Source organism: Chenopodium quinoa, unplaced genomic scaffold (genome assembly GCF_001683475.1).
Source record: "Chenopodium quinoa cultivar QQ74 unplaced genomic scaffold, ASM168347v1, whole genome shotgun sequence".
Classification (NCBI taxonomy): Eukaryota; Viridiplantae; Streptophyta; class Magnoliopsida; order Caryophyllales; family Amaranthaceae; genus Chenopodium; species Chenopodium quinoa.
Window position 1 is genome coordinate 20,809,094 of NW_018742204.1, and position 119,626 is coordinate 20,928,719.

Here is a 119,626-nt window from a genome sequence, read left to right on the forward strand (position 1 = left end):
TGAGACTTAAATAGTTAAATGTATTTTGGTACTTGCTGGCAGCATTTCTCAAGTTTTTATTAAAACAACCATTGCTCAATGATGTAAATCTGAGAGCAATTTTAAAAAACAAAAGCTATAATTTTGAAGTTGCTTGAACTTGTTATGAGCTGCTGCCTGCTGGTAGTGCTTTTGCCTTTTGGTTGTTGTCTCTGCTGAGTTGTTGCTGCTGCTGTTTTGTTGCTGCTGTTTCTTATGCTTGCTGTTTTAATTTTTCTTGAATCATCGTTGCCCTTGTCATTTATGTTGAGACTTCAATGTATATGTACTTGCTGGCAGCATTTTTCAAGTTTTAAGTTAAAACAGCCATTGCTCAGTGATGATACGATAAACGTAAATCTGAGAGCAATTTTGAAAAACAAAAATAAGTTCCTGCTGAGTCCCTTCTGCTTATATTATTCCTTGCTTCTGATAAGTTGCTGATCTGTTATTGCGTGTGCTGGTTCCTGCTTGTTGCTGCTATTTCCTCTGCTCTTGGGTGCTGTGCTGCTGCTTCAAGATTCTGCTTCAAGATTCTGCTCCCAAATCACTCACATTCTCACTCCTCCCTTCATCTTATCATGTATCATTTTTTGCAACCCTAAACTTGATGATATTTCAGTTGATAAATCTGAAATCTAATCTGGGTAGTAGTGATAGTAGTTTCATTATGTATTGGTATTGTGAATTTTAATCAATGAAAATGGTGACTTTTTTTAATTGCTTGTTGATATTACTCTAATTTTAATGCTATTTATCTGCTGGATTTGTGGTAATGTTATGAAATAATTGTGGCTACAGATTTGGGATGCCTCCGTATTTATTAAAATTCTTTTACTTAATATCTGGTTTAATTTAAGAAAAACTAAAAAAATGTGTTTTATAAACATTTTAGTCCTCCCCTTTACAAAATACTTGTATAAGAAAGTTTTATAAAGTGATAATATGAATGATTGTACGCCTTATTGACTAGTACAGTAATATTCTAATGCTTATGCCACTTGTGTAACGCAATCTCATACATCTCCAATCTTATGTTACCTTTGAGGCTTTGAGTGTTATTGGATGATCATGAATATCAAGGAACAATGAAGATAATTTGGGTGGACTAGCATTATTACTGGAATGAAAATGATACAATTATACAAATGATATATCTTGTAATTAAAATAAATAAGTAATCTAAAACGATATTAATAATGTCGTTGGCCTAGATCTAGGTGATATAAACCTTTGTATAAACCTAAGCCGTTTGATTAGATCTACATTTATTAACATTAATTGTATTTACTATTTAGCCATTTAGGTTGTAAATAATTCAATTTGAATTAAGCAGTTTGTAATCGGATCAGTTTAAACAGGTTGCGATTCGAAAACAGTTCGATTTTAACGGTTTAACGGGTTATGGCAGTTCAGTTTAGACGGTTAGCGGATTATAACGGTTCGGTTTATACGTGCGGTTTAAACGGTTTCGGTTCATAAACGGGTCGGTTTAAACGGTTAGCGGGTTACAAATGGTTCGGTTTAAACGTTTTTTTTCGGTTTAAACGGTTTCGGTTTATAAACGGTTCGGGTCATTAACGGGTTTATAAACCATTCAGTTCAGTTTCGTTTCGGTTCAGATTTGCGCAGTTTGGTTTGTTATCGGTTTACGGTCCGTAACGGGTTGACATTGAGCGGTTCAATTCGGTTTCGGTTTGATATGGAACGGTTCAGTTCGGTTTTCGATTTGTATTTATCGGTTTATAAACGGATCGTTCCGTGATGGTTCGGTTCGGTAACGGGCGGTTTCACGGTTCGATTTGAAAAGTCCCACCCCTATGCACAACTATCCTTAATCAATTAAATACAAAAAATTCGTACCCCTACTCGTGCATCAACCTTTACATGAGATTACATGCAATATTACACAATTTGCATCCTTATATCAAGTGTATATATAAAGTATATTTATACATTTTGGTATTTAAAATTCACGTGTATGTTCATGATGTCTGATGTGTATAACACTATAACATGTGAATTTGAGACTTTATTATGCGTTTTCGTATTACAAAGTTTTCACGTATTCGTGATGTGTACATCATATATGTGTGAATTTGAAAATTTTGTAGTGATTTAAGCTAAGTCAAAATATGTGTGTTTATATCTTTTCAAAAAAAAAAAATATGTGTGTTTATGTAAGATGGACATCCGATCCATAATTTTACAAGTTAAGTAATATTATTCATATATATAGTCATATGGTGATAGCCGAAAATAAAATGTATTACATGCCATTATTAATTGAGCTCCCGAGTAAATGATACACTAATGATAACACTTTTACCTTAATACAGTCTATTTGCTAAACGAACTAAAAAAAAGTTCTCTTTGCAAATTGATTTACTTCAATTATTGAAGAATGTATTTTTTGTACTCGTAGTTGTATGAAACTTAATTAAGGGCTTTTTTTATCCTTATATATGAAGGTCAGAAGGTGCACTTTGGAACATTCCTATTTACGAAGTATGATTTGTACAATCAGCTAGTTACTTGGTACCGAACTTTAATTATCAATTAACCATTAGTCGAAACTTGAGATTATCTAGAATGAAAAAGATAAGGGTCCCTTGATGCTTGAATAAAAAAAATGTAAAGATAAATTTTTAGCTACTAATCACTGATTAACTGCACTGACACTACCTGGCCAGCTACTAATGCTCTACTACTCTATAGTTCAAAATATTAATGTTAAAGTGCAAGTGTATGATAATGTTAAATACTTATGTTAGTAAAAGTTATAGTCAGTGATTTAATAATTTTGTTCTCAGTTCTCACACAGATTTGAGGAATGAAAAAATAAAACAAAATCGAAACAATCTTATTGTTAGAATATGTCTTGAATTTGCTGTTCCTTTTATGAATTGCCATCCCATGTCTATATAGACCTAGCAATATCCATTAATTTGCATTATCATCATTCATCAAGCTAAGCTTGATAAAAACTCTATGTTCTTATTTGTTAAATTCGTTAATCTTTATGTATTGTACAATGTAGGGCCCTACAATGTAGGGCCCTACAATGTACATAACACTTTAAAAAAAAAAAAAAAAGGAGTAATTAAATTCGTTAAAAGAAGCATGCCAAAGTAGAGCTTTTATAAAGCTGTGATTCTTTCTAGGGTACAGTAGTACGACAAGGCATCGTAGTGGGAATGGGTTAGTGTCATGAAGCCTGTTGCTAAAATAAATCTCAGGTAATATTTTAGAGAAGTTTGGAACACACGGCATCAGAGAATCAGTTACCTCTTCCAACTGATATAAATTAACAGGCATCCTTGACTTGTCTTTTGTGTGACTAATTTTAATTAGTAGCTCACTTCCCAAAATATACTCATAAATCTAGTGAACATCTATCAATCTATCTATGAATGGACATGTCCTTTCATTAGATTGCTTTCAAGTTTCAATCCACCACTTTTGTTTGGAGCTTTTGGATATTTCAACACATGTTGTTGGTAGTGCCACTCCACCCGGGCACTTAACTTTAAATATAGGGGTCAATTCCCATAACTTAGACGGATGATGCGAGTATGTTAAATTAATGTATTCATACAAATAGAAATTTAAATGGGGTTTTATTTTGGTCGGTTTCGAATCAGGACGATTGAGTCGGATTTTGACACTGTGTAACTATAATTTAATTGAATCTCTATTTTTGTTGCATTTCTTATTTTGCACTAGATAACAAAATTTCAGTAGGGATGTCTCAAGGGGTCATTAGAGATGATCAAACTAACAATTTTATTCTTGTTGGTTAAAAAATTGGATTAATCAGAATCCTATGATAAGGATAATGCTTGAAAAGCTTTACACATAGTTTATGATAATAGTTTGGAATATTTTGTACTAAGTAATATATTGGGCTATTTTTCGTGTTAGGTCATGTGACTTTGTTTAGAGTCATTTTCAAAAGGGTATATGATTTGTTGACAATTTGGGAAATATGATCGAAATTACAAGCATGAGAAATTGAGATGCATGAGTGAGGCATATGGGCATGAAGAATAACCGCTATAGAGATGAACCGTGTTAAAGGTAGAGAGTACAACTGACCTAGTACTACGTACGTATCTATCTTTGAGAAATTCTTTAAACTAGTACTTCGTATGTTTGAACTCTTTGAAATCCTTGTTTACAACCTAAATGCTAAAATCACACTTTGAAATGAAGTCAACAAAATCTAAGCCTTTAACCGTGGGAGAGCTTTTGAATGATCTTTGCCTAAATTCTTTTCACCTTTAAAAGATTTGTTTCATGTATATTTCAATAAGTTTAAACATGCTCAAATAAGATCCAATTAGGTTTGATCATTTTACTCACTTAAGTTTACACTATTGCAATCAGGTTCATTAAGTTTCAACTAAACAACGCATCAATATTGACTTTTTTTTGTTTTTTGTTTTACACGTTTAGGTCAACTAGGCGCCAACCGAAAAGCTGACAATGCCCGGAGGGGTAGGGGGATGGGATGTGTGCTTGATGGGAATCAAACCTCGTACCTCAAGGATGCAAGGTTACCTCTAGGCCACTGCTATAAGAGGTCTTTCTCAACGCATCAATATTGATTGTATATAGTTTTTGCTCCCCTTTCATGATTAAGGTTATAGCACTTCAAAATGGGCTCCTTATTGCGAAGTCTTTAAATATAAACCATATTTGTATCGAGGGAGATAACCTTACTACTATTAATATTTTGTAGGGAAAAGCTTCTTGTCTCAAGAAGATTCATTTACTCATGGTTGAAATTAAGACCATACTCCAACAATTTTAGTCCCTTGATCAAAATATGTCTACAGCTGGCCACAGAATTACGTTACCTCGATTAAACACGAAACGAACACTCATCAACAAATAGACTCTTTTTTTTCTTAGACAATAAATTTTCCTATTTTAAAAATCTAGATACATTAAGCATTAGTCTCAAGAAAAAAACAAACCTAATTATAATCGTGTATCGTTCTAAAAAAAAAATGAGATGAGTACAAACTATCTTCCCTCTTGTACAATTTCCATAATCATATGGTGATATGGATCATGTTATTCATGTATCATTTTTTTGTTCAAAAAAATCCAATATTCAAAACATAAAACTCTCTTAAAGCCCAAAAAAAAACCCACAAATCCTCTACAATTGAACGCACCCTAACTCCCCTACACCCTCACCCATCAAACCAAATCACAACCCTTAATTCCACCACTTACAAAACATTCCCTCGAAAATTCCATTACCTCTCTGCTTTCTTCTCTACTCTTATCCACTCCATTTTCTCTCTCCTCCGACGATGTGGAAAGCGTCGGTAAACGGCCAATGCGCCACCGACAGCAGCACCGGCGCCGCCACAGTCTCCATTAACGCCGGCGAACTCAAGCTCAAAGCCGCCATGTCCGAAGCCATCTTCGACGCTGGTCCAATCTTCAGAAACCTCTCTCTTTCACTTGAAAAACCTGGGTCTTTCATCGTCGACTACAATGTCCCCAAACAAGTAATTCTACTTCTTCTCTTTCTTCTCTTTCATCTCTTCTTCTTAAATATGGTTCAATTTGTGAGAATTAATCCCAATTTTTCGATTTTTTTTGGGTGGCAGGATTTGAGGTTTCAATTCATGAATTCAATTAGGGTTTTAGACAAGCAATTGAAGATGACATATACGCATTCTAGGGCAGATAAGAATTTGTGGGTTGATGGAACTGTGGTGATTGATTCGTCGAATAAGATTTCTGCGACTTGTAATTTTGATTCTGGAATTCGGAAATTCAAGTATTGTTATAGTCAAGCAGGAGGTGCTAGAACTTTTGAACCTTGTTATGATGTTGCCAAGAATTCCTGGGATTTTTCTGTTTCCCAGAGGATTACTGGGGATGATGTTGTTAAGGGTTCTTACCAGACTTCTACTAAGATTTTGGGGTTGGAATGGTCGAGAGCTTCGCCTTTCAGTGGTTCTTTCAAGGTATATTCTCAGTAATTTTCGTATGTCTTGTTGTTTTCGTGTGTGGTGTTGAATACTCGTCGTATAAATGTAATTTGAAATAGTAATGTGATAGCTAAATATAGTGGATTAAATGGTTTGGAAGTTGATCATGCTACTGTTTCATTGGCAGCATATATAAGTGTGAATCATATTGTTTGATGAATTTGTATTAGAAAATGTTTATTGAATTGATTCTTGATGTTAGCTATTTGGTAAAATGGTGAAATGTTTTGTGGTGTTGAACTGTTGATTATGTCCCTGTTATTCAAATGGTGTTTCGAGTAGAGCTTTCTAGGCGAGTATAGAAAAAGATCCATCCGAACAATAAACTAGTCGATGCACAATCAATGTATGATGTAGTTCATGTATAATATGTCTATTTCCGAACACTGTAAGTGCTATATTTGCCTACATGCTAGGCAATCAGCCCATACATCCTGCTACATTAGCTTACCTAATTGACATTACATGTCTTTGCTCTTAATGTGCACATATTAGTTTAATGTTCATTGAATATCGGCTTTGGAAAATCTGTTGCTTTATTATAAGCGTATTCTGTTTTCAGTTTATCCAAAGGTGGCTGATTTTACTTACCTCTTTTGATTGCCATTGCTGTCAATTTGTCACTGTTTTTATAACTCTATGTTTATCTGATCTGATCTGCAATTCTGCATTGTTATTTGCCATCCATGATTTATTTTTCAGAATGTTTAAAAGCTGTTCTATGTTTGCAGTAATTGTGTACGTTATCTAAGCATACATGAACTATTATTTCAGGTTTCAGCGTCTCTGAATTTGGCCGAGGAATCAAAAATACCAAAATTGAGTGCTGAGAGTACTTGGGATTTTGATATGTGATTTCTGTAGTTAGCTTTTCTTTACTTATTTTTCCCCAAAGATATTGGGTTTTTTCTCCAATGCAAGATCTGTGGTCTTGCAGTACAGATTTTAAATGCTTACTGCTTAGTGTTAAACGTGGTTTATATTCAACTCGAAGTTTTTGTAGCTCTAACTCCTCTAAGCCTCTAGGGCCATTTTTTTTTCACATCTCTTTTTGCTCATGTGCTACGGCCTCTGCCTTTTGGCCTGAGCTCTGCTGGTTCTGATATGTAATTGGATTAACAGGTAATGTCAATACCAAACAAGCAATCATGCATAGATATTTGCTTAATCATTCGACATTAAGTTTGACTTATTAACAGTTTCATGAGAAATAACCCATCCAGATGTATCATGCGCAAAACTACCAATTGATAACCATGAGCCTCTAATATTTGTAATGGGCAAATACAAGTTTTTCTACTAGATAAACGAATTTTTGTTAATCTAATGGCATTTCTGTAAATATATTCAAAAAGCGTGTTTATTTATTCAGTACTTTTGTTGAGCTGTCCAATTATTGTTTGCAACATGCATTTACTGTTTGGTGAGCAAATTACACATGTACCCTTCAACTATTACATGAGAAGACGCATGTACCCCTCCTCTGGTACTTGAAAATACAATTATACCCCCAGATAAACAATGATAAACAAAGTTTGTTAATCTGGGGAATTAACTGGGTGTAACTCATTTATAATTAGAGCCTATTTTGATTTACTAAACTAAGTTGAATTGAACTGTTTATGAGAGAAGGAAATTAAGTTGAAGAAAACAGGCCCTTAGTGACCTTTTTTTTTTTACTTTTGTTGAAAATATGTATTGCAGACTGAGAAAATGCAATAATAACGTTGAACTGTTTATCAAATGACAACTTTGTATAACTTGCATTAATATTTGAACATATACATAAAAAAAAATCATGTCTATCTAGCATATCCTTAAAATAACTCTGTTAATGGACTTTCTTGCTTCACCATCAATGGAGATAGCTGACAAGCAACTTAAGAAGGGAAAACTTGGCTTCAATGGAGGGGAAAACTTACTCTATGTTAACCATACCCTTTATTTCTCCTTTTTTTTTCCTTAGATTTTTTGTTTGATTCAATAGTAAAATCGTTGTGGCAGAAATGGTGGTGTCAATGTCCGTGGAGACGAGGAAGATAAAGATGTCAGTGTTGGAAATGGTGGTGTCCAAAATGTTAGAAATGGTGGTGTCGGTGGAGATTTAGGTGAGGGTACGGGGGAGTAAGAAGAAGATGAAGGTTGAGGAGATGAAGAATTGAAGGAAGGTAGAGAAGAAAAAATGACACAAATTACCTTCACTTTATACTAGAAATGAGAAGTTTACCCCTTGATAATCAAGATAAGAAACCTAATTTTCCTCATGCAGACCAAGGTGAATAGGTGATACTGTTAAATTGATGAACATTTGCCTCATTGTAAGATTATCTTAATGGACTACATAAAATCCTAAACCTAAAGAATAAGCGGAAAGCATGAATTACAAGTACTATGTATATATTCCTTTTTAAACTAATATCTCAGTATTCAAGCAATTAGGGTGGCTCTTGAAGTGTCTTGAACCAAAGTGATGCTGTGGAGTACAAGATAGTCAAATTTGAAACTTACCGTTTTTCTTGCGTTGCATGAAATAATCCAGAAAATATATCACTAGAAAAGTAAGTTTCTAATTCTATAAAATGTAAACTTAATCCTAACAATAAATTTGTACCTAATGTTATACAGCAAGGACAAAAAATTTAGGTATCCAAATTTTAACAACTCAACATATTAACCTGATGGAGGTGGTGGAGGCGGCATTGAATATTGTTGCTGGTAAGGCGGCCTGCCAGCCATTTGCTGAGGTGGAGGTGGTGGCCTCCAACCAGGTGGACCCCCCATTGACATTGGAGGAGGTGGCCTTGCATACCCTTGACCTGCCTGAGGGGGAGGGGGTGGCATCATGTTTGGAGGCAGTGCAGGCCTGTATTGTGGTGGTGGCGGGGGCATCGAGGGAGGCCCTTGACCTTGCTGTTGGGGCTGCCCCTGCCAAGTGTTGGCCATCTGCATTGGTGGAGGGGGAATGATCCTACAAGTGGGGGTGGTGGAGGACGGAATTGGGGCATGGGACTCGGTGGGACTGCACCATTTGCAAGAGGCCGTGGAGCAGTAGGAGTAGGTACAGCACCATTGGCTTGAGGAAGGGTTGGGGGACCACTTGCAAACAGGGTGTGAGGTCTGCTTTTCTGAGTACCTGGATTGCTTGCAGCAAGAACTCTCTCTGTAATTTATCAAAAAAAAGAACATTGTTAAATATCTGGTGTATTATATTACTATGGACGTGATTTATTGAGCAATGAAACCTGACCTGCAGGAGTGCCATGCCTCTCCCCCTTCGTATCTTTCTTGTATGCATAGGATACTGTAATTTGACGATTACAAAGATACTGACCATTCATTGCCTGCAATTCCAAAACAGTTGTCAAATTAAACCCCAAGCATAAACTAATGCCATATGAAAAAAAGAGAGAGAGAAGCCGCCACATATCCGTTTACTTAGAATGATATATGAACAAAAGTTATATAGGTGAAGGTGGTGGTTTTGTGTGTTGGGGGGGGGGTGTTGAGCATAAAAAGCAGTACATACCTCAATAGCTGCATCAGATGCCTCAAAGGAATCATAACTAATGAATCCAAAGCCACGGGAATTTCCTGTTTCTGGATCTCTCATAATCTGCAAACAAAAGCTAACAAGAATCAATATTCATAGCATGTGAAAGACACCCGTCAAAATTGAGTCATCTCTAGCCTTAAATCAAATTTCTCCATTTTTTTTTTGGACTCCATAAGAAAGATAACTATAAACAATATATACATAACATTAGAACACCCAAAAGCTCTATTTCAAATGTGGTTAGCTACATCACTTACCTCTTTCTAATTTTACAGTAAAAAATGCAAGCCAAATATAACAAATTTTCTGCAAGGTGTGTGAGAGAATTACAATTCTTACTGAGGCAGGCACTCCTTGAATAAATGGTCATTGAAGGATTTGTAGAATAAGTAACAGGCTCACTGCTTTCTCCAATACTATGTTATTTTTGAACCAGAGGTCAAATAACAGCCTTTACAATCAAAGGTCTAGTAGATACCATAACCACCTCTTTGCAAGTTCCAACTCCAAGGGTAATATAACTAACACTAAAAAAAATGATAAAGATGACAACTTCTAAAGATGAGAACCTCATGGGATCTTGTATGGCATGTTGTAGAGGATTGCGAGTAAAATTATTATATTTGGCTACTGCTAGATAAGCAGGATCATAAGGAAAATTGCATAAACTATACTAAAGTACTCATATAAGCACACAAAGGATTTGAGCGAGCATCCCTCTTTTTTCAATAAAGATGCAGATCAAGGAAGTTGTTCCAGAAAATAGTCTCAAGCATCAGAAGTACTTTTGAATATAGATTATAGTAGTAGTTTAAGGAAGTTTCTAAAGCTACAAGGCTGATGAGTGATGACAGATAGCCAAGCACAGAGTGATGAAGGCAGCAAGAGCTAATCGAGCATGAGTATATCCAATTTCTATGTTAGTACCAGAGAATTAAGACAAATGCAGACTTCTATGTTGATCATACAATTAGTACATGAAGGACAAAACTTAGGAAGCTAGAATTAATCATGAGGTCCATGAAGCACATATTCCAATACAAAATTTTCACAGATGAAATTGCAAGTTGCCAAAATCTACAGTTGATGAGCAGCACTACAGGGTAAGCCACAAAGGTAGAAGGTAGAATGAAGTATTACCTTTGGATTTGTAACAATGACTCCAAACGCGCTGAAAGTATCATAAAGAAGTTTCTCATCCACATCCTACAAAAAGAGGGGGAAAAAGATCTCAATGTCACATGATAATGAAAGAGGGAGGTGACAGAAATCATTTGTGTCACAATATATATGATAATGGCAGCAAAGACAGCAAGTTAGAGTATTGAAAGAATAAGTAACAATAGGTCTTAGTGTCTTACAGGGTCCAGATTCCCAACAAAGAGATTTGCTCCAACATCCAAGCTCTTTTTGTCTTGAGAAGCCTGTAACAGGACATAGTGGAAAACCCATATAGGGTATTAGTGTTTAACATTTGCACTTCACATATCTGAATACTGTAACATGGAATTCCTTACTCAGATAAACACTCATTTGACTATGCCATGCAATAAAATAAAAGGTCCAGAATCAGGATACCTTATTCACACGTATAGGTTTCCCATAAAGCTTGATCATATTAAGAACTTTGATTGCCTGCATTATAAAGGAAGATATTAGGGACTAAATATAACTTAAATCATTTTCAAACACGTCAGAGGTGATAAGAAAAGCAACTAAGGTTAAAAAAAAGGGGCATACATAGTCAGCATCTTCTTCGCTTCGGAATTCTACAAACCCATAGCCTTGATGGAGGTTGGTTACTCTATCTTTTGGTACATAGACATTCACTGCAGAGAAGATAAAAAAAATAGTAATTCATAAAGCATTCGATCTTCAGAAAACCCAGAAAAAAAAATGTATAAAAATTACCAACAGGGCCTGCTTGAACAAACAATTCCCACAGCAACTCTTCAGATACCTGCAGCATAACAACCAAGGATGATCAGTGCATAGTTTATTTTGCAGGAGAATTCAATCAAGTACTCCATACAACACAATGTTACTCTCAGAAAAATAGTTATTTTAATTCCCATATTCACACTATCCGACACAAGATAAACCCCAAATTGCGTATCAAACGCAGAGGCAGCTCAAGGGATAAGTTTTAAGGCAATCCCTTAAAACCCTTACAGGGCAAACCGATTCAGAACGACAAGGGCCAATTGGGTGTCAATGGTCACTACAAATTCCTAATATGGAGGGGAAGTTGGTTGCATATTACTTGTAACCATTCGTCCATTTTTAAGTCATATACCTTTTACAGTCTTACTATAGGGTTAAACTGGGATCTCTCTCAAATATCTTTTCACTCACTTCTCCCAATCAGTTACAATCGCAAAGCTTAGCTACCTAGCTCACAATTCTCCGGTAAATTCTTCCTTTCCTAATATACCCTAAAATTAATCTAAATTCTAAGTGTAAAAGATGTTCCCTATCAAGTAATTGTGGTTGCCATTCTTCTCCTTGTAATTGAGCTTAGGATACAACATTTTCCCAAACCCGTAAATTGAATTACATAAATCGTACTTGCGAATTCCGCCAACATTGTAGCACATTATCATATGATTTAAACTTCAAAGTTGCAATAATTCAAAAATTAATCAAATTTAAATAATAATTTTTTTAATAAGCTATAGACTTTAGACCAAATCAAAATCACAATAACAACAACAACAACAAACACAAAAATCTACTCCACATCAAATATAAATCTCTTTTTAGCATCCCATAAAACCCCCAAAAATTGTTCACAATTACAATAAACTAAGTGGGAAATTACATAATTTTTACTCGATTAAGCTCACTCCCAAGATTACCAATTATAATATGTAATATACGAATTAAAAACTGACCTAGTTAGAAACTATCAAATAGTAAAAATGAAAGCAAAAATCAATTCATACAATTATAATCAAAAAAATTAAAATAAAAAGAAACCCTAGAAAGAGAAAAACCTGGGCATCAAGGTTACCGACGTAAGCGGTAGCATCTTGATTTCTCTCAGCAGAATGTTGACCGAGAAGATTGGCTCCTACTCCTGGAGCTATTCTTGTCGTCATTTTTCACTTTCTCTCTCCTCAAATTCAAGGATTCACTGGGTTACAGGGGAAACTTTGGGAGGGAGAAAGGAGAGAATTTTTGATTGAGGGTTTAAGCTTTTTAGCCCAAATGATATTTTTAATTTTCCATGATATAAATACTTTTTAATAACAAATGGCGGTTTAATATGACAATTATAATTGATTTTGTTGGTAATAAAAGAAATTAAAGTAAGACTTGGTTTTTTTTCGACTTCTCTATAGAATTTTTTAGTTTAGTTCAAATTACGTCAGTTCCGTTTAGTTCAAATTAGGTCGGATCAATTTAGTTCAATAAATTTCAGTCGTGAAGGTAAAGATGAGAAATTATGATAAGTTGTTGTTAGAGAGAAGTTAATTGAGTTGTTGATTGTTTAGCTAGCTTTGGGGTGTAGGGCCTGTTCTGAGTTAATGAATTGAATTGAAATGTTCCTGAGAGAAGAAAAATAGGAACTAAACATACATTAAGTGGTTGCTTCAAATCTTAGTGTTTTTTTTTTTCTTTTTTTATTTTTATAATTTATGGTTTGCATCACTTTGGATTGCACAAAATTTTAGGAGAGTAATCTATTATTGTGAGTGTGTGAATAAATTATTATAGTAAAAGTAAGATTGAGACCATGAAAGAGAAAGTACGTGAGAAAGGATAAATATTTTTATTATTTTAGTGGGGACCATAAAAAAGATAAAATTGATAAAATATAGTATATATTTACCAAATATAAAAATGATGCAAATTAAAAAAAAAAAATAAAAAAAATGGAGGGAGTAGGTTTTAAGTAGTGTGGCTTGATCTAGATTGCTGCCTAGTGTTTAACCTTTTGACTTTGTCTTGAATTTGTATATACATATCATTTTCTTTTGTTATGTTTCTTTGCTTTCTCGTTGAGGGGCTTGCTTCTCTCTTTCACGAAATAAAAATAGTTCCATGATATTTTAGGTGGAAAAAAAAACGCTTTAAATTTACTACAATGTGCAAAATATTCTCAAGTGAGTCTCTTTTTTACCTAAAAATATTTAATACTTTGTACACAATAAAATATACTCTGCACTTATTAGTTATTACTATCTACTCCGTAGTCTCGTACTAAATAATTATCAATAAATAGTCATAATTTGTTGAAGAGTGCACTCAGTATTGCCATATTTGCCATCAGGCCAAACAATTTGTCAAACTTTAACTTATTTTGTTAAAATTAGCGGCCTCAAACTGATTTGAATGACATTTTGTTGGAATTTGCTCAAAAGCATTTTTGTAGGTGAAACAACAAAACGAACACTTTAATGGCATTCTGTTTATAGGAACAAGACAGAGTGAAATCTTGAATCCAAAAGAAGCAATTGGACATACATAGAAAGATAAATGGAGCTGAATGCATACTTCCCGTTTGAAATGATAGCATGAACCGAACTTTCCATACCTGCTCGTTTACCAGCTCGGTGGCGACAAATTGACAGTTAACTCAATGAGATTTTGCATAATCATGCAAAAGAATATAGGTATTGGCGTATTGCCTAGGAGATAGGTATGGATAATGTTCATTTCAATTGAAGATATAGGCATGTAACAATTAATGACTAGGGTAGCAAATAACTAGAGAAAACAAGCTTAGAATGGGAAGCAATAGTGTACCTGAGGATCAAGTTTACCAGCATAAACATTAAACACTGGCATCTGTACTGCTCTCTGCATCCTTGTATTAATGCATTTTCAAGAACTAGAAAAAAAAAAAGGCTCTGAGGAAGTTCTAGGAAATTCACAGGATGACAAAGAATATTGAAATGTACTAGTACATTGTTTCCTAAGGATGCGCAGAAGATGTTTATACCTACAAATTAGCTTTCCATTCATAACAGTCCAATCTCAATCAAATATCCTCGTCTAGAAATCATCTACTGCATACCGAGATTACTGACTGATGCTTTGTAAAATTTACATAACTGGTGCAAAGTTCAACCCAAAGTCACCTTAATACAAGGAGATTGAAAGAAACCAATGCCAGGAAAGAGACTCAGGTGCCCGAAAATTATACCTTCAAATATCAAAGCATCACTACTTCACTAGTTTTAAAAAACTGATAACCAGGCCTGCAAAAACATCAGCTTGAATAGTTTTCGATGTATCAGTAGAACCCGTGTCAAAGCTACATCAATTTGTGAAAATGGAAGGAAACCATCTCCTGATGCACAGCTATGATCTCCTCAGATAGAACAGTGAACTTAGAAAATCACTACTTTAGTATTTGATTCATCTAAATGAGATGTTAATTGCATTAAATTTGAGTATTTGACATGGAACTCACCAGAAAAAAGTTAATTCAGCTATGGCAGGCAACTCAGCCAGAAAATATCTAAAGCAATCTCTTCTGATACCAACAGACAACTCCGCAGAAGCCAAATACTAGGATTGAGATAAGTTAAAAAAAAAAAAGACTGAAAATAGTTAGCTCAGTAATCGTAAATCCATAACCAAAGATAGAATCACTTAACCATTGTGAGAAACAAACTATAATTCTGTGTTTCAAGATACATTCTTAAAAGTACAAAGTGTAGTAAAAACAGCATTTAGGTAGCGTTGGGAACTGAGAATCGCCAAATAAAGTAAGCTTCAATGATATTCAAATTAGAAATGGAGCAAGATGGGAAAAGATAACAACGAGTTTAATATTTATTGCATTGCCTATTAAAAATGACATAATATTTATCATTATGCCTTAAAATGGACTTCAAAAAATCTGAAGCCTCAAAATCATACAAAATTGAGGTAAAAGGAACCATTTAAGTCCTCTTCTGTCAAAGGGAAAGGGGAAGTAAATACATAACTTGGGTCAAAAATCATAGTTGTGGACTGCGGTCTAGTTCAAAATCAAAGACCTTCTCCAGAAATCATAAATGAGTAATCTGCACAGTTGTTTGATCATTGTCGCAATCATATCATGTATGGGCTGTATCCAATTTCATGTGCCCTTCCTCAAGTAAGATCACTTGAAATTTGTATTTGATCTAACCACACTAATTCTAACCCGTAGCGTCTCTAGAGAACCACTATTTTGCAGCCTCTTTCACTTCAGGCATAGTAGCAGAAGATTCTTGTGATACCAAACCAAGTTCAACCTCAACTTTCTTCCAAGCATTCAAAACATTAGGCGGGAACTTCTTCTTAACAGTCCTAATCAATCCCTTCGCGTCCTTCTTGTTGTTCTTAGCCACCAATCCTTCCACCAAAACCTTCAAAGTTGCAAAATCCGGAATTTTGTTATGAAAAACACTACGCTTAAACACATCATAACCTTTCCTAAACTCTTCATTCTTACACAGATAATGAACCAAAGTCCTAAACGTTGCAGCTTTCGGTTTAAACCCACTAGCATCCAATTCTAGATAAAGTTTCATAGCCTCATCCATCCTCCCATTTCTACAATAACAAGTCAACAAATAATTATAACTAATAGCATCCGGTTTCAACCCCGCCGCAGCCATGTCTTCAATCAACCGCATCACATCCTCAGGCTCGCCGCCATAAGCATGACCAATCCTTACATTATACGCCGCAGCATCAATCAAACACCCCTTATTTACCATCTCATTCCAAATGCGCTCGGCCTCATCACTCATCCCTTTCTTACAAAATGCATCATAAATAGTAGTAAAAGCAACAGCAGTAACCTCAACATCCTTCTCCTCCATTTCCCCCAAAGTTTTCAAAGCCAATTCAGGATCACCCTTCCCGCAAAAACTCCTAATCAAAATCCCATAAGAAACCTCATTAGGAACAAACCCATGTCTCTTAGGCATTTCGTCGAACAGTTGGGGTACATTATCATACAACTTAGAATGATTACAAGCAGCAAGCAAAGCATTAAAAGAAAGCGTAGTTCTAGGAGTACCCAATTCATCCATTTGATTAAAAGTACTAAGGGCATGATCAAACATACCTGCTTTCCCATAACATCGAATCAAAGAACACAAAAACGGTTCTTGGGTGATTTGGGGAGTTTTTTTGTGGGATTCAATGAGAGCTTCAATGTCGGAAAAGCGGCGAGCTTTGGCGAGGCGTTGAACAGTGAGTTCCTGGGCATAACGAGAGGAAACAGGGGAAGTGTAATGGTCGGAAACAGAGGAGTAGATTTGTAGGGCTTTATCTGGGTCGTGTTCTGCTCTGAGCTTGAATTTTGCTTTGGAGATTGAAATTGAGGAGGTGGGGTTGGTAGTGGTGGTGGTTGAGAGTTGACGAACGAGTCGAATGGAACGAGAGAATGACATTTTTGTTGGATTTTGAGAGGTTTTTCTGCTACAATGAAGAGGTTTAAGGAGGGAGGAAAGAGATGAAGAAAGAGAGAATAAAGGAGGGTTTAGGGTTTAAGGCCTATTGCCTAATGGTGTCAAATGTCAAAACATGGAGGATTTGAGTTTTTTTTTTTTTTTTTTTTTTTTGTTTTTTTGTTGGAGTTAGGAAGACATTTTACGACAAGTTACATTGTAATACATCTTATATCATCCTCCCAACGTGCTCATGACTTCATGAGGAAATCGAATTTAAAGATATAAATAACATGTAAGAATAAGAATTTGATATCTAATTGAGCTAAATTGATCCTCTGTATTCAATAACATTAACATTCACTTATTCCCTCGTAATCAAAATACAAAACATTTTTTATTAATCAAATTGAACCTTTACTTCTCGATAATTTAAGAGCGACAGACATTGCATAAAATCAAGCTAACCACCGGTCAAACTAGCAATAGCAATACAATCAATTTTAAACTAGTTGTATGGTGTGTGATTCGAGTCAAAAACTCAAAACTATAATTGTTTACGGTTTTTGAATTCAACAAGTTCATATATTTAGGGAAGACCATGGTTTCTTGAAAAAAAAAATTCCGGCTATTAAAACTAATTCAATAGTGAAAATAAAAAATACGTAGATTGCACAATCAATACAAATTAGTGAGAAGCTTTGATGAATAAAGCAATGAATTGAAATGGCAGAGTAGAAGGAAAGGGCATGTAACAACCAAGTACCCTAAACTCGCTTCTACATAAGACAATACCAATTGTACCATTATCAATTAAAACAGCCTTACAGATGTGTTACAAACGACGTGGCAGAAAATTTGAGAAGCAAACTCACAAATCAATTCCTGTGTAAAACAATAAACCAAACTAGAACCATTTCATTCCGAATCCAAACCAATTTCCCGATCAGATATGGCCTAACAGGCTAACACACACATTTCTGTAGATTTCCAGAGACTGTGTAACTATAGAATCTTCGCATAACAAGCAAAATCATTCATCAACATTTTAAAAGTAAAAGAGGATAGCATCAAAATACTAGCATCTGGCTGTAAAAACAGCAATCCTATTTAGCAGGTACAAAATAAACCCCAAGTACAAAAAATGTAAGAATAGGAACATCTACAATCTCAGTAGCCTAATGAAAATCTACATGTGATTCATCCACTAAATTGAACAGAAACCAAAAATAAAAGGATGACAATCTTATCATATCTTCAGCCGTCATATTGTGCCTCCGCATATTTGTTTTCCGCGTAAAATGTAGCCACGACTTCTTTGCCATCAAACTTTCTTCCATTCATTCCAGCTCTTGCCTTTGAAGAACTCTCTATATCTGCATACTCCAGAAACACCTGGGGAAAAAGAAATACGAAGTATATAAATATTAAAATAATCAGCGAACAAATGAAACTCACCCCCTAGGTAGCTAAAACATGAGATCATTCTTTCATTGTGACAAACAACACTTTAGGAGTTTAGGTTATATCAGATGTTCCATTGCAAAGTATCAAGTACATCATTATATCAAATAAGGAAGGAGCTTTGCTAGAGGAAGCAAGGTAATATTTTGAGTCCTTCCTCTTCTTGTTACATATTATTACTCACATAAATTGATTAAAATACCAATATAGTAATAATTGTTACTTGTCAGTTTATTTATTAACATTAATTAGCACATCAAAGTTGTTTGCCTAATATTAAAAGGCCACACTTGTACAGAAATGGAGGGACAACAGAACAATGATTAAACACAAACATAAATCATTCATAATGTCAATGTGACATTACACTAAACTAACCTTTCCAAGCCCAGGTGATGGCTCTCCATTTGGATGTGGCCTGGGGATGACAACGCTTAGTAAAGAACCTGCAAAGATGGAGGGGAAATACACAATGATACAGAGATAGATGGAACCTTTCAGATTAATAGCCACTAGTCTTCATAGTAGAATATGGCAATATATTCCATACACCATAGACAAAATAAACACTACGTGGATGACAAGAAAAAGAAAATACAGTAAAAAAATAATCCAAGCAGTTTGAGACTAGTACCAAATCTTTCTCCCTCTTGTCTCATGTCTTCAAAGATATCTTCAAACTCCTCATCATCTCTGAGCTCATCCAGATTTACACAGTTTGTTAAGCACACCACCTTGGTGGGAAGACCGCCAGGTTGCAATATCATTTTCTGCGAAGATAAAAGAGACTAGTCAGATAAAATAATCCTGCTATAGACTGCTGCTCAAACTCGAGCAGACAAAAGACTGTGGCACCAACCAACACAGAAGTATTGCCACAGGATAAGATGGCCTTTCAAATGACACTGTTGTCCGTGTGCCAACATAAGGGTGAAACTTGCAGTACTTATTCATCTCACAAGAAAAAACACTTTAAAAGATCCAGGCGGATTAAACCCAGCCGCAAATAAAGCTACTAGAGAATTAATAGGATAAATAAAACATGGACCATAAAAATAACCTGCAGTGCAATCTGCTGCTGTGCGTGCATGTATACACTTTCTTGCTCTGGCTTTGGTTGTTGAGTACCTTGGTTTGCACGCCTGACAGTGAGGGTTTTATCCCCCATTTTGATTCCATTAAGTGCTTGACAAACAATATCTGTAACAGACAGATCTTGGTAGACACAAAATGCATAGCCTTTTGAATTTCCAGTTTCTCTGTCCTTGACAAGATCAAATCCTCGGAGTGCTCCAAAGGATTCCAACAACTCACGCACTTGAGCCTCAGTAAAGTAATAGGGAAGTCCACCCACAAATATCCTGTCAGGACCCTCAAGACCCCCTACAGAACCTGGAGTCAAACCAACAGCAGCCAGGTTTAGGTTTGGATTAGGCTGACTTGGACCAAGTGCTGCAGCAAGTGATGGGTTGTAGTCACTGGGTCTCCTGACCTTAACCGGAGTACCCTGCAATAGCAAGAACATAAAATGTGCTCAAGAGTGAGTAGTACAATCAATATACAACACCTCTCCCCTGCCCAACACTCACACAAACAAACATACATAAAGAGTTCCACTTCTTCTTGTAATAAAAGAAACACAATGAGCCCCACATGGATACCAGAACCAGTACAATAAAAGTAAATAAAGAAAGGCAGATAAATTACCTCAAATATAATACCATCTAGCGCCATAGCGTTACTAGCTTCCTCCACAGATCTCATCTCCACAAAAGCAAACTTCTTTTCATGATTAATATACACATTAACCACAGCATCACCTGAATATGCACGAGTTATAATATGATTTATCAATCAAAATTAAAAATCTAACCATCGAGACAAAATACTAGTAACTTTCATTGTCCATTGATTTCCTACCTGGGCCTGCAGTATTTCCTCCAATTGAGGCCATAACATGGCTGAAATAGATAGCCACAGACTGCAGCAGAACAAAAATAAGAGAAGATTATAATCAAATTATAGTAGCATGGAGATAAAGGATGAACAAGATGACAATAGTGAAGATAGGAAACCTGTTCATTAGCTTCTGGAGGTAATCCTCCAACATAAACACGCCGAGCATGCCTAGTAGCCTGTGTATTTCAATCCAATCATCAAATTTAAGGTGTATAGAACGATGAGGCATGAGCTAATGACAAGATATCAAAAACATCACAAAATTCACAACGCACCTGCTGAGTCATTGCTTGTACAGGCATGATAGGGAGAGTTCCAAGCTGCATCTACAAAACAAGATACAAATGAGGAGAAAAGGGTAGAAAAACTACACATTAATATAACTTTTCAAACAAGATACATACCGGCCCTGATGATAAAGGAAACATGTTGGGAAATACCCCAGGAACAGAAGCTGTCGTAACTGGGCCTGTATTGAGTACAAAACTGTCATATTTCTATAGAGGCACCACATACATTGGTAGTCATAATAAAAAAAAACAATATCCTTCTGTTAGATAAAAATAAAAAGAAAAACACATTCGATTCGATTTTTCATAAGTTGATATTGACATCCTTTCGAATATAAAACTTCCCTATCTACATGTTCGCTATCTTTTCTATAGAAGTTTGACGAAAGTAGAAATCGCAGAAGGCAGATCTATTTGCAAGAATTAATAATAAAGACTATAGAAACACGCATAAGGCGCCAGTTAAAGATGAACAAAACCCAACCTGAGCATTGGTTCTTCCTTGTACATTAAAGCTACAGAAGTCGGCTCACACCCAATGTCAGCACAGTGGGGCAAGTAGCCCAACATTACCTTCTTACAACAAAACAAAAGACACAAACAAGAAACAAACACCAAGACAAGAACAAACGAAAAACATCTTTCAGTTCCAGAGTTATTTAACTAAATATATAAAAAAGTGAAGAATAAAAAACTCACTACCGCCCATCTGCAAACACTCCACCAGGCTCAATATAGCAAATATAAAGTGGATGAATAAGCTTACCCAATGAAAGCATGTAATTTGGTATGAAGTTTCCACACTAAAGCAAACAAAAAAAAAAAAGCAACAGTTATAAACACAAATCTATGTTCAAAGTAAAGGTAGATAGTCAGACCTCCAATAGCAGGAGCAGTCATCAACGCAGCTGGTGGTGCCATGTCAAATCCGCTGATCCTTTTACTGCTAGCACACAGTAATAGTCAATAGGAAGACACGATATACCATCAGGAAAAACAATATATGTACCATCTTGTCCATCAGTAACAAGGCATTAATGTTTATCACGCAACTAGAGATACTGAGTTAGCCAGCCAAAACAAATTTGCACACAAGGATCTTAACAATATACTAAAACCTAGAAACAAGATCATATACACACTTTAATCCATAAAGTGCATTAAAAATAAAAATAAAAATAAATAAATAAATATAAGGACCATTTGTATACATACAAGCACAACTTCTTTCCCATATCAATGTAGAAGAAATAGCAGCAGATAATAAAGAGCATTAGAACTAAGAACTTCGTCAAGACATAAGAGGTCACAAAAGCAAAACCTTATTATGGCATCATACAAATCTCAAAACAAGACTATGACTACTGCTTACAACCATCAAAAGCCAATTAGAATCAATATGTATATCTCATATATAAAGCTTACTCATGCTGTCACCCGCAGAGTACTATTCATGAATTGCAATCATTCTCAAGAGTATAGAATTCTAGTTATTTCCGTATAACAAATGAGAATCTAATGATCAAATGAGAATTGTAAACTTGGCCGCACAACTTCAAAGTACGGTGAATAATATGTATAGTCAGAAAATGGATTCATAAACCAAACAATAGCATCTTCCTTAAAGCAAAAGAGACCAAAGTGAAAAGCTTTGAATATATGCCTGCCCTAAAAACTCATATTGTCAATGGCTAGTGTCACCAATTACTTAACATAAGAGACGCAAACTCTTAACTGACTTTAATATAGTAATGAAAAAGCCTAGTACATTCAAAAAGATAAACGAGGACATGCACAAAACATCATCCAATAGTATAAAAAGAGATGATTGGCTTCACATTGAGGTAACCTGATACGGCTACCCTTCCAACCAACACACACTAGCAAGCACACACACACAAATAATAATAATTATAATATTGACACCCTAGGCACCTAGCTACTGGTTTTAGCTAATCAAAATGCAGGCTAACAATTATCAGCACACATCAGCTTGAAACCCACAACAGTACAGAATACAATAAACGCCACAAATCTAAACATTACCTCTTAGAACGTGAACGTGATCTTGACCTTGAACGAGAGCGTGATCTTGATTTATGATGAGATCTGGCCCTAGAATGAGATCGAGAACTTCGTCTATGCCTATCCTCTCGGTCATCGTCATAATCTCTTCGTCTACAAATATGATTGCATCCAAATTTTATGAGATAAATGAACAGGGTAAAAACATTACTAATGACATTTGAAGGAAACCAGTAACTTGATATTCAGATTCACACACTTAGGCTTAACAGTTTAAACCTTTACCTGTCACGATCTCGACTACTGTGGCGATAATCTTCATCTACCACATCCCTGCTCCGCCCCCTTCTCTCACTCCTTTCTCTGTGGCGATCCCTATGGCGATCACGCTCTCCTCTGTCCCTATCTCTGTCCCTACTCTTTTCTAGGTCTCTATCTTTATCTTTATCTTTATCTTTGTCCCTATCCCTACTCTTTTCTCGGTCTCTATCTTTGTCTCTATCTCTGTCTCTGTCTTTGTCTCTATCCCTGTCCCTCTCCCTCTCCCTCTCCCTCTCCCTCTTTCTATCTTTGTCTCTATCCTTATCCCTTTCCATTTCCCTGCTTCTTGTAGACTCCTCATGACTTTGTGACTCATGCTGTAAAAATGTTATGGTTAGAAAATTTCATACATAAAGTACAAGAATGTCTACAAAAATTCAAAGCAACAAACAGTCCATAAAAGTTCTACAAAATTAGACGATGAAACCATCCATTCAACTGGCAGTTCCAAACAATTAGAATGCAAATTAACCGTATTGCTCAGATAAAAATAGGTAGATTTCAGTATACCATGAGAAATACCAAAATCAAAAGAAGAATATACCAACTCAATACACCATTACTAGTGTAGCATCTACTAACCAAAATATCTTGCAAAATCTATCTTATTATTAAAATGCAAAGAGTCTAAAATTCCTCCTTACATAGTACATACAAAAGGCATATGGAATTCCACCCCATCTTTGCTGAGAAAATCAAACTGTAAGAACTAATCAGACAACAACATCATGTTGGCAACTTGCAGAATATCCTTTAGGCCGTTTAGTCAAAAACTCAAACTGATATACCCGCCATCAGGAATCGTCACACGATCACAACCCCATAAGGCCATAAGGGATCATCTCTAATTGGCTTATTCCACTAAGATACCTATAAAGCTATAATAATGGTCTCATAGCCATCCCCTCTCCATCTATCTAACTAGGGTCATGTTCGATAGTCTAACAACATAATCCAGTCATACAGGAAATGCGATAGTTTTTTCCAAACTTTCCAAAATAGTATAGTACGCATGACGACATCATAAATTACAAACATGGGAGCAATTTGTTCTGCTAAATAGCTTCAAACTCAACTACCAAGCTACCTTTTCAACAATCCACACTCTGCTAAGGCTGAACTACTCATTCTATTCTCAATCGACGCGCAAAACCACGAGATTTCAAACAAAGCATCCTTCTTTGCTCCATTCAATATCCATGAATCCTTAATTTTAATTCCAGTCTCCACTAAAGCATAATTCTTTCTCATAAATTTCACTAATATTTCGAATTAATGTAAAAACACGAACCCTAATAAACAACAATTACCAGAATCTGGCAAAGTCGGCAATATAAATTGAAGGTTTAATTCATTCAGTAACGCTTATAATTCACCTTAATTTAATCATCAATCAAACTGACAACAAAAATCACTAAACCCTAAGGATTTCTGAAGATCAATTTAAAAAACCCTAATTCGAATAAAAGAGAATTAAATTATGTAAATGAAAAAAAAAAAAATATATATATATATATATTTATATATACCAGTGATTTGGAGTCGTGGTGATTATCGGCGGCACCGCCGTGACCGCCGCTGTATTGCTGCGCCGGCGAGCCGTTTTCTTCGCCGTTTCCTTCGTATCGTTCGTCGTACGACATCGTTTTCGCTCACTCTGTTGTGTGCGACGGTGTTCTAGAGAGTTCTTCTTGTAATGCTGTCTCCAAAACAAGCAACGCTAAGGCAAAAGCCCAGAGGTTGTAGCAGCAGAAGAATACTTTTGGTAGAGCCCGTGTGCTTTGTGTTACATTTATACCCTAGATCCACAAATCTTAAAATAATTTGGATTATTCGGGTCACGAGAACGTTTCAGTAAATGTTGCACCACATAAAATCTAATCATCTAATCATATAACTAATATATAAAGCTAAACTTTTAGCCAGACGACGAGATAACAACACTTGGCATTCCAACTTTTCGCCAAATGTCACGCCACGTAGGGTAGAGTTATAAAAAAGTTAATTTAGAACTAGTTTAGAATAAATCTATGTTTTAATGCCCGGGTTGTTTATTGAATTTTAGAATAAATTTTTAATCTTTATAAGATTTGCTAGATTGTGAATTATATTATTTTAACCGATTAGTATATATTATAAATCTATGTTTTATGATTTTAACTCTTTCTTTGTCCAAAAAAATATTATGATATAAAAAATAATTTATTTGATAATTTTTGAGAATTATAATCTAATAATTTTGTTAGAATTATAATTGAATTTGTACATTTGAAATATTGGTATTTTATTGAAAATAAAACTAATATTATCCTAAAATTCTATCCAAATAGAATTCTAAATTAACTTTTTTTATTTTATGAGGTCTATTTAAATATATCCAACGTGGGGCGACACTTGGCGAAAAGTTAGAACGCCTAGTGTCGCTGTCTCGTGACCTGGCTAAAAGTTTAGCTTTATATATTAGTTATATGATATGATTGTATTTTCAATCAAATTTGGATAGAATTTTAGGATAAAATTATTAATTTAGAGTTTTATTTTCGATAAAGTAGCAATATTTCATATGTACAAATTAAATTATAATTTATTAAAAAAAAAAATATAACACTCATAAATTATCATATAAATTTATTTTTTGTATCATAGTATTTTTTTGGAGCGAAGGAATTAGCTCAAAATGCACCACATCCATTATTTATAATATATTCTAATCAATTTAAACAATATACTTTATTATTTCAGGTTACGGGTCAAGAAATGTTTTTCACCAATATTATTATTAGTCATTACATGCCTACTATATAGTTTAAATCATCACAAAAACACATCAATTCCTAACTAATTTTGTATCAATGATATGTTTTAAAATTTGACATATAGTTAAAAATTTATCTTAAAATTCAATAAACAACCCGGGCATCGCACGGGCACAAAACTAGTATATATATATATATATATATATATATATATATATATATATATATATATATATATATATATATATATATATATATATATATAAAGGGAAGTTTTTCCCCGAATTTTTAGAGAGCCACGTAGGATTTATTTTTCTTAGCGCGCCATGTAGGATTATGAATTTAAGTTGTAGCCAATTAAATAAGAGATTATTAATTTATTTTACAATTAAATAATTCAAATGCCACGTTAGCAAAATTGACGAATGAAATTTTAAAGTTTAAATTAATTAAATACAAAATATTATCTTTTGAGATTAGAAATTTTATCTAATATTTTAAAGGAAAAATTGCTCCCATTAATCTGAATTTTGCCTCATCCGCCGAAATTAATCCCAACATCCGTTTATTATCTATCACTCCCAACTTTAGGGGGTATTAATTTCTATTGCACCCAACAGGTCACCCAACCTGATGTAGCAAGTTACCTAGACACGTGTCAGCATGTGATTCGCTTAAAAAAATAAAATTAAAATTAAAATAAATAAATAAAGTTAAAAAAAATAAAATTAAATAAAAAAAACACCTTCTCTCTCCTCCCTTCTCCCCACATCCCTTCCCTCACGGCCACCCGCCGGCGGCAGCACTACCTCCCCTTCCCCCACCTCCGTATCGCCGCCTCCCAGCCCACCTCCCCGCTTCCCCTTCCCCTTCCCCTTGCGCACTTCACACACGTACTCCACCAACCTCCCTGCTTCCCTTTCCCTTCCACCAACTTCCCGTTGCAACCACGACCACCAGCAACAACCTTGCAAACCACCTCCCCTTTCCTCTTCAATCACCTTGCAAACCACTCAAAATCCCCAAATCCTAACCCTTAACCCTAACATTCGAAACACTACAAAAACGGCGACGAAATCAGCCACCAATGGTCGAAATCGGCCGATAAAGGGTTGAAATCAACCATTCAGGCCCATTATCGACTGATTTCGGCCATTTGTGGCCAATTTTGGTGGTCGATTTTGGGGAAGGGGGTTGTTTTATGGTGGGGAAACAGTCGTGCGGTGGTGCGGTGGTGGTTGGCCATTTTCGGCCATTGTGGTGGTCGATTTGGTGAGGGGGTTGTGATGGGTTTTCGGTTGTGGTGGGTGAAGGGAGTGCGTGTGGTGGCTGGTGGCGAAGGGAGTGCGTGTGGTGGCTTGCTGCTGGGCTGCGTGAAGGGAGAGTGTGCGCTAGTGGTGGTGGTGTGGTGGTGGAGGTGGGGCAAGTGCTGGATTAGTTTTAGGAAATTATTTTTTTTTTCTTTTTTTTTCCAACCAACTACATATTGACACGTGTGCAAAATAAATTAATTCACAAATGTTAACCTGATTAACCGGTTTCAGGTAAATTGGGTGCAATAGAAATTAATACCCCCTAAAGTTGGGAGTGATAGATAATAAACGAAAGTTGGGATTAATTTCGGCGGACGAGGCAAAGTTCAGATTAATGGGAGCAATTTTTCCTATTTTAAAGCTAATATAATACGTAGTAACAAAAATCACATAAATATGAAAAATATTTTCTTAAAAAAATACTAACAAACCGTGCATCGCACGGGCTTCATCTAGTTAAAATTAAAACTATGTTGCATCAAGAGTCCACGAATAACTAAACATTAACGTGCCATGTTTAGTTTAGCTCATACAAGGTGCACGAGGGCATTTTTGTAATATTTGCAACTTGTAGACTAATCTACATCAATTCATTGAGCAAGAGATAGGAAAGAAATATTGGAAAATTACAACCATTGTCTTTATGATGCCATTAAATCCATTGTTTCTATTGATGATTAACCCACCAATGTCTATAGCAATGAATCCTCTCCATTGAAATTGTTGTTCGTTGCCGAGAAAACGACAACAACACTAAAAGCTATTGTGGTATTCCCAACACTACTTACTCTTTCTCTCGAAAATCGACTTTTCAGCTAATTCTCTGTTAGATCTTCCTTGTATTGATATTATAATTCTCGGTTTTTTATTAGCTAATAATTCCCAAGTAAAAGCTTGGAAAGTGAATGTGTTGTCACATAAGAAATCCGAAATTATCTTATTGGATCATTTCGTATAACTTTATCTTAATTAGATGATGGTGTTTGACGATATTTGAAAGAGGTGTAATGATTGGTTATTTAAGTATAAGGAGAAAGATTTATTTATTGATTATATAACGATGTCACCCAAGAAAGTGTAAGAAGAGAGAATTCATGAAAAAAGCGTTGCAAAGTGTTAGCTGCAGGTTAAAAAAAACAAAAAAAAAAAAAACAAACAAAAAACTAAGAGTGTTTCGTTAGGAGCTTTTAAGTTGTTGGATCATTTTAAAAAGCTGGTTGGGATGTTTAGTAAAGTGTTGTTTGAAATAGCTTTTTTGAAAAAGATTTAATAATATGTCAGATAATATAAGCTCTTTAATTAGAGTGATTTCTATTGATCAATATTTATAGGGTTACAATGAGAAACCTAATTATATTAGGTAACAAAAAGATCTGTACAGATATCAAAGATAATCTTATACAAAATATATCTTAAACCTAAGATGAGAATATTCTATGGATATTTTCTATCAAACCCCCGCAGTCAGAGCGGGAGAAAATTGGATGCTCAGACTGGATCTGAATCACGCATCGAACGGTAAGGATAGTATAGTAACCCATGATCAAAAGAGAAGTAGTAGACGTATGTTGGTGATGACGATGAGAAGCAACAACCACGACCTACGTATAGTAGAGATATGCGCTTTTAGGCCAAAGGAGAAGAGTCACACATATACTTGGGCCAAGTTACAGATTAAGAGAAGAATAAGTTAAGGGATCAAACCATCATCGGGGAGAAGACACTACAACACTACGTGAAATCACAGTTGAAGAAAAACAAATAAAATTGCGCAAGAAAAGATTAAATTCCACCGCTTGAAATTAATCAATTCTCAAAAGAGAAACCAGGTAGCAAGAATTAATACTCCACAAAGATTCCAAGTGCTGCAATAATAAGAGGAGCTAACTTGATAGAAAAAGAGATGTGCAAAAGTTTACCTTATTGTGATATACCACCACAAAAAAAAATCTATGTGATTTTGTGTAGAAAAACCAATGAGGCAATGTAAGAATCATTGTTGGTCATGAGGAGGTGGAAATAGAGTGTGGCACATGGAGTAGGTTGGCAGATGTGGTTACTGCCAGTATTGGGAGGCGGTAATGTATGCAATTGCCACCAATGATGGAGGAGGCTTTCGCGGTTGCTACTGTTAGTGGGAGGCACAAGGCTACATAAAGATTTTTTTTAAAAAAAAAAACTTTGAGAAAAGAAAAAAAAAATCTATATGTGTGTGTTTGCGGAAGCATAAAAAATTTGTGTATATCCCGCCGGTGGGTTTAATTTTCTAACCCACCGGCAGGGTGAGAATTTTTGTATGTGATCCTGATAGGTTGTCGTACAAAGTCAAAAATAAATTCCTAACAAAACCAACTAACAATGTAGTAGGGTAAGTAGGGTCGAATCCACAAAGAGATGGTTATTCAATCTAACTTCTAAGGTATGGAGAAACTAAACTATGTCACGAAATTGGGATAGAAAAATAGTCTAAATTAAAAGAGGGAAAAAATGATAAATAAAAAGACCTACGGTTATGGTTCACCATGTTTCTAGGTCTAAATCTATCAAATATCAATAACAATTCAATCAATCAATAATCTAGAGCAATTGCTAAGCCTACGGTCGGGTCTTAACGCTCTCAATTCAACATATGTAGTTCGGTCGCTAACATAATCAGAATTGCTAATTGTAGGTAAGCCTCTAAAAGTAAGATCTTTCGATTAAAACTCTTATTAACAATAATTAATCAAACAATTGATCAGGTTGCAATTAACAACAAACACTAGTAGAAAAAGGCTCACTTGCGTCGCCATATTTGCGTCACTCATTCTAAAGAACGAAGCAAATGTGTATTTTTACCATCCTTTAAAGTTATTTGCGTCGCTTGTTATTAAAGAAGCGACGCAAAAGTCAAGTGTATGTTAGCTTTCTATCATTTGCGTCGCTCTTAATTATTGAAGCGACGCATATAATAACCTTATTTACGTCACTCATTTATTGACAAGCGACACAAATAAGGGAGTGAATAAATTGCGTCACTCTTTTAATAAATGAGCGACGCATATAACAAATTTTCAGCATTTCAGATTTTGTTATTTGCGTCGCATTTTTATTATAAAGTGACGCAAATAACTCTGTTGCATTTTAGGTTATTCATTCTGCGCTTTTTTGACCTTAGCTTTTCACACCTACCTTTCACTAATTCACTGAACAAAAAGAAAAAAACAGAGTTGCTTCTACAGAAAACTGCAATTCGACCCTTCAATCCAACAAATTCGCCCAAAAAACACCCACAAATTCGCCCAAAAAACTGCAATTCCGCAGCAAATTCAACATCCAAAATCGCAATCAAGTTCAACACCCATAATCGGAAGCAAATCCGAGCAATTTCGAGCAAAAATTTAGACCAAAAACCCTAATTAATTCGAACCCTTAAACCCCAGAAAAATTGATTATTTTCGACCAAAAATCCCCCATTTCGAGCAAAAAATGTACTCAATTCCATATGAATTCGAACCCTAGAAACCCCAAAAAAATCAATTAAAAATCCTGCTGAAAAAATTTGAGCAATAACTGAAATTTTCGAGTGGAAAAATCGCTTAATTTCGCCCCCAAAAACCCGAGGAAGTTCAAGCAAATTTACAGCAATGTTGAATTTTCGAGTGGAAAAATCGCTTAATTTCGCCCCCAAAAATCGATTTCGGCTCGACATTGTTGAATTTTTGAAGTCAATTTCACCTATGGTAAGATTGCTTCTATTTATGTTCAATCTTTTCATGGTAGATAGAATGTAGCATTTAACTTGAACAATGACTTAGTTTAATTTCAGGTTTAGTGTTAGTTCACTAATTAGAAATTATATGGCAGATTTAATTGAATTTTTATAATTTCAGTCATTGAATTTTTAGAAACACCCAAGAAGTTGAATCTATAAAACTGTATTCTTGGTTGCAATGCCATGGGTGGGCGTTTGACTACTGTAACTTTTAAGAGAGTTTGAAATTTGTTGAATTAAAGAAGACAACAATCTACATAGAGCTCCAAGATAAGTTGTTACATAAAGAACTTGACGTTTTGGAAATTTTCTAGGCAAATAGTATAGATTTCTGGGCCTTCCATTTATTCCCTTACCAGTAAGCAGTAGCTAAATGATAACTTGTTATTTGATACGATTTTAGAGTAATTTCGAACCTTGTTTACTTGGTATATTGGCATCTTGGTTCACTTTTACTCTATTTTTGTTCAACTTTTGTGTATCCCTTGCTTCTCGGGTTGTTAGTGTTTTTGTTGGGTTTTTAGGTTCAAGGGCGACCATTTGAGGCATTTGGATGATAAACCGAGGTTAGAAGCTGAAACAATGGAGCAAAACCGAAGAAAAGTGAAGATAAAGGCCTTAGAGAGTCTGCACGGACGTGCAAAGTATGGCACGTCCGTGCAGAAGTGTTCCAGCACGACCAGAAGCTAATGCTTGCTGTTTTCAAGGCCTGCACGTCCGTGCAGTACTTAGCACGTCTGTGCAGGTTATTCAGCACGTCCGTGCATGATCCAGCACGCCCGTGCAGGTTGCTCAGCCAAAACTGAGCCTTCTGCCTCCCAGGTGCACGTCCGTGCCAATATCGGCACGTCCGTGCAGGATGCCCTGAGTAAAACAGTACCTTCTGCCTCCCAGGTGCACGCCCGTGCCAATATCAGCACGTCCGTGCAGGTATAGCTGCACGTCCGTGCCAACCTCAGCACGTCCGTGCTGACCTGTAACCGTGCCCGACTCTTGTTTTCTCCGTCCTTTTTATTTGGGGGTCTATATAAATAACCTTGGAAGCTCATTTGTACGGCATCTAAGTTTTTAGTGCCTCCTCTTAGTTTGCAATTGTAGAAACACAAATATTCTCAAATCATTAGCTAGATTATAATTATTAGCTTGGAAATTTGATTCTCAATCATTGTAGAAGACAAGTTCCACCATTGATATTCAAGTTGAAGCTTCTAGTAACATTTTCTCACTCTTCTCTTCCATTTTAATTGCTTTGATTGTTAATCATCTTGCTTAATTCTTGTATGCTTAGATTGTTATTTAGCTTAATCCTTGGTTAATTCTTGTCCATGAGTTACTTGAAATCCTTAATTGCTTTAATCTCCATGGATTGAGTAGTCTAATTTTCTAGGGTTTGGGTAAAACCCTCAATGTAGTCACTAATTACTTGTTGCATGTGTTAATTTGGTAATTGTTAGGTGTTAATTAGTTGAGCTTAAGTGGTTTAATTGCTTAGTTCTTGTATATGGCCATTGCTAGAACTATTATCTAAGCTTTCTCAACGAAGGATCGAGAGATGAGCTTGAGTTAGCTCCCTTGTGCTTAATTGACTTGAAATACCATGAGAATAGGAATTTCCAGTCAAGGGAATGTTTTTGTCATCGTGATTATGCTTTAACACTTGTTTTATGCTTTGTAACCACGAGAGTAGGTTGTATTCATAATTCGAGTAATCCCGCTAGCTTGAGAGAGTAGTTGGGTGCTTTAGATGACTTCCCCTATATCATCCCCTAATTACCATTGTTTGCTACTTGCTAATTGTGATTTGTGACGAAATTGAGTGGCATATCCCAAGCCCTAGAACTCTCTAAATATAGTTAATCTCCCCCTAGCTCTAGTTGCTTGAACTAGCACTTGTTACATAAAACCAAACCAATTTCGACTTCATTTAGCTTATTTATGCGGTAGTATTTCGGTGGTTGATTCAACGCCTCTCTTGGGTTCGACCCTTTCTTACCCTTGCAATTAGCTAGTGAGACCAAGATAGGACTTTATCTTTGGTAGGCTCGACGACGGCCTATCACTAAACAAGGCCTTTGATGAGACAATGCTTTCTACTTAGTTTAATATGTAAATGGAAAACAACAATCAATTGTTTTGAAGTGGCTCTTACCTATATGGCTGCTTCTTTGATATAAATGACAAAGCAATAGCCTTATGTAATTCTGTTCTGTAACTAATCCCTACCATATCCTCTTTTTTATTCATGTTCTTGATCAATATATTTATAATCCAACTTACAATAGATTTCCACATTTATGTACAATCTCAAGTGACTCCACATAATCACAGGTTGATGACGTAGTTTACTGTTGCGTTTTAGGCATCAGGTTAATCATTTTGTCTCCACGTTGCAGCAATATGTGATATCGCAGTTATCGGATGTATCCTGGAGTAGATTTTGCTTCTCCCTCAAGCATGAGGTTTGAGCCAGTGCTATAACCTATAAGTATACCTTGTTTCTTTTTCTGTCTTATGTCTCTTGGTTCTCTATAATAACATATTTCTATCTATTTGATTTCTCTCAACACCCTTCAAAAAAAAAAAAAAAAAAAAAACCCTTGTTTGTCGGTTTGTCCCTTTCTTCTCTCCTTAGTTTGCATGGCCACATGAGGTGCATCAGATGAATCAGTCAGGCATTTAAAGAGGAAATTATTGAAGCGGTTCTATCAGATTTACTCGACTAGAGTGCTTTATTTTAAATAAAACTAATATAGGTTGAAAAATAAAAATCAAGAGCTCTGAATACATTATATCTATACCAATTCTACTGCTTTAACCCCCTGCATTGTATTCTTATTCATAATGGCCTCACTGTATGATCATTTAGAGTTTTTAGTGGTTCAGAAATCTGAACAGTGGAAAGTGACACCCGTTGCTTATCAAGGGGCTTGGGAGTTGACATAGTTGGTGCTAGACTAGTAAGCCTTCTTCACATCTGATGACAGGACTTCCTAAGGCTTGACTTTAAGCATTTTGCCCTTCTTTACTCTCTCTCTCTCTCTCTGAAGTATTATCCTTTCCTTTTTCCATTTCTTGTAGTATATGCACTTTTCTGGATGTCTGTGATCTCTGCCTCACCTCTGAGTTGTTTTACCGGAGGTCAAAGATATGATGGATCTAGAATCTGTGTCACTCATTAAACAAACAAGTGACGCAAATACAGCAGTTTTGTATTGTCTACTCAGTCATTTGCGTCACTCTATATAAACAAGTGACGCAAATAACAAAAAATAAGTTTATCGGAAGAGTCATTTGCGTCGTTTTTTTATAAAGGAGTGACGCAAATAACAAAAAAGAAGTTTATCAGAAAAGTCATTTGCGTCGCTCTTTTATAAAGGAGTGACGTAAATAACAAAAAAGAAGTTTATCAGAAAAGTGATTTGCGTCGCTCTTTTATAAAGGAGTGACGCAAATAACAAAAAATAAGTTTATCTGAAGAGTCATTTGCGTCGCTCCTTTATAAAGGAGTGACGCAAATAACAAAAAATAAGTTTATCAGAAGAGTCATTTGCGTCGCTTGTTTATAAAGAAGCGACGCAAATGACTCTTATTTAGTTACTTCCATTTAGATATATTGTTAAATATATTATATATATCTTTGTAAATGTAAATTAGTTAACATATTATTTTCTTTCCTAGTTTATAGCTTTTGATTTGTATAATTGTAAAGTAGTTGGTTGTAGATATGCTTTTCTAGTTTATATCTTTGACTTCCTTGATTGTAGCTTTTAGTTAAGCTACAGATTTGTATATAATTATGAATCAATAAAACTATTTTCTTAATTACAAAGATATATAAAAAATATATAATATGCAATATTTTTAAAACTTTCATACATAAATCGTAGCGGTTTTTTTGTTTTTGATGGAAATTATATCAATTATTATTTTAAGAATTTTTTTATTTTTTTGAAAAAATAATCCTACAAATTTATTTATTATTATTATTACAGAAAAATAATATCCCTTGAGTATTTATAATATCCTAAAACTAATCTAAAAATAATTAAAGAAAAGAAATAAGAAAATACAAATTACACAAGTTGTATTACTATTATTGGATGATAAAGGATGACGTGGCACGAAGACTAAGTACGATGTGGGACGACGAAGCTACTCGACGCTTCAAGGGCTGCTCGACCAGACCTGCGGGCGCAGGCCTAGCCACGGCCTGGCAGTAGCATCAGGTGGCCTCAAGCGAGCGTGGGGCAGAGGCGCAGCCAGCCCTGCGGTGTTACACCTCGTCGCTGATTGCATTACTCAGATTGAAACGGCCATATCTTCTGTTCTAGGAAGCTTTTTTGGGCGTGTGACCTATAATTGGAAAGCTCTTCAAGTCTAGTTTCCAACTCAATTTGAATCGCTTTAACCCGATCTGTAGAACTCAAGTTATGATCAAAAGAGTGATCAAAGGTATGTTTTGCCACTTTACAAACCTTCGTTTTTCTTCGTTTCTAACTCAAATTCATTTCCGTAAAGTACATAACGACCCTTGGGAATGCTATATTCATGTCTCATGCACATATTAATCAAAATCAACATCCACAAACATGGGATCTCCAATTAATAAACTCAATTCATCGGCTTCCATCCAAATATCATCCGAATCAACTCCAAACACTACGAAAGCGTCTAAATGTCTATCAAATCACCTGAAACATTAAGAATAAAACAAACGTAGCGTAATAGAGTACAAAACAAACAAATTATGTATTTACGACCTAAAAAGCGACTAAAAGACCTAAAAAGCAACTATAAACTTAGCATAAACGTTCCTATAAATTCTATATAAATGTGATTCATCAGATCCCAAGATCTCACCTAAGCTGTGATACCATGTCAGATAATATAAACTCCTTAATTAGAGTGATTTCCATTGATCAATATTTATAGGGTTACAATGAGAAAACTAATCATATTAGATAACATAAGATATGTACAGATATCAAAGATAATCTTATGCAAAATATATCCTAAACTTAAGATGAGAATATTCTATGGATATTCTCAATCATAATACTTTTTATTTTAACGGGAAGTAAAAACCACTTATTATTATACATTTTGACATTAAAAAATAATTATAGATAATTAATTAAACAATAAATACAAAGATAAATAACTAACAGCTAGTCAATGAAGTTAACATCTAATAACTAATCAACATTAGTAATGAGCCAGGCTATAAGGGTTGTTTCCTTCACAAAATAAAATGTGTGATGTATTGATATACTATGTATATATTGTTAGTATTAATGTTGTATTTAGCCACTCTTGTAATTACCTTTATAGTTTTAGGTTAAATTCTAATCGTGATTGCATATATTCTTGAGAATGAGTAATGAGAAGTCAAGGAAAACATTCTCACATGGTATCAAACGACTAAATTTCCTCCTACCTAGCCACCACTTTCCTCTCCTCTCTTCTCTTCATTTTCTCTCATATCTAAAACCACCAAATTGCATCCCGCGACCACGTTATCAATAATGAGCTTTATGTTCATGTTACTCTTGACCATGAAGGCACCCAGTACAATAATTATTCGACCTTGTTTCACTTTCATTGTCGAGCGAACCTTGGTATATAGTATAAAGTAATTTGTTATATTTTTTTTTTAACAAAGTAATTTGTTATATTTAAATATAAGAATATGTCAAAATTTTTGTTCATTTAACAAAATGATCCGTTCACTCACAATACTAAACAAAATAGGATTTTGGCAAAAAAAATAATAATAATTTGGGTGATTGATGTATCGTAAATCTTATAAGGTTCAAAACTAATTATTTGATATCAAAATTAGTTATTTGATATATAAAAACATAAAATTAGAACATGCTAGAATATGTCAAATTTTTTGTTCATTTAACAAAATTATCCGTTCACTCACAATACTAAACAAAATTTTGGGTGATTGATGTATCGTAAATCTTATAAGGTTCAAAACTAATTATTTGATATCAAAATTAATTATCTGATATATAAAAACATAAAATTAGAACATGCTAGTTTTTTTTAGAAAATAATGGAAATTTATTAGTCCATTATTAGAATAGTGCTTTATTCTATTATTTCTTATACTTTATTAAAGAAATCCCGCCATTAGGAAGCTATGGCGTTGCGACAAAGTGCCTTATTTGCTAGAGAAGCAGGATATACCAAGTTGATCCTCAAGACGGACAAACTGAAACTTTACCACCACTTGAAGAAGGCTTCACCCCTCCCAACATAATTTGGAAACTCAAGGATGTCAGCAGGTGTATTTCAGTTTTGTTAAGATGTCCGGAAATGGCGTAACTCGATCATAATCTAGCAAATCTAAGTTTTAATTTCAGTGAGAGCCGTATATGACTTGAAGAGTATTCAATGGAGATTCATGAGTCTATTTGTAACGACAATGATAATTTGATAGATTAATTATTATAAAGACAATGTTGTTTGGGTCCAATTTAGTCCAATTGGGCCTGGTCACTGAATGATCCAATTAAAAGCCCAAGGTTAAGGTTCAACTCTCCAAATGTGCTAAAGTCAAAAATCAACATCCTCAAAGCCATGTCAAGGTCAGTCAACGGCCCAATCAGCTTGGCCCAGCCCAACTGACTTCCGGGCCCAATCCGCCTCCTTCATTAGCCAAGGTATAAAAGCCAACAATTTGGTCAATTCTTGGTAAGACAATAAAGCCTCAAGCAACTAAACTCTTGCACAGCTTTCTCTCTCTAATATACTGACTTAAGCATCGGAGGGGCCTTCCTCGGCGTCCCCCCCGAGGCTAGTTTACGTGTATTTGTTGTGCAGGAAACCCTCGGCTCCTGCGTCGTTCGGACCGAGACCAAGTTCCCTCAAGATAAAAGGATCTTCCGAGATTCGATTGTTTTCATCCGAAACAATTTGGCGCCGTCTGTGGGGAACGCTACTAAATTTCGCGTCAGTCATCAAACACTCCGGCAGTCGCCATGACTAAGAGTGGAAAGAGTTCCAAGAAGGCTAAGAAGGGAGGAGGCCGGATTACGGTGAGGGAACGCCAGCCGGTTTATCCCTCCCCGGAGCAAGCCTCTTCCGAATCGGAGGCCCCCATTTCTCCGGAAAGGGAAGCCTCAAGAGGTCCTAGCCTCCAGGAGGAGAACACCTCGCACCACACTCGGCAGCCGGGGCCATCCCCGAGACCGAGTGGCTCAGGTGCGAGGAACTCCCCGCCGCGCCATAGCGTGCAATCCAGGTCACATCCGCGGGAGACTCCTCCCTCCGGACCCTCCACCGAGGAAGTGGCCAGAGCAGTGGCCATCTGCATGGAGTTCCTTAAAGCTCAAGGGGATCCAATCCAGATGCCTGATGATCACCAGCCGAGAAACCTGAAAAGGAGGATCGGTCAGGATGATGGTGGACAAGTTCCACCACATAGACAGCTCGGCCAGAGGTGGCGAGGGGACACCCGAAACTCCAGTAAGGAGAGGAGGAGGAACCCTCAACCCTCTGACCACTCCGAAGCTCAGAATTCCATGGGGCCCTCCAAGGACCCGGAATTCGCCCGCCAAAGCGTTCACGAACGCTTGGGTTCGAGGGAGGTGAGCGTGCATAGCCGCCTCACCTTCCCAGAGGATACCGGACCCCACCCAACCTTGTCTCAGCCGGGGACGAAAACCACTTCCACCTCTGAGAGAGGAGGGAGCGAGGTCCCTGAGGCCGGGTACAAGGGGAAGGCGGTCATGGTTCCATCGAACTCGCCCTTCCAGAAGTGGATTCTGGAAGAGCATGTGCCAACGGTCAAAATCCCGGCACATATTACTTACGATGGTACCTCAGATCCTAAGGATCACATTGCCTCTTACGAGGGGCACATGTATCTGAACCCGAGGTCTGAGGCTACCTGGTGTAAATACTTTCCTACGACCCTCAAAGGTGTTGCCCAGTCCTGGATCACCAAAGGGCTCAAGGAAGGCTCCATAACCGGTTGGAACGACCTCTCCAACAAGTTCAAGAGCAAATTCTCTACGGCCAACCGCCGAGAGAAGACCACTGCAGAGCTAATGAGTCTGCAGCAGGCGGAGGACGAGAGCCTCCGCGACTATCTGACTCGCTTCAGCAACGAGTCATCCGGAATCACAAGCCTGGATCAAGGCCTGGCCGTGTTCGCGCTACGGAACGGCCTCCAAGCTGGAAAGTTCCTGGACTTCATGGTCATGCATCCCCCGCAGACCCTGGAGGAAGCCTTGGAAGCATCGGATAGGTTCATCCGAGCCGAGGAGTGGAACAGATCCAGGTCTCAGTCTCGTCCGAGAATTGAGAAGCCGAAAGGGCAGCAGCCCGAAGTCTCGGCGCAGAGGAAAGGGAAGGCTAAGGCCTCAGAACCGTCCTCTGCTGCCGAGCCGAAGAAGGAAAGACACTTTCCCTACACGGGAAGGTACGATTCATACACTCCACTCTCCCTTCCCCGTGCTAAGATTTTCAGCACGACGAAGGACGAGGGGAGATTCAAAAAACCTCGTCCGTTGCCTCCCTGGCATCAGACGAGGGGAAAGGACCAGTGGTGCGAGTTCCATGACTCACCCGGACATCGCACCGAGGACTGCGTCCAGCTGAAGGACCAGATTGAGGATCTGGTCCGCAAGGGGTACCTGAGCCAATACCTCGCGGACAGGCGCGAGGAGAAAAAAGCTCAAAAAAGATTCTCGGCAGGACCTCAACTTCGCTCGGAAGAAGGATAAGGGACCTCAGGGCAAGGAGTCCCTCGACATCCTGGTTATTTCCGGGGGAATCTCGCGAGGCACAGCCAAACGCCAACTGAGGGGTCTAACCCATCAGATTCATCAGGCTGAGCTTCGGCAGTCCCAGTCACCGGCGCCGAACATCCTGTTCACAGCCGAAGACTGTGAGGGGGTGGTATACCCCCACGATGACCCACTAGTAATCATTCTGGGCATCGCCAACCGCAACGTCTGGCGGACCCTCGTCGACGGCGGTAGCGGGGCGAACATCCTCTTCCGAGGAGCGTTCGACCAGCTGAGGATGGGAGCCGAGCACCTGGCCCCCGCACCCTACCCGGTGTCTGGATTTAACGGCTCTTCCTCGTATCCTGACGGGAAGATTACACTTCCTGTCACCATCGGCGAAGGCCGAGCAGCTAGGAATATCATGGCCGAATTTTTGGTCGTAGATGCTCCATCTGCATACAACGTGATCATGGGGAGACCCCTCATTCACGGCATTCAAGGAGTCGTCTCCACGTATCATCAAATCATGATATACGTTTCAGACGAGGGACGCTCCGAGAAAATAAAGGGCAGTCAAAAAGAAGCCCGCCGATGCAATCACCTCAAGCCATCCACGTCTCGCCGAGGCGACCGTGGCGATGGGGAGGAAAAGCACCGGGACCGAAACGCCAAAAAGCCGAGAGGCTCAGACGTTTCGGCTAATGAAGCCCCAGACAACGAGAAATCTGATGGGGGCCAAAAGGCTGACTCCGCCTCAGAGCCGAACGACTCTGATGGCCAGCCGCGGTCAGGAAAGTCTGCTAATATTGATAGCAGGCCGGAATTCGAGGAATCCAACTCTAAGAGCATGGAGACGGATGACCTGACCGAGTCAATAGAACTGACCGTAGGAGATCCGAACAGATGTGTTAGCATCGGGTCGTCACTGGAGCCAAACACCCGTGCGGCACTCGTCCAACTCCTACGGGCCAGTGGAGACGTGTTCGCCTTCTCAGCCGCAGAAATGCCCGGGATTGATCCGGACTTCGTCTCCCATAGGCTTAATGTCGACCCCTCCAGTCGACCCATTAAGCAGAAAAGGCGGAACTACTCCGCCGAAAAGAACCAGAACATCGCAGCTGAGGTCGATAAGCTCCTAGATGCTGGGTTCATTGAACCCTGTCAGTATCCGGAGTGGCTGGCCAATGTTGTAATGGTTCAGAAGGCAAATGGTAACTGGAGGATGTGCGTTGACTTCACGGACCTGAATAGGGCATGTCCCAAGGACTCCTATCCGCTGCCGAGGATCGACCAACTGGTCGACTCGACAAGCGGGCATGCTCTGCTCAGTTTCATGGACGCATTCTCGGGATACCATCAGATCTTCATGCACCCCGAGGACCGAGCTAAAACAGCGTTCATAACAAGTTCCGGGTTGTACAATTACAGAATGATGCCCTTCGGATTGAAAAATGCGGGGGCAACATATCAGAGGTTGGTTGATCAGGTTTTCGCCGAGCAAAAAGGCCGAAACATGGAGGTTTATGTTGACGACTCAATCGTCAAAAGCATAAAAGAAAAAGATCATGTCACGGACCTAGCCGAAACCTTCGCCACCCTCAGAAAATACAAAATGAAGCTGAATCCGAAGAAATGTGTCTTCGGCGTGAAGTCAGGCAAGTTCCTCGGCTTCATGGTCAGCAAGAGGGGGATTGATGCAAACCCCGCCAAAGTACAAGCTGCTTTAGACCTCCCCGAGCCGAAGACAAAAAGGGATATTCAGCGTCTAGCCGGGAGAATGGCTGCCTTGTCCAGGTTCATCTCACGAGCCTCAGACAAAGGGCTCCCTTTCTTCAAGGCGCTGAAGCTCCAAAATTCAAAAGGCATTGAATGGGGAGACGAACAAAAGTCAGCCTTTCAGCAGCTCCGTGAACACCTGGCTCAACTCCCAACACTGGCAAGGCCAGTCGTAGGAGACATCCTATACTTATACGTGGCGGTCAGCCCAGCCACGGTAAGCGCGGTGCTGCTAAGGGAAGAAGAAAAAGTTCAACAACCGATCTATTTCGTCAGCCACACCCTGACGGATGCCGAGACGCGCTACCCATTGTTAGAAAAAGTGGCTTATGCAGTGGTGGTGGCTGCTCGGAAGTTGCGACCCTACTTTGATTCTCATCAAATAGCGGTTCTAACTGATCAGCCGTTAGAGAAAGTCCTCGGCAAGGTTGAAAAATCCGGTAGACTAGCAAAGTGGGCTTTCGAGCTCACCGAGTTCAGTATCGGTTATCAGCCGAGAACAGCCATCAAGGCGCAAGCCTTGGCAGACTTCTTGGCCGAGTGCTCCTATCAGGAGACTCTGGATGCAAGGAGGAAAATCTGGACCGTCTTCACGGATGGGTCCTCCACCGTGAACGGTTCGGGGGCAGGGGTCGTCATTACCTCTCCCGAAGGCAAAACCTTCGAGTATGCACTAAAATTTTCATTCAAAGCCTCTAACAACGAGGCCGAATATGAAGCAGCCATTGCTGGCTTAGACCTGTGCATATCGTTGGAAGCCGAGCATGTCTACCTCAAGACAGATTCTCAGCTGGTCGCCAATCAGATCCGGGGGGAGTATGAGGCTAAAGAGCCTTCAATGGCAGCTTACCTCACAAGGATCAAATCGACAATTGCGAAGCTGAGATCTTTCGAAGTAGAGCTGATCCCAAGGGGTCAAAATGCTCAAGCGGACGCACTCTCCAAACTTGCAAGCTCAACTCTGACTGAGTTAAGCCGTTCTGTCTATGTGGAGGTGCGCCGAGAAAAGAGTGTAGCCGAAGCAATATCAATCTGCTGCGCTGCACTCGAGCCGAGCTGGATGGATGACATCCTGGCTTATAAACTCAGGGACGAGCTCCCCGAGGATAGGAATTCGGCCTCCAAGATAAAGCGGATCAGTTCACGATTCCTCGTCTTCGGCGGCCAACTCCTCAGAAAATCCTTCTCCGCTCCATTATTGAAATGCGTGGGTCCAACGGATGCCGACTATATTCTCCGAGAGATTCACCTCGGCATCTGCGGAAACCACATAGGAGGGAGAACCTTAGCCCACAAAGCTCTCAGGGCAGGGTATTTTTGGCCTACAATGATCTCGGATGCAAAGAACATGGTCAGAAAATGCGAGAAATGCCAAAAATTTGCACCGATAATCCATCGGCCATGCCTAGATCTCCAGCCAATTCTTAATCCTCTTCCATTTGCACAATGGGGGTTGGATATTCTGGGACCCTTTCCCGAGGCCCCATACAAAAGAAAGTGGCTGATAGTCGGAATCGACTATTTCAGCAAATGGATTGAAGCGGAAGCTGCTTCAAGCATATCTGAGCAAACTGTCAGACAGTTCATCTGGCAGAACATAATAACTCGGTTCGGCATCCCAAAAGTTTTTGTGTTCGACCACGGCAGACAGTTTGACAACCTGCCCTTGCGCCGATACACTGATCAATTCGGGATAAAATTGGCTTACTCCGCGGTTTGCCACCCTCAGAGTAATGGCCAAGCCGAAGCCGCAAATAAACAGATCCTTAACGCTCTCAGAAAAAGAGTAGAGGATCAAAAGTCCAAGTGGGTAGAGGAACTTCCGGGAACCCTCTGGTCACTCCGGACAACCGAGAAGGAGGCAACGGGGCATTCACCTTTTCAGCTGGTGTATGGATCCGAAGCAGTGCTTCCAGTGGAAGTGGGCTCAGAAAGCCTACGAGTGAATCTCTTCTCAGCCGAGGAAAATGAGCAGCTCATGAAAGAGTCCCTCGACTTCCTTGACGAGATTAGAGATCTAGCCCGAGAAAGGATGGCTGCACACAAGCTCAGAATGAGCAAGTCCTACAACCGAAGAGTCTATCAACGACCTCTCAGAGTTGGGGATTTAGTTTTGAGGAATGCTGCAGCTGTTCAAAAAAGTCGCATTCATGGCAAACTCTCAGCATCTTGGGAGGGACCTTATGAAATTTATCAAGAGCTTCAGCCCGGTACCTTCAGACTCAAACAAATGGATGGCACCGAGCTGAAAAACCATTGGAATGCCGATGTGCTCAAAAAATACTATGTGTAAATCCTTCGGATAGTACAATCTATGTAAGTACACTGATTTTGTTGATAAAAAGGCCATCGAGCCAGTATTCATTCAGATTGCGTGTATTCTTTAAGTCTTTATGCTTTCTACGGTTTTTCAAAAATTCAAGGTTTCATTCGGCGCTGTCCGGGGTATTGCATAATGATGCCTTGTACCTCGGCAAGCCGTAAAACCTGCCAAAAAAGGATACAAGCCCGAAGTATTGCATAGTGATGCCTTGTACTTCGGAGAATCTGTTCCTTTGGGCAAAAAGGCCATAGACTTATCCGAAACATAGCCTAAAAAATAGGAACTGATAAAGCCCCGAAGTATTGCATAGTGATGCCTTGTACTTCGGATGAATCAGTTCCGGGTGGTAGTTGCAACTCTGAAGTATTGCATGATGATGCCTCGTACTTCAGATAAACTGCTGCCCCGGCATGGTGTTTCGGATAGTTGTTCCCTTGGATGAATTGAAGAAAGTGTCACAAGAGTACCATCTCTAGAGTGAAAACTCTCAGGTGGGAAATCAGTACTTTAAAAACAGATGTAGAAAATAAAGCAAAGTGTTCAAAGATCCTCGGCTTAGCCGAGAAAAATTATCAGCCATTCCAGAATTCAGAAGACCTCATCTTCAGATTTCTGGGGGGGCAGAGGGAAATAGAGAAATGGCACAACTGATCTAATACCCTTCAGCTCAGCCGAAGTTTGATACTTATGTCAGTTTTTTCACAAGTTGAAAACATCCGAGTACAAACGGCAAAAAGAAGTCTCAGCAGAAATGATTCTCGCTAGCCGAAGTTCTGCACTTAGCAAATATTTGAAAGATCATTCAAAGAAAGCAGTAAAGTGCGAAGACTGGTAAAGCGAAGAGAAAAAAATACACGAGAAAGCTGAGAAAGTGAACTTCTTTGAAATAAAAATGTTGAATTACAAAAATAGTCGGCAGCCGCCCACAAGCGGAAAGTAACAGCTGCCGAAATACGTACAGGCAAAATAAAAATATAATAAGCTGTTGTACGATAAGGCAAGCTGAAGCAAAAAAAAAACAAAAGGCAAAAATTCAGAAAGCGGCAAGTCTAAAGTTGAGCGCATGATGAACCGCAAGATTCTGAAGACGACTGCCCGAGTTCCTATGCTTCAGCCTGAGGATCAGACTGATCAGCTTCATTGGGCCCAATGGTGGTCTCAGCTCCAGCAGCAGAAGAAGCAGGCTTTGCACTCTGCCGAGCCTCCCTTTCCCTCTGCTCAGCCTCCAACTCCATCCTCTCAGCTTCTTCCTCGGCTTCCTCAGCCTTAAGGATTTCAGCTTCGATTGGAGTGGCATACTTCATGTGAGGGTCTTCGGGATCTTGGACCCATTCAGCACATTTGGACCAGTCCAGCTTCGGCTCAGCATGAAGGCAGACCCTTCGGCACACTCTGAACCCGTTTCTAAAACCCATTTCATACTCTTCTTGGGTATAGATACGGACTTTGAGTAGAGCCTCAGCATCGGCCAACTTCTTCTTCGTCTCCTCCAAGTCTTCCTCGGATCTCTTCAGCTCATCGACGAGCTTGGAGGAGGAGCCTTTCAGCTCGGTAAACTCTTGCTGAACCTGGGAAGCCTCGGCCTGAACTTGGACCATTTCTTCCTTCTTGGCAGTGAGCTGATCCTCAGCCTCTTGTAGCTTAGCTCTTTGAGCTTCAGCAGCAGCAGCAGCCCTTGAGAGTTGGACATCCCTAGCTTGGAGCATCTCTTCAGCAGCCATTCTGCTGGCTTCAAGAGATTCTAGCTGATGCTGCACCTCAGCCTGTGCAGCAGCTCCTTGGATTCGGCTCTCGATAGCAGCCTTGAACTTGGAGATGTCCACCCCCAGGTGCTCTTGGAGGAATTTTTCCCCTTCCATCAGTGGGGGAAAAACCTCCATCTCCATAGCATCACAGAAGGTTTTCAGAGCTTCGGCAGCTTTTTTACCGTACTCCTCAACCTCCTGCTGCTTCTCTTCAGCTGCTGCTTGCTTCAGCTTAGCAAGCTTAACTTCCTCTTCAGCCACCTTCCTTTCGTGCACAGCAGCATCTACCCTATCTTGTAGGGTATCAATCAGCTCTACAGTGAGAGTCTGATTGTGCACGAACTGAAAACAGGGGCACAAGTTAAAAAAGTAAAAAATAATAGCTGAAAGGTTGAGTTCAGAAAGAAATCAAGGCAAGGAGAATTACCTGCATCATCAGCAGTTGGTTGGACCTGGCAGGGTCAGGAACTGATCTGCTGGATTCGCCCATCCCAGCAGTGGCCTTCAGCGACCAAATCCTTGCCCTATCTACTTCGGACAGGCCAGCAAAATCGCCGAAGTAGGCTGCAGCACCTTCTCGGTTCTGACCCCATATGAGGTCCCAGATGTGGTCTGGGACTGGAATTCGGGGGGCCGAGAAACCCATTTCTCCAGACTGCAGCGTCTGGAAGGAAGGGAAGGATGACGATGGAGCCTCTTTAGCTTTGGGTGGCTCAACGTCCTCCTCCTTCTCAGAAGAGTCAATTATTGTGACCTCTTCTTCTTCAGGTGTGAGGACGAAGGCCCCAACCTCTCTGGCAATGTCCGCCGTGAAACCCTCAGCACTGGGCAACACGGCGTCTCCATCCTTGTCCTCGGCGGCACTCTCTCGAGCTTCTTCCAGAACCTCTCCCTTAGGTTTGGGAGTTCTCTGATCCACCTCCATCTCGGGGGGTGGCGGAGAGGCCCTTGGGGGTGATTGAGGCGGTGGCCGGGGAACCCTCGGCGATCCATTGCCTTCCTCGGGTTCCCTTATTTCAACGCCGATGGTCATCGGCCTCCGCTGAAAGTCATGCGGGCCGATGATGGCCATTCTTCGGCGCCTCTTCTGAAGCGGCTGCTCGTCCATATCTGAGTCTGAAGACTCTTGTATTTGATCTTCGGGACGAACAGGAGCTTTGCCTTCTCTGTGTCTGTTACTCTCTTCAGACTGTAACAGACAGGGGGGAAGAAGAGTGTGAGTAAAAAAAAAAAAAAAAAAAGAAGAAAGACAAAGTTAAGTCTAAAGGCTCACCGAGGTCTTCAGCAAAGCCTCGTCTTCTTCAGCTGCCCTAGCCGCAGCTTCTTCAGCAACTCTGGAGGACCCTTCTCCACCTTCACAAGCTTCAATAACCCGTGCAACCTCTTCGGCTGTACGGGCAGCTTCAGCTTCTTCTTCCAGCAGCTGAAACAAGGGATCCCTCTTCTTCCACCAAGGCTTCTGCCTCTGATACAGAGCAACAGCCTCAATTTGGAAGTGGGAAGAGTCCAGGTGAACCTCTCGGCGCCTTGGTTCAGTGATAGGGGGAGCCCGATCAGTTACGACTCGTTCTCGGTTGACGCCAAGGCGAGCGTAATCAATGCCGACGTTGGTTTCGTCCCGTTCTGAAAAAGAAAAGGGGAGAAGTCAATTCAGTTAGTTCGGCACATCACAAGAAAGCAAAATGAAAGAAGAAAAGAGATAATTAAAAGGCCTCGGCCCCAGCCGAAGAAGATTACCATCCCTAAACTTTCGGCTGAGGCCGACAGCTGCCAGCATATTCTCTTGGAAAACATAGTGCGTATCGGGGAGCCAAGTCTCCGGGATATGCTGCATTCGGCCGCTGCCTCCCCGGTTCGGCAGCTTGCCGAAGATGTTCTGCTGATTAAGGTTCGGGTCTGGCCCGCTATCTTCGGGAGGACCTAAACTTCCCATATCAGGATCCGGCTCGGCAAGATACCGGGGAGCGCTGAAAACGTAAGGGTGGCTCGGCTCCGTGGGTGCCCTAACCCAAATCCATTGACCTCTCCAGTCCTTGTCTGAAGAGTCGTTCGGCCACATGGTTAGGAACGGGGGCCGAGACTCAATCCGATACCACCCAGAGCCATGGCATCCGTGCCCACTTTGGATGTTTGGCACTAGCCGATGGAGCCTTTTGAAGCAATGCAGGTTCGGCACGTACCTGAAGAATTTGCAGACCCATAAGTACGTCATTACCCTTCGGATGCTGGTGGGGGTTAGCTGGCACAGGGAAATGTTGTAATGGATCAGCAAGTCTCGGACGAAAACGTCCAAAGGGAACCTCAGCCCATACTGAAGCTGTCTCGTGTACACCCCCACATACCCCGGGGGTGGACGATGGATTCTATCGGATGCTGAGGGCATTCGGCACCAATATCCATCAGCTTCAAAAATGCCGTAGTGCAACTCAATTTGCTCGGCAAATCGATATTGATCGGCGTTCTCTACCCACCATGAGTAGGGGCGGTTCTTTATCATGGCCGAAGCGACTTCGGCATCCTCCCACTCTGAAAACCCTGGGAGGATATCCCAAAGGACAGCGGGAATTTCATCGTCCCGTCCAGAAGCACTCGGCTCATCCGTTCTCTGAGGAGGAGCCGAAGAAATGGGAGTCGCCCTAACCCCTTCAGCAGGGTCAGACTCTGTCCTTCGTCCATTCCAGGTCCCAATCCTGTCCCTGGGATCGGGGATTAGCCTTGCTCTTCTTGGAGCACGGGCTCCACCTCTAACTCCCCTCACCATTGGCGAATTTCGAAGGAAAAAGTCGAAAAAGGGGAAAGAGTGCAAAGTCGAAGAAAGATGAAATAAAATCAAAGGAATTTACCTTGATCTGAAGCAAAAGTCGCCGATTTACGAATTGGTAGTGACAAGTCTCAGCTTCTAAGCTTAATGCTCGGGGAATTTGCGAAGTTTTGATGCGGGCTCTTGAGCGTTCTTGAGAATTCTGGGTTTGTGTTGATGAATGAGTGGGGAGAGAAGACGCGCCTCTATTTATATCTCCAGAAATGGGAATTCAAGGAGTCTGCGTTTCAATTTCTCTCAAGCACCCCACTAAGTAACCGTTAAACACACGACCTTGCAGTTAAATCGCCCACTACCCGTCCAACTTCCGCAATTATCCACATTAACTGTTGTTATCTCATTAATCATGGGTTAATTACGGTTCAAATTCACATTTTTGGATTAACAAATCATTCACTTCCCTCCTTTTCTGATTAAATCAAACCCGACCCGTCATCCTTCCAAATCGGGTCTGGGGGGCAAGTTGTTTGGGTCCAATTTAGTCCAATTGGGCCTGGTCACTGAATGATCCAATTAAAAGCCCAAGGTTAAGGTTCAACTCTCCAAATGTGCTAAAGTCAAAAATCAACATCCTCAAAGCCATGTCAAGGTCAGTCAACGGCCCAATCAGCTTGGCCCAGCCCAACTGACTTCCGGGCCCAATCCGCCTCCTTCATTAGCCAAGGTATAAAAGCCAACAATTTGGTCAATTCTTGGTAAGACAATAAAGCCTCAAGCAACTAAACTCTTGCACAGCTTTCTCTCTCTAATATACTGACTTAAGCATCGGAGGGGCCTTCCTCGGCGTCCCCCCCGAGGCTAGTTTACGTGTATTTGTTGTGCAGGAAACCCTCGGCTCCTGCGTCGTTCGGACCGAGACCAAGTTCCCTCAAGATAAAAGGATCTTCCGAGATTCGATTGTTTTCATCCGAAACAAATGTTATTTTGATGGAGTAATAATATGCTGATGGTTTGGTTTGTGTCAAAAAAAAAAAAATCCCACAATTTAATTTCTTTTCTATTATGTACCATTTTGTTAAATTGAAATCTCATTTAATCTTTACATTTTCTCCTATAAAATACATAATACTTCAATTTTATCTTTACTTTGAAATAAAAATAAAAATTATGCTCAATATGAATTTAATATTCATCAAAATTAAGTTTTTAATATTCATTATTCATTTTATATTATTGTTGTATCGCAAGGCTCCCATTTAATTAAACTAGAAATAGAATTTCTAATTTTTAAATTAAAGATAAAAACTAAATCTATTACCATAGGTAAAGAATAAAAAGAAATAGATTAGAGTGCAAATTTATTCAAAACACAATTTTCATATCATGAAATTAAGCATCAATACCTCTTTATATAGAAGTATATCATATCATAAACTACTATATGATGTTTAACAATTAGTCAAGTCACAAAATAGCGACACTTGGTATTTTAAATTTTTGCTAAATCTAAATGTAGCACTTCATATTACACCAAATCACACAACTTTTTTTTTTTTTTTTTTTTAAGCAACCAAATCAAACAATTATGATAGACATGTACTAAATAATAGTTCTTTTGAACTATAACTTTCAATAAGTATCTTATAACTTTGTTATTAAACATTATAAGATTCCTTTTAAATAGTACTTTAAAATAGTAATAATTTTTATTTAAATCAAACAAAAAATGAAAAAAAAAGTATAAAATTATTTAATCAATTAAACAACATAAGATCCCTATAGTTAAATAGTACTTTAAAATAGTTCCTACAAAAAAATAGTAATTTAAAATATTAATAATTTCTGTTTCAATCAAACAAAAATTGAAAAAATGTATAATTACTTAATCAATATCTAAGATTAATTTGTTGACCTACTACTATTTGTATAGAGTTTAAAAATCAAAACATAATACTTTGTTCAATCATTTTTTTTTTTTTTTGTTATGTAAGGTTTGTACTTGTGTTTCCCCCACTTTGTGATTGTTAGAAACAAAGAGTGAGATCATTGTAAGAGCTCTAAATGAATTGGGGAAAGGACCTTCAGATGTACTCTACAAAAATATATGGAAGTATAAGTCAGATCAAGATGTGAAGCAGTCGAAAAGTATAGATCGCGATGTCTCAAAGGGTGGTTGGGTGGTCAGGTTGTGGTCATTAGAGACGCATCGCAATTTTTGGGAGCCATTGACTTTTAAAGGGAACACTCTTGATATGACAGTCCGTGTGGCGCTTTGTTTTGGGCTGAATCAAGTCATCTCTGAATATGATAATTCAACCATCGTCTCCTCATCGCCCAAAGCTTCAATCCACTTGATTGAGCTTCATTTATTGCTTAAAGATGTGCTCTCTTAATGATTTTTCTTTGACATTGTTCATTGGTCACATGTTAAAAGGGATGGTAATTATGTTTCCTATCACCGCGCTAGATTAGTGTCGTTCGGTGTGGAAAAAGCTTGGGTGAATCATTGCCCTCACGAAATTTCACCTTATGTTATTATGGATTCTTTGTCGATTAAATCATAAAGCACTAATCTAGACCTAATCATACTTAGCCCGGCTGATTGTGGGCATATTTTTTCGGCCCGAATATTTTTTTGTGGGTTTGGGCACAAAATATCCAGCTCGAATCATGGCCTGTCCCGAGAAGTGGGCTACTTTTTTTTCTCTCGATCTGGCCTGCCCAATGATCATTTCTACACTAATCATATGGTTTCTCATAAAAAAAAAAAGGTGTATACAATTTAAGAGTATAAGAAATAAGATACATGAAGTGTTAATTGTGACTTGAAAATAAATCTAATACAGTGGTGAAGGGCCAAATTCAAATGCACATTTCTCTCGATCTATCCAGACTTCAAGACATGATCTTGATGTGATTCTAGTTGGAGGTGATACCTTGTTTCAAGAGATTTCCAATGATAGGTCATATGTTCAATTCCAATAATAAAAGAGAAAGTTATGACCGTTTTTCAAAAGACTATCGAAGATGGGAAAGGGACATACACGGGCAGGCCCTACATATATTATATATAGCACGTCACGAGTGAGTCTGGGCGCATAGAGCCAATGGGCGAGCTATGCAAATAAGAGGGTAAGGAAGTAATTCCCGCTGATTCGATTTTTGCTTCTAGAAAAAATTGACTCTTTAATAGTGTATTATAATGTATCATTATGTACCATTATGCATGTATAATGTATCACTGAAGTATAAGTTGTCTGAATAGTACTTTTTGTGGACTATCACGAGTGTAATGCTACCTTTTTACCATCCTATAAGTTTCAACTTCTGGAAAAAGCTGACTCTCTAATGGTACATTATAATGTATCATTATGTGTAGGGAATATTTTAAGCATCCCACACTTGAGCCCCACTGTGATCATACACTTAAGCATGGTGACATCCAAAGGGAAGGAAGCTAGAGTAAAAGAGTCACCAACAAGTTTTAGGAACTTGTAAATCGTTCACTAGGTGAAGGTTTCACTCCTTCACGGTCCATGATATCGCTAACTCCATAGTGTTTTGGAATCATGACTGGATATTCGGGGATGAAGGTACAAATCCAAACTAAAAGAGATTGAATCTGCCCTAAAAATAGGCCTCTACTCTATTCTTCTCATATTCATGTGCGCTTTCTTACTAACATACAATCAATAGGTTAACCCTAAATATGTTTAATCTATGTTGGTTAGTTGAATATTAATGCACAAACAAAACTATTATTAATGATCACTTGAATTATAATCATATTAGCCTAAACAAGATTATTAATAATCTTATTAAGCGTGATTACAAGTACAAATTCCCTTTAATCATGCATAAAAGGCGTGATCAAGCAATAACAATAATAATATATATCAAGCAACATAATATAACAACAATCATCATCATCATCATCATGATAATATTCTCAATAAAGCATAATAATATTAGCAAGATCCCAAACATGATACTATCAACATTAATAACAAATCCTACCATGTCACTAACATGGTACTAACATGATATTAGAAAATAGGAAGCAACCTAAACATGATACTAAAATCATACATGATATTAGAAATATTAGTTATTACCCTAAACATGATACTAACTAGGAATCATAAATACATCCTTACTAGGAATTAAAATAATCAAAGCATGATTTCTATATCAAAATAATAACAATTATATTACTTACTTGGATGCCTCGTATCTCTTTCTAATAACAAAATATACACGTTAGTAACTTCAAGGAAAATATTAAACAGTAAATCTAATCAAAGAATTGAAATAAGTTTTGGGACTAAACCCACATAAATTATCAACCTTTCACGTCTAGGGCGAAGGAAACTTCGAACTTGGCTAGTTGTGTCTAAAACTAATGTATGCGGAATTTTGCAAAAGGGAAAGGTTTAGAAAAAGAATAGAGAGAGAGAGTAAGTTTCTAGCTTTTAGAGAGAGAAAGAATTAAAGAATTCTAGGTGATATGAAAACGGAGGTCAAGGACCCTATTTATAAGAAAACAGTCTGAAAACCAATAGAAAAGAGTAAGAATTTGAATTAGATTAAAATTGGTTATGTCGTTTGGCGACAGGCTCTGTCGTTTGGCGCTGGGACAGTTTTTTGCGAATTTTGTTTTTATCATCTCTTTTGATCCAAAATTCCAAATAAGTCATATAATATGTCGTTGGAAAGCACTTTAAGTCTACTTTATAACCCAATTAGAATAAGATTAAAATCTTTTGTGGAATAAAAGATATGGCCGAAATAGTAGGGCGGTGTCAATTTTGGATAGAGTTTCGTATTTATTTCATATCTTTTTCGTTATAGCTCGGAATTAATATTATAATATATTATTGGAAACTTCCATTTCGCACAGAACAAGGACTCTCAAGAAGAGAAGTTTTATTCAAATTTGAATTCTTTAATTTTATCTTTTCAAAAAGGATAATTAAGATCTTTTTGAAACTCATAGAATCTTCTAACTAAATCCTAATTAGTTTAGGAATATAATAGAATTAAACCTTTGGACCTTCCACATAATCATTGGGTCGTAGGTAAAATCCGGTTTGGGCCCAGTTTAGTATTCTGGCCATAACTTCCTCATTATTCATCAGAATTGGGCTTATAATATATCGTTGGAAAGGTTTTTTCAAGTCTCACCCAACTACACTATTATTGAACCCTTATCATGGAATAACTAAACTGAATTGGACGTTTTTTTTATAAATACAGTAAGAAAAGATATATTTTCAAAAATAGAAAGAAGTATTTTTATTAAAACAACCGCATCACAAGACTTTCATACTTCACATTGTTCGATAATCAAATGACGTGAAAGATATTCATCACTAGGTTTGGTTTTTGGGGAGACACATTTGGGTGTCTACATTATGTATCATTATGCTTGTATAATGTGAAGGATTTATGTCTTCGCCAAGTGCAATTACTAGATATATAATGGATCAAATTATGGAAATAATTAAGTTCGTTCTTTTGGGTCATCGTATTATCATAGCTAGAGGTGCTTACGATCTTTGGGCTAGTAAAATAACCTAAAGCCCAATTGAACGGATCCTATAAGATCACACAAAGGGCCTACATTGAGCATTAGAGAAATGAAAAGTTTACACTACACCCTGGTGTAGCTTCTGCTAACTACACCCCATTTCCCCAAGTGACGTTATTTGGTTATTTTTGTGTTTACTTTCTTTTTTTCTTTTTTTATTATATACCATTGCAAGTTATTCAATGTTTTGAGTTTCTATTCCATGTAAAAATTATTGTACTCGTATAAAATAAAGAGTGTGAAGAGATTTCCATGGTATCAATTATAATAAAGCAATTGATGATCCTTTGTTTCAAAAAACTAAAAAAGCAATTAATGATCCAAACTCACAAGCAATCAACTCAATAAGCAAATTGCAAGCCTAATCGAAGCAATTACAAACAAATTGCAGTTGTTATGGCAGCGGTGGTGGCGAGATGATGATGGTTATTGCGGCAGTGGTGGTAGCGGCGGCAGCGAGACAACAGTAGTGGTCGTGGGGGCAATGAGGCAATAGTGGTTATTGTGGCTTAATTAGTTGAGTGAGTTAGAGGGGGGAAAGTGCAAAGGATTAAGAAGCAGGGAAAATATAAAGAAGCTCAAATCACCATTAATAAAGCTTGCTTCTGATTTTAATGAGAAGTGTATAATTTTTAAATTTTTTTATAAACAGTATACTCGTATAATTTTATAATTGAACATATAATATTTTAAAAATGAACATATTTATTTAATAGTTGTAAATGAACATACAATTATCTATAATTGAACATATAATACTTCCAAAATAATGAACATATTTATTTAATGGCTGTAAATGAACATACAATTATTTATAATTGAACATATAATATTTCAAAAATGAACATATTTAATTAATATTTGTAATTGAATATATAATATTTCAAAACTGAACATATTTATTTAATAGTTGTAAATGCACATACAATTATTTTAATTGAACATTTAATTAAGGAGAATTATTATAGATGAAAAATGTATAAAACTTATAATTTATGTACTTGTTATTGAAAATTTTTGAAGGTCTCCTTATTGTAATTGTAAGAATCATTTCTATGACAACTACAATATGACACACACTCTTATTGAAATTCCTTATTAAATTTGTAAAAATAATTACTTCATGATATAATTGGGTGCTTTAATTAGTAGTATAAAATGAACTTTTAACTATATGCACATGTTCATTTTAAAATTAATGCATTTACTTGTTACAAAAGAAATGATCATGAATAAGAATGAAAATGAACATATATTATTATATAACTGAACATATATTATTATATATTGCAAATGACCATGGAATCAAAGATATTAATCGGCTAACATGAAATATATATATATATATATATATATATATATATATATATATATATATATATATATATATATATATATATATATATATATATACAAAATTAAGTCAATATAGCATCAACTAAAATTTGTTTCTATTCACCAAAAATTCGTTGCCAACTCTATTTAGCAACAGGTTGGAAACGAAAATTTGTTGTTGCTAAAAGGTTTGTTGCCATGGGATTTTGGCTACCAGTTGCAAATCAATTTTGTTGCAATATTGCATCCATTTAAATATAATTTCCATGATAGTTGTTTTTGGTGCATTCGTTGCCAAGTTTGGCAACAGATTCCCATTGGTTGTTGCTAAAATTAGCAACAAATTATTAATGTTAGTTCCTAAAATACCAATAAATTATTAATGTTTGTTCCTAAAAATAGAAACAAATATTAAAGTTGGTTCATAAAAATAGCCACAAATCATAAATATTGGTTGCTATCAACTTTACGAGACAAAAACTCAATCCCTATTAGCAATTCGATCAGTTCAACCTAAACCTGGCCATTACCAATCCGAAACCTCACTCGAGTCAACTCGGCTTGACTTTGCATGTAAGGCTCTTTGAATCCCCAGTCTCAAGAATCACAGTTGGTAGGCGTCGAATTTGTGACATCAAAGTCACATGGTGAATCTCTTACCAATTATACCAAGTATCATTTGTTTACTTCTATGCATATAATTTATAATAAGTGAACGAAATATTAGAGACGAAATTGAAAAATTTGTCTCTAAATTAGGGACAAAATTAAAAATTTGTCTCTAAATTAAAGACGAAATTGAAATCCGTCTCTATTTGGTCATCATAGCAACAAATCATAAGAAGAGTGTTTTCAAATAATTTTATACATAATAGCAAAAAGTGGCCTACATGTAAATTAACAGCAAAATGTAACACAACTTGTTTTCAAAGGCAAGAAATAAAAAAAAAATGTTATAATCTAGTAACAATAGTTTAGACGACTTGTTTCTAATGGCAACAATTCAAAAATTCATTGTCTTTGTTTGTTTCTAAATCAATACAAATAAAATATTTGTTGTCATAGTTTGTTATTAAATAACAACAAGAGTAAAATATGATGCCATCTAGTAACAACTAGTAAGACAATTTGTTTTAAATTGCAACAAATCAAAAATATGTAGCCATTAATTATTAAAAAACTAAATGATAAAATATCACTTTTAATTAGGCAATGAAAAAAAATTATATTCATTGCTATTTAGCAACGTTTTAAAAATTTGTTGCCAAATTTAGTTGCTAAAAAGCTTTAATTTTTGTAGTGTGTATATATATATATGAGAAAAGACAAATATTGAAATTCAAAACTGAAATGAATATCTATTATTTACAATTTACATTTCAAAATCTAGAACATTTTAATAATTAAAGAGCACACCACAAACTCATATAACTCAATTGTAATTGTAAGAATCGCTTCCATGAGAAGTACAAGAAATTTGTAGCAAATATTTGAAAAAGATACAAAAATATGTTTATCATATATCAAAATTCTAATAAATGTAATTTAATGTGTATTTGATCATATAGTATTATTTGATTGAACATTTACCAATTAAAAATGAACATTTATCAAAGAATTTTCCACTTCAAAATATAAAAAGAACGAGCCTTAATATGTGAATGATCATGTTCTAATATATAAATGAACATTAATTATATTAATAATCTATTAACATGTGAATACCATCGTACTAATATATAAATGAACATTTACCAAATAGAAAATGAACATTCATAAAAATAGAGTTTTTCACTACGAACTAAATTTAAAAATCTATACTCATACGAAATAGATTAAATTATCCAAAAATTGCGGCAATTAAACTCTTTTTTAATATTTTGAGTCCAACAATTTTATAAACTAATATCACACCACAAATTTATTTATTTTCCCTTTTTTTTATTTACAAAAATAAGAAAAATTATATATCATGCTTACGTTGATACATTATCAATTGGATGTTTCTTTTATTTTCATGAAAACACAAATGCAACAAAAATCAGTAAAAGAACTAGGATATTATACTTGTGTTTTCGTTTCAAAAATCAACAAAAACACTTATAATAATTTCGATTTTCGACATTGCTTTAGTAATTTTTCCAACAATTGTGTAAATTTGCCTCATATATTAGACATAGTGCTTGACTATCATAGAGAATTATAACTCGTTACTGAAATTTATTTGCAAATATTGAAGATTTTGATGAGAGAGAAAATGAGGAAATAAAATGAAGAAAATGAAGAGAGAGAATTTGAATGGTGGTTCATTTTATTTTATTTTACATTTTATAATGTAGTATGTGGGGTATAGATGGTTACTATAGCAACTTGCTAGTGGTTAGTATATGGGAAGTGAGGAATTAGTGGGAGGAAGGGTAAATGGTACCGTTTTGCATGGGAGTGTAGGTAGTAGACCCTACACAGGGGTCTAGTGTTCGCTAATTATTATAGGAAGAGGCCCATGATGGGCCTTCTCCCTCTAGGTGGCCGGCCATATGGAAGAGTTTAAATGGATTGGGCTTGCTTCCTAGTCTAGTTAAATAGACTAGGTGCCTAGGGTTAGCTGAACATAACACTCAGTGATCATAGTTCAAACCCTAATTAGCAAACACATGCCAACCCCTCAAAAACCATCTTTCACTCTCGCCCGTCCTCCTTGGTGTGCACCGGTGGTGCGTGCACGGTGGTGGTGGTTTGTAGTGGTGGCAAGTTGTCCACAAAGGTGGTGATCGTGGTTAACCGCCATCACTCGACCAATCTAATATTGGTAGACGGCTCATTCGAATCCCGTGGACTAAGTGGAGAAGCAACGCTTGGGGCTCTATTATCTCCCTAATTGACAGTCAATCGCTAGTGGAAATCACGCGTTGTATTGTGTGATTCTTTGTGTTATGCTTGTAGATCCTGTTTAGGTGCAAATGAATATGATTTGTGAAGTTCCGCATTAAAGTACCTAAAACCCTACATAATGTACCACTAAAGTATAAGTTATCTAAATAGTATTTTTTAATTGCAAAATTTTCATCCTATATGCGCTGAAATCAATAGGTGCTATGCACCGAGACTTAACCGCACGTCAGTGCCTAGTGAAGATGTTTTGTTCCTAATTTAGATTATGCTTATGTCGCCTACTAATGTTATTTCTTATGGAATAATTTAGGATTACTTTTAAGGTTTTCTTATGTTATGTAAGGAATTGTTGGGTGGACGTACAATTATTAAGTGCTCATCATATTGATCAGACTACCTAATTCAAGCCAATATGTAACTCCATTATTGAGATATTTTGTGAGATGAGTGTTATATCTCCTTTTTTTTTTATCTCTCATGTTTATCCTACATGAAAGCTAATAAGAAAATACTATCCCTTACCCTGTGGACGTAGGTCTAATTTCACCGAACCACATATATCTACGTGTTCATCTAATCTATTATCTATTTTGTGCTCTCAACTTTATGTTTTATGTATTGATATCTATATTCACATATCAAACACATCATCTAAATCAATTGATCCTAGTATATTTCCTAACATAAAGTACTCATAGTAACTTATTCAATTGGTTTTAAGAGGGGTTTTTTATTAATTTTTTTCCCCTCTTTTGGTTCCCAATTCTTCTGGTTTGTTAGTCTTTTTCACGAACTTTACTCGGAGCTAGGGATTAATTTTTGTCAAACCTAAAATTGGGATTTCATTGTACAGTATTGTATATTTGGAGCTGAATTGAATTAATTTGAGCAGAACTGATCAACCGAAATTCTGATAAACAAGTCCAAAAGAATATGACTTTTATTATTATTGTTTTTATTTTTAATGTCCCAAACCATTTTTATGTCACCTAAAATGCAATTCTAGTTGTCCATCTAATTCTCTTTTCGAATAAAAAAAAATAGATAATAAAAATTTAAACGCATAAAGAAGGAATTTCATCCAAAAAGTCAAGTATATAAAAGCTCCCCACAAAATAAACACAATTTTTTTTATGTGCGTCCTGTTGTACCGTACGACAAGGATTACTTGAGTTTTTTGGTCAAGGATTACTCGAGTTTTGTGGTCAGGGGTTACTCGAGTTTTCGAGGTTACTTTAGTTTCTCGTTAAGGGGTTACTCGAGTTTCCCGGGTTACTTGAGTTTCTCGGTCAGAGGTTACTCGAGTTTTTCGATCAAGGGTTACTCGAGTTTCTTGGTCAGGGGTTACTCGAGTCACAATTTTTGTATGCGGCTTGACCGAGAAACAAAAATTGTGACTCGAATAACCCCTGACCGAGAAACTCGAGTAACCCCAAACAGAGTAACCCTTAACCGAGTGAACCCCTCGAGTAACCCTGTCCGAACAACTCAAGTAACCCCTAACCGAGTAACTTAAGTAACCCTGACTGATCAGAAACTCACGTAACCACCCTATCTAGCAAAAAAACTCGGGTAACCCCTGTCGTATGATATGGCCTACTGCATCAAAAAGTTGATGCAAAATAAAAGGGCAGATCAACAAAAAGGAAAAGAAAAGAGGAAAGAGCGAGGCAAAGTAAGTTGAGCTAGCAATATAATGTACAGTTTCATTTTCAATTGAGTGGTTGATTGTATAATAATCATTGCAACATAAGAAATTAATGGAAGATATATTAGCTGGATGGTAATTAGTCATTAATGTGTTTAGTGGCATGTCTAATCTCTAATTAATCATGTTTACTACTAATCTCTTTTCTTCAATTCCTTATCTTCTGTATGATGCTAATTAATTCGTTCGTTCAAAGGCAATTGATCACTATTTCAACTAAAAAAGGACATCATGTTCTTATAGTGTATACAATGATTAGTTCAATTACTTTAATGCACTTTGTTCCTAATAATACGTTCTATTACTTCAATGTACTTTAATTTGTTCCTAATACTTCATCATACGTCAATATGATTTGCATGAGCATGTGAAAATGAAAATAATCTTAATTAAGCTGACAACTAGCTACTTGTATAACCTAATATATACTCGATCCAAATAACCAAAATAAATACGAGTAACTACATTTAGAAATTGTAAATTTAGAACAAAATCTTACTACCTTCGTTAATTGTTACCTGCAACTTTGGAATATTTTATATCTCTCAAATAATACCCCAAATTAGCAAATAACATTTAACGGAGGTAGTATTTAATTTAAGTATTAATAGTACCAATAATTGAACTTTTTTATTTTCCCTAATGATGCTGGTTGAAGAAACGCAATTCTTACAAGTATTATGTAGTTCATTGCAAAAGTAATGTGAAATAATGAGTATTGAAAACCTTTAGAAAGACAAGAAAGCTGGCTCCCATAATCAATCAAATAAAGAGAATTAAGCATCTTATTTCAATTCACGTCGACGACTAATGAAGTGGAAATTCAATAGATAAAATTCAATAAAACCCCACGGCAAAAAAGATCCTCCCCTTTACTTTAGATATTGACTTTAGTTTAAATTGGTGGTTCACAGTTAATTTCATGATTTACTTTTGATTTGACTCTCATCAATTATTGAATTAGTGTGGATGATAGGCTTATCGCGTACCTAACAAAAATAACCTAACTATTCCTTCTAACTGTGTAGTAGGGCAAGTAAGGATCGAATCCCAAGAGACTATGGTTCATTCAATTAATCAGACTCAATTAATCACTAAGCACGTGACCAATCAATAATGGATGATAATAATCAACTAATTTATTAAATAACACAATTAACTAGAGGAAATATTAATCAATAAACTAAAGCATCCAAGATCAAGCATCACCACGATTATGATTGATAAACTAATAAATCTACCCCCAATATATAAATCAATTGACAAGAAGAAAAGCAATCCCTAATAATAATACCAAAGGTCTCTTCCGAGTTATCAATGGCTTCCCAAATTAACTATCAAGCCTACTTCCGTGGAATCAAGCGAATAAGGGACATTAAACACCATGCCTAGATTCCTAATTATTCAATCATCTACTTCCGTGATGATCTTCAAACCCTTAATTGAAATAACCTAATCCCGTTAATACCCAACTTCCGTTGCAATAAGAACAAAGGGATGATAACAATACTAATTATCCCTAATCTAGTATTGGCATAAACACAATCAATTAAGCATGTCAATTGGGATTATTATTGGGGAATTTAAAGATCTACTTTATACATCAATCATAATCGGGCTTAGCAAGATCCCGGATTAAGGAAACTACTCACAAATCATAATTAAATCAAAAACAAGATCTAATAGAGAACACATAATTAAAGAACTATAAAATAAATAAAAGAGATGGAAAGTAAGAAATACCAAATACTTCAATTGATGATCTTGAATTCTTGAGGAACAATTAATAAAACTAGGATTAAAGATTGAAATTGCTTAAGAAAATAAAACTAGGGTTCTTGAGAGTTTTCTAGGGCTTAAGGAGAAAACTAATGAAAAACTAACTGGCTAAAAGTTAATTACAAAAGGGTATTTATACCCCCAAAAGATAATATTTCGGAAAAATAAGAAAATACGCGTTCTTGAGCTTTGCCCGGTCTGACCGGGCGGACCTCGCCCGATCGGGCGGAGGAAGGCTGCGTAAAATACGACAGTTTTCCTTCTTTGCCCGGTCTGACCGGGCGAACCTCGCCCGGTCGGGCGCGCGTAACACGTTTCCAAAATTGCATCTCATAACTTGATTTCTTCATCGCCCGGTCTGACCGGGCGAAGCCTGCCCGATCGGGCATTCCACATAAATTTCAGTTCTTGGCTATCAACTCTTCCGAATCTACTAAAAACACGTCCAATTGCCTAGAAACGCTTCATATTCCTGAAAAGCTTACTAAAACAATCGAATACACTAAAGAAGAGATTGTTAGCAAGAAATAGCTCCGTAGAGCTCAAAACCATACAAAATCATGCAATAAAACCGGGGAAAACCATTGTATAAAACACGTATATCAAATTCCCCCAAGCTAAACCTTTGCTTGTCCCTAAGCAAAGCAATGAATAAATAAATCAATACTTCACCCCAAAAGCAATTCAAATCAATAAATACGATTAAAGGTAAACTCGACAGTTATGCATCAAAGTCAACCAATCAAATCCATCTAACTACTCATCCTGTCTGACAATGGTCAAATAGAGCAAACCACAAGAGCATATAGAATTCAAGACTAGTGTTCACACACTCAACTCTCATTTATGTGGCGAGTAAAAGATATACTCGATCGCTCTCCATCCAACTCCTTTAAATGTGAACAATGCCCTCCCAAACTCACGCACTCGTGTGTTTTAAGAAAACAAGCACTCAACCTAGCAGTCGACTCGAAATATATCAAATCATTCTTTGCATTGGAAAACAACTAATTTCACATTCACACAACTCTATGCACAAAGGTCAGAAGGTCTTCAAAGCTTGTAATGTAAGGCTAGGGTAAAAGGTAGGAAATATTTGGGAAAATGTAAGAGTAAAGCTATGCTTAAGGGAGCCAAAATCCTAATAAATAAAACCAAGGTCAAAATAAATTAATGACCAAATCATCTCCAACACAACTCAACTCTACCAAAAATTCACCAAACATCCAATTATATTAAAAATTTCCAACACTTAAAATTTCACTCATATATACAAAATATAAAATTATAGAACTTGAGTGAACAAACAAACTTTGAACTCTCTTTTTTTTTTTCTTGAGCAGCCTTCAATTAGAACACTTGAACATTGAAACAATTTTTTTTTCTTTTGCTCTTTCTTTTTCTTTTTTTTATCTCACATTGGAATTTTTTTTTCTTTGCACAATAAATTTTCAATTTTTTTTTCAATCCACAACAATAAGAACAAATAAAAAACTTCTCAAATCCACCCAAAATTGTGCAAATTACATGCACACTACAACTCCCTCACCTCACTCACTATTAGCTCCCCCAAGCCAAGCTTGGGACTAGTAACCAATGGGGCTTAAATAGGCTTGTAATGTGGCAAAATAAACAATAAAAGGGCACAAGCAACAACATGGGTAGCAAGAAGGGAACAAATGTATCTAATATCGTCTGAAGGCCACCTAGAGGAACAAATGCCTTCGTCCTCCTCAATGTGCATATTAATGAGTCATGCAAACGTTACTCAAAGTTATAAACCAATACTCAACTTCATTGACATACCAGGAACTAACACACATTCCTAACCAAATCAACTAGTCAAGCACTATATTCACAAGTAGTTGGGCAAAATTGACTCATGTTAAGACATCCAAGCAATCAAACATCAAATCATGGCTAACCTATCCACAATACTCGTCATCATATACCAAGAATTAAAACAATTTTCATGAATGGGGCACAGGGAAGCATGATTTATTATTCATTGGATCGTATTTTTTTGTATGTTTTTTTTCTTTTTCAAAGCAATAAAATCTAACCTAGAAAGCAATAAAATCTAGACTATGAAAGAAATAAAACTAAACTGAATACGTCAAAAAACAAAAAGAGAGAGAAAAGAAAGATACCTTAATCCAAAAATCTCCCCCAAGCCAAAATCAGACAATGTCCTCATTGTCTTAAAGGGAAGCTAGTAGTCAAGGCGACTACTACTTATCATCATCACCACAACAATGTCACCAAAGCCTCGAGGATTTCAATGCATCTCTTTGGAACAAATTTGGGCAAGAATGAAACAAAGTGTTAGTGGGAAAAATATAAAAATTGAGTTATGCGTACTATTCTGATCATAACTTTTTTTGTATAAATTATAATGCAGTGATTCTAATTGTGTTGGAAAGTAGACTTGAAGAGCTTTCCAACGATAGGTCACACGCAAAAATCCGATAAGAAACGTAAAAGTTACGGCCTGTTGAACTTGAGCAGTTTTGCTGATCCGTACGCGCGCCCGATCGGGCGAGCTCTGCCCGAGCGAACCCGAGTACAATCCAGCTTTCTTCTCCTTTAAAATCGAAACCTTTCTAGATCAAAACCTACACATATAGAAACTCCCACAAGAATAAAATATCCTCTCCTTACCTCTCTAAAATAAAACAAACGAAAACACAAAAATTAGAAAAGACTAAAATAAAAATAATGAAATACGGGTTGCCTCCCGTAAAGCGCTAGTTTATCAAGGTCTTAAGCTTGACCATTCTCCTTCCATCAGAAGAACTTAACGCCTTGAGTAACTTATCATACGCTCCTGCAAACATTTCATTAAGCACTATATAGGGCTCAATTGCAAGCACAGTAATCCTTACATAGAAAAGATTAGGAGCACACAAAGAAAACTCAAGGTAAAAAGAAAAATCAAAAGAAAAAGATGAAGATACACCACAACCTTCTGCTTCCTCCGCTAAAAATTTAGAATTAATAGAACGAACATGGAGGTAGTCTTGTTCTGTATCATCACCCAATAACGACTCTATTATTTTACGCTCACGAATAAGTTCATTACCAAAGGAAAAAGAATTTTCAACCATTGGTTCTACAACCAATGACTTTTCAACCAATGGTTCTACAACTAATGATTCTTCTTCTATTGGAACCAATGATACCTCAACCACTGATTCTATAACCAATGACTCTTTAACCATCGGTTTTTCAACAAATGATTCTTCCTCCGACGTATTATACAAATTATGATAATATTCATCATGAATCCTCCAATAAATTTCATTTAGAACAAACTGTTTTTCAGAATAATCATATACGAATGGAAAGATTCTAAAATCATCCGGAGCTCGAACAAAATACTCACTATAAGGGCAATCAGGGTTTTCATGATAAAGATAATAACAAGAACAATGGCCAGATGCAAGACGTGACAATAAATCATCCATCTCCAAGGCATGTATATCATCAACTCATAAGAGAAAAAGAAGTTAATAATAGCCAAAGCAACAAACCAAAATCTTAGCAAAAACGAATCACAAATAATTAGATGAAAACCGTTAGTCCCCGGCAACGGCGCCAAAATTTGATAGGCTTATCGCGTACCTAACAAAAATAACCTAACTATTCCTTCTAACTGTGTAGTAGGGCAAGTAAGGATCGAATCCCAAGAGACTATGGTTCATTCAATTAATCAGACTCAATTAATCACTAAGCACGTGACCAATCAATAATGGATGATAATAATCAACTAATTTATTAAATAACACAATTAACTAGAGGAAATATTAATCAATAAACTAAAGCATCCAAGATCAAGCATCACCACGATTATGATTGATAAACTAATAAATCTACCCCCAATATATAAATCAATTGACAAGAAGAAAAGCAATCCCTAATAATAATACCAAAGGTCTCTTCCGAGTTATCAATGGCTTCCCAAATTAACTATCAAGCCTACTTCCGTGGAATCAAGCGAATAAGGGACATTAAACACCATGCCTAGATTCCTAATTATTCAATCATCTACTTCCGTGATGATCTTCAAACCCTTAATTGAAATAACCTAATCCCGTTAATACCCAACTTCCGTTGCAATAAGAACAAAGGGATGATAACAATACTAATTATCCCTAATCTAGTATTGGCATAAACACAATCAATTAAGCATGTCAATTGGGATTATTATTGGGGAATTTAAAGATCTACTTTATACATCAATCATAATCGGGCTTAGCAAGATCCCGGATTAAGGAAACTACTCACAAATCATAATTAAATCAAAAACAAGATCTAATAGAGAACACATAATTAAAGAACTATAAAATAAATAAAAGAGATGGAAAGTAAGAAATACCAAATACTTCAATTGATGATCTTGAATTCTTGAGGAACAATTAATAAAACTAGGATTAAAGATTGAAATTGCTTAAGAAAATAAAACTAGGGTTCTTGAGAGTTTTCTAGGGCTTAAGGAGAAAACTAATGAAAAACTAACTGGCTAAAAGTTAATTACAAAAGGGTATTTATACCCCCAAAAGATAATATTTCGGAAAAATAAGAAAATACGCGTTCTTGAGCTTTGCCCGGTCTGACCGGGCGGACCTCGCCCGATCGGGCGGAGGAAGGCTGCGTAAAATACGACAGTTTTCCTTCTTTGCCCGGTCTGACCGGGCGAACCTCGCCCGGTCGGGCGCGCGTAACACGTTTCCAAAATTGCATCTCATAACTTGATTTCTTCATCGCCCGGTCTGACCGGGCGAAGCCTGCCCGATCGGGCATTCCACATAAATTTCAGTTCTTGGCTATCAACTCTTCCGAATCTACTAAAAACACGTCCAATTGCCTAGAAACGCTTCATATTCCTGAAAAGCTTACTAAAACAATCGAATACACTAAAGAAGAGATTGTTAGCAAGAAATAGCTCCGTAGAGCTCAAAACCATACAAAATCATGCAATAAAACCGGGGAAAACCATTGTATAAAACACGTATATCAGTGGATCATTTTGAAAAATTGGTTCACTTAACAATTATACTTATATATTTGTACTCGTATAGTCGTGTATACTAACACGTATTGCCTTATACGGAATAACAGTTACAAATACTACCCCCGGTCCAAATTACTCGTAATTTTGGGGTATTATTTATGAGATATAAAACATTCCAAAGTTGCAAGTAATTTGGACCGGAGGTAGTATTTTTCGATCGAGTAGTAATTTATAAAAATCACCAAAGTGATTAAGTGAACACACTAGCTAGCTAGCCTTCAAGTTGTGCATGCAAGTGACACCACTTAGCTTGCATTAATATGCTCCTCACCTTTATGTTTGTCCAATTTTTATACGTTAAGAAGTACAAGTAAAATTAAACATTTCTTCTCTTGTAAATTAAATTACATGAATATGCTTCATACATTCACATTTAAATTAGGCCTATCTTAACCTAACTTATTATCATGAAGAAAACAATAGAATTCATTGTCAATCAGAGTTTACTTCATTGTTTGTCTCCATTTGAATGATTTTTCTTTTTTTTTTTCAAATAAAGCTAATAGGCATAGCTATTTTAATAAGGACAATAGAGATTTACGACATAAGTAGAATAAATTATAATATATGCAGTGCTTTGGTGTCGGTCTTCTAAGCATTTGAGCCTTTTTTTTTTTTTTTTTCTATTTTTGCAATATATAGTCTCAATTATTATTTTCAAAAGAAGAAAAATAAATATGCCCTACTTTGACAAAATAAATAGGGATATGAAAGTGCTTTTGATGTTGCGTCAGTCATCAATTGATAGCCATATGATATGCTTGTTGTCTTGTTGATGTATTTTTGACGGTTGATTTTTATTAAAAGTCCATAACCCACATTGCTCGTACTTTTGTTTTGTCGTAGTCATAAATTAATTAATTGATTAACATGAAACATTTATTTATTAAGCTAAAAATAGGATTATATATTACAAAAATGCATTACAATAATATGACATCCCCACACTTAATTTAATCGTGCATGAAAAATTTAAAATTTGTGGACCTTCATATCTTGATTCTTGAGGTACAACTATACAATATATTGACTTTAATATCTTTAGATCTAGGTTTTGATGACTTCATATTAAAGGGGAATTAAAGAAAAACAAAAGAAAACTTTTTGTTTATACGTGTTTCATTGTAGACTTTAGAGTTTTAATTAGGTAGAGTCATGTAGATTAATTAAGGGGAAATAATATCGAAAAAAATAATAATAAGCTATAGCTAGAAGACTTAATCTATAAGAATATGAATAGGATAAGTGGATAAAGAATGAATTTGGACTAAAAGTCTAAGGTAGACTATAACAAAACGTTTGCCACAATTGTGGGTGCAGTAGCTTTTGACAATACAAAACAAAGTTTCAAAATGTGTAATCAATATTTGTATTTAATACTAGAGATTAATATGAAGAAAAAGGTATATATGAAGGTTTTCATAAATATCTTATCAACAATTCACGTTTAAGAATTAAGCACGGACGTATATTATATAACTTTGGAAGTAAATATTATATCGTTTATTAATGTCCATGGTAATGTGAGTCCATATTCAAATACGTCACTTTCTTCAGAATTACTTTGTATGACTATCCTTTATCATCACTTTAAATGTGATATCCGTAACAACAACCAAGTGTTGATAAAATTTTATTAGAAAAGCCCCATATTTACAATAAACTTATGTAATTAGAGATTCATCAATTTATTTGTTTTTTTAATTTACTAATTTCAACACATTTTTACATAACTTAATTAATTTTGAAAGTTACATAACTTAAATCATTATTATTGAACTTAAGTAAATATTCCATATTACTCTATATTTTCTTAAAATTAAGTAAGCATGACCTTATACTAAATACGAAATAAAATTAAAAGGTACTCAGTACTTTGTTGCACAAGATATTCTCTAGATTTTATGAACGGATTTCTTTCCATTAAATGTGAGCAGATTTTCATGACTCAATTATTGTCAAGCCAAGCCAAAAATAATTGTTTTTTTATTAAAAAAAAAAAACTCCAACAGATGGTTTGAGAGAGACAAGCTAAGGGCAAATACAAAAACGAAAAAGAGTAGATAATGAAGCATTAAATATGAAGACTTACTGGGCCAATGGGCCCCAAGGTGACGGGCCATGATCCATGGATCTAAATACAGATAAAGAATACTGCTACGTACTCAGGTACTACACTGCATGTTGTGTATGTAACACTTCTACAGTTTTCTTTTGGGTTTTTTTTGCCTAAAAGATAAAGATCCCAGTTTATAACGTTTTTTGTAAAAAGGTAGGCCAGTTACCAGTTGGCCAAAGTGAAATTAAAAAAAAAAATGGTCGCTGTAAATCTGAGTCAATGCACGCAATGATGCGTACACAGAAAAGATAATGCTGCCTTTTTGGTTGTACGTCCCATTTTAAGTACTTCATCTTATCCTCACCACTCTTTTTTTAATCTTACTTGACTCATTATTACTATTTCTTGCTCCCCAAGGCCCATATAAATATTACGGAGTAGTGTATAAAAAATTACAGTGATTTATCAATGTAAGGTTCTGTTTTTATATGATTATTTCAGTTTCTTTTAGTTCAGCTTTAATAAGTTCACTTCACTTCAATTCAGCTCAGCTCTTAATTTCCTTTACTTTTAAAATATTCATTTCAGTTCAGTTCAGTTCAGCTCTAATACGGGTCTATTCTCATAGACTGAACTGAACTGAACTGAGCTGAACTAAATTGAACTGAATATTTTATAAGAGAAGAAAATTAGGAACTGAACTGAATTGAGCCGAGTTGAACTGAACTGAAAATAAACGTATGAGAATAGACCTTAAGTTCAGTTCAGTTCAGCTGAGTTCAGTCAATGAGAACAAGCCCTTAGTGAGATAATTACTCCCTCTGTTTCTTTATTTTTGTTCCTATTGTTAAATTTTGGATTAAATTTTGAAAACTTCGACTATAAATTATCGTAAATTTATGAAAGATAGTATAGTCATGAGTGGTCTTGTTAGATTCGTCTCATTGTATATTTTATTAATATCACGTTTATAAAAATAAAGATATACAGAGTAGTTTTAAGACACATCTATTTTTTATAAAGGTTGCTCACCCGTTTCACCAAAGCTTAGCTTCGACTACATCCGGATCCGACTCGGGTGAGTCTCCCAACAAGAGTTTCTGCATACGGTGAGGCTCGAACCCGAGATCTCCCTTAAACGACATCAAATTGCTTACCACTTGAGGCAAGTCTTGTTGGTAAAATTACAGATATGTGTATGCTTTGATACTCTATAGGTTCACAACGATAGGGCTTTGATTATTTATCAATGAACTCTCACCGACTTTTAATACAAGTAAAAGAGTTTAGTTATTTATTTACGCTCTGTTTGGTTTGATGTAAAAGGGTTTCATAGAAAATGAATTTTTTTTTTCCCATTTTCCTTTGTTTGGTTTGTTAAGGGTGCAAAATAATTTTTCCAAGGGTGGAAAATTCCATCCTTAATAATAGAAAACATTTTCCTTCCCAAAACAAGGGAAGCCATATTTTCCTCTCTCCTCTTTACCTCTTTTTTTACTTCCCTCTCATTCATCCTTACATTTCCACTCTTTATTTTTTATTTTTCTTGGAATTTTTTTTGTATGCAACCAAACAAAGGAAAACTAACTTGCAAATATGTTTTTCCTTAAAAATATGTTTTTCATGAAAACTAATTTTCCATTGAAAATGTTTTACATTAAACCAAACGGGGCCTTAATGTGTAATAATGAGCGTTAAGTATAAACAATTTTTTTTTTTCCACAATCTATTATAGATGTTGATACCAGTATACAAGCGAATTTCAATTTATTTTGGGTATATGGCAATCCTATTAAATACCTGATTTCATTCTTCCCAACCTTAACTCAAAATTAACATATAACACCTTTATTTTAATTGTTTTCAACTTTTTTTTTTTTTTTTAATTATCAATTTTAACTTTATTCATTATTTACATACTTCTCTTTGATCACAATAGCTATGTGAAATCACGTTGTAATCGCCTCTATGAACAGTAAACAATTATCAAACTTTTTATAGTTTTACTTCGTTAAAAATAAAAAATAAAATTAAGTAAATGGTGAGATTAGTAAGCGTAAAAAGAATCATTATGAGTAAAATAACTAACCTAGCTAGTGTGTTTTAACCCTACTGGAAAAAAGGATAACCCTGTACAAAGCTTAATTATTATGCGATAACAATATATTAGTCGCATCAATACGCAAAAATGAATAGAGTAACTTGACATAATCGACATGTTAGGACATACTTGAGAGTTGTAACCCTCTTTAATTCTTTATACTTGCTTTTAGGAAATATGATTTATAAGGTAAAAGTATAGTCTGTGTGTTTTATAGATGGAAAGTTAACGTTTTATAAGTAAGTTTCAAAAGTAGAAATTACTATTATGGAGTATGATAAACAACTCTTGTCTTTTATATTAGGTAAGTCGCCAAATGAAGAGCTTTTGAATGTGGGAAACATCCTTAATTGGTAGTAAAATGAATATAATTTGAAGATCATAGGAAAGAAAAAAAAACCTAAATTCAAAGGACAAGATAAGAGTGAGAGATAATTCAGATGGTTAGAGTTTCCCTCATAATTTTAGAGGATCTTGAGATAGATTCTCGTCATTCGTGCTTGTGCCTTTCTAAACTAAAAACAAGGGCCCTGTTTGGTAGTAAGGTTATTGGGGGTATATTAACTTATTTGACTAACTTTAGCTGATTGACTAGTCAAACAAGCTAATACAAGTGTTTGGTAGTAAGCTTATTGAAAGAGCTTATTCCACTAAATAAGCTCTTTTTGAAAAAGCTTATTTTAGGAGCTTTTTCAATTAGCTTATTCATTAATTATTGTGAAATGACACTTATAACCTCATTTAATTTAAAATCCTATCTAAACTACCTACTCCAAAATTAGCTTATTGGTCATTTCACATACTCAATCACCTTTAAACTATCAGCTATTTACCAAAAACTTTTATATAATCAGTTAATACAATAAGTTAGTCAAATCAGTTAATAAAATCAGCTAGTCAAAATCGGCTAACTCAATTAGTTTCAGCTTTCAGCTTTCTCCCAAACAGGGCCAAGGGCAAAATACTTCTTAAAATAATAATGTTATCCAAAATTCTTCAGCCGAAGTTTTCCTAAATTGAAATATGACGTGCTTTCACCAAAAAAAAAAGTAATTTTTTAAATGCTTAAATATGTGGTTTTGATGAGATTCATTGTCAAATCTTAGGTATCAAATCTAAAATTTTAACCAAATAATCTAATTAATATATATGAAATACGGAGTAGCATATATTTAATTTGCATGTATACACAGGTGTTTTTATCTTATAAAAATGCAAACACAACCTTTCATTAGCGATCTACAAATGTGTTTTTACTGTAGGAAATTTACATAGACATCACAACCTCACCCTTTAAGTAGTGATAGAGATGTTCTATGTACTCCGTATTATATAATTGGCTTATGATTGATTCATTAATATATGTTGACATTTTCGTTTTTAAAAGAGATTTACTCCGTACCAAACTTAGCAAAATGACTCATATTTAATTATTCAATTTGAAATATCCAAATACTTGAAATCACTTGACTCGATTTAACTTAATCAGAACCAATCCAACTTGACCTAAATGGACCCAATTAACCCTACAATCAGTGTTTTTAATACCGTTTATTTTATCAAAATAAGCATATTATTATTAACAATATAATAGAAGAGTAACTCGACCCACCCAAAATTACCTAGTGTAAAAAATTGACACAACACAATAAATTTAACCCGAACATAAACCCATCCAACCTCATCTAAACGACCCGTTGGCCACCTCTGTAATGAACCAACATACTACGACAAATCGGTGCCACGAAACACCGATAGGGCCAAACACAAAGCCATGTTGCCGACGAGTTACCCAACGGGTTGACACGACACCGTGAGAAAATTCGAGTAAATCAAAACTCAATAAAATAACACAAAATAAAATACTCCATTTTTCACCTCTACCCACGTGCCCGTACTTACACACACAATTTTTTTCATTTTACCCCCTTCATTCATTTTCATTTTCTTTTTCCTGTTTTTTTATTTCCTTTCCAAAAAATTAAAAATCTATTTTCTCTCTCTTTCCTTGTTTTTTCCTTGTAGAAGACCAAGAAATGCATAGCAATTAGCAACTCATACTTGTTGACAATTTTGCAGAATTTCTCTCTTTTTTATTTTCTCTCTCCTCCATTTCTCAAGCTCGCTGTCTTTTCAAAAATCCCCTTTTAACCCTCTAAAATTGTCCACTTCTTCTTTGAATCTTTCCCTAAATATTCCCAAATCAATTGCTACTTCAACCTCTATATCTTACAATTTTAGAAATTCCCCCTTTTTTTTTTCTTTAAAAAAAACCCAAAAATTTCCCATCAAATCCTGCTTCTTCTTCGCCGGAAATCTATTCATTTTCCGGCGAAATTTCTGGGTTCAACAACAAAAAGAAGAAAACCCAGAAATTATTACACCCTTTTATGAATTTTTGAAGTAATTTATTAAGAGTAATTACTCTAAATAGTAGTAGCGTTGGCTAATTTTATCACCCAGTGTCATGTTCTTCTAGTCAGAGAATCATCAGTGCAGGGACCAGCTGGTAGTTGGGAGAAAGATTTTTATTTTTTTTTTTTTTTTTTTTGGGAAAGAAAATAAAAATTGAAGTGATAAAAGCAAATTGACTGGTAGCTGTTGAAGAGAGAGAAAAGGGGAAAAAAAAATTTTGAGTGTGTTTTTTGTTTTTGTTTTTTTCTCTCTCTTAAAAAAAAACCCTAAAAAATATCCTGTTCTTCCCCAAAAATAATTTGGTGATGCCGGCAGATTTGGATGATTCATCGGCTAAAACCATGTCAAATAACACAGGAGCTTCTGGTGAAGCTAGTGTTTCTTCAAGCGGTGATCAAACAGAACCCTTAAAACCCCCAACTAAAAAGAAGCGTAATCAGCCTGGAATGCCCGGTAATCCTTTGATTTCACAACTTCCGTTAGTCATTTTTGTTTGTGTTGTTTGAATGGAATGATTATTGATTTGTTGGTTGATAATTTTGAATGAGTAGATCCGGATGCTGAGGTGATAGCGTTGTCGCCGAAAACTTTAATGGCGACGAACAGATTCGTGTGTGAAATATGTAACAAGGGTTTTCAGAGAGATCAGAATCTTCAGCTTCATAGAAGAGGGCATAATTTGCCGTGGAAGTTGAGGCAGAGATCGAGTAAAGAAGTGAAGAAAAGGGTTTATGTTTGCCCTGAAATTAGTTGTGTTCATCATGATCCTTCTAGAGCTTTGGGAGATTTGACTGGGATTAAGAAACATTTTTGTAGAAAACATGGTGAAAAAAAAATGGAAATGTGAGAAATGTTCTAAAAAATATGCTGTTCAATCTGATTGGAAAGCTCATATCAAGATTTGTGGTACTAGGGAATATAAGTGTGATTGTGGCACTCTTTTTTCAAGGTTGGATTTTTGTTTTATTTTTTTTTAAATTTCTAAAGATTTTTTTTTTGGTTGTAAGAGATTTTTATTGGTAATTAATTTTGTGGGATTTATTTCTTTGTTTGTTTTTGTTGATGAATTGACAGGAGGGATAGTTTTATTACACACAGAGCATTTTGTGATGCTTTAGCTGAGGAAAGTGCAAGAAATCATCCTAATGGTAAGAATAATGCTAATAACAATAGCACTAAGATGGAGATTGAGTCAAAAGCTTCAGCTGTAATCGCTTCGCCGCCACCAGCAGCAGCACCGCCGCAGCCATCAGTGGCACAACAGATGCCTCCTCCGTCGCCATTGCCTGCTCCTCGGCAATCAACACCGCCACCACCACCTGCACCGACGCAGTCAACTCCAATTTCTGTGACTCCAGCTACTACTATGGTGTCATCCGTTTTGCCTATTCAGAGTTCAGGTATATTGACCATTTCTTAAGTAGGAAAACTAGGTGGTGTCATATTAATATTTGTGTTTGTGTGCGTGGTTCTCTGATATGCTCTTTATTTATTTTTTTGTTGAATTGGATGATGAGTTTGGTTGTCTTTCTCTAATTTTGTTTGTTCTTAATCTTTGATGATTTTTCTTTGGATTTAGTTTATTTTGTCTGTTGTTGATCTTATTTTTTTCCTTTTTTTTTTGTTTTTATTTGGGTTTTAGATTGGATGCTTATATATTAATGCTTACTTAAAGATTGTATTAAAGCTACATATTTTAGTTAAAAGATGAAAACAGAGTGCAGTTGGGTAGGAGATTAAATGATTTTAATATCTTTAAACTTTCATTAAAGGGGCAGATCCAATTGATTCAAAAGTGTTAAGAGTGGAAGAGTTGGAAAGAAAGGGGGAGATGAGAAAGGAGACTATGATTGAATTTGACTCTTTTACTTTTATTTAAAGTTCATTTTTAGTGCAGATAGATAAAAAGGCCATTGCTGTTTAGTGAAGAAACACTTTTTCATCTTGTTTTACAGTTCAAGGGTTGCCCGAAAGTCATACTCCGGTCTCGGAAAATGTACTCCCTCCGGTGTCTATGGTCACAGCTGGGTTAAATGGTAGTGGAAGCAGTAGCAGTAGTTGCAGTTCTAGTAGTGGTGCCAATACTAGTAGCAGTGTATTTGCTACCTTGTTTGCTTCTTCCTCAGCTCAACCAGCTAGCTTACAATCTCATGCAAATCCGGCTTTCTCAGACTTCATTCAAACCATGACTCAACCCGAGTGCCCTCCATCAGAACTTCCCCAATCTGCACCAGCAGAACCCATTTCACTTTGCCTGGCTACAAATCACGGGTCATCGATTTTTGGGCCTGCTGGTCAAGAACGAAGGCAGTATGCTCCGCTTCCACAGCCAGCAATGTCAGCTACAGCACTGCTTCAGAAGGCTGCTCAAATGGGAGCAAATGGCGGGTCTTTGCTTCGTGGACTTGGGCTTGTCTCATCGACTTCATCTGCTGGACCCTCAGATAGTCTTCAATGGACTTCTCGACAAGTTGAGCCTGAGACTAGCCCCGTCCAATCCGGCCTTGGGTTGGGCTTACCTTGTGATGAAGGGTCTGGATTGAAGGAACTAATGATCGGAAGTTCTTCAATGTTTGGGCCAAAACAACCTACCCTGGACTTCCTCGGATTGGGAATGGCTGCCGGGGGAAGCCCAAACGGGGGTCTGTCAGCACTAATCACATCAATGGGGAACGGCCTTGATGTGGCAGCCGCGGCTGCTTCGTTTGGAGGACCCGAGTTTGCTGGTAAAGACATTGGAAGGAGCTCATGATATGAGAAGCAAAGGGAGAAGCTAGATTGTACAGAGCATCACTTAGATGTTGCAAGAGAATCAGATATAATTGTAGGTGGGGTTACTTATTTGCAATGTATTATGCCTATAATTAAAGACTTAAGAGGCAGTTGGGGTCTTTTTGATAAATCTGCTGCTTTTATAATGATAAAAAAGGGCTATAAAATATGTTGTACTATGTTGTAATTCAACTACTTCTGGTTAGAAACTTTAGACAAATCCATTCCCCCTGTTAAGTATGTAAAGGGGGGAATTAGTAAATTCATGAATCAAGTTCTATCAATTGTCCATTCTCTGCTGGTTGCTTAGCTGCTACTGTTACTTCATGGTTGTTGCAATTTCTTTTTTACGCAATATTTTCGAAAGATACGGTGCAGTTTTATTACTATACCTTTGAAAAATACAGTAGTTCACTACTAAACAAGGTTGGTCTGATGGTGGGAGCTGCACTTGGTGACTTGAAAGTCCCAAGTTCGAATCCCACCGCTAGCGCTTGTTTTGACGCTTACCTTCCCCCGCCCCCCTCCTAGTCTCCTGCCCATGGGCAGATTCACTGTGTATCAGAGCTTCACGGTAGCAAGTTTTCTTCGTGAAGTTTAAATTCAGTGGCAAATTGAAAATAGAGCTTTGCTGAAATCTGGTTGATTGCAAGTTAATGTTGGCTAAGTGGCTCTAACAGACTAACATCTACTATACTGCAATGTATAACCTAATTAATTGGTCTTAAAATGTTTTAAGATCTCCAACTTTAGATTTATGTTGAGAAGAATGAATTTTGAAGTAGTAGTAAATTGTGTAAATTTGGATGGGTATCTTAGTATTGTTGTGCCTAAGGCGTTATAATTTTAGGTTTTCGTATTCGGTGTTTTAGATTTTACTTTATTTTATTTTTGGTATACATTTTATTAATACTAATACATCAATATATTATACTAAAAGACAAGCGCCTCAATGTGAGGATGACAAATGTCACTCTCTCATTGGCTTATCTTATTTATAAAATGTATCTATATAATTACTGTTTACATATTCAAGCAGAGTTATTTTTGTTAAACTTCAAACAATAAAAGCAAGTTTCTATACATGCATAAGATTTTCATGATTTCCTAACATAAATATTGATTTAATTTTTTATAATAAATATATATACTTTCCAATACTACAAATAATCCATAAAATCTTTCCAATCTTTATTTATAGTTAAGTTAAAGAATAATAACTAATTTGAAGCAATGTGATTAAAGTGACATAATTAAGGAAACAAATATTTCGTATTTTGAAAGGCTAATATTGTTTTTTTTTTATGAAAATTAAATAAAATCGATAATATTTAGTTTGACGTCAATTATGAAATCAATACAAACATTTAAAAAAAAATCAGATGTACAATAAAATATTGTGCACCTATTATAAAAGCTACCCTGTAATGAATGAAAGTTATTTATGCTTTATTGATAAAATTAACCAAAATAGTCTACAAGTTATCCTAAATTCAATTCAAGTAATCGGATGAATACAAAAGTTTTTGATAAAGATACAAAATAGTGTAAAAATTACTTTTATCGTTTGTTGTACTCCTTGACAAATACTGAATGCTGAGCCGAAATGTTGTCTTGGAAAAAAATACATAATCTTGAACATAAATTTAATTTTAACCGGCCTTTCATTTTTTAAACAATGTCTTTTACAATGACCTTTTGTTTTTCTTGCATTAAAAAAAAAAAAAAAAAAAAAAAAAAAAAAAAAACTGAACCAGTAACCAATCTAAACAAGAACAAAGGGATAGATATAAAATGTATTATAACTATTACTCATGTTTTAAATTGTAATATTCGTATTAACAATGCTATTACTTATGAATTTTTTTTAAAAAAAAACTAACATTTTGATTTAAAAATCGTGCATTACTCATGTACAATACTAGATATACAACAATCATGTACAATAATTTATGTTGTTTTATACATAATAATACTTTTAAATATAATAGTATGTGTATATAATATAATATTTTTTATAATATAAAAAAGTATATGTTTATAATATAATATTTTATAACACGTGTCCTCCATACCAAGTGTAGTCCCAATCACCACTACACCAATTGGTTGTTGGTGTAGTACTGGTGATTGAAACTACACTTGGTAGGGAGGACCTATGTGCTCCCCTGCAACAACAATCGGAAGGGGAGTAAAACCTAATAACTAATTTGATCCTCAAATCTGGATTAGCCCAAAGGGTGAACCAGATAGAACACCCAAAACTCAATGCATATATGACGGGAATTAACTTATCCTTTATCTATCTTATATAAAACTCCAAAGTCTAATTTTTTTTTTCAAAATATAATAATAACATTTGTAAATTTTTGTTAATATGAAATATATAAACCTATCAAAATGTATGTGCTCCCTTGCAACAACAATCGGAAGGGGGGTGGAACCTAATAACCTAGAACTGATCCTCAAATCTGGATTAGCCCAAAGGGTGAACGGGGTAGAACACCCAAAACTCAATGCATATATGACGGGAATTGACTTATCCTTTATCTATCTTATACAAAACTCCAAAGTCTAATTTTTTTTTCAAAATATAATAATAACATTTGTAAATTTTTGTTAATATGAAAGATATAAACCTATCATAATGTTTATATAGTTAAATTGTTTAATAACTTATATCGAATGCGTAGTTTTATTAAAATTATTTGCATGTAATCATTAAATGTGTTGGATGTTGTGTAGCTATGCAATGTCCAAAACTTTAGTTGAGCGACTTTGATTTAGTGATTGTATGGTAAAAAGATATTGACTTCGATCTTAAAACCTAATAGTCTAATAAATTCTAAATAGAAAAATTAAAACAAAAGGAAATGAAAATAGTAAATGGCTTTAAATATTGAAATAAACATAACCTTTTAAATCAATTTAGTGAATTCAATAGACAATTTTAAGGCATTTAAAATTAAATGGGGGAAAATATATGTAAAAAGAACATTTTTAGATATATAAATGTCCATAATGGGGGAAAATATATGTAAAAAGAACATTTTTAGATATATAAATGTCCATAATGGGGGAAAATATATGTAAAAAGAACATTTTTAGATATATAAATGTCCATGCACTATTATAAGAGTTTTGTTAACCTTTTTATAATTAAGGTAGGGATAAATCTTAGTAATATATACTCTGTATACTTTATTTATATAAAATTATCAGTATCCATACCTATATACGAAGTATTTGTGTCGTATACTATATTTAATCAGTTGTTGGTTATATATATGACTATTATATAATATATAGTTTTTGGCACAGTGCTTAACTTAGGAATATATAAATTCTGGTAGGTCAAATATAAGGTTATTATTGTGTCTATAGATCTAAAGAGTGCGACGAGTAAATAAAACATGTATATATTAGATTGATTGTAGCTACTGATGCGGATGGTATGATAAGAAAATTTTAGTTTTTTCTCAATGGGAGATATAAATAAATTAGTCCACTTCTTATAGAACTATGTGGAGTATTATTCAATTATTTTTCAATTAATAAAATAACATTATAAAAAATTAAAAGAAATTCAAATAACATAACATACTATTCAAATAACGTTCCTTTAATTTTTTTTTTATTGACCATTAGTACAAGTCCTTTAATAGTAAATGAATTACCTTTGTTTTTATTTTTATTTTTCCTACGGGTTTAATAATTTGATTTATAAAATCGTGCATCGCACGGGCACTATGCTAGTTTTATTAATACTAATACGGAGAACTTTGTATCTAAGTTGTACACTTGGCCTAACAATATTTACATTTTACACCTAAATTTTAGATTAAGTTTTATATTTTCCATTTTATTTTTACTATTGTACAAAGTATATTTCTCTTTCCAAAAAATAAAAAAAGGTATATTTCTTTTACTTTATTTACTGTACCTTTTTTCATGCATTCTCTTTTGAAACAAGGTATGCAGTATTAATTGGGCATTACCAGAAGAAAACAGAGGGCATACAAGAAGCAGATCAGATTGATATAATGATATGGTTATATTGGCACTTTCATGTGAGCTTCCCTTGTTTGCTTGCTGAGAGAATTAGCTTTCTTCTTGGATAACAACACTCTTTTGGAATATATATACTGTATTTATTATCCAGTCAAAGGAAAACAAAAAATAATTGACACTGAAATAATGTTAGGATATCCAACAATCTGACAAGTTTGCATTTAAGATTGCGTACCCCAAACAAGAATGCTACTTCTTTTGCTTTCTTTAGCCATCTCTATTTGTTTAGGCTTTGCCTTTGACAATCACCGGCCACTGCTCCTCTACACTCGTAAACAGAAGGTTGTTTACGTCTCGTCTCCAGCTAATATCCACAATTATTCGGCACCCATAGCCCCGGCCCCATTTTACAATGGGACTGGGTCATGTCTCGTAATAATATGTCACTTTTTAAATTAAGTTAATACGGAGTACTTGATTACCACCATAGTTTGTTAGTGACTTTTGTCTCTATAACCTAATAATGTTAAAAATCAAATAAATGACTGATGTACGATGTTATATATGTTATGTACGTGTGTCTAGTAATTTTCAAACTTTACTTATACAAGTGACAAAGAAATGAACAAAAGATAATGGAAACAACTTAAAGACTAAAGAGGATGTTTTGAAAACTAAGGAGAGAAATTGGATGAAATATAACATGGAATAATAGTAGTGTTAGTTGATAAGCAATAAAAAAGATCCAGTTTGTATTCCTATATATGAGGGCTATAATGGTTGTTATTGTATACACAGCAATTAAGTGGATGTCTAGTTGCTTATCAAGTTCCCAATTTTGACGTCGGCAATTGAAAACAACAGTACTGCTGAAACCCCTGGATTCTCATTATTGACATCACCAAATAGGTCCAAATTACCAATTATGCATGCCTAGCCTACCAACAAATATTAATGCTTAATGGACCCTCTGTTTTTATTTCTTTTATGTAGCCTCAAAGACTAAGTATGTACTTCGTATAAAATTTAAAAATATATTCTAAAACTAAACTCGATTGTAATTTTTGTTTAGTAGTAATTTTCAAGTGTATGACAAAATCGTGTGTTATTGAATTAGATTTTACTTTATAATTTTCACATATAACTGTAAGGGCCTGTTTCGATCGACTGAATTCAACTGAACTGAACTTATTAATTAGTGATTTTTAACTACGTATTAGTGGTCTTTGATTATTTATTACTATACATATGTGTATATACAAATGTACATAATATTATTATTATTATTATTATTATTAATAATTATTGATGATTATTATTTATTGATTATTATTATTATTATTATTATTTATTGATGATTATTATTATTATTATTATTATTATTATTTATTGATGATTATTATTATTATTATTATTTATTACTTATTGATTATTATTATTATTATTATTATTGTTAATATTATTATTATTATTATTATTATTATTGTTGTTGTTGTTGTTGTTGTTGTTGTTGTTGTTGTTGTTGTTGTTGTTGTTGTTGTTGTCGTCGTCGTCGTTGTAATAAGAGTTTAAAAGAATGAAATTTGGCTTTATATCATTAGCAATATCATTAGACGTAAATTAAGAGCTGAGCTGAACTGAACTGAACTGAACTGAACTGAACTGAACTGAACTGAACTGAACTGAGTTGAGCTGAACTGAACTGAACTAAACTGAATTAAACTGAACTGAACTGAACTGAATTTCACCGGAAGAGAACAGACCCTAATTCTATATTTTAAAATATTTTATACCAAGTTCACAAGTTTCCAACCCGTATCATTTAATTTTCTTTACAATTCTTGGTGTTATAAGTAGTATAAATTTAGAAAATTCCAAGTACTAATAATAATAACTTTAAATAATCTTCAACATTATTTTCTTGTACAAATTTTACGCCGTTTATGTTATGCATTAACATGGATATATTTAAATTTTTATTAATTACTCCGTACCAAGTACTGTAATTAACACTTCCATGATGGAAATATTTTAATACTTCTAGGTTTATTTTAGGAATTTTCCATGCTTTAACTTTTTTTTTTTTTTTTTTTTAATGCCCAAGTTTTTTAGAACCATCAATGCAAGTATGATTCCCAAAACAAAAAGAAAAAAGGCCACCCACAATATTCAATTAAAAACAAATTCCTATGTATGTTTGACTGTTTGTTCCTGCCTCAAACCTTTCCCACTAGTGTGTCTCCATCCTGCTGCTGGTTTACATACACACCTTCCCTGAGTCCCTAACTCATGTTATACCCAAAAGTCAAGACATATGTCATCATGAAAAACCGTTGTACGTTATACGGAATTACGGAATATAAAATATTACGAATATTACTCCGTAATAGACCAAGTAGTATACTCATACTTCGTAGTATTCATGTTTTAATCAGTATTATTTTTGTTATTAGGTATTGACTTCTCTCCTCGATCCATATATATAAACCTATACAACGCGGAATAATTTAGGACTTGTTCTCTTCACCTGAAACAAGTAGATATGGTCTGAATTTTTTAAGGTCTGATCTGAATTTTTCTGATCTGGTCTGATCTGATTTAACAATTTGACTAAATTTTGACCGCATTTTAATACTCACCTATAAAGAAAAATTATCATCAAAATGGATCTTGTTAGATTTGTCTCATTATGAACTTTTTAAATATGTAATTTTTATAAAAAAAAATTTAATATGCAATTAACGATATTTAGCAATAAGTAAATGATAATCAAAAGTTTTGATCTGGTCAGATCTGAGTCATTCTTATCTGATTTGAATTTATTAAGGAATAAGTAATAAGTATCTGAAATAAGTTGAAGAGAACAAGTCCTTAATTAGTTATGATAGTAATTCAACTCACCACCTAGCTCTTTGTATTTAACTTGTGATTACATTATTTAAAATTAGGTTGAAAAATTTGAAGAAAGTTCAAGGAAGAAAGATTGAGACAAAAACTACATAATAAGTGGGGGTTGTAACCAAGATTGATGTGTAGAAGCAGTTGTTTAAGAAAATAGGCACACATTCTATTAAGAAAATGTGAAAAGGGCAAAAAACCCGGCAATGCGAAAAACCAAGTGTAAACGGGCTCGGATCCATATTTCCACAAACATTAAGGGGTTGTTTGGTTGACAAATAAAAACACGGGAAGTTGGAAATCCTAGGAATTGAAATTCTTTGAAGTTGTTTGGTTGACAAATTCACGGGAAGTAGAAATTCCCATGAATTTCCACTTCCCACAAAATGGGGGAAGTTAATTACCTAGGGGGACCTAGGTAAGTGGAACTTCCCATGGGAATTTTCACTTCCCTTAGTTAACCAAATACTTTTTAGAATTTCCTAGGAAGTTCAATTTCATGGGAAATCAATTTTCCAAGAAATTTGCAATTCCTACATTCAACCAAACGAGCCCTAAAGGTGCAACGTTATAAAAGCCATGAATTTGTGCGACCTTCAACATAAACTACCATTTCTATTATTGTTGTCTTTTTCTCATTTTTAATTATGCCACGACCTTGGTCTACATTTCACATTCTACTATTCTTTGTTCCGTTCTTGTCTTCTAGCTACTACATGTCTATGAAATTATGAATACACCCTTTTTGTTAAGCGAGTAAGTTTGGTGAAGTTGGTGATGAGCTCGTGTTGTAAATTTAAGGTTCACAAATTTAAATATTTATCATTTACTTGTAATTGGGAGTGAGAGATTTTCGTACCTTTTCTCATTAATCTCAAGTTTTGACTTATTTAGCTAGATTGATTGGCTTGTAAGATGTGTCACTTAATAGGGTTTATAAATTTTCTTAATAATAATATAAGGTATATAAATTATATGAAAGGCTAATTAAGGAAAATAGACTACATGTGTGACTTGAGACTAATTGTTCTATATTGAGGAACTAAAGCTTAAAAAAAGAATGACTTGCATATATAAATGGGCAACTTGCGCTATCATCAACTGGGTTAAGGATAGATCCTTAAAAATGGAAGAATATGTTTGCCTTGGAGTACTCCATGAATTCCAATTGTGATAAAGAATTGTAATTTTAAGGTTTTATATCGTTTCATGGGTCAGAACTTTCGAATTCAATACTTCATTTGGTTCGATTTGGTTTGGGTAAGTGAACAACCCTAGACGGGGTGAGTAATATGTTTGGAGCATTTAGCAAAGAGGTTGTTATTATTTATTAAAAAAAAGAGATTATTATTATTATTATTATTATTATTATTATTATTATACATTAAGGAAAAAGATCTTATCACTACTACATTTTTGACCTATTGCAACCCCCAAATCCGTTGCGTTAGGTGTTAAAATCCGTGGCATTAGGTCTAATGCAACGGCCATGTACCGTTGCATCTGCTGGCGTTGCAGTAGGTCAAATGCAACAATATATTGCACCTAATGCCACGGCATCAATGATCCGTTGCGTTAGATCAACACCTGATGCAACGACATCATTATTGCCGTGGCATTAGCTATAACACCTAATGCCACGGTTTCGTATACCTAATGCCACAATGCATATACCCTAATACCACGGTTCCCTATAATGATGGTAATAATATTAAGAATTTTCCAAAAAAATAAAATTAGAATTTTATTAATATAAATTAAAAGTTTATACATTGTTATCTATCAAGGAAAATTACAAAATTTAATTATCACTAGTTAAACTAAGAAAAAAACAATTACAAGCTAAAACTAAATTATTTCGTCCCCAAACAATATTTTTAACAATTCTTTGGACCGCATCATCATTAATTTCTCCTGATTCTCCAATTTCTCAAGTACAGCAATACGGGAAGCATCTTCTTCAGCTTAAATATCCACCTCTAGCAATGTTTACACATATTTAATGGATCTAACTCCCCTGTTAAACAAAACACAGATACAAATCAAAGTAGGATAATAGAAGAATCAAGCACTCAAAAAAAAAAAAAAGGAACTTCATGTTTGTTTTTTTTCTTTTTTTTCCCTCCTTTAAATTGAAACAGGAGGCTTGGCCCTACTATTACTGCCCCACGGTGACCATAAGTATAAACCTGAGATTATGCACACACAATAGAAGCATAATGCGCACAATATTAGATAATTGAATGTCATTGGAAATGAAACAAGTACACAAAATATTATGTTAAAAAATTACCAAATACCATATCATATGTAACGGAAGCTAGTACGAACTGTAGTACGAACTGTCATTGCATTTCCTTTGTTTTACATGTAAAATTTTAGCATACACAAATCTATTGCAGAGTCTGCAAGATGTTTCTAGATTATTTGAGCATATTAAATATTCCTATAATTATATAGTACATAGTTTAATTATTCACCTTTATATATTTTAAACTCACCAAACATAATATTTTCTAAGATCTAAAACTTAGAAGGATATAATACAAAAATTTAAGACATAGACTAAAGGTGTAAGATACTCTACCTTAGCAATGCCAGTACCATGAAATAAATACAGCTCTCACCTGCAGCAGAGCTCAGATTACAGGAGGAGTCAGAAGTGACCTGTCAACCCTAGTGCACACTACTAATGAAATAGGCTCACACTTGATAATTTTGTAGGCAATTCAGCTCGAGCAGTAAAGTCCCCAGTATTAGAGCCCAAATTATGAGCTTTACTTGTCTCAACATAGAGCATTATATGGAAGATATTGTGACTAATAAACAGCAGGGGCACAGTCCAAGTCGGGTAAAGATAATTGTGATGCTAAGGTTTTATGTCCAAGATAAATTCTTAGATGTAAGGTTCTTTAATTTGAAGGTATAAATTTGTAGGATAATTAAGCAATAAAGTAACACTAGCCATAAAAAATGTATATCAATTCCATATGGTTTCTTCAAAGAAAAAAAAAAGTATATTAATCCCAAAAGTTAATACTCTGGCTTTGATAAATCAATATCAACATAAGAACAATTGTTGTTTCAATATCACAAGAAAATCACATAAATAATACCATAACACCAATAGCTTACATTCAAGAGGATTATTGAGTATGAAACAAGTCACAATTCCAATATAACCACATCAGTTCAATACAATTTATATAACATTAACTTTCTTTATACAGTCAGTTTTGAAGAATAAACCTTTGAGACTCGATAATGGGAGGGTGGGCTGCAATTAGCTCACTAACAATTTCATGATTTCTTAAGCCAATATCATATTCTCTTCTCTTACTATGTGCTCCACCCAAAATACATAATCAAAGTTTAAAGGATGAGTTGTCTGCTTATGTAAGATATATATAGGCTTATCTAACAATATTCTTTCGGGTATAGCTAATTTAAAGATTCCACTATGATTTAAAATTCATATAAATGAGTTCTATTTACCATTCAATACAATACTGGTTTGATAAGTAGATCAAAATGAATGGTTGCCAACCTTATTACGGAGTAGCTCATTGGTTTTCATTTATAAAATCAGTTGTTCCTACCTTTGCCTGCTCTGCACAGACATTTTGAGCATCCATGATCTCCATGATATCTATACATATTTGTACAACAAATTAGGATTAATCTAAAAGACTAATGCAACTGCAGACTTGTTGATTTTCTTACCATATAACATTGTAAAGCATTTGATGACAGAAATATATAAATAACCTTTGTCAAGTGACTTGCTGCAAATTCTCTCAATCACATATCAAATGATGACAAAATTTCATTGGCCTGTTTCTAGGAAGGTGATTAGGGTGATACTGAGATCACAAGCAAATAACTAATGTTTAGAGAAGCAATAAGACAAGTAAATGATAAATATATACCTCAATAAGGGTGAACATGATGTGGTCTTTAACATGAGCATACTGTTGGCTAACATACCCCATGACAAACAATTAGTGGAAGCCTGACATTAAGCTTAAGGAGAGAGTGAAGGCTATTCTGCTAATGTAACATTAAGCTAAATTAATGGTAATGGACTATAATGCTGACAATTAAATATGTTAATACATTTGTATCCAATACATGACAATTTATACCTAATTTATTACTATGCATCAGGACATCTATTTTGAGGCTTAAGAGAAACTCATAAAACGGTTTGAAATCCGAGCAGAAAAAAGATTATCAGGTTTAGAGTCGCCAGTAACCACTAAACATCTATTGTAAATTAATTATCGACCAATTGCAATAATATAGAAAAAATAAAACGAATAAAAAAAAATAAGAAAATTACCTCAGAAACTACTTCTTCCCAGTTGCTCAACTTTAGCAATTTAAACCACAGAAACTATTAGGGTGTTCAAATTATGATTTAAAAAACATAGAGAAATGTAAAATTGCACCACAAATTTAAAGACTTGAAAAAAAAAGAAGATGAAATTGAATCTAGGGTTTTAATTTTGGACAAAAACTTACAACTTGGAAAGCTGAAAACCAGAAGAGACTGAGGGAAACCGTCGGATCAAAAGATACACAAATCGCCGGTGAAAATATAGAATGGACCGTCCTCGATAGGTATATTATCTCCGACATCGCAGCTACCGCAAAATGTCGTTCCTACTCTTGCTAGCTGACGGTTGGTGAGAGATCCATTTCTAGCTACTTCCTCTCACATCTGTTTCTTTAATCACTCCTTTAATTCAAGATGCTGGTGGTAATTTTTGGACTTCGAATTTGTAAATTTGGGTGAGGAAGAGAACTAATTTTTTTTTGTTCTTTTTACAACTGTTTTTTTCTTTTAGTGAGAACATATACAGTAGTTGAGATCATGATTATTACTCGTATGAAGGATAGATAAATTGGACGGGTGGGCTTTTGTAGGAAAACGTGAAGGCTTTTAATATTGGGGAAAATTTTGGAGGGATTTTTTACGGTCCTATATTTTCATGATCAGATTGCCCTATTGCAACGGCTATCTCTTAACCGTTGTATTAGACCATTCTATTGAGGAAGTATGAAGCAGCCGTTGCAATAGACCTAACTATTGCAACGGTTATGTATGCTGCGGTTGCATCAACCGTATTTTGGTCGTTGGATTTGATAAAAAATGTAGTAGTGTATTGAGCATATGCTTGTTATTAATAAGCTAACCATATTAGTCTAACTTTATTGGTGTGGAGGAAGAATAAAAGAATCCTCACTTCCAAAGAGTTTGGTTCATAAATTTCAAATATGAAATATGAGTGGAATAAATAAAACTCATGCCTAATGCTTACCAAAACTCCAAGTTCTAAACTCATACCTTAAACCTATAACATATAGAGCTTTAAAAAAAAGGATAAAAAAGTGAGGAGGATATGACTCATATAAAACCTTTGAAAAAAAAATATATATCTATTTGTAAACAACCAAACAGAAGACATTCCGAATTAAGTTCTTCCTTTATCACCTTAGCTTAAACACTGATTCCAAATCCAATCACTCAATAAAAACCAAACATTAATCCATTTTTGAACAACAACCTTGAATTATTTTTTTACTTAGCATTTCAATTTCATACCACCATATAAACCAAATATCCGTGAAAGTTAAGGGCATGTTTACATTTACTGAAATGAACTGAATTGACAGAACATTTTATGAGAGAAGAAAATTAAGAACTAAACTGAAATGAACCGAGCTGAACAAAACTGAACTAAATCGAACTAAAATGAAAATAAGCTGAAGTATACAGACTCTAACTCTATAATTTTTACGAGTAAAGTCATAAGGCAAACCTTTACCACTAGGCCAATTCCATGTATTATCAACGAGGTTTAATTGAACCAATTGTATAAATGACAATTGGTCTTGGCTAGTGCAGCTAAGATAGCTACAACAAGTGAAGCCCAAAACGCGCGGCCTAGTGAACATGTTATAAGGAAATGACATTTAGTTGTATAAATGAACACATAAAAAAAAAAAGAATATTCAGTAATAAAAATGAACACATAAAAAAAAAAATATTCAGTAATAAAAATGAACATTCAGTAATAAAAAGTGAACATGTCAAAAAAAAAAAAAAAAAAAAGAAATGAACATTTAGTATATTAGAAATGAACCTTTATCATACAACCATAAAATTGGGATCATATACATTGGAAATTCTCCAACTTAAAGGCAAATTCATTGTACATATCATATACTTCTTCATCACTTCTTAGTTGTTTCTTCACTAATTCAGAGTCTTTGTCTTCTACAAATACAATTAATCCGTACTCACTAAAATATAACAAATAATCAGAATTTTCATAATCATCACAAAATATCTTCATAATAATTATTTAGAATGTTTATAATATATAATCATCAATACAATACTTAAAAATATAAATAATATTCACTTTATGTGTCATATGTGTTCATAATCAATAACATATATGTTCGGAAAGAATAACGAAACATATATATTCATAATAAATTATTCAGATTTTCAACATAAATGTTTAGATAGTTTAACTTTCAACGTATTATATTTTACTTTCAACCTAATAAAAATGAACATTTAGTATTAAAAAATGAACACTTATAAAATGAACATGTAACAAAAAGTTATGAACATTTAGGATATTAAAATGAACATGATTTTCATAAAGGTTCAAATTCACTGTACATAATTATTAATGAAAAATAAAGATAAAATAAATCGTCAAAATATGTTATTTTTTATGTATTTAATATTCATTTTCGGTGTACTAAATGCTCATTTTGTAAAAGATGTTCATTTTAAATTCCTACGTATTCAGTTTTTTTTACAGAAATTATATTCAAGATCGATTGTAATTATTGAAACTCTAAAAGATTGATTATACACCTTAAATCTAATATTGATTCATCATAGAGAAAATAATTATTGATTTGTAACTTGATTAGAAATCAAAAGAAAAAAAATCAAAAGAGAGAGAGAAAATAACTACAAATTAAGCAATACAATTGATATTCATTAACAATTAAGCAATTTAATTGATATTCATCACAAACTCATAATAATTTCAAATAATCAAACAATAAATCATCATGCATGATCAACGAAATCATACAAAATACAATTACAAATTGATAAAATCTAACCTCCATTGTTTTCTTTGACCTCAACTTTCTCTCTCCTCCATTTTTTTCTTTCCTCTTTGATAAAGCCAAATGATTGAATCTGAAACTCATAGATTTAGAAAGAAAGGAGTATACCCATCAAAACATAAATTACTAACTCAAAATTTTATATAAAGAAGAAGAAAACTTTAAAGATTGAAAGGAAGTGAGGTAAAGAGGAAAGAGAAAATTTTAAATTGAGAAGAAAACTGAAGAGAGAGAAAAATAATAGAGCTAAGGAAGAAGAAGAAAGAGAATTAAGATATAGGAAAGAACAAAAAAAAAACGTATGTTCATTTTAACGTATTATATATTCATATTTATTGCTGTTGCAGCTAGCTTGGCTACACTAGAATGCAGCCCAAGAATTTGTATATAAATGAAGCTCGTTCAATGATCGAGATTGGAATCAAATCGAATCTAGTCCGTAACAGGCCCATAGTTCCGTTTAGACCATTTCAGGCTTGCAACTTGCAAATCACGTGATTTGTGTTTCTCGTTCTGCCATTTAATTTTAAAATAATTATATCCATTTCTCTCCTCTTTTTTCGGCCAAGAAGAGAGAGAAAATTCCCCACCGCCGGCACTCTTCTACTTATTCGCCGGATTTAATTAGGGTTTTATCCTACTTTCGTCAATTATCCAATTTGTTACCAATTAATTTCTATTTTGGTAAGCTTTAAGCTTGATTTATTAATTATTGTTGCTTTTTTTACTGATTTTTTTGGGGTTTATATTGTTTGATTTAATTTTCAGTTTGAAGCTTATTTGATGATCATTGAAGTTTATTTTTCAATTTCATGAATAAATAAGCTTTCTGCCTTGCTAAATTTTGTGTAATTTCTTTCTAATTTTTGGAATTAATGTAAAAATTATGGTATTATGCTTGAATTGTTTTGGGAGAAATTTATGAATTTACATTTGTATTGATATGTGTTGATTAATTAATTAGTAGCTGTGATAGTTGTGACTTATTGTGGAAATTTGGTTAAATTTTTAGGTTTTATTGGGCTTTGTATTGGCAAGGGATGATTTGGCCTTTAAGGGTTTAAGATGCAATTGGTATCTTTGTCAAAGCTGAATGCTGCTTGTAGTTCGTCTCTCGGAAGATTGTTATCCGGTCGGGTTAAATCGTGGGAGCAGGGGAATTTGGTTGCAAGTTTATGCATTGAGAGTCAAACTCTGAATCAGAGTTGTAATTCTGTGAGGTCTTATAGTAGTCATCGGTTAAATAAGTTTTTGGTAAACACAACTATCGTGTCTTTGTGCTGCCGTGTTATAAGGAATCCAATGGCTGCTTCGGGATCCCACGCTGTTTCTGGGGATGTATGTGTTGATACATTGTTTAAGGGGTATGGTAATGTTGTGGACTTTGCGAAGCCAGGTGGTGTTTTCTTTGGTGATAGAAGTGTTTATAGTTGTCGAAAAGCTAGTGTTGGTTTAAGAAATCGAGATGTTTATTTTGTTAGTCTAGCTATCCCTGGTTTATCTTACAAGAGTTGGGACTCTAGGCAGTTTCTTGGACAATGCTTGAGGAGTTACCGTACATCACCTTCTGCGAGTTATTCTGATGGAGCTGCTGCTGATGTCCCATTCGACATTTCTGCTAGGGATGTGCCGCTTGATAATCCTACAGATACCTCTTCCTGGTATGCCCTCTTTCCCGTCATATAAAGTACCTTTTGTTTGACACAGGTTTATGTATTATTGCTTAGGTATTTCGTATTCTGCTGTTTGTTACACGTTAGCTCATTTGAGATGATAGGGATCTAGTGTATAGCAGCTCTTCACTATAAATGTCACCAGTTTAAAAAATTGAACGGCGTTTCAATCATTTAGTTTAGTGAAATAGCTAAATAGTTTGGATACAGAGTACAATGTTATTGTATTGGTTTTTTTTTTTTTCTTCTTTTTTTTTCCGTGTACTGATATAATTTTTTTTATTTATTTATTTATTTTTATTGTAACAATGGTACCTTCCCTATCCATATTCTTTCAAAGATAACAAACATATATAATTCATTATAAATGTTATAGGGCTTATAGTTAATTTGAATAGAAATTAGGACTTGAGAGATGTTTGATTCTTGGATGAATTGATGTTCATATATAGTGAATATCAGTTAACTTTGAAAAAGCAAAGCTCTATGGGTGTTTAGAAGGAGGCAATTGAATCATTGCATATTAAATACTAAGTAATTTATAAAAAGGAAAAATAATGATAGTGATTAACTTTGTTGTTGTTGTTGACTGTAGTAAAAACGTAAGTCATAGATCCTTGAAGCTTCGTTCAGGATCATGTTACCTGCCACACCCTGACAAGGTTAAAACTGGAGGAGAAGATGCTCACTTCATTTGTGAAGAAAAACGAGTGATTGGAGTTGCAGATGGAGTTGGTGGATGGGCAGATGTTGGTGTTGATGCTGGAATTTATGCTCGACTACTTATGTCTAATTCTATGACAGCAATAAAAGAAATTTCCAAGGATGGGGTAGACCCAGCTAGAATATTGGAGAAAGCTCATGCTGATACTAACGTCATAGGCTCCTCAACAGCTTGTATAATTGCTCTCACTGACCAGGTTGGTGCTTTTGCTGCTCTTACCTGATGAAATTGAGACAACACTGTTAATTATCATGGTTAAAGTTCTTTGGGTGGGATTTGTTTCATTTTACATTAGATGGAGCAGTTTCCTGTCTGAATGCCTTATTTTTTTCACTTATGTTTGAGTGGCCATATTTCTCTAGCTCATCTTGTGTTTTTGCTGCCAGGAGCGCTTTTGCTCCCCCCCTCTTCCTTTTTAATTTATTCTATATACTTCTATTATATTTCTCTTCTCTAAGTTATGCTTTCTCTCCAATTTTTTAAAAATTGTTAATTCAAGTTAGAAAAACATTTACATTAACTCCGTTTCACAAATATTACACCATGTTTACCTTTAGAATTTAACAAGCTAACGAGCTCTCTTTGACAACCTTTTGTGATTTATACGTAAAGAATAATATAGTCATGTGGGGTCCTATTATATTTGTCTCGATTTATACTTTCTAGAACTTTTTATAATTTTGTTATACATACTAATGGTCAAGGTTATAAGTTGGGAAGGATAAAATTCTCCAAGTTGCAAAATTTGTGGAATAGAGGAAATTGAATTGTGCAGCTTAGTTCTCTGCTATTGTTGAGGTGGTCTCTGTTCTACTTAATTAGAGAATTTTCATGAATTGCCCTCATCATTTTATGATTTATCTAAAACATAGAACCATTTATGCTTTCTGTGGCTCTGTGCTATGTGTAGATGATAACAGATTAACAGAGAATACCAAGAGGTTACATGTGTTTGCTGATTTATGTTTCTTTCCATGCTTAATTGGTTAAACAATTCAAACTTTTAGCTTGGTCACATGACTTTTGTCTGAAACTTTTTATGCCTTTCGGATTTCTTGATATCATGTCTTCTATTGTTGTGAAACGTTCACTGAGTGACATATTATTTGGCAGGGGATCCATGCCATTAATCTTGGAGACAGTGGATTCATAGTAATTAGGGATGGAAGCACAGTATTTCGGTCCCCTGTGCAGCAGTATGGTTTCAATTTTCCGTATCAGTTGGCAAGTACTTCAGCTGGAGGTGATTTACCCAGTTCTGGCCAGGTACATTTTCTGCTGTTAGCTTTCATGGTTTCTTCTATTAGTTGGATCATACCATGACTACTCTAGTGATGGCTGTAAACATATTTAGTATCCCTTTACCGTAAAGTATTTCATCAATAAGGGCAATTTTAAAGAGGAATTTTCTCCTCTGCTACTCTTTTTTTTGCCAGCTTTCCAAATCTCTTCTTCCCTATCCCCTTGCTCAGGGATTTAGAGAGCTGGAACTATGGATTATATTATTGGATTTTCGGGGCATGGTTGATCTAGTGCATGTGTCGCATTATATATGGACATATGGTTTTCAATTTTCGGCTTTTCTTCAAAATTAGTTATGGAATATCTATGTATGCTAACCATTAGACTATGAAATAATACTCTTAACCAAAATGGTTTTTCTAGAGAGTGGAAGCTTCCATGTTTACATTGAATTGATGTTTTATTCTGTTTGTGGCAGGTCTTCACATTTCCTGTTGCCTCAGGAGATGTTATAGTTGCTGGTACAGATGGATTATTTGACAACTTATATGACAACGAGATTACTGCTTTGGTTGTCCAAGCTAAGAGATCAGGTCTCGATCCCCAGGCAACAGCACAAAACATAGCTACTCTAGCGCAACAAAGAGCTATGGATAAACATCGAAAGACACCATTTGCTGCAGCTGCACATGATGCTGGGTTTCGTTATGTTGGAGGAAAGCTGGATGACATCACTGTTGTTGTATCTTATATCATTGGCGAGGATAATCAGTGAGTTGTGCCACTTGTTAGTTTCTTTTTGTGTTCCTTTCAGTTTCCTGGTCACTAGAAATCCGATGAATAGAATGGTGAAACTAACATCGATGCAGCAAATGTTCAATATTTATTTTCTTTCTTTGTTTTGGTTCATTCCTTCTCTCCTCTTGTTTTGTCTCACCAAAGTAGAGAATCTAGGGTGCATGCACTGTACTTTGATGATAATTGGAGGGAAGGCTAGGAAAAGTGGAAGGATTAGAAAATGTCTTCTTTTACTTGAATCTTGTTTTAATGTGAAATTTTTCTATATATAATGTATATATTAAATTAAAATAAAGTTACTTTGTAAAGTTATTAACTTATTATAACAATAATAAAAATAAATGAATAATAATACATTATGAATAAAAACCACCAGGTGAGTAGCCTTTGCTTACAAGGGTAGTTCTTTTCGAATAATGGCCCTATCCTGGATTTTTGGTTTTGCCAACTTCTTGTTCACATCATATTTGATGTTGTAATGATAGTCCCTAAAAAACTTTAAGATAAAAGATTATTGAGGTTAAATTGTAAAAAAAATTTCAACTAACTATATAGACGAAAAAGAAGAGGTAAAAATAAAATAATTGTGTAGCTTTTCAGAAAGATTTAATCTAAGATTGTTAAGCCTGAAAGCTGCCTTTTTTTTAAGGCATTGCCTTGAAAAATTAGGCGAGTGCAGCCACTAGAACTGCTTAGATTATTTGAGAATGTCACAAAATGTGGGAGATGCAAGTGGCTTAATTTTGCAAGCATATATAATAAGATAAACTATTAAGAGTGCCATTGCTGATATGATCAAAATACAGAAGGAAAGAAAGAAAATTGCGGTTGCCACTGTTCTCAAAGCGAATTATCTACCAGATTTCTAGGTTTCTACCTTAAAAATCACATTACTTAACTATTACAAACATTTTTATTGCCATGGTGACAGGAGCTATATGTGGCATTATGGTATTTAGGCAGGATTTCCAACGATGATGCCAACTTATCTGGGTATTGAATCTACCAGCGAACATCTGAAACCTTTGTTGTACGCTTCAGAATTCTTCTTCCTTCTCCTCCGCTTCCATCACTTCCTTCTCTCTCTCTCTTTTTCCTTGCTTCTTTCTCTGCTTGCCTTTCCCATTCCCTTCTTTCTTCCTCCTCTCTTCTTGCTATTTCTTGCTCAGTCTCTTGTTCTTCCTCTCCTCCTTCCTCCTCTCGTCTCCTCTGTTCTTCTTCCTCTCGTTTTCTCTGTTTTTCCTCCTCTCTTTGCCTCTCCTTTTCCTCTTTCTTTCTCTGTTTTTCCTCTTCTCGCTGCCTCTTTTTTTCCTCTTCCCTTCTCTGTTCTTCCTCTTCTCTTTGCCTTCTTTTCTCTTCCTCATGCTCTCTTTCCTTCTCCTTTTCTCGTTTCCTTTCTTCTTCCTCTTCTTCATGTCTTCTCTGTTCTTCTTCTTCACGCTTTCTCTGCTCTTCCTCTTTTTCCTGCCTTCTTTGTTCTTCCTCTTCTCTTTGCTTCTCTTCTTCCTCCTCTTGCCTTCTTTGCTCTTCCTCTTGTTCACGTCTTTTTTTATCTTCTTCTTTTTCACGCTTTCGCTGTTCTTCCTCCTCCTTTCTCTTCCTTTTCTCTTCCTCTTCTTCTTGCCTTCTTTGCTCTTCCTCTTCCTGCCTTTCCCGTTCCTCTTCCTCCCTTCTTCTTTCCTCCTCCTCCTTTCTCTTCCTTTTCTCTTCCTCTTCTTCTTGCTTTCTCTGCTCTTCCTCCTCCTGCCTCTTTTGTTCCTCTTCCTCTCTCTTCCTTTTTTCTTCCTCTTCTTCATGCCTTTTCTGCTCCTCCTCCTCCTGTCTCTTTTGTTCCTCTTCCTCCTTTTTTCTTTTTTCCTCCTCCTCTTTCTCCCTTTTTTCTTCCTCTTCTTCTTTCCTTCTCTGCTCTTCCTCCTCCTGCCTCTTTTGCTCCTCTTCTTCCCTTTCCCTTTTTTCTTCCTCTTCTTCTTGTCTTCTCTGCTCTTCCTCTTCCTCTCTTTTCCTTCTTTCTTCCTCTTCTTCTTGCCTTTTTTGCTCTTCTTCCTGCCTCTTCCGTTCCTCTTCCTCTCTCTTTCGTCTTTTCTCCTCTTTTTCTCGTCTTTTCCGTTCTTTCTCTTCTTCCTTTTTCCTTTCTTTCTCTTCCTCTCTTCTTGTCCTTTCTTCCTCTTCTTGCCTTTCCTTTTCAATCTCATCTTCCATCTTCATCTCCTGTTCTTCAGCACAAGAAGTGCAGTCCAATATGATTGCTTCCTCTTGAGCTGCTAGCAGCTGGTCAATTGTTGTGTTTGATACATTAAAGGATGCACCTATAATGGTTTTGCTTAGTGTCTGCAGCACTGAAGCCTTTCCTGCTAGGAACTGAGGATGGTTCTTCTTTGTTGTGCTGCTGAACCCCATAAAAACAAGTGAGCCATTGTTGAACGATGATTGTGCCATAGGATGAAACCTTGGGACAGTGAATACATCACCTTCCTCAATTTTGAACCTTGAGTTTTTGCATTCTTTGTTTGTCAGTGCACTTGGACATACCACACGAACCATTCCCTCCCCTTCCAACACTACTGATACCTCTGTTGCCATCGGATTCCAGTGAGGCCCCATTGTTGAACCCTGGATTTTGCAATCAGCAATGCTGTTAGATACAGAACACTAACTTTTTTATGTGGTCTAACATAAGTGGTTTTGATATTTAACTCCGAACCAACTACACAAAACCTACGCATAATTTTTTAGAAACTTAAGAAAAAGAAGCACCCTGTTTTGTAATCAAGACCATCCTATCATTACAATTTTGCTTATTCAGTCTTTACCAACTACTAGGTATCATTTGAGGGGTGATTATCAGATTAGTCCATTTTCAAAGAAGATATACAGTAATACTGGATACCAGTAAATTGATATCGGTGTGGGTGTATTGTTTGAATATTAGTCGAATTTTGGGGCCTTTAATTTATTTCTTTGGTTGGTAGTTTTAAGAATAACACCTTCGCTTTAAAGGGTGGTTTTAGGTTCATTTCCCAAAGTTTATTGGCTAAGATACCACAAGTAGAAAAATACTCAACATATACGAGTAATACGAAATGTGGAATGGTATCTATCCTGCTGAGTTTGTTATTTTCAATAGATCGAGAACAAGGAGTATGTTTGAGGCTCACCTTGGTAAGGTTTACCATGTAGACACCGATATGGGAACCTTGTAATGCGTGCAAATTGTGATCGGTGACTGCTGTACTCCACCCGCTGCAGCTTTTAAAATCCGGGTCTTCCTTGAAGAAATTGAATGTCTTACTGTGCTTCTTCTTGTTTTCACTGATTTGATTGCTGTAACTCCGGACTCCTAAGAAAACATTGATAAACAGAAGCTCCTGGTGCCAGAAATTCTTCTTTTTGGTCTCTGCGTGTACTATTGCTGGTGTATCTGTTGCACTTGTTAATTCTTCTACTACTTCCTCAGGTACCTACAGTATGATAATTTGTTATATACTCCGTAGTAAAGTTGTACAAATATTACTAGTGAGATGAGAAAGAATTGGGTACCTGGAAAGCCGCTTGAAGGATGCTCTTATCAAAGCCTCGAACGAGGTCATTGATGCTGGAGTACGGCCCAATTAATGGCCCCTAAAAGAGGAAATTTGATCACAACATCTTAGTTCTATGGGACGAAAATGTGGCCAATTGAGTAAGCTTTAAAATTCTCTCAGCCCTATGTCATGTACCTGTACTTTATCTTCTTTCGGATTGGCAAAAACAGCAACGATTCTGAGCCTCGTCTCTTCAGCCTCTAAATTGCTATGAAGGTAGAAGAGACTGCCAGACTTGAGTCTGTAAACGTCCCCTCGCTGCAAGTCAACTTTCTTTAGTTCATCACTATCAGTCCAGCTTATCTTCCCACTTCCTGCAAAAAAGAATGCAAACTCACCAGATTTTTAACTAAATATTGGTGGGTACATAATGTAAGAGATTTGCTTACTGAGCGAGCTTTCAAGGTAAATAAGCTTAACCTAATAACGGTAAGCATAGTTTATGGAGTTAGCGAGCTTAGTTTGTTGCTCTTGATTTACCTAAAATAGCCTTCCTTGTCTAGAACTAACTCGATCGTATAAGAACCCAGGTCAAGCTCAAAACTAGATGTGGCTCGATTGTGCATCTATCTTTGACCGAATCATTAATCTATAACTGTCCATGAATTGTCTAGTTTAGTTAATCCTCTTAGTTAGGGATTTCCTCCTAAAAGACTGTCTAGTAAGTGCCTAAAGGATGTTGAAATTCGTCGCTAATTACTTGTTGCAAAATTAATAATACTTGCCGATACTTTCCCAAGGGCTAAAACTCTATTCTTGGTCATGTTATGCATTCACATCGTTACTCATGTGTGGTCTTCCTATAGCAATGTATAACTACAAGTATCTTGGACATAGGATTCTAGGAAGACAAACATTAAACACTCATTTCATCTATATTACTCACAAGCACATCGAAATTGCATTCTTGAACAACACATGGTAGTTATATACACTAAGGGCTCGTTCTCTTCGGCTTAGTTTCAGTTCAACACCAATAAGTTCAGTTTAATTCTTAATCTCATTCTCTCATAAAATATAATATTCAGTCAGTTCATTTTTGTTCAGTTCAGCTCCAATAAGTTCGATTCGGTTCGGTTCATCTCAGCTTTGTCAATCTAAACAGGGTTTACAATAAATCAACTAAAAAGACAAAGGTAGTATTATGTTTAGGCACTCAAAAGTAGATGAATAGTATACGTGACTATTAATTCTAATCATACAAACAAACATAGCGTTTCGTATAAGCATTAGAATTAGAAGAGTTCGTCACGTACCTGTTTTGACATAGAAGACCATGTCAGCATGTAGAAGAACAGGAAGAAAAAGCGCATTAGGCTCCAAAGTAATGAACTGAATATGGTAGCTATGCCTCCCTGTGCCCGAACCATCATCGACGTCGACCGCCGATATCTCACCGAACTCCGTCGCAACAACCGGTATCCTTTCTTCCTTCTTCACTAGCCTCCCAATTGTACCAGTACTCCCACTACTCACACCACTATCTTCATGAAAATTCAATCCTCCATTAACAACACCACAGTTACTTAACAGTAGCAGTATACTACTGATAAATATGAGAAAAACACACCAAAATTGGTTCATATTTCCTGATTTATTCATCATTTAATTTGATGTTATACTAATGGAGTAATAAACACTAAAAGTGTTACATAAAAAATGTGTTGGATATTTGTTGGGAATTTAAAGAGTGAAGAGAGAGAAAGAGAAGTGCATGCAGATAACACACGTAGGTGTTGGTGTGGCAAGTGGCAAAGAAAGACTCCAATGAGATGAGAGCTTTTTTGGTCGTATATTACTACTCTGCCTAATAATGTATTTTTAGGGTGAAATTTCGAAGAAATTACGTACACATTGCTTTGTATTTATCTAAATTCAAATATTTGGGAATCTTATATTGAGAGTGCCCTGGTATATACAGAGTGATTGGAACAGACAAGCAAAATTATATCATGTAGGGCTGTTGGACCGGATTGAAGATCGAAAATTGGATTAATCTTACTTGGATCAAACCGGTTTGATAAAACCGACTCCATGGACCGAACTGTAAGAAACTAAGAAATATGATTGTTTGATGTTTATTTTAACGTCTTATATAAAATACTGTAGCTTATAGAGGTTTGTATTCAATTTTAAACAAAAGAAACTGGTATGTTCAAAGATCGGTTTAGGGGGTTTTGGACCGGATTGAAGATTAGAAATTTAAATTTCTCACGCGAGCTTTCTAGAAAGACAAATGCTGATTTGCAAATATGATACTCTGTATGTTTTTTTTTGGTGTTTAGAGAGCCGTAAGGATGGGGTGAGATTCGATCCTAGGTTTCCTGGAATCAGGACGGAAGCTCTAACCATTTGAACTATCCCTCATTCTTTGATACTCTGTAGTCTGTATGTTAGTTGTTCTAAAGATAATGTTGTGTCGAAGCATAAAAGTTTGGAATTTATGTTACACGAAGTAGGAATTTTCCTCTTTCCTTTTCTTGTTTATGGAATTTTCTTCTTTGATTTGATGGGGTTAAATGTGTACTTGTATATTGTTTTTTTAGCCTAAATGATTTGGGCTGAGTTTGATTTATTAAATGTTGGGCTTTTGATGATCCAAACATTGCAGAGGATATTATGAACAGCCCATACAATCTTTCCAACCTACTGCTCGCTATTTGCTCCCTCATTAGAATATTCAATCACATGTCAAAATAGTCTAATTTTTTTTTAGGAAATTAAACTTCCTTTCTCTTTGGATGGTTCAGGTTATTTTAGTTACTATAAATCCATTTTTATTTGTCTCTTTATGGTGGAGAAGATAATCTTTGTTTGAGTAGTTTAAAAATTAAAAGCATGTTTGGTAAGAGTTTATTTTAGCTTGGAAACGGATTTATTGAACCATTACCGTTACCAAGTGTGTGGTTGGAAGGCTTTGGTACCATTACCTAAGGGTAATGTTTTCCACCCATTTCTCGCCTCCCTAAAACCTAAGGTAACAATTATTATTATTACTTTCCTCAAACAAAAATAAAGGGAGATAGGTTTAAGTGAATTTTTCCATAATTACACCAAACAAATGAAAAGATAAGAGTTACACCAAACAAATGGAAAGATAAGAGTTATGGGGGCATTTGGTATAAATTCCATAAACAGAAAGGAAATGATTTATATAAGTAAGGGAAAGAGTAATGATACAAGTTACCTTTGATATATGTTTGGTATATCACAAACTTTAAAAAAAAATCGGGTGTACAATAATTATTGTACATCCATTATAAAGATAACCTAAAGTGATTAAAAGTTACCCCTAAAATGAATAAAAGTTACCCCAATATGCGTTAAAGTAACCCAATTCAAATAAAAATTATCTACGCTTTATTAGTAACGAATCACATTTTAAATGACTAAAAATCAATTATTAGTGATTGAATGTAATTAAATTACCTCTATAAAACTTTTCTTGTTGTTGATTTATATAAAAATTGTATTATGTTTAAAGTTATCCAAAAAAAGACAAAAAGTTACCCTAAAATTGGCTAAAAGTTACCCTTATACTGTTCGATGTACACTAATATTAGTGTAAACCGGATGTATACAAAAGTTTTTATTGGTATATTTATGGAATGGAAACAAATTAAGGAGTTTATGATTGAGGAGGGAAACAACATTTTGTTTCCACTAGTTGAATAAGGGTAATAATTTGGGGGATTTTGTTAACTTTTGGAAACGGTATTTGTTACTTGTAGCTCATACCAAACTAATTGAAACGGAAATACTTATTTGTTTACGCTTCCTACATTATAAATTTTCATGCCAAACACCCCTAAATGATTCATTTCCTCCCTCATATTTATTTCCTTTCCATTCCATTTCCATTGCTCATACCAAACGCCCCCTAAGTATAGTCTAACACAGATTTGTTGCTTGAGGATTAATGCAAGATTAAAACACACACACATAAAATATTAGAAACGACCTTGATCATATCTCAATGTTATCATTTCTTCATCAATTATACCTCTTGTAAATCAACTTTGCAATGTTGCATACATCAATATAACTAATTACCCATTTTGTTTTGAATTCTCTAAATCAACAATTAAGTTGAAGAACATCTCCTTCCCTATTGAAATGATTGGCTTTTCTTATTACCACCAAAGCCTAAAGTGTGCATGAAGCTGATCATTGGCGAGTGGCCACTTCTTTTGGTAGAGTCACTTGGTTTGGCTATACACTTTTACTAGTAGCGCATTCACAAAGATTGGACCATAAAATTGGTAATGGTTGGGACCATAAATCGGGAAACTTTTGGTCCTGACCAACGAATTTTCTAGTCAATTTATGTGATGCATATTTATATATGGAATGAGATAGATTGAGGGCTTTTTTTGGACTTCTCTAAGGAATTTTTGATCCATCATTTCTTTTGGTGCACATATTTTTTTTATTCCTTATCGTTGTGAGTTTTTAGTTTTATCGAAAACTTTAAAATACGGTTTTGAATCTAAAAAAAGTTGTTTCCTTTGTTTTTAAAAGTATTTCAATAGTATATTTTTTTATGGTCCATCAATTGAATATGTATTATGGAAATTATGCTAAAAACTTTTATTGTTATATGATAAATCTCAAAAACACCCCAGTGTTTAAGTAATCTCGAACTTTCAACATGATGTCAAATAACCCTTATTTCAAATGAGAGTTTAACTATATATAAAAGTAGATTTAATCCTAAATCAAATCTATATAATAAGTGAAGTAATCCACTAATTTTATATGTTAGTTGCACTTCCTCTATTTCTTCATCGTGGTACAATTCAAGTAATCCCAACTCAAATATGATCTATTTCCTAACAATATTGCATTAGTTAATAGATAAGATCAAGAAATCGAGATTCGAAAGTTTATAATGAGGTATAAACTTGGTGATTTTATCATCTAACTCAAGGCACTATCAATATCAATCAAGGAAAGACTTCTAATCAAATAAGTTTATTGAATCCAAATTTTATGTCTCACTATTATGGTTACGTAAATGTTCCACATTTGTGGCAATCCTTTTATTGATTCATATCTACTATTACTCAAGGTCTCATCACTCAATTATTCAAAAATTACAAAATTTCAACTAATAAATAAATTTAAATTTAGCGTCACAAAAAATCTTACATAAAAAAATTGGACAGATAATTTTATTCCAATTTCAATCATATAGAAGTGATGAGACAAAAGCCACGTGTGTATATAAAGGAATCATCATCATCACTATAAAGATTAGGGGAAAAAAAAACTTTGTCCATAAAAAATTACAAGGAGTAGATCTTACATGAATCAACAAGGTGGAGGGTTCTTGTTAAAGGGGAAGAAAAAAAAGAAAAAAAGTTGGAATTAGATGGTATTTTTTCAAAGCATAACAAAAAAAATTATACACTAAATGAATGGATCCCCACATTGGAAAAGGACAATACATAAACATGATAACTTGTAAAACATTTTATAATATGAAATATTGTATAATGAAACTTCTTTAAAATGGTATGGTATCAAAATAATACATCAATTTACTATATTATAAATTATTGTTAGTATTATTATATAGTTTATTATTTTATCATATGTCAATAAAAATGATTTCCAACCATTAAATCCTTACCCACCTTTTTTTTTTCTTTTTTCCTTCGAAAGTGGAGAGTGAAAGGGAGACCCATCATACCATGGCTTTTTATATGAATGATTAAAATCAGAATCTTAAACATGTACACTATAATGGTTTATTTTTTAACTTTTGGTGTTCTTTGTTTGCTTCAACTTTTGTATTCTACAAGACTCATCTATCGTTTCTCCCGTGTTGTTCCTAGCTACCTTAACATCTAAGTATTTGACGTAAGCTTGTTATTCTCTTCCAATTATTCTTTCTACCTCTAATCCATTTTTTTTTTTGGAATAATCTTATGTTAATCTAAACTTTTCTAGTGACATTTGACGATCAATGGTTCTTTTAACAATGCGTTTGAACTTTGAACTAATTACCACTTAGGTTGAGTGGCATGGGCTCGATCCTCACCCCCCCTCTTGTGATATGAGAGGGCCTCCGTATCTTACCGTACAAGATTTTTTTTTTAAAAAAAAACTACTTAGTTTAACTCGTTAAAATTTAGCTTAAGAGTGATATATAATATTTGAGATTAAATTTCTTTTACAACATTTAATTTGTCGTTATAACATGCATCTAAAAGGAAAAAAAAAAAGGACTAGAGAGATGAGAGAAAACAAGGTTTTGTATTGATATAATACTAATATAAATAAATAAATAAAAAGAAGTCTATTTATACCACCGGCAAATGAAAGGAAATGAATTGTTTTCATGTTTTCATAAACTATACTGTAATTAGTTAGTACTTCGTATCTTCTAGCATGATCAAAGTATAGAAAAGGAAAGACTCCATATACTTGTATTAGGTATGTAACAATTCACTTTATACTACATTGGCTTAGCTTAGGATCCTCTATGGTGTATCTAGAGCTAGAACCCTTCATGAAAGAGCTGAGGTAGGAAATATAAAATACAAGCATGTGTATATGTGGATTATCCTTACTTCCTTAACTCTTCTTTCATGCAAGCTATATATATTATATCTTCTATATATATTTACTTGCAACACTTCTAATTTCACGCTTGATAATGCATCATTTCATTAACAAATATATTTAATTACCAATAAGTAAAAATTATAAAATTGTATACTCCCTCGATCTGTTCCTAAGTAAGTGACACAGTTGACTTTTTTTTACTATTCATTTACTTCGACCATTGTTTTTCTAGTAAAGAATAAAATACATATCTTATCATGAAATATTTTGTTAAATAATTATTAATACTACGTATAAACTTTTATATTATCAATTTACTTATATTTTTTGTAAAAAAATAAATATGTAATCATATAAATCTAAGGTCAAATCGGTGCATTAACATGTGTGTCAAGTTTGACTTTGTCAATTATTTAGGTACATAGGGAATACTCCGTATTATCAAAGCATAAATTAAGACAAACTTAATAAGATCCCACATGAATAAGATTTTTTAAATAAAAGTTTCTCTAATCATTAAATTAAAGCCAATCAAAATAAAGTTTGTGAATAGTATAAAATCAATAAAGTATTGCAAGTAAAAATAAACGGAGAAAATACAAAATACTACTCCGTATGTGTCTACAAGTGTATAACTCTAAAGTACTCTGTTGTTAACTTTTTTTTTGGTTGGTAAAGAGAAGGACTCTATCAGGCCGGAATCTATCATTGGTACTTTTGACCCGAGTTAGTGGGCTAGCTAGGCACTTTGAAAGTAGAGGGTGGGGAGGAGGTAAGAGACTCCCCGCCCCAAAGTGTCTCTAATGGAGTCTGATCCCACAATCTTAAAGTTATGAGATGCAAACCTTATCACTAGACCAAGCTATGCTTTATCTCCGTTGTTAGTTAGTTATGCAACCCTTTCATAAGCATCATAACTATTAGAGTGTAAGTATAGGTATTATTTGAGAATTGGTTGAAAAAAAAAAAGTAATAACTGGATGTCCCAGATAATGTGCTCCATTCTTTATATGGTAATTTTTCTTTATTTTTTATTTTTAAAGTTGTGTCCAATACTTATCCATAAAAGTAAATAAATAAATAAAAATCTATTTTTTCACTATTTTGAAAAAATCGTATGATCATTTGCTTATACTAGTAGAAAAAGTAAATTGGGACATAAGAAGAATCTTGTAAACTTGTGAACGATGAAATCAAATTGTAACTCTATCATTAGCACACACCAAAGTTGCAAATATCCTAGTCGTCCTTTAATTTTGTCAAACCCATCTTATCCTTTTCACTGCTTACTAATTAGCAAATATTGTTTGCTAATTGCAAATGCACTTTTTTCCCACTTAAAAGTTTTTGTTTCTCCCTTTGTCTCTTTTACCCGCCTGGGAAAAAAGGGTTAGAAAAGAGCAATTCATTTAGACAATAAATTCAAAGAATCTTAAAAATGACCTTTCACTTATTTTCTGGCTCTTTGTTGTTTCTAGGACTTTCTACTATCTTACATTAGAGGGCCGCTCAAAATAATTTTAAGTATATAAAGAGTTACGAAAGACAATGATATTTTTTTGTTTATGAAGTTTCGTGTAAGATAGCTATTAGGAGTAATTTCTTTGTAATTTGTAATATTTATATTGGGTATATATAATTTCTAGCTCTATATGTATACACGGAGTACATGTTAATAAACCATGTATACTACAGAGTACCAATTATTTGGTACGGAGTAATATTTTCTAGAATATACTTACTATGCTAATCAAGATTAATAAAGGGTTAATTGGAAAGAAAAATCCAAATTCATTTTGGATGAGGATCAAATCTCCTTTTGTTTCTTTCATTTATTTTAGTTATAATAAGCCACATGAATGAAGATTATATGGTTTTCATTTTTAATTAAAATAAATAAATGCACCTTAAAATCTAACCTAACCATTTAATAGCACATTTGATTCTTCTTGTTTTTCTATTTAGTCGCCTGGACCAAAACAAAAAAGGCTAATTTTACACTTTCCTTGAAGATGGAACGTTATTAGCCGCATCTTCCATCCTCCTATCGACAAAAAGATGAGCATTTAAAAGTTGATTACACAACTCATGCATGCGCTTTACTAAAATGGAGTATTAACAAGTTAAATATACCAAAAGAAGTTTGGGTCCCATCCATTTTATAAGAAGTGTTCACACGATTCATATCCTTTTCTATATTCGATTTTCAATGATAAGCGTCTACTATACACCTGATTGTACCGTATATATACTCAATATATTCACAATTGTTTTTTACCTTTGTTCAATTATTTGAATAATAATGAGCAATAAAATAGTCTTAGCTTGACAGTCTTTAGATGTTTGCAAGCACTAATGATGAAAAGAACTCGACGATTCAAAGTAGCATAATTTAATTAAGATATATGTAACATAACATAACATTGATTCTAGAAAACATGAGCTTCCAATAATCTTCCATCATACATAGAAGTCAAAATATTTAGCTTAGCATGACAATCAGTAATGCAAGGTGAGAGGTGACTAGCTAGATAGTCTCGCAGATCCATAGAAATATGAGAATTTAATCTTAAACAAGTGATTAGGAATAAGTAATACATAATCTTTCAAAAGAAAAAAAAAATATACGAAGTATATATTAGTGAAAGGATGTTTTGCTACGTATAAGTTATCTCCATTTCAGCCAACAAATTAAAGAATGTTTTGAGTTTAGGAATATTATATTATGAAGTACTAATTTTTTGTTCAATTGAATCTTGTATTATTAACATTATAATAACTAATTACCTATTTCAATCCATCTTTAGTTTGTCTCATAGGCTAATTTGATTACTGTACGTCCTCAAATCTATCTTTGGTCAATGATGGATATAGTCATTGGTCCTTATTGAGGAGTAAAGTCAAAATTATAGGTCAACCTCTCTCGGTTAGTAAAGCTGATTAAATTTTGAATAATAATTTTTTTCAACATATATTGTAGAGCAGGTAAAAGCTTACAAAATACGACAACACAACATAAACCTCACTCAAGTGACTACTAATGTTCGTTGTCAGTACCTTATCATAATGGTTGTCGTAACTTTAAAAATTTGAATCTTCATTTTCTTTTAAAAAAGTGCAAGTAGAGTACTCTGTATGATTTTATCATTCTGCATATATTACAAAATGAATACCCAGCTAGATTCGTTGTTTTCATAAAAAAAATAAAAAATAAATATATAAATAAAATAAATAAATAAAGCTTCATTGTTGCCCTCTTATTCCACACACTTATCCAATTAAATTACATTTTTGTCACTTATAACAAACCCACTTTTTCACTAATTTTTGTGCAAGATTAAATGTCAAGAACATTAAGGAAGTAACGGATTTGTATTATATAAAACAAATGTCTCAACATAAAGAGTAAACGAGTAAAAAGAATACTAGTGCGGTTAAAAAATTGGAAAGAAATGATCAAGTTCGTTAAAATTGGAATACAAAGTGTAAGCTTTATTTGGTTAAAGGGTTACAAATCAAGAAAGGAGAAACAGAGAGATATTGGATGGATGCATGATGATACGTAAAAAAAAAAACAGAGATTAAAAAGGCATGGTATGATTGGTTAATGGATGATACACGATCTTTCTGTTAGGCTTATCGAACATATTCTCTTCTCTCTTTCTTTGCCGCCTATTGCTCTGTTATTATTATTATTATTATTTTATTATTATTATCATTACATAAATCGTCGTATCTATTTTACCACACCTGTTTGATGGAAGTTACTTATTTAGAGGTTATTCAATCGTTTAAGGGTTACTTGGTATAAGGTTACTCAGTCAAGGGTTACTTAACTGGTCAAGGATTACTAGATCAACCATACGGTGTAGCTAGCCATACGAAAAACGCGTTAATCGACTGATTAATTTCAGAATAAGTAACCATTGATTGACCGAGTAACCCTTATAAGTAAGTCATGCTACACGATGTGGACAGCCGCAAAAAATTATTATTATTATTATTATTATTATTATTAATTTTTTTAAAGTAAGGAGAAAGACTCTAGCAGAATTACAAGACCTTTACTCTAACAATTTTTTTCCAATATTTACAGGACAAATACATTAAAAACGAGGGGGGAAGAGTAAAAGATCCCAACCTTCAAATTATCTCTAATGAAAATTGAACCCTTTTTAGGTGCAATCTTTTCCCAAGACTAAGCTTAGCTTGATAACCATGCATTGATGCATGTAATTACATGACATACATTGATCCATACATGCATGTATGCATGTACATGCATGTTACACATAAAGCTTCCAAGTGGGTCCCTAGAAGTATAAATTAGCCAATCACAATATTTTTCCATGTCAAGGAGTGGGACCCCCAACATCTTTGTGTTTTACTCTATGTCTTTAACTAATGGAGCAATAGTACCACTACTACCACATGTATACGTACTTTTATTTAAAATACCACTTGTACCTCTTGTTTAGAGAAAATATTAATAATAAGAAAAAGGTGGATAATACATTGATTATTAAGTGGATGAATTGGAAGTCTTTCAAAAATTAGTTGCTAAAATTTGGGCTTATGAAGGTATGAGATACGACTAGCATTGTTTTTATATACAGAGTACTAAGATATCAAGTTATCCTAATTCAAAAGATATAGAGAAAGCATTATGGTAATATGAGCCTAAAATCAATGAATTTAATATGAACGAAATTATTATAAAAAAAGACTAAAACCAAGTTGAAAAATGATTAATGTAACTTTGCCTAAATGAAATAATTTGTTGTACTGTAATTGGGTGTATTTTTGTTTAATATCTAAAAAGATGAAATAGATTGAATCCTTTTCCTTTTACTTAATTGATTTCATCAATCATTTATTAATTAATATATCTAAGAAAGAGGATTCCCTGGTTTAGGATTAGTAAATACCGTACTATAACATGGGGATCCTCTAAAGAATATTATTATCGATGAGAAAGAATGTTCTCATTTTCAAAGATGGAACATTGCAAATCTTGCACAGATATTCGACTTACTGGTCAGGTTAAGATGTATTAAGTTGATAGTGATAGTTCAAATCTACAAATTTGTGGAATTTAAGTTAATTGAAGAAATGCATGGTGGAAAATTAGCTATTTGTTAAACTAGGACAATTTATCAACGTCAAGGTAGTCAAATAAGTCAATTATACCATATAAATGAAACATAATATGATCAAAGTAGTATTTTATTTAACATACTACGGAGTAGAACTTATCTGAGCTTACACAACTCGTTTGTTAAAATTGACCTGAATATAATCATATGGAATAGTGACAGTAATTAAGATAAATAGAATTGATTGGACCTAACCTGAATGGTAATGCAAGTCTATTTTTTTCATACTCCGTGTTATATTACAATCCAATAAAAATTCAGTTTAAATATTTTGTATTCAAACCAAAATTCCTTATTTCAAATAAGAAAAAAGGGGGAAAAAAATATAATGTAACCAGTATAGAACTTCTTTTCTTTTTTTAAGTGAAAAAATTATTTTCACTTTAAAATGATGTAATAATATTCCAGCTGAAAGTTTTTTAAATCAAATTATCTATTTTCTGCTAGTATTGATGTCACAAAATGTTATGATATGATGCTATCAAGATAATGTTTAATATCTTGGTGCTAATACAATTTGTGTCTATTGTTTTTGCCTTATATTTAAAAAGATTTTTTTTAAAAAATTGTTTTATTTTCTCATACAATACTATGTTCTCGTAGTTTATTCCATTTAAATACAATAATAAATATTGTATAGTTCCCTAAAAAATATATTGTACAGTAAAGTCAGTAAAATTAGTTTTAGTACGATAAAAATTACTCTGTAGTAACTTTAAAAAACATGCATAATAGGTTATCAGTTAAATAAGTTATTTAATCTGTAAAAATAATTTTAGTTCAATAAAAAATAATTCCAATTTAACAATAATAAGGTGAAGATAATAGGGTCTTACCCTAAAATAATAAAAATTTTAAAAGTTACATGGCTATAAAATCAAAGTTACCATATTTTTCCAGATAGATAAATTGAATTTACTCTCTTTACAAGAATTGATCTTGTAAAAATCAACCATATTGCAGAAGTGTAATCATGTAATCATACTAGTACTCTATATACTTCGTAAAATTTATTTCTAATCAGTTACTTTGATATTTGTAATAAAAAGTTTAATTGATTTTACTCCAAATCTAGTTAAAAGTTACTCAAAAGTGATTATAAATTACTCTATAATTGATCGATATGTCAACAAATGTTCATAAAAGACAAATATACCTTCATCTACTTATAAAATTTATATTAATTTTTAATAAAGTACCTTTTACTTATAGACAAATAAATAGGGGTAAATGGAGTAATTATCAATAAAATATGGATTACTCCGTATTAAAGTTTATTTGTTTGTTTGTTTTGTTTTTTTATTTTTTATTTTTTATTTATTTATTTTTATTCCATCCGGTTTACTGTTTGGGAGAATTCGGATTCGGAGCTCAATTTTAGAAAATTTGATTCCAGTCAATTTCCAATTGTAATTGTGAGGGATCGAAAACACAATTCTTTTTACCAAGTTCAAATCTCAATCACCATTAAACCAACACCCAATTGGTAAAGAAAAGAAATTATAAATATTTGCCAACCATGTTATTTGACTTATTTTGTCGTTGCACGATTGAAAAGACCTAGATTTTGCGTGTGATGTGAAATGACCTATGTCTGCCAAAGCCACAAATATTCCCCATCTTTAATTCCACTAGTGTCGTCTTTGAACTCATAAGAGACTAGGAGAATTAGAATTTTTTTTAGTTTGGTAGGTGTACGTTAATATTACAGGTGTAAAATTACACTCTCTTTTACATTTTCAAATACTCTTCATTTTTATCATGTCACTCCATTCAGTGTGAACTCCTGTTTGCAGAAAAGTTTGTAAGAAGTGAGTGGGTGTTGTAAAAGAAGATGAGTAAAATAAGAATGATGAAATAAAATTTGAATGCATAAGATAAAGAAAAATGCTACTCTCTCCGTCCCTTAATTAAATTCCTATATAGAGAGAAGTATGAATTTAATTAAGGGACGGAGGGAGTAATATATAATACAAGAGAGAGTGACCGGTTGGAATGAAATGCATACGTATTGTAGATCATACATGTGGCGTTAAGAGAGTTAAGGTTGTATAAGAAATTTGCTAAAATGGAACAAAATAAAAGAAAAGAAGTAAATCGGACACTATGAAACACTTCTAAATGAAAAGTAAGCCGTCGAACGTTTGAAATTGCTCTAGCACAAACAAAAATATTGGTTTACGCTTCCTCCATTTCTATTTATTAGTTGCACAATTTCTCTTAAACGATATCACAATAATCATGATAGATGTACTATTTTCTTATCAATCAAGTATTTTGATGGCCTAGCCTATATGCCCATATATACTTATTACATATATCCTATCATACTTGACTTAATTTTGTAATTTCTTTACTTTCAATGCCCTTCAAATGTCCCTAAGATCGAATAATGGTATGTATAATCAAATAGATTTGAATGAAGCGAAAATAAGGAAGCATGTGAATTACAAAGCATAAATAAACGTCTAATATAATGCCTAGTATATATTACTCATGAAAGAACATAAATTTGCATATATTAAAAATTAGGTTAGAAATCAAACCAAATTTAGTAAACAATTTACATGAATGCTTCTTAGTCATTACCAATTTACCATGTGAGTTTTTAATTATATATTCAGATTTTCTTACTTAAGAAACAAATAATAAATAATCATGTCAAACAAAAACCATAACATGTGAATATGTGATATGTTGTACTAGTGTAACCATGTCATGTCATGCTCGTGAATGACAGACAATTCCAGATCACAAGGGTTTGAAGTTTGGGTGTTTTAAGCATGTCTAATCATGGATAATCTAGCTTTAACAAAAGTCATGGTTTTTTTTAATTACTAAAACTTGATTTTGGGGGTCAAACTTTGCTGAAATTATAGGATCCATAATTAGTTTACTATTCAAAAACATATGATATAATGTTAGAAAAGTGCAATGAATCTGGATTATTAGTGTAACTTGTCAAAAGTTTGTTTGTGACTATGTGAGTTAGTGACCATGCAATTGCTTGTAAATTTCTTGATTTAGTTTCTAGAAGATTGTTGAATCATGCATTTGGTTGAAAACATGAATAATTGATTTATGCTTGTAAAGTAAGACCATGTTCTCGATCTTCATTTAATATTTATTTAATACAGAGTTTCATTTATTAAAGTTATTAATGATTTTATAGTGTAATTTCACATGTAGTACTAATTTGTATCAGGTACCAATGAAAGTTGGTTAAAACTAGTTATTGAGCAACAATTATGTAATTTAGCAAACTGAATTTACAAGTTGCATACCACTTCAACCATTTCTAAAGGTTCTTTACACTTTTCGATTTAGGGTTTGTTCTGATTTACTGATTTGAAATGAACTGAATTAAACTGAACTGAGCTAAACTGAACTGAACTGAAATATTTGACAATAGATTAATGATTTTTAACTATGGATTAATGGTATTTTGTTTATTTATTATTATATATATGTGTGTAATAAATATATATAAAAAATAAAAATACATAAATATATATAAAAAAAATTATGAAAAATAATAATAATATATTAAGTGGATTAAGAAATATATATATAAGTATTTAAAAAAATAAAAATAATATTGTATTTTAAATTTTTAAATTTATTATTATTATTATTATTATTATTGATAATAATAATAATAATAATATATAAGTGTATAAAATATTTATTATAATAATATATATAAGTAAGGCTAGAATACTTAAAAAAAAATAAGGCTAGAAAAATAATATTGTATTGACTGTACTTCAACGCCCCTCCCCCCAATTATGAAACCCTCTACCTAATTTTTAACGCCTTTGTGCTCTATGCTAAAAAGTATGAAATTTGGCTGTAATTATCATTAGCAATATCACTAGATATATAGATGAACTTAGATCGGTCCACCTAAACTAAATTGTCATTAAGAATATCATTAGTTAAATCATATAAAAAAAGAATTAGCAAAAGAAAAGAATTGAATTGAACTGATTTGAACTAAACTTATTAGAGCTGAACTAAACTAAACTGAACTGAACTGAAATTAAACCGAAGAGAACAAGTCCTTGGTCTGTTTTTGAATGTTTTTTACACATTTGCTTTATATTAATTGTTTGATCGATGAACACATTTTCACTCACTATATGTCTATACTTATTTAAACTTTTTCTTATACCAGCCATCTTTGTATTCCTCATTTTATTTTCTTATGCTCACTCTGTCATTCATCACATCAGTTAACATATAATTCTCTCCCAATTACGCTAATTTGTGTGCAAATAGCAACGTTAAAGAACTTCCGAGAACGCTGATAATTATATGTGATATTATTTGTATCATTTCAGGATGATAGTCAATTGTCAATTTTATTGTATGTCAAAATGGTCCAAATTGCAAAGAGAGACAATGAAACAAGCAAGAATATTTTCAATTAACAAAAGAGGGCCCTAGTTAATTAAAAAAAAAAGACATCTCTAAGAAGAAGAAGAAAATTCCCTACCCAAGATGGGTTGTCCCTCCTGCCCTAAGGGCTAGAAAGAGCATGATATGGGGCAAGTCCCATAGACAATCGAGTGGGTGATTGTCACCTTTGAGGCTATGAGAAGAGCCCTCCTCCAACCAACTATCATATTTTTTTTCTTTTTTCAAATGATTTGATGTGCTTAATTAGGCAATATTAACTTCAATGGTTACAATGTTTTTTTTTGATGCATAAGAGGGAAAAACCCGAAAACAAAAAAACAGAAAATTACACCACCATACGTGGCAAAGCCACACCCACCGTATCCTCCCAAATTAGGTCTTTTATTTCAATGGTTACAATGTAAAGCAATGTTTGCAAGTACAATGGAAACTCTAGTTACCATGAATATAAATCCGTCACAATGAAGCATACAAATTTAAATATATGGTACAATAAATGTACCACGTTAGTTAATGATACAAATCTCCCACAATGCTTAATAAAAATGGTTTATAATAAAAATGTAAGGGTTTTTTTAAAAAAAAAAAAAAAATTGTATGATGAGAAATGAAGTCAATATTGTAAAATTAAATATTGAGTTGAGAGACTTGAGACGTGAAGATTTTAATAACAAGACTTCATACAAACATGTTTTTTTTTCTTATATTAGTGAAATCTTACTAGTACATTATTAAAAAAAACAGAGAGAGTGATCATGAGATGCATAGGTACTTGTGTTATGTGTATTGAGTAGCTAATGATGATGAACTCAAAGCCAAATATAAGCAATAATTAACCAATAACGTAACCGTAACAGTTGATAATTGGCAACATGCATAAAGATGTAAAAGATCTTCCATAAACAAGAAAATATTAATAGAAAGAAAGACGAGCCAAAAAGTGTAATACTAGTCCAGTAGTCCTTGAAACATGATGAGAGAGAGAAAAAAGAGAGTGAAGAAGCAAATAGCTGCTACTTAGTGGAGGAAGAATCATGGAAAGCAAAGCTAAATAGAAAGCGCAATAGCTAAAAGCTTGGCTTTGAAGCCTCTAAAAATTTTAAGAGATAAAAAGACCTACTCTTTTTTCTTCTTTTATATTTATATTTTTTTAATTTTAGAGCTCTGACAAATGTCGAGTATGTGTATGTTATATCTATGGTCCTTGTTTCTATTAATACTTCCTCCGTTCCTTATTGTTTAACCTGTAATTTGTTTAACCTAGTTGAATTATTGTCCGATTTTATTCTTATTTACAACTTATAAGGATCATGATATTAATCTCACATATTGTATACTTGACTCGCTACTTTTATTTATTCTATTAGACTAAAAAGTAACAAAGTACTATCTCCGTTACAGATAATGTGCAACGATTTGACATAAAACAGAGAGGGAAAATGTCTAATCGTTACACATAATCTGTAACAGGGGTAGTAATAAAAAATGGTTCGGGGACAAATAATTAATGACAGAGGGAGTATTGTATAATGTATGTCAACGTGACTCTCATCTTTTTCCCATCCCCACCACCATACCATTTCCATGCATCCCCACATCAGCAAAAAAAAAAAAAAAAAAACACAGCACACACCATGCACGCAAAGATAGATGATAATAAAGTCATCAATTATAACACCCCCTTGTAAAAAGCCCTACCCCACCGTCCCACTTTCATACATATAAGCTCCTTTTCTCTCAAGTTACCCCTAAAAAAGCTAAGACTACTTACTTACACTTCTCACAAACCTCTACTCCAAGCAACTTACTTACTTGCAAGAGAAAAGAGACCAAAAAATAATTAGAGGTTAGTTTGAGGAGTGGTGGGTGTTTGTTTTTGCTCATTTTAGGAATGAAAGTGCCCGTTTCCACCCCTCAAGCTTGCAACACCGTCACCGGAAAACCCATCTCCGCCGACAACAACAACAACAACTTCAACACCACTTTCCATTCTCCTAGTAGCAACAACAATAGCAACAACAACAGCAACAACAACAACAATAACAACAACTTGTGTTACGAGCCTACCTCGGTCCTTGACCTCCAACGTAGTCCTAGTAGCCCCGCGGGTGCTACCAAGACCGTTACCAGTACTCCACCACCTCAACCTCCATCTTCAGATACGACGAAGAATAATAATAACAACGTTGATCTGGACAATTTAGAGGGTTGGGATTCAATCCTGTCTGAATTGGGGCTTAATGATGATTCAAACTCCAATAATCCAAAACTTTTGTTATCCCAAATTAGTCCTTGTGATTCATCTCATCTTACACAAGTTCTCCCTGATTTTCCATCCTCTCAAAATCATTTCTCCCAAAATCATCCCCCTTTAGACCTACCCTCAGATTATGCCAACTTCTGCGATTTCTCCTACAATCAAAACCTCAACCCGAATTTCGGCCCCTTCGATCATCAACAACAACAACAGCAACAACAACAACAACAACTTCATCATCATCATCAGACAACGGCAACTAACAACAACGTCAGCAACACGTCATTCGGACTCGATTTCCTAGACGATCTCATACGAGCAGCTCAAGCCTTCGAATCCAACGACTCACAACAAGTACACTTGATATTGGCACGGCTCAATCAACGACTCAGATCACCCCTTGGCAAACCCCTTCAAAGAGCTGCCTTCTACTTCAAGGAAGCTCTCCAACACCTCACCACCTCTAACACCAACAATAATTCCTCATCGCCTCGACCACCTCGGCTTTCCTCGTACGAGGTGGTCCAAACCATAAGAGCTCACAAAGCATTCTCGGGTATTTCGCCGGTGTCCCTTTTCTCCACCTTCGCCGCCAACCAGGCCATCCTCGAAGCCGTTGTCGATGGAACATCACCCTTCATCCATATAATCGATTTCGACATTGGTTTTGGAGGTCATTGGGCGTCGTTCATGCGAGAACTCGTAGACAAAGCAGCTGATCAAACCACAGAGATGAGTATTTCCATAATATTAAGGATCACGGCAATTGTTCCCGAAGAATTTGGTATTGAAAGCAAGCTTGTTAAGGAAAATCTCACGCAATTTGCACGTGATCTTAACCTTAATTTTCATATTGATTTTGTGTTGATACCAACTTTTGAGATATTGTCATTTAAGTCTATGAAGATTATGGAGGGTGAAAAGCTTGCTGTTCATCTTTCTCCTGCGGTGTTTAACCGCTTTTCGAATAATTCTCGAAGCGGGATATCCAAGTTTCTCGGCGATCTCCGTGGGATATCGCCGAGCTGTGTCGTGGTGGTTGATAAGGAGGTTGGAATTGACGCCGGTACCGCGTCGTTTGGACCGACTTTTCTAGCTGGGATTGAGTTTTACACCGGGATGATGGAGTCGATCGAGGTGGCCGCCGCCAGTGGGTTCGCCGGCGGCGGGTTTTCCGTCGGCGGGGATTGCCTCAGGAGGATTGAGACGTTCGTACTGCGGCCGAGGATTATTGCGGCGGTGGAAGCGGCGGCGAGGGTGGCGGCTGGGAGGCGGACATCGTGGCGGGAGGCGTTCGTGGCGGCGGGGATGAGAGCAGTTGGGTTTAGTCGGTTTGCTGATTTTCAAGCAGAGTGTTTGTTAAGGAGGGCTCAGGTTGCCGGGTTCCATGTGGCGAAACGTCATGGGGAGATGATGCTGTTCTGGCATGATCAGCCCCTCATTGCCACGTCATCTTGGCGTTGTTAAGCCGGTACCGCCACGTAAGCCATACTCCACTAATTTTATGGAGGGTATTTAACATTAATTAGTAATTTTGCACTCTATAATTATATAATTAGAGTGCATTAATATGTACTTTTGCCAATTGCTAAATGTCTAAATTTAGGGGGTGGAAAGTGTCAAAACTTTATAGTAAAAAAGAGTGCAAATGATATTGTCCATGGTGAATTACTGTAGGTAAAACTCTACGAATCATGATAAGAGGAGAGAGAAAATCATACCTTAATTACGTGCCAAGTCGGACATTATTACAAGTTTAATTAGTTTTAATGAAATATAATTTAGTTCTTATGTTTTTGTCAGGTAAATAATTTAGAGAGAGGGGGAAGGCGAGGGAATAACATGACGGTGCTAAGTTGTCACTGCCTTATAAAATTGGTGTGTTTTTAATCTGAGTACTAGAACATTCGAACTCGGAGGTAGATGTTAGTTGTTCCTTTTGTTAAGTTGGAGAGAGGCTTAGAATGGTTATTAGGCCTATCACTTACTACATATTAGGTCAACTAAAACACAATAGTTCTATAATACATGTAGTAGTAACACTATGTATTGGGGTTGGTTCAATTCCGTTGTTCAATTTCTGGAAACTTTTATGTTACTCGTGAATTTAGTGTATCATGACTATCTTTTATCAATTTTACTCATTATGTGTTTTGAGTTTTGAAAATTGTATCACAAAATCATTACTAATTGCAGGGATTCACCAACTTCATTAATCACAAACTTGATAATAATTGGATGATTAGTCAATTAATCGCATGTCTAGGTGATTATGACTCTTTTGCTAATGACGAATCGATATGGTTTAAGATGACCATGTAGTTGGAAATTTCTAATGAAATTTTGTTCAACAAACATGGAATGTTGTGAGAGTGTGTAGTATGGACTATGGAGGCATCATCATCATTGTACAAATTTATTGTGCTAATGGTGTGATATGATTTTTACGAGCGTAAATGGTTGCGTAAATGGTTTGGTTTTACATAATTACATCAAACATGTACTACAAAGTCATAGTCAAACAAACGACCCTTGCTTTTAGAGTTTTAGGAAATGATTCAGATGACACTCAGAATTAGAATACATGTGGTTGTAAATATTATATATTTTTATTTATTTATTTATTTATTTATTTATTTATTTATTTATTTTTTTAATGTTGGACTCCTTGGTAGAGTTGACTCATACATAGATAACATGTTTTTGATATCGATTGAATTTGAAACATCTTTGCTAGAAGAGAGACCGCCAATCGTTTGATATCAACTTCAAATAGTATAAATAGTGATTTAAATAAGTTGGAGAGCTATTATCTTGTGACAATGTATAAAAAATACGTAATAGGGAGTTAACTAATTTTTTCTAAGTTTACGATAGATTTTGAAGGCAAGTTTGCAGTACAACTCCTTCCAAAAAATTACAGTACATTGTTTATTTGGCGAATGTTCAAATTATCCCTTGTCATTTACAGCTTTTAAAAGCAAAAATAGGCGTCCAATTTTAAAGAGGAAACGTGAATTTTGGTTAGGACTTAGGATCCGCAAAAAAGCAAGGGTCTTTTAGCAATTGCTTGTATTTGATTATTGCAATTTACTAAACACGTTTATTATTGATTGGTGGCTATTTGCTTTTGATCATTTGATAAAACATACTCTGAATGTTCATTAAGAATTTGCAATGCGATACACAAAGAATTTGCAT

The 119,626-nt window shown here is 34.8% G+C and overlaps 8 protein-coding genes across 11 annotated transcripts; 4 read left to right on the forward strand and 4 right to left on the reverse strand.

Moving 5' to 3' along the window:
- The first annotated feature begins 4,892 nt into the window (after positions 1–4,892).
- LOC110722722 (outer envelope pore protein 24B, chloroplastic-like) lies at positions 4,893–7,190 on the forward strand. Its single transcript, XM_021902014.1, has 3 exons — positions 4,893–5,546; positions 5,649–6,011; positions 6,810–7,190. Exons 1-3 carry the CDS (start codon positions 5,346–5,348, stop codon positions 6,888–6,890), a joined length of 645 nt encoding a protein of 214 aa, XP_021757706.1. The 5' UTR covers positions 4,893–5,345; the 3' UTR covers positions 6,891–7,190.
- A 1,221-nt stretch (positions 7,191–8,411) lies between these two features.
- LOC110722733 (splicing factor 3B subunit 4-like) lies at positions 8,412–12,821 on the reverse strand. The gene is given in 10 exon segments (XM_021902024.1): positions 8,412–8,998; positions 9,001–9,195; positions 9,283–9,376; positions 9,562–9,648; positions 10,729–10,794; positions 10,950–11,012; positions 11,167–11,223; positions 11,329–11,417; positions 11,500–11,548; positions 12,585–12,821. Coding segments are annotated over 10 exon segments (1,098 nt in total). The 5' UTR covers positions 12,690–12,821; the 3' UTR covers positions 8,412–8,705.
- A 2,478-nt stretch (positions 12,822–15,299) lies between these two features.
- Positions 15,300–17,857, reverse strand: LOC110722772 (pentatricopeptide repeat-containing protein At4g36680, mitochondrial-like). The gene has a single exon (XM_021902068.1). It carries the CDS (start codon positions 16,968–16,970, stop codon positions 15,753–15,755), a length of 1,218 nt encoding a protein of 405 aa, XP_021757760.1. The 5' UTR covers positions 16,971–17,857; the 3' UTR covers positions 15,300–15,752.
- A 125-nt stretch (positions 17,858–17,982) lies between these two features.
- LOC110722744 (splicing factor U2af large subunit A-like) lies at positions 17,983–24,805 on the reverse strand. Of its 4 annotated transcripts, none has more exons than XM_021902044.1 (13): positions 24,556–24,805; positions 22,991–23,343; positions 22,727–22,858; positions 21,559–21,623; positions 20,795–20,859; positions 20,666–20,710; positions 20,507–20,566; positions 20,352–20,412; positions 20,139–20,251; positions 19,492–19,938; positions 19,066–19,201; positions 18,810–18,877; positions 17,983–18,362 (listed from the first exon to the last, which is right to left on the reverse strand). In XM_021902044.1, exons 1-13 carry the CDS (start codon positions 24,667–24,669, stop codon positions 18,225–18,227), a joined length of 1,797 nt encoding a protein of 598 aa, XP_021757736.1. In that variant the 5' UTR covers positions 24,670–24,805; the 3' UTR covers positions 17,983–18,224. The 4 variants fall into 4 exon arrangements, with proteins under 4 accessions (XP_021757736.1, XP_021757727.1, XP_021757750.1 ...); XM_021902035.1 differs by having other exon boundaries at positions 20,666–20,716; positions 24,556–24,804; XM_021902058.1 differs by lacking the exons at positions 21,559–21,623; positions 22,727–22,858; positions 22,991–23,343; positions 24,556–24,805 and adding an exon at positions 21,165–21,355 and having other exon boundaries at positions 17,989–18,362.
- A 47,885-nt stretch (positions 24,806–72,690) lies between these two features.
- Positions 72,691–76,253, forward strand: LOC110722782 (protein indeterminate-domain 2-like). Its single transcript, XM_021902079.1, is given in 5 exon segments — positions 72,691–73,607; positions 73,706–73,983; positions 73,985–74,103; positions 74,229–74,554; positions 75,110–76,253. Coding segments are annotated over 5 exon segments (1,668 nt in total). The 5' UTR covers positions 72,691–73,459; the 3' UTR covers positions 75,907–76,253.
- Positions 76,254–90,428: 14,175 nt separating this feature from the next.
- LOC110722792 (probable protein phosphatase 2C 80) lies at positions 90,429–94,701 on the forward strand. Its single transcript, XM_021902090.1, has 5 exons — positions 90,429–90,683; positions 91,012–91,660; positions 92,268–92,592; positions 93,510–93,662; positions 94,117–94,701. The coding sequence occupies exons 2-5, from the start codon at positions 91,065–91,067 to the stop codon at positions 94,411–94,413; spliced, it is 1,371 nt and encodes a 456-aa protein (XP_021757782.1). The 5' UTR covers positions 90,429–90,683; positions 91,012–91,064; the 3' UTR covers positions 94,414–94,701.
- A 737-nt stretch (positions 94,702–95,438) lies between these two features.
- Positions 95,439–99,727, reverse strand: LOC110685584 (vicilin-like seed storage protein At2g18540). Its single transcript, XM_021862158.1, has 6 exons — positions 99,274–99,727; positions 98,153–98,331; positions 97,974–98,054; positions 97,592–97,894; positions 95,876–97,046; positions 95,439–95,770 (listed from the first exon to the last, which is right to left on the reverse strand). The coding sequence occupies exons 1-6, from the start codon at positions 99,620–99,622 to the stop codon at positions 95,439–95,441; spliced, it is 2,415 nt and encodes an 804-aa protein (XP_021717850.1). The 5' UTR covers positions 99,623–99,727.
- Positions 99,728–115,922: 16,195 nt separating this feature from the next.
- On the forward strand, positions 115,923–118,565 carry LOC110722801 (scarecrow-like protein 15). Its single transcript, XM_021902101.1, has 2 exons — positions 115,923–117,906; positions 118,229–118,565. The coding sequence occupies exon 1, from the start codon at positions 116,060–116,062 to the stop codon at positions 117,890–117,892; it is 1,833 nt and encodes a 610-aa protein (XP_021757793.1). The 5' UTR covers positions 115,923–116,059; the 3' UTR covers positions 117,893–117,906; positions 118,229–118,565.
- The last annotated feature ends 1,061 nt before the right edge of the window (positions 118,566–119,626 follow it).

Bases quoted from the DNA above. Each gene is read 5' to 3' on its own strand.
- LOC110722722 (XM_021902014.1), top strand. From the start codon at position 5,346: ATGTGGAAAGCGTCGGTAAACGGCCAATGCGCCACCGACAGCAGCACC. The intron at 5,547-5,648 runs GTAATTCTACTT...TTTGGGTGGCAG, and splicing joins ACTACAATGTCCCCAAACAA to GATTTGAGGTTTCAATTCAT. The intron at 6,012-6,809 runs GTATATTCTCAG...CTATTATTTCAG, and splicing joins CTTTCAGTGGTTCTTTCAAG to GTTTCAGCGTCTCTGAATTT.
- LOC110722772 (XM_021902068.1), bottom strand. From the start codon at position 16,970: ATGTCATTCTCTCGTTCCATTCGACTCGTTCGTCAACTCTCAACCACC.
- LOC110722744 (XM_021902035.1), bottom strand. From the start codon at position 24,669: ATGTCGTACGACGAACGATACGAAGGAAACGGCGAAGAAAACGGCTCG. The intron at 20,567-20,665 runs GTGCGTTGTGAA...TGAAATACACAG, and splicing joins TACAAGCAATGACTCAGCAG to GCTACTAGGCATGCTCGGCG. The intron at 20,413-20,506 runs GTTTCCTATCTT...GTTCTGCTGCAG, and splicing joins CTCCAGAAGCTAATGAACAG to TCTGTGGCTATCTATTTCAG.
- LOC110722792 (XM_021902090.1), top strand. From the start codon at position 91,065: ATGCAATTGGTATCTTTGTCAAAGCTGAATGCTGCTTGTAGTTCGTCT. The intron at 91,661-92,267 runs GTATGCCCTCTT...TGTTGACTGTAG, and splicing joins CCTACAGATACCTCTTCCTG to TAAAAACGTAAGTCATAGAT. The intron at 93,663-94,116 runs GTACATTTTCTG...TGTTTGTGGCAG, and splicing joins ATTTACCCAGTTCTGGCCAG to GTCTTCACATTTCCTGTTGC.
- LOC110685584 (XM_021862158.1), bottom strand. From the start codon at position 99,622: ATGATGAATAAATCAGGAAATATGAACCAATTTTGGTGTGTTTTTCTC. The intron at 98,332-99,273 runs GTACGTGACGAA...TCTTTTTTGCAG, and splicing joins GGTCTTCTATGTCAAAACAG to GAAGTGGGAAGATAAGCTGG. The intron at 97,895-97,973 runs GTACCCAATTCT...ATCATACTGTAG, and splicing joins TCCTTCAAGCGGCTTTCCAG to GTACCTGAGGAAGTAGTAGA.
- LOC110722801 (XM_021902101.1), top strand. From the start codon at position 116,060: ATGAAAGTGCCCGTTTCCACCCCTCAAGCTTGCAACACCGTCACCGGA.